General features: G+C 44.8%; 10 protein-coding genes and 2 pseudogenes across 22 annotated transcripts; 7 read left to right on the top strand and 5 right to left on the bottom strand.

Moving 5' to 3' along the window:
* The first annotated feature begins 31673 nt into the window (after positions 1-31673).
* On the top strand, positions 31674-34041 carry LOC100285567 (DUF538 family protein). The gene is made up of 3 exons (NM_001158458.2): positions 31674-31892; positions 32360-32414; positions 33454-34041. The coding sequence occupies exons 1-3, from the start codon at positions 31806-31808 to the stop codon at positions 33828-33830; spliced, it is 519 nt and encodes a 172-aa protein (NP_001151930.2). The 5' UTR covers positions 31674-31805; the 3' UTR covers positions 33831-34041.
* A 1464-nt stretch (positions 34042-35505) lies between these two features.
* LOC100191635 (uncharacterized) lies at positions 35506-36595 on the top strand. Its single transcript, NM_001137064.1, has 4 exons — positions 35506-35681; positions 35851-35940; positions 36070-36166; positions 36246-36595. Exons 1-4 carry the CDS (start codon positions 35519-35521, stop codon positions 36382-36384), a joined length of 489 nt encoding a protein of 162 aa, NP_001130536.1. The 5' UTR covers positions 35506-35518; the 3' UTR covers positions 36385-36595.
* LOC103639449 (nucleotidyltransferase) lies at positions 36545-50939 on the bottom strand. 2 transcript variants are annotated; one of them, XM_008662200.3, is made up of 9 exons: positions 50304-50939; positions 49203-49391; positions 48596-48688; positions 48223-48405; positions 48045-48147; positions 47774-47959; positions 41401-43775; positions 38229-38845; positions 36545-37446 (listed from the first exon to the last, which is right to left on the bottom strand). In XM_008662200.3, the coding sequence occupies exons 1-9, from the start codon at positions 50502-50504 to the stop codon at positions 37443-37445; spliced, it is 3951 nt and encodes a 1316-aa protein (XP_008660422.1). In that variant the 5' UTR covers positions 50505-50939; the 3' UTR covers positions 36545-37442. The 2 variants fall into 2 exon arrangements, with proteins under 2 accessions (XP_008660422.1, XP_008660423.1); XM_008662201.3 differs by having other exon boundaries at positions 36797-37446; positions 38229-38842.
* Positions 50940-54289: 3350 nt separating this feature from the next.
* On the bottom strand, positions 54290-58784 carry LOC103639447 (40S ribosomal protein S23-like; annotated as a pseudogene). Its single transcript, XR_004852854.1, has 8 exons — positions 57702-58784; positions 57523-57628; positions 57183-57433; positions 56732-56814; positions 55758-56057; positions 54943-55096; positions 54730-54856; positions 54290-54649 (listed from the first exon to the last, which is right to left on the bottom strand). The product of XR_004852854.1 is annotated as a 40S ribosomal protein S23-like (transcript).
* Positions 58785-61830: 3046 nt separating this feature from the next.
* On the top strand, positions 61831-62691 carry LOC100279105 (DNA-directed RNA polymerase subunit beta'). Its single transcript, NM_001152149.1, is given in 2 exon segments — positions 61831-62164; positions 62297-62691. Coding segments are annotated over 2 exon segments (378 nt in total). The 5' UTR covers positions 61831-61928; the 3' UTR covers positions 62439-62691.
* A 434-nt stretch (positions 62692-63125) lies between these two features.
* Positions 63126-67062, top strand: LOC100283429 (RING zinc finger protein-like). 2 transcript variants are annotated; one of them, XM_035962273.1, is made up of 2 exons: positions 63126-63469; positions 64195-67062. In XM_035962273.1, the coding sequence occupies exon 2, from the start codon at positions 66081-66083 to the stop codon at positions 66864-66866; it is 786 nt and encodes a 261-aa protein (XP_035818166.1). In that variant the 5' UTR covers positions 63126-63469; positions 64195-66080; the 3' UTR covers positions 66867-67062. The 2 variants fall into 2 exon arrangements, with proteins under 2 accessions (XP_035818166.1, NP_001149802.2); NM_001156330.2 differs by having other exon boundaries at positions 63139-63469; positions 66061-67060.
* Positions 67063-70054: 2992 nt separating this feature from the next.
* Positions 70055-75115, top strand: LOC103639446 (Plant calmodulin-binding protein-related). Of its 5 annotated transcripts, none has more exons than XM_008662194.3 (4): positions 70055-70394; positions 71084-71209; positions 71644-71720; positions 72425-75115. In XM_008662194.3, exon 4 carries the CDS (start codon positions 72484-72486, stop codon positions 74815-74817), a length of 2334 nt encoding a protein of 777 aa, XP_008660416.1. In that variant the 5' UTR covers positions 70055-70394; positions 71084-71209; positions 71644-71720; positions 72425-72483; the 3' UTR covers positions 74818-75115. The 5 variants fall into 5 exon arrangements, with proteins under 5 accessions (XP_008660416.1, XP_008660417.1, XP_035818641.1 ...); XM_008662195.4 differs by having other exon boundaries at positions 70086-70394; positions 70918-71209; XM_035962748.1 differs by having other exon boundaries at positions 70140-70394; positions 71084-71214.
* A 4705-nt stretch (positions 75116-79820) lies between these two features.
* On the top strand, positions 79821-84937 carry LOC103639445 (uncharacterized). 4 transcript variants are annotated; one of them, XM_020543898.2, is made up of 3 exons: positions 79822-79933; positions 81893-82186; positions 84128-84937. In XM_020543898.2, the coding sequence occupies exon 3, from the start codon at positions 84194-84196 to the stop codon at positions 84626-84628; it is 435 nt and encodes a 144-aa protein (XP_020399487.1). In that variant the 5' UTR covers positions 79822-79933; positions 81893-82186; positions 84128-84193; the 3' UTR covers positions 84629-84937. The 4 variants fall into 4 exon arrangements, with proteins under 4 accessions (XP_008660412.1, XP_020399487.1, XP_008660414.1 ...); XM_008662190.3 differs by lacking the exon at positions 81893-82186 and having other exon boundaries at positions 79821-79933; XM_008662192.3 differs by lacking the exon at positions 81893-82186 and having other exon boundaries at positions 79828-79933; positions 84125-84937.
* Positions 84228-88018, bottom strand: LOC100278877 (uncharacterized). 2 transcript variants are annotated; one of them, XR_004852449.1, is made up of 7 exons: positions 87480-88018; positions 87128-87216; positions 86204-86449; positions 85780-86092; positions 85659-85707; positions 84785-85431; positions 84228-84703 (listed from the first exon to the last, which is right to left on the bottom strand). XR_004852449.1 is itself a non-coding variant. In NM_001152011.2 (6 exons), the coding sequence occupies exons 1-6, from the start codon at positions 87503-87505 to the stop codon at positions 85240-85242; spliced, it is 948 nt and encodes a 315-aa protein (NP_001145483.1). In that variant the 5' UTR covers positions 87506-87783; the 3' UTR covers positions 85049-85239. The 2 variants fall into 2 exon arrangements, 1 of the variants encoding a protein (NP_001145483.1); NM_001152011.2 differs by lacking the exon at positions 84228-84703 and having other exon boundaries at positions 85049-85431; positions 85626-85707; positions 87480-87783.
* A 1442-nt stretch (positions 88019-89460) lies between these two features.
* Positions 89461-98419, bottom strand: LOC100384251 (uncharacterized). Of its 2 annotated transcripts, none has more exons than XM_008660704.4 (6): positions 97365-98419; positions 94453-94511; positions 94193-94348; positions 91966-92553; positions 90676-90978; positions 89461-90328 (listed from the first exon to the last, which is right to left on the bottom strand). In XM_008660704.4, exons 1-6 carry the CDS (start codon positions 97420-97422, stop codon positions 90029-90031), a joined length of 1464 nt encoding a protein of 487 aa, XP_008658926.1. In that variant the 5' UTR covers positions 97423-98419; the 3' UTR covers positions 89461-90028. The 2 variants fall into 2 exon arrangements, with proteins under 2 accessions (XP_008658926.1, NP_001345005.1); NM_001358076.1 differs by having other exon boundaries at positions 89477-90328; positions 97567-98195.
* A 2058-nt stretch (positions 98420-100477) lies between these two features.
* On the bottom strand, positions 100478-105692 carry LOC109942662 (probable leucine-rich repeat receptor-like protein kinase At1g35710; annotated as a pseudogene).
* A 3007-nt stretch (positions 105693-108699) lies between these two features.
* Positions 108700-109652, top strand: LOC100274426 (uncharacterized). The gene has a single exon (NM_001148785.1). It carries the CDS (start codon positions 108725-108727, stop codon positions 109298-109300), a length of 576 nt encoding a protein of 191 aa, NP_001142257.1. The 5' UTR covers positions 108700-108724; the 3' UTR covers positions 109301-109652.
* The last annotated feature ends 21244 nt before the right edge of the window (positions 109653-130896 follow it).

The following is a 130896-nucleotide window of genomic DNA, read 5'->3' as shown; positions in this document are numbered from 1 at the left end:
GAGAACTCATGCTTGATGCCCTCCTCCTCAAGGAAGCCTTCGATTTGAGAGTTCTTGAACTCCGTCCCGTTGTCGCTTCTAATTTTCTTGATCCTTAATCCGAACTCGTTTTGAGCTCGTCTCAAGAATCCCTTTAAGGTTTCTTGGGTTTGAGATTTTTCCTGTAAAAAGAATACCCAAGTGAAGCGAGAATAATCATCCACTATTACAAGACAATACTTACTCCCGCCGATGCTTATGTAAGCAATCGGGCCGAATAGATCCATGTGGAGTAGCTCAAGCGGCCTGTCGGTCGTCATGATGTTCTTGTGTGGATGATGGACACCAACTTGCTTTCCTGCTTGGCATGCGCTACAAATCCTGTCTTTCTCAAAATGAACATTTGTTAGTCCTAAAATGTGCTCTCCCTTTAGAAGCTTATGAAGATTCTTCATCCCAACATGGGCTAGTCGGCGGTGCCAGAGCCAACCCATGTTAGTCTTAGCAATTAAGCAAGTGTCGAGTTCAGCTCTATCAAAATCTACCAAGTATAGCTGACCCTCTAACACTCCCTTAAATGCTATTGAATCATCACTTCTTCTAAAGACAGTGACACCTACATCAGTGAATAGACAGTTGTAGCCCATTTTGCATAATTGAGATACAGAAAGCAAATTGTAATCTAATGAATCTACAAGAAAAACATTGGAAATAGAATGGTCAGGAGATATAGCTATTTTACCAAGACCTTTGACCAAACCTTGATTTCCATCCCCGAATGTGATAGCTCGTTGGGGATCTTGGTTTTTCTCGTAGGAGGAGAACATCTTCTTCTCCCCTGTCATATGGTTTGTGCACCCGATGTCGAGTATCCAACTTGAACCCCCGGATGCATAAACCTACAAAACAATTTTAGTTCTTGACTTTAGGTACCCAAACGGTTTTGGGTCCTTTGGCATTAGAAACAAGAACTTTGGGTACCCAAACACAAGTCTTGGAGCCCTTGTGTTTGCCCCCAACAAACTTGGCAACTACCTTGCCGGATTTGCTAGTCAAAACATAAGATGCATCAAAAGTTTTGAATGAAATGTCATGATCATTTGATGCATTAGGAGTTCTCTTCTTAGGCAACTTAGCACGGGTTGGTTGCCTAGAGCTAGATGTCTCACTCTTATACATAAAAGCATGATTAGGGCCAGAGTGAGACTTCCTAGAATGAATTCTCCTAATTTTGTCCTCGGGATAACCGGCAGGGTATAAAATGTAACCCTCGTTATCCTGAGGCATGGGAGCCTTGCCCTTAACAAAGTTAGACAGTCTTTTAGGAGGGGCATTAAGTTTGACATTGTCTCCCCTTTGGAAGCCAATGCCATCCTTGATGCCAGGGCGTCTCCCATTATAAAGCATACTACGAGCAAATTTGAATTTTTCATTTTCTAAGTTATGCTCGGCAATTTTTGCATCTAATTTTGCTATATGATCATTTTGTTGTTTAATTAAAGTCATGTGATCATGAATAGCATTGATGTCAATATCTCTACATCTAGTACAAATGGATACATGCTCAACGATAGTTGTAGAGGGTTTGCAAGATTTTAATTCTATAACCTTAGCATGTAATATGTCTTTTTCACTTCTAAGGTTAGAAATAGTAATATTGCAAACATCAAAATCTTTAGCCTTAGCAAGCAATTTCTCATTTTCAATCCTAAGGCTAGCAATAGAAACATTCAACTCATCAATCCTAGCAAGTAAATCAACATTGTCATTTCTAGGATTGGAAGTTGAAACATTACAAACATGAGAGTCAACCTTAGCTAATAAATTAGCATTTTCATTCCTAAGGTTGGCAATAGTGTCATGGCATGTGCTTAGCTCACTAGTTAATTTCTCACATTTTTCTACCTCTAGAGCATAAGCATTCTTAATCTTAACATGTTTTTTATTTTCCTTGATTAGGAAGTCCTCTTGGGAGTCCAAGAGATCATCCTTCTCATGGATGGCACTAATTAGTTCATTTAGTTTTTCTTTTTGTTCCATGTTAAGGTTGGCAAAAAGGGTACGCAAGTTATCCTCCTCATCACTAACATTATCATCACTAGAAGACTCATATTTAGTGGATGATTTGGATTTAACCTTTTTCCTCTTGTCGTCCTTTGCCATGAGGCACTTGTGGCCGACGTTGGGGAAGAGGAGTCCCTTGGTGACGGCGATGTTGGCGGCGTCCTCGTCGTCGGAGGAGTCGGTGGAGCTCTCGTCGGAGTCCCACTCGCGGCACACGTGGGCATCACCGCCCCTCTTCTTGTGGTACCTCTTCTTTTCTCTCCTCTTGCCCTTCTTGTCATTATCCCTGTCACTGTCACTTGATAATGGACATTTAGCAATAAAGTGACCGGGCTTACCACACTTGTAGCAAACCTTCTTGGAACGGGATTTGTAATCCTTCCCCTTCCGTTGCTTGAGGATTTGGCGAAAGCTTTTGATGATTAAAGCCATCTCCTCGTTGTCGAGCTTTGAAGCGTCGATTGGTTATCTACTTGGTGTAGACTCTTACTTCTTCTCCTCTGTCGCCTTGAAAGCCACCGGTTGTGCTTCGGACGTGGAGGGATCATCAAGCTCGTTGATCTTCTTTGAGCCCTTGATCATACATTCAAAGCTCACAAAATTCCCGATTACTTCCTCGGGGGTCATTAGTGTATATCTAGGATTACCACGAATTAATTGAACTTGAGTGGGGTTAAGGAAGATGAGTGATCTAAGAATAACCTTAACCACCTCGTGGTCATCCCATTTCTTGCTCCCGAGGTTGCGCACTTGGTTCACCAAGGTTTTGAGTCGGTTGTACATATCTTGTGGCTCCTCCCCTTGGCGAAGACGAAAGCGACCGAGCTCCCCCTCGATCGTTTCCCGCTTGGTGATTTTGGTGAGTTCATCACCCTCGTGCGCGGTCTTGAGTAGATCCCAAATCTCTTTCGCATTCTTCAACCCTTGCACCTTGTTATATTCCTCTCTACTTAGGGAGGCGAGGAGTATGGTTGTGGCTTGGGAGTTGAAGTGCTCGATTTGGGCTACTTCATCCTCATCATAGTTTTCATCCCCTACGGATGGTACCTGTGCACCAAACTCAACAACATCCCATATGCTTTTGTGGAGTGAGGTTAGATGAAATCGCATTAAATCACTCCACCTAGCATAATCTTCACCATCAAATGCTGGTGGTTTGCCTAATGGGATGGAAAGTAAAGGTGTATGTTTAGAAATGCGAGGGTAGCGTAGGGGGATCTTACTATACTTCTTGCGCTCTTGGCGCTTAGAAGTGACGGATGCCGCGTCGGAGCCAGAGGTGGAGGTTGATGAAGAATCGGTCTCATAGTAGACCACTTTCCTCATCCTCTTTTTCTTGTCCCCACTCCGTTGCGGCTTGTGGGAGGAAGACTTCTCCTTCTTCTCTTTGTGTGAAGAAGATTTCTTCTCCTTCCCTTTGAAGGAGTTCTTCTTCTTCTCCTTCCCTTTGGAGGAGTCTTTCTTCTCCTTCCTCTTGGTGCGGGACTCTTCCGATGAAGTGCTCCCGTGGCTTGTAGTGGGCTTTTCGCCGGTCTCCATCTCCTTCTTGGCGTGATCTCCCGACATCACTTCGAGCGGTTAGGCTCTTAATGAAGCACCGGGCTCTGATACCAATTGATAGTCGCCTAGAGGGGGGTGAATAGGGCGAAACTGAAATTTACAAATATAAACACAACTACAAGCCGGGTTAGCGTTAGAAATAAAACTGAGTCCGCGAATGAGGGAGCAAAACAAATCGCAAGCAAATGAAGAGTGTGACACGCAGATTTGTTTTACCGAGGTTCGGTTCTCGCAAACCTACTCCCTGTTGAGGAGGCCACAAAGGCCGGGTCTCTTTCAACCCTTCCCTCTCTCAAACGGTCCCTCGGACCGAGTGAGCTTCTCTTCTCAAATCACTTTGGGAATCAAACTTCCCGCAAGGACCACCACACAATTGGTGTCTCTTGCCTCAATTACAAGTGAGTGTTTGATCACAAGAAATAATGCCAAAGAAAAGAAGCGATCCAAGCGCAAGAGCTCAAATGAACACTACAAATCACTCTCTCTAGTCACTAAGGCTTTGTGTGGAGTTGGGAGAGGATTTGATATCTTTTGGTGTGCTTTGCAATGAATGCTAGCTCTTGTATAGTGGTTGGAAGTTGGAAAACTTGGATGCAATGAATCGTGGGGTGGTTGGGGTATTTATAGCCCCAACCACCAAACATGACCGTTGGTGGAGGCTGTCTGTCGTATGGTGCACCGGACAGTCCGGTGTACACCGGACATGTCCGGTGCGCCAGCCACGTCACCAAAGCCGTTGCGATTCGACCGTTGGAGTTCTGACTTTTGGGCCCGCCTGGATGTCCGGTGGCGTACCGGACATGTACTGTAGAGTGTCCGGTGCGCCAGCATGGGCGTGCCTGACGCCTGCGCGCTCTGGCGCGCATTAATTGCTGTTGCAGGCGACCGTTGGCGCGAAGTAGCCGTTGCCCCGCTGTTGCACCGGACAGTCCGGTGTACACCGGACATGTCTGGTGATTTATAGCGGAGCAGCCGTTATGATTTCCCGAGGCTGCCAAGTTCCAGAGTCGCGTCTTCTTGGAGCACCGGACAATGTCCGGTGTACACCGGACAGTCCGATGAATTATTGCGCGCCGGCTTCTAAAAATTCCCGAGGCAGAGGAGTTCTGCGCGAAGGTCCCTGGTGCACCGGGCACTGTCCGATGCGCCACCGGACAGTCCGGTGTGCCAGACCAGGGAGCCTTTCGGGATGCCTTTAGCTTTCTATTTTGAACCCAACTTTGGTCTTTTTAATTGGCTTGTTGTGAACCTTTGACACCTGTATAACTTATACACTAGAGCAAACTAGTTAGTCCAATTGTTTGTGTTGGGCAATTCAACCACCAAAATTAATTAGGGACTAGGTGTAATCCTAATTCCCTTTCAAGAACAAGACGCTTATAGACATGGCGAGGACGATGCTTGGAGAGTTCAAGACCCCCGAACGCTTTTGGTCGGAAGCCGTGAACACGGCTTGCCACGCCATCAACAGGGTCTACCTTCATCGCCTCCTCAAGAAGACGTCATACGAGCTACTAACCGGTAACAAACCCAATGTTTCGTATTTCCGAGTTTTTGGGAGTAAATGCTACATTCTAGTGAAGAAGGGTAGGAATTCTAAATTTGCTCCCAAAGCTGTAGAAGGGTTTTTGTTAGGTTATGATTCAAATACAAAGGCGTATAGGGTCTTCAACAAATCATCGGGTTTGGTTGAAGTCTCTAGCGACGTTGTATTTGATGAGACTAATGGCTCTCCAAGAGAGCAAGTTGTTGATCTTGATGATGTAGATGAAGAAAATGTTCCGACGGCCGCAATACGAACCATGGCGATTGGTGATGTACAACCTCAGAAACAAAAGGAGCAAGATCAACCTTCTTCCTCAACAATGGTGCATCCCCCAACTCAAGATGATGAACAGGAGGCGTGTGATCAAGGGGGAGCACAAGATGATCATGTAATGGAGGAAGAAGCGCAACCGACACCTCCAACCCAAGTTCGAGCGATGATTCAAAGGGATCATCCCGTCGACCAAATTTTGGGTGATATTAGCAAGGGAGTAACTACTCGATCTCGATTAGTTAATTTTTGTGAGCATTACTCTTTTGTCTCTTCTATTGAGCCTTTCAGGGTAGAGGAGGCCTTGCTAGATCCGGACTGGGTATTGGCCATGCAAGAGGAGCTCAATAACTTCAAGAGGAATGAAGTTTGGACACTGGTGCCTCGTCCCAAGTAAAATGTTGTGGGAACCAAGTGGGTGTTCCGCAACAAACAAGACGAGCACGTGGTGGTGACAAGGAACAAAGCACGACTTGTGGCAAAAGGTTATGCCCAAGTCGCAGGTTTGGACTTTGAGGATGAAAGCATCTAGGCCCCTGGTTGGTTTTAATGATTAATGACAACGTAATATTATATGTGACTAACGTGTGTTTTGCAGAGACAAATGGTAAGTTAGGTCGCATGACAGGTAGAAGTACTACAACGGTGAAAACAATCCCGGAAATAAGAACTCGAAGCAACGGCTAAAACGACGGAACAAAAGGTGAAGGTCTACGGAGTCCGAGTGTCAAGGAGATGTGGACACTCGCGATTTAGTTAGGTCTTTTATTCTCTTTTAGCCGTACTATAAAGAGGGGTTGTCGATGAGTAGTTTGACCAAGAGAGTTCTAGTGTAGTGTTGGTGCACAATCACACTCATACACAGTGCTAGGTATCACTCTAGAACTCACACACAAGTTAGAGCGAAAACCGATTTGAAAATCAGCTGAAAAACAAGACTTAGGGTTTCTGGCTTTGGGGCACCGGACTGTCCGGTGTGCACCGGACTGTCCGGTGCACCCTCTGCCAGGTGGGGCCAGGCTGGTCCACGGCAGTCCTCCCCTTCGCAGAAACCCGAGAGCGCAGCCTCCGGAGATGAATTTTAGTGGCACACCGGACACTGCACCGGACTGTCCGGTGTGCACCGGACAGTGGACTGTTCACTGTTCGGTGCGCCATGAGTCCAACGGCTCCCTGTCAGAACTAGCCGTTGGAAGTGACCGTTGGCGCACCGGTGGCACACCGTTGGCGCACCGGTGGCGCACCGGACTGTCCGGTGCGCCATCGCGCAGTGAATTGCCTGTAACGGCTAGTTGGTGGGTGAGGGCTATTTATACCCCCTCCACCCACCATATTCAATGTCTTGCACTCCACATTTATTTCAGCACATTGGTAGAGCATTGCAAGCACCAAAAGCCTAGTGAGGAGATTAGAGAATCATAATCCGCGCTTGTTCCTCATTAGCGCTAGTGAGAGCCACCTAGAGCACACACCACTTGCATTAGGCTTCTCTTGGTCAAGCGAAAGTCTACGGCTTGTTACTCTTGGTGATCGGCATCACCTAGACGGCTTGGTGGCGTTGGGAGCTCGGTGATCACCGTGGAGATCTTGTTGGTGACCCGACTCAAGTTTGTAAGCGGTCTCGAGGGATCCACCACGCCGGAGTGGCAAAGGATTATCTCGTAGTGAGCACTTGGTTCTTGCGAGGACCAAGGGGGAGCGATACCCTTGCGCGGGTGCTCCAACGAGGACTAGTGGAGAGTGCCGACTCTTCGATACCTCGGAAAAAAATTGGAGGAGTCTTCTAAACTTTGCTTTACATTCCGCACTTAATTCAAGCACTTTACATTGTGTATTTGTTTAGCAAGTATTTGAAGTATTATCTTAGCGTTGTTACATTTCTAGTATTATTTTCTTAGTGCTAGTTGTCGGGGTGAAGTTGGGCTCTTGTTTAGCTCTTGCTTAGGTTTTAATTAGTATTAATTTTTAGAAAAGCCCAATTCACCCCCCCTCTTGGGCATCGTGATCCTTTCAATTGGTATCGGAGCCTTGTTGCTCATAGATTAGCTTAACCGCTAGAGTTACGATGTCCGGTGGGGATGGACCTCCTCCCGTTTTTGATGGTGACGATTTTCCTTATTGGAAAATTCGTATGGAAGCATACTTAGAGGCTATAGACATTGGTGTCTATAAAGCCGCCACACAAGGGTTCCCCGAACCTAGAGATCCCACAAATCTTGTAGGTGATGAGTTCAATTATGAGAAATGGAATGCTAAGGCCAAAAACACCCTTTTTAGAGGCCTTTGCAAAGATGTGTTCAATAGAGTAAGGAATCATAAAAATGCTCATGATTTGTGGATGGACATTTGTGCTCTACATGAAGGAACTAGAAGTGAACGTGAGGAAAGATATCACATAGCCATGCGAAAGTTAAATTCCTTTGAAATGCTTACTAATGAAAATGCAAATGCTATGTACTCACGACTTAATATTCTTGTAGAGGAAGTCAATGGATTGGGGCTTACTCAAATCTCACAACCGGATGTTGTGAGGAAGATTCTCAGTGTCCTCCCAATAGACAAATATGGACACATTGTCACTGTGCTACATCAAATGGATCTTTCAGTTACCACACCTACACAAATTTTGGGAAAGATCAATGCCCATGAAATGTACATGCACATCAACGACAAAGAAGAATCATCTTCCAAAAGAAAGGATTTGGCTCTCAAAGCAAATCATGAAAGAAAAGGAAAAGCAAAAATACAAGTTGAGGAAGAATCCTCAAGTGATGATGACCTTGATGCAAACATTGCCTTGATGGTAAGGAAGACCACCAAGATGTTGAAGAAGCTAAATAGAGAAGGCATCAAATTTGATTCAAGAAAGAAGAAGTTCTTTTCCAACAAAAGAAAGCCCATTTCTGAGATGGACTGCTACAACTGTGGTGAGCTTGGTCATCTTGCTCATCAATGCAACAAGCCCAAGAAGAACAAGTTCAAGGGCAAGAAGGAAGATGACAGCGATGATGAAAAGAAGGAAAAGAAATTCTTCAAGAGGAAGGATGGGAAGCAAAAGAGGTTCCACAAGAAGAAGAATGGAAAGGCATATATTGTTGGCGACTGGCTCACCGACATCGAATCATCAAGTGGGTCTTCTTCAAGTGAAGAAGAGAATGATGAAAAAGTTGCGGCCATCGCCGGGGACTTCTCTTCACCACCACCATCGCCATCATCCACTTCTCACCTATGCCTCATGGCTAGGGGTGAACGAAAGGTACAAAATGATATTAATATTAATGATGATAGTGATAGTGATAGTGATGAAGAATTTGCTTCACCTTCATATGATGAGTTAGCTGACTTACTTAAAGAATATACTCAAATCATTAGAAAGTCAAAAGCTAAATGTGATAGGTTGAAAAATGAAAATGAATCTTTAAATGCCAAGTATGACATAGTTATAAAGGCTAGTGATGAAATAAAAGAAGAAAATAAAACTATGTCATCAACTGTAAATGAGCTCACAAACTCCCTAAAAGATGCTAAGGAAAAATATGACAAATTAAATGAAGCTAATAGGGAGTTGCAAACTAGACTAGTAAAGATCAAGGAAGACTATACTCAAATTAAATTTGATCATGACAATCTTCTTGTTGAAAATGAACTTTTATCTTGCAAAACACATGAGGCTATTAACCCTGTTGTTAAGCTTGATGTAGCAACCTCATGTGATGATTTGATTCAAGAAGAGCAAACTAGTCTACATGCTGAATTGACTGAAAAAGTTGAAGTCCTGACTTTAGACAACCAAAAATTGAAGAATTACTTGACTGATGCAACTACTAGAGGAAAAGTTGCTATTGAGAACAATGATTTCAACAATGAGTTGGCAGTGGATAACCAAAGGCTTAAGAATGAGGTCAAGAAACTAAAAAGTGAAAATGAACATCTTGCAACAAGTGTGCAAAAGTTCAACAAGGGTCAATACCTCCAAAATGAGCTGCTTATGAACACTGTTATGAAAAATAACAAGAGCGGTATTGGATACAATGCTTTTGTGCAAAAGAAAGCTATCACTCAATACAAGCCAAAGCAGACTCACAAGCCTATCAAATGCTTTGAGTGTGGAAATGAAGGTCATTTTGCCCACAACTGCAAAGCTAAACCACCAACTCCCTTGCCTAAGCACTCAAGACCATTTGCTTTCAATGCTCACTATGTTCTAAGAAAGGTTGCAAATGGAAAGATTAAGGTTACATTCCTAGGTCCACCAAATAAGAGTAGACCTAGACAAATCTGGGTGGCAAAGTCCTTAATTGAAAGAGTCACTGGTCCTATGCAATATAGGGCCCTCAAAACTCAAGCTTGAATTGTCTGTGAATGTAGGTGAACTACAAGACTGGTGGGAGCCATTGGGTTATTGACAGTGGATGCACACAACATATGACAGGCAACCCACGGATGTTCACCTCATTAGATGAGAATGTTGATGGTCAAGATAAAATCACATTTGGAGACAACTCAAAAGGAAAAGTGCAAGGACTTGGCAAGGTGGCAATCTCAAATGACTTATCAATATCAAATGTTCTCTTAGTTGCACCCTTGAGCTTCAATTTATTATCAGTGGGACAACTCTGTGATCTTGGACTTCAATGCTTATTCACTCCATCAGAGGTTATTGTAACAAAAATGGATGATGAATCAATGGTATTCAAGGGATTTAGATACAACAACCTCTACTTAGTGGATTTCACTTCAGAAGATGCAGACTTAAGAACTTGCCTCTTCACCAAAGCTTCTCTTGGATGGCTTTGGCATAGGAGGCTTGCACATGTTGGGATGAGCACACTCAAGAAGGTACTAAAGAAAGATATGGTTAGAGGATTAAAGGATGTGATATTTGAAAAAGACAAGCCATGCAGTGCATGTCAAGCTGGAAAGCAGGTTGCTAATACACATCCCACTAAAGCTTTCATGTCAACATCAAGGCCACTGGAACTACTTCATATGGATTTATTTGGACCTACAAATTATGTCAGTGCCGGTGGCAACCTCTACTGTCTAGTGATTGTTGATGACTTCTCAAGATACACTTGGGTGTTCTTTCTCCATGACAAATCTGAAGTTGCATCTATATTCAAGAAGTTTGCCAAGAAAGCACAAAATGAATTTGATTGCAAGATTAAGAAGATTAGAAGTGACAATGGCAAAGAATTTGACAACACCAACATTCATGAGTACTGTGATGAAATTGGGATCAAGCATGAAGTATCTGCCACATATACACCTCAACAAAATGGAGTTGTTGAAAGGAAAAATAGGACCTTGATCACCCTTGCAAGAACAATGATTGATGAGTATAACACACCGGAGAGGTTTTGGGCCGAAGCTGTCAACACTGCTTGCTATGCATCAAACAGGCTATTTCCTCACCGGCTACTTGCAAAGACTCCTTATGAACTGCTAAATGGGAAAAAGCCAGACGTCTCTTTCTTCCGGGTGTTTGGGTGCAAATGCTACATCTACAAAAAACGCCATCATCTAGGGAAGTTTCAAAGACGTTGTGATATTGGTTTTCTTTTGGGTTATTCATTAAAGTCCAAAGCATATCGAGTATTCAACCATGCCACTGGCGTGGTAGAAGAAACATATGATGTGGAATTTGATGAGACTAATGGCTCCCAAGGAGCACTTGAAAATCTTGATGATGTAGGTGATGAGCCACTTAGGGAAGCAATGAAGAACATGCCCATTGGAGCTATCAAACCAAAAGAAGATGAAGAAGAAGTGCAAATCATTGACAGGCCTTCTTCATCAAATGTACCACAAGATGATGAAAAAGATGAGAGGCATGCAAATGAAGATACATTTGTCTCTCATGAACAAGCAAGGGTACAAGCCGAAGATGTTGATGCTCCAGGATCTTCTTCCCAAGTGGTTGACAGGAGAAACTCATCACTACTTCAAGCTCATCCTCAAAACCAAATCATCGGGAGTCCTTCACAAGGGGTTATTACTCGATCACATAAACATGCTAATTTTATTGAACATCACTCTTTTGTTTCTTGTGTTGAGCCTACTTGTATAGATGAGGCGCTACAGGATCCGGACTGGGTGAATGCCATGCATGAAGAACTTAACAACTTCACCCGTAACGAAGTTTGGACCCTGGAGAAGCCCCCACAAGATGCAAGAATCATTGGAACAAAGTGGGTGTTCAGAAACAAACAAGATGATCAAGGTGTGATTGTAAGAAACAAGGCAAGACTTGTCGCAAAGGGATTCTCTCAAGTTGAAGGCTTAGATTTTGGAGAGACCTTTGCACCGGTTGCTCGACTGGAAGCCATCCGTATCCTACTTGCATATGCATCATGCTATGATATAAAACTTTATCAAATGGATGTAAAAAGTGCATTTTTAAATGGATTTATAAATGAACTTGTATATGTTGAGCAACCGCCTGGATTTGAAGACCCTAGATATCCTAATCATGCTTACAGGTTGTCCAAGGCGCTATATGGGCTAAAGCAAGCTCCAAGGGCTTGGTATGAGCGTCTTCGCGACTTCCTCATCGAAAAGGGCTTCAAGATCGGGACCGTCGACACAACTCTCTTCACAAAGAAACATAACGGTGATATTTTCATTTGTCAAGTATATGTTGATGATATAATCTTTGGCTCGACAAATGACTATCATTGCAAGGAATTTGGTGAGTTGATGTCGAAGGAGTTCGAGATGTCAATGATTGGTGAGCTAACATACTTCCTCGGCTTTCAAGTCAAGCAAATGAAAGATGGTAACTTTCTCTCACAAGAGAAGTATACCAAAGACTTGTTGAAAAGGTTCAACATGGAGAAGTGCAAACCAATCAAGACCCCCATGCCTACAAATGGACATCTCGACTTAGATGAGGGAGGTACCCCGGTTAATCAAACTCTCTACCGTTCTATGATTGGTAGTTTATTGTACCTTACCGCATCTAGGCCCGATATTATGTTCAGTGTTTGCATGTGTGCTAGATTCCAATCTAATCCTAAGAAAGCTCATCTTCGCGCTGTTAAGAGAATTCTTAGGTATCTCAGGCACACCACAAGCGTTGGTCTGTGGTATCCCAAAGGAGCTACTTTTGATTTAATTGGCTATTCCGATTCGGATTATGCCGGTTGCAAAATTGATAGGAAAAGTACTTCTGGGGGATGCCATCTGCTTGGTAGATCACTAGTTTCATGGACATCCAAAAAGCAAAATAGTGTTGCCTTGTCAACTGCCGAAGCGGAATACATTGCCGCAGGTGCTTGTTGCACACAGATTTTATATATGAAACAAACTCTTCTAGACTATGGCGTAGTTCTAGAAAAAGTACCTTTGTTGTGTGATAATGAGAGTGCTGTTAAAATTGCTAATAATCCTGTACAACACTCTCGCACCAAGCACATTGATATCCGTCATCACTTCCTTAGAGATCATGTTGCTAAAGGAGATATCACTTTAGAAGGAGTGAGGTCGGAAGATCAATTAGCGGATATTTTCACTAAGCCACTTGATAAGACCCGCTTTTGCATGTTGAGGAATGAACTAAATATTCTTGATCTCAGAAATTTTATGTGAAATGTCAAATGGTGATGTCAAGCTTGCATTGCATGTTTAAATTCTTTGTATTGCATCTAGGACTTGTCTAACCTAGTTGAGATAACCGCCAATAAAGCGAGTGAAAAAGCTTAACTCGGGTCAAACCTGACAAGTCTTAATTTTTAAGCTTTTAGCACTTAAAATTCTTACTTTTCATGCAATTATTGGTTCTTGAAATATGCATGAGGTACTGCACTTAGGGGGAGTATTCAAAACTCAAATCACTCATGAAAACCCCTAGTGCAAACCAAAATGCAAATTTCACCATTTGCCTATTTTCTCTAAAAATTATCTAGCCTATGGCAAAATATTTTGAAAAGTATATGAGGGTGCCAATACCTGTCCCAACAAGTGTTCTTTTGTGTGATTATAAGTTGGGATTTGGTTTGGTTGGGAGTTAGATAGAAAAAATTCAAAATTTTCCAAACTCACCTCTGTCTGGGCTCACCGGACAGTCCGGTGTGCACCGGACACTGCACTGTGCAATGTCCGGTGCACCGGCAGCCGCGCGCTAAAATCCATTTTTTCTGTGCGCTGTCCGGTGGTTCACCGGACAGCTACTGTGCGCTGTCCGGTGTGCACCGGACAGGCACTGTTCACTGTCCGGTGCGCCCATATCGCGTTTTTAAAAATGCCTCCAGCCCGCTGAACCGAGCCAGAGGCTCCTTTTATTTCCCAGCCGCGCCTGCTGCTCTCTGTCTGTGGCGATTTCCCCCCCGCCGGCGATCTCCTCTGGCGGCCACCCTCTCCGGCGGTGCTCCGGTGACCTAGGGCTCCCCTCCTCTCCTCTCCTCGGTGAGCAACTCTTGCTCTCTCACTCCCTCAGTTCTTCTCTGTTCTGGTGAGCAGAGCCTCCCACCTCTTCCCTTTGTGCAACAACTCTAAATCCTGTGAATTCTGGTGATTTCCCCTTGTGAAATGTGTTCCCCTGTGTGCCTTAAGCCTCCCTGCAGGTTCCTAGCTCCTTCGGGAGGGTTTTCCCACCTCAAATAACCGTTTCACCGAAACCCTAAATCCCCGCACACCACGTGCTCGGTGAAATGCCCAAACCAGCCAAACTTGCTCCAATTGAACCCAAATTTTTCAGGCACCTTCACAACACTTCCAGTAACCTCCTTGCCAAATTTCACGCCAATCCGAGATCCCAGGCTTAAATTTCACCAAATTTCCCGTTTTGAGCGATCGTTTCCGAGCCGAGTGCCCAAATTCCTTTTTCTTCGCCTAAATTCAAACCAAGCACACACTTCACTCATATTCACCTATATGAACCTATTCGTGAAGTATCGGCTCAATTCCATATCATTTCGTGCCTCAATTCGAATTCCAAACATCCTATGACACTATTTGCCCGTCAAACGTCGTTTTCACGTCATTTGACCTCTTGAACGTCCCGTCTCGTGCCATATCTCTCTGTGTATGTATTTATTCACATTTCATATGCTTATGACTATGTGACTAATACGTGCTCACCTCTTCTGTCATTTCAGTGACCTTGTGTGACCGTGTGCCGTTTCCCGTCCTGCCTGGATCGTCACCTCTCGTGTGAGCTTTCCAGGTAGACCTCTCACTCTTTGCTAAATCTTTCGGTCACTTTTGCTCTGTGCTTAGTCTCTCTATCTCATTTGCAGACATTAGTTCAGGATGCCGCGCACGAAGAATGCGTCGGCGTCAGGGGGTGGCAATGATGAGGACCCTCGTCGCCCCTTCACGCAGGTGAAGGGCAAGACTGTCTATTTGGAGCAGCAAGAAGGCCGCAAGAAGCGGCGTACGGACAGAGAGGCCCGTGCAGCGGCAGCAGCTGCAGCAGCTGCTGCGCAGGCCGCACTTGGAGATCAGCCACATATTCCATCCGATCAGATTGCATTCCGTGCTCGTCGTCTCACCTCCCGGCCTCGCTCCTCCACTCACACCTCCGCTTCCACTCCGCCACCCACTTTGCCTGCTCCCGTCACTCCTATTGCTCCATCCACCTCCACAGCCATACCCACTACCAGCACTACGCCAGCTTCCACTGCTACCCCTGCTCCCGCTCCCACTTCAGCTCCTCCTGTGCCTCCACCTCGCTTCCGGGAGCGTGATGAGACTGAGGTCCATCCTCTGGTTTCGGATCCTCGTCTGTTTGATCTTCAGCGTGCTACTGCAGCTCGGGTACGTCGGTTCAGGTACGTACCCGTGGAGTCTTGGCTGCCTGCTCAGAGAGACCCAGCAGCAGGTGTTCTTTTCAGCACACGGATTCAGGAGTCTTTCTTCAGGGCTCAGATGTCTGCTCAGATAGCGCTGCGAGTGCACCGCCTCTTGGATCTTCCAACTTTTCTGCTTGCAGCCGGTGCTGAGTCTGAGGCGCATCTCACCTATCTGCCTGGCCTCCTGTCCCTTCTGACTATCAGCGGCAGATATGTTGAGGAGTGGGTCCGCGTCTTCTACGCCTCCGTTTGGATTGACCCGAATCATCATTGGATGAGGTTCCGCTTTGAGCGCGAGGATGTCACGATCACTGCCAGTCAGATCCGTCAGCTATTTGGATTCCCTGAGTCGACGACTCGCCTTCACAGCCTCTGCTACGGCACTTCAGATCCTCCACGTTGCCCTCACGGCGGTGTGGCTCCAGGGACAGCTCACGTCGCGGCTCTGTTCCGCCCGCCTTTCACAGATGGGTCGCGACGTTCTCCAGCAGACTTTACTACAACAACGAAGTACTTATATGAGCTCATCAGACGGACACTCCTGCCTAGGATGGGATACAGGGAGGCTACCACTCATATTCAGCTTTGGCTCCTTGGTGCCCTGGTATCCCACTCTGAGTTTGATGTTGTGGACTTTCTGATCTGTGAGATCGAGGACACCGTTCTGGATGGGATTCGTGCTCGTCGGCAGCTACCTTATGCTCACTACTTGTGCCACATCTTTGCGCAGCTAATTCAGCCACCTCGATTTCAGAGCACTCTTGAGGCCTCACGCCTTGTATTTGGATCTTACCGTCCTGCTCCTGAGTTTCCAGTGCCTGCTTCTGCTTCTGTGTTTGACACTCAGGCCGATGATGCAGCTCTTCGACAGTTTGACACTCAGGGTACAGCCGCTAATGATGATGATGATGATGATGATTTTGGGGTTCCTCCTCCGCCTCCGCCTCCTATGCCTCCACGCTCACATGATCATGAGGCTGGGAGTTCTAGTGCTGCCCCTCCTCATCCTCAGGCTATAGACCCTGCCCTTGCTTCGATCCTTCAGACTCTCACCCAGCAGCAGCAGACTCTCACCCAGCAGCAGGCTCTCCTGGCAGCCGAGCAGGCCCGTTTATCCGACAGGATGCTCTCGATGTTTCAGAGCATGCAGGACAGGCAGGATGCTCTTCAGCAGCAGCTTATTCAGGATAGGGCAGAGAATAGGGCATTCATGGCTCTCATGCTCCAGCATTCTGGTATCTCAGCACCTCCGGTTCAGTCTGCTCCGCCTCCACCGCTTCACGCTCCAGTGGTGCCTACGATCTTGTCTGGACCCCCTGCTGGTACCTCTCCGCTCCGGCCGGTCACTTTGGCGTTCACCTCTCCGGCTCTCAGCTCTATCTGTCCGCAGCCGTCAGTGCCACCAGCATCTGCTGTTACCACTATCGCTGTGGCAGTATCTGTGACCGCTTCTGTTCCGGTAGCTCCTGCAGCGCGGCCTCCGTCCGAGTCAGTACCAGCTCCAGCCTCTACCGCAGATCCTGGATCCGAGACTGACTCTGACCCTCCGTCGGCGTTCGCTCTGCTACCTCGACCTCGACCGGATGTGCCCCCGCCTCCTCCTCCTGCTTCAAATGTTTAGGTTCAGGTCCCTTTTGGTGTTTGACGCTAAAGGGGGAGAGATATGAGTTGTGAGAGCTAGGGGGAGTTAGAGAGTTAGTAGAGAGTCAGAGTCATTTTGATGTAATATATGTGCTTGCTACTCTCGGTACTAGCTTGATGTTTTTGGCTCACAAACTCGTCATATACTCTCGTTGCGTATGATTGACTGTGTGTACTATGTTTTCACCTTATATTATATCACCAGTCTTCTAGCTCTTGTTTCATTAATTTAACTTCACTTTTACATGAACAAGAATCTTATGATGTGTATGCGCTCACCCTTATTATTATGGTACACATTCTTTCTGTCAAAGATTACTAAGTATAACTAACCATTCTTTCTATTGACAGAACCTTCAAAACAAACTACTCTCACAAAACTTGTAGGGTTGTCATCAATCACCAAAAAGGGGGAGATTGAAAGCATCTAGGCCCCTGGTTGGTTTTAATGATTAATGACAACGTAATATTATATGTGACTAACGTGTGTTTTGCAGAGACAAATGGTAAGTTAGGTCGCATGACAGGTAGAAGTACTACAACGGTGAAAACAATCCCGGAAATAAGAACTCGAAGCAACGGCTAAAACGACGGAACAAAAGGTGAAGGTCTACGGAGTCCGAGTGTCAAGGAGATGTGGACACTCGCGATTTAGTTAGGTCTTTTATTCTCTTTTAGCCGTACTATAAAGAGGGGTTGTCGATGAGTAGTTTGACCAAGAGAGTTCTAGTGTAGTGTTGGTGCACAATCACACTCATACACAGTGCTAGGTGTCACTCTAGAACTCACACACAAGTTAGAGCGAAAACCGATTTGAAAATCAGCTGAAAAACAAGACTTAGGGTTTCTGGCTTTGGGGCACCGGACTGTCCGGTGTGCACCGGACTGTCCGGTGCACCCTCTGCCAGGTGGGGCCAGGCTGGTCCACGGCAGAGTCCTCCCCTTCGCAGAAACCCGAGAGCGCAGCCTTCGGAGATGAATTTTAGTGGCACACCGGACACCGCACCGGATTGTCCGGTGTGCACCGGACAGTGGACTGTTCACTGTCCGGTGCGCCATGAGTCCAACGGCTCCCTGTCAGAACTAGCCGTTGGAAGTGACCGTTGGCGCACCGGTGGCGCACCGGTGGCGCACCGGTGGCGCACCGGACTGTCCGGTGCGCCATCGCGCAGTGAATTGCCTGTAACGGCTAGTTGGTGGGTGAGGGCTATTTATACCCCCTCCACCCACCATATTCAATGTCTTGCACTCCACATTTATTTCAGCACATTGGTAGAGCATTGCAAGCACCAAAAGCCTAGTGAGGAGATTAGAGAATCATAATCCGCGCTTGTTCCTCATTAGCGCTAGTGAGAGCCACCTAGAGCACACACCACTTGCATTAGGCTTCTCTTGGTCAAGCGAAAGTCTATGGCTTGTTACTCTTGGTGATCGGCATCACCTAGACGGCATGGTGGCGTTGGGAGCTCGGTGATCACCGTGGAGATCTTGTTGGTGACCCGACTCAAGTTTGTAAGCGGTCTCGAGGGATCCACCGCGCCGGAGTGGCAAAGGATTATCTCGTAGTGAGCACTTGGTTCTTGCGAGGACCAAGGGGGAGCGATACCCTTGCGCGGGTGCTCCAACGAGGACTAGTGGAGAGTGCCGACTCTTCGATACCTCGGAAAAAAATTGGAGGAGTCTTCTAAACTTTGCTTTACATTCCGCACTTAATTCAAGCACTTTACATTGTGTATTTGTTTAGCAAGTATTTGAAGTATTATCTTAGCGTTGTTACATTTCTAGTATTATTTTCTTAGTGCTAGTTGTCGGGGTGAAGTTGGGCTCTTGTTTAGCTCTTGCTTAGGTTTTAATTAGTATTAATTTTTAGAAAAGCCCAATTCACCCCCCCTCTTGGGCATCGTGATCCTTTCAGAGGAGACTTTTGCTCCTGTGGCTAGGCTAGAGTCCATTCGTATTTTGCTAGCATATGTCGCTCACCATTCTTTCAGGTTGTTCCAAATGGATGTGAAGAGCGCTTTCCTCAACGGGCCAATCAAGGAGGAGGTGTACGTGGAGCAACCCCCTGGCTTCGAGGATGAACGGTACCCCGACCACGTGTGTAAGCTCTCGAAGGCGCTCTATGGACTTAAGCAAGCCCCAAGAGCATGGTATGAATGCCTTAGAGACTTTTTAATTGCTAATGCTTTCAAGGTTGGGAAAGCCGATCCAACTCTTTTTACTAAGACTTATGATGGTGATCTTTTTTGTGTGCCAAATTTATGTCGATGACATAATATTTGGTTCTACTAATCAAAAGTCTTGTGAAGAGTTTAGCAGGGTGTTGACTCAAAAAATTGAGATGTCGATGATGGGTGAGTTAAGCTATTTCCTTGGGTTCCAAGTGAGGCAACTCAAGGATGGGACCTTCATCTCCCAAACGAAGTACACACAAGATTTGATCAAGAGGTTTGGGATGAAGGACGCCAAGCCCGCAAAGACTCCAATGGGAACCGACGGACACACGGACCTCAACAAAGGAGGTAAGTCCATTGATAAAAAAACATACCGGTCTATGATAGGGTCTTTACTTTATTTATGTGCAAGTAGACCAGATATTATGCTTAGTGTATGCATGTGTGCTAGATTTCAATCCGATCATAAGGAGTGTCACTTAGTGGCTGTGAAGCGAATTCTTAGATATTTAGTTGCTACGCCGTGCTTCGGGATCTGGTATCCAAAGGGCTCTACCTTTGACTTGATTGGATATTCAGACTCCGATTATGCTGGATGCAAGGTCGATAGGAAGAGTACATCGGGGACGTGCCAATTCTTAGGAAGGTCCCTGGTGTCATGGAGTTCTAAGAAACAAACTTCCGTTGCCCTATCCACCGCTGAGGCCGAGTACGTTGCCGCAGGACAGTGTTGCGCGCAACTACTTTAGATGAGGCAAACCCTCAGGGACTTTGGCTACAATCTGAGCAAAGTCCCACTCCTATGTGATAATGAGAGGGCTATCCGCATGGCGGATAATCCTGTTGAACACAGCCGCACAAAGCACATAGACATCCGGCATCACTTTTTGAGAGACCACCAGCAAAAGGGAGATATCAAAGTGTTTCATGTTAGCTCCGAGAACCAGCTAGCCGATATCTTTACCAAGCCATTAGATGAGCAGACCTTTTGCAAGTTGCGTAGTGAGCTAAATGTCTTAGATTCGCGGAACTTGGATTGATTTATAGCATACATGTGTTTATGCCTTTGATCATGTTCCTTATGCATTTTGTTGTTTACCTATGGTGCTCAAGTTGTACAAGCACTCCCCGGACCTTACACGTCCATTTGCCAGTAATGCACAAATTTAGGGGGAGATGTGCTACAACTTGACCTTTTGAGACTAACTGTGTGCTTGAGTTTGCTTAATTTAGTCTCAAAGGTGGTTTGAAAGGGAAAAGGTGGACTTGGACCATGCAAGACTTCCACTGCACTCCGATGAAAGAGTAACTTTTTCCAAGTTCATCTTTGTACTCTTATTGTCTTTTTCCTCTTAGTTGAAGCTTTTGGTGAGGCAATGGGATTGAAGGGCCAAGATTAATCCCGTTTTGGTGCTTGATGCCAAAGGGGGAGAAAATAAGGCCAAAGCAATAAATGGATCAGCTACCACTTGAGAATTTTGAAATAGTAGAGTTAGAGTTTTTGTTTGTCAAAATACTCTTGTTTGTCTCTTATTGTCAAAAGTTGGTCTCTTGTGGGGAGAAGGTTTAATTATGGGAAAAAGGGGAGTTTTTGAATCCTTGATCATTTTCTCGTGAAATATCTCTCTTTATGCTTCAACATGTGTGTTTGACTTAGAGATAGGAAATTGAGTTTGATTTGCAAAAACAAACCAAGTGGTGGCAAAGAATGATCCATATATGCCAAATTTGATTCAAAACAAATTTGAGTTCTCATTTGAATTGATTGTGTACTTGTTCTACTTGCTTTATGTTGTGTTGGCATAAATCACCAAAAAGGTGGAGATTGAAAGGGAAATGTGCTCTTGGGCCATTTCTAAGTGTTTTGGTGATTTAGTGTCCAACACAAGTGCCTAAGTGTCAAATGATGGACAAAGTACAAATCAAGTATAAAGGTATGTTTCTCAGACTTAGTACATTGTTTTAGAGACTAATGTATTGTGTCTAAGTGCTGGAAACAGGAGAAATCGAATTGGAAAATAGATGGCTTTGTTCAGCCAAAGCCAGCTCTGTCTGGGTGCACCGGACTGTCCGGTGGTGCACCGGACAGTGTCCGGTGCGCCAGACTGGCTCAGGCGAACTTGCTGCTCTCGGGAAGAAATTAACGGTGTACGACTATAATTCACCGGACTGTCCGGTGTGCACCGGACAGTGTCCGGTGAGCCAACGGTCGCCGGGCCAACGGTCGGTAGCTTAATCCGGGCGCGACGCGTGGCCGAGCCAACGGCTAGAAGGGGGCACCGGACTGTCCGGTGTGCACCGGACAGTGTCCGGTGCGCCAACGGTCGGCTTCGCCAAATAAGGAAAGAGATCCGCACCGGACAGTGTCCGGTGGTGCACCGGACTGTCCGGTGCGCCAGGCGACAGAAGGCAAGAAATGCCTTCCTGGAATGCACTCAATGGCTCCTAGCTACCTTGGGGCTATAAAAGGGACCCCTAGGCACATGGAGGAGGACACCAAGCATTCTCAAAGCATTCCTAAGCACTAAGACATCGATTTCGCGCTTTTGATTCCTTGTGATAGCAATTAGAGCTCTAGTTGAGTTGTGAACTCATTGAGTTGTGTTGTGAGCTCTTGTTGCGACTTGTGTGCGTGGTGTTGCTGTGATTTCTTGTCTTGAGTGTGTTGCTCATCCCTCCCTTACTCCGTGCTTCTTTGTGAATTTCAAGTGTAAGGGCGAGAGGCTCCAAAGTGTGGAGATTCCTCGCAAACGGGATATAGTAAAGCAAGCAAAACACCATGGTATTCAAGTGGGTCCTTGGACCGCTTGAGAGGGGTTGATTGCAACCCTCGTCCGTTGGGACGCCACAACGTGGAGTAGGCAAGCGTTGGCTTGGCCGAACCACGGGATAAACCACTGTGCCATCTCTATGATTGATCTCTTGTGGTTATTGTGTTTGTTAAGACTCTTCTCTAGCCACTTGGCATTATTGTGCTAACGCCTAATCAAGTTTTTGTGGATTAAGTTTCAAGTTTCAAAGGATCACCTATTCACTCCCCCTCTAGGTGCTCTCACATAGTCCTTCTGACGTTGTTCATAGGGTAGTACGCTGATGTACCCTAGTATACCGTTCCATCTTGTCCGATCGGTATACGAGTCTCTATTGCTTGCTTGTTGCAGCGTTGTGTTACCTGTCGGGTCCCACAAGGTGTGCTTATGGTAAGGTTCAGGTCGTGTCTGATTCAGCTTCATCTTTTGTCATACCTCTTGCATCACTACCAAGCACGCGTAGGTATACACCCGGTATGTGTATTGTCTCGTCCTTTACGGTGTATGGGTCATTGGAGAGACTCCGATGCTGAGGCCTCCACGATTGGAGTTGACCGGCCCTGCAAGCCAGTGAGGGTATATTCATGGGCACACGCGGGGGTGTTCCATCGTGTCTGTCTGATGCCTTATGGTACTGTATGTACGATCTGGTCATGGTTTGGCGACATTGTGTCTTGCCACAGCCGTCGTAGGCCGACAACGTCGGCTCTGGTTCCTTCCTTGCGGGTTTGGTCGGTCGTCCCACCTGACAGACTTGTTTGGCGGAGACTTGGTCGATCGTCCATCTCGCAGACTTGCTCGGCGGGGACTTGGTCGGTAAATAGGCTAGACTTATGGGCGTTGCTTTAGGTACCTTTTTAGGTACCCGACAGTATATATGATAAATTTAAGGTTTAGTTTTTATAAATCTTTACCGTCAATGTTAAAAACAAGTATATGAATTTACATAGTAAAATCTATATCTTATTTGTCCGCAATCAAAGAAAAATGACAAAAAATCTGACATTCAAATAAACAACTTTTTCTACCCCTACTACCTCACTCAAAAAAAATACACAACTATGGGTACAAAATTACTTATATCCATACCGTCACGGTAAAATCACCTCATATTGCTCATAATGAAGTACTAGTTAGGTACCCGTGCGTTGCGACGAGCATAAATCAATTGCTGTTTCGAAGTACAAAAGACATCAGATTCTTGACATGTCACTAAAATCAGCAACAGAGAAATCAGATACTATGGAACAATATTATCAATTGTCCCCAATTGAGGTGCTTCAGCATTGAAGGAAGTTGCTGGCACTCATCATGGTGGTTCAAGACCAACAACACCACATAGAACAAACTGGACAAAATGAAAATTCCGTGGAGGGCAAAATTTGTATCAATGGCAACTGTATTCATTTTACTTTTTTACACACGGTAAATTATAGAGTTTGTAATAACACACGAGTAATACTTTTTGATGATACACTGAAAATTACAATTTTTTATAATACACATGGGTAAAAGAATCTTGTTGCTCCAAGGTATCCATTACATTATGATTAGTTTCTTTCTGCACAAACTTAATACAACTAAGGTTCTTCATCTTCAGCCTTATCCATAACAACATCGTCACAGTAGACAAAACTTGTAGACATGATAATTACAGCCTTTTCATCCCATTTAACATTGGATGATCTAGCAACCATACCACCTGTCATGAAACCTTGCTTCAAATGGTCACTATGATCATCCCCATCGGTGCCATTAAGTAGTACACGTGAAGGCAGACTGCCAAGCGTGTGCAACTTAGTGTCCAATGATTTTCCATGACCATTCTCATGAGGAACTAAAGAATGTTTTGTATCGAAAGCTTGTCCTACTGAATTCAGTTGTGTCTTAGAACTAACTACTAAGAGAAGAATATCTGCTCATATTGTCATGAACAGATCTTGCGACAGGTTTAGATTTATGCTTTGAGATGCTCTAACCATCGTTGTTGGGAGATGCAAATTGCCTGCTGGAAAATACACAATAAATAATGTTGTTTTGGATGATCACTAAACATATCTCATAGTATGAAATACCATTAATGCACGTGTCGCTCTTTTAACCATTTTAGAGGTCCTGAAGCAGGTATGGGATTTGTCTGACCAAGACAATGATGGCATGCTTTCTTTGAGAGAGTTTTGTGTTGATCTTTATTTAATGGAGAGGCACCAAGCTGGAACTACTCTGCCCCCAGCACTTCCGGACTCTCTTAGGCATGATGAGACACTGTTACGAGCTACAGGCTTGCCTTCAACAGCATACAATGGGCCATCATGGCAACAGAATCAGTCTGTTGCTCACAAGCTAATTTATTTTGGGTCAGTAGGATTATCACAAAGAGGCCCTGGAGCACTTGGGGTGCTGCTGGTGGTGTGCGGCCACCCTTGCCACCACATTTGCATTCACAAACTGATGGGGCTAGCAGACCAGGGCAGCCAAGATCTTACATGTATAGGATGGATAATCATGTGGTAGTTCAAGGAAACAAAGATGACAAAAGTGGAGTGAACCAGCCTGTGCAGGAGGTGGCGGATACTAAGAAGGTATGATGACCCACAACATTCTTGTTTCCTGAATTGTTCTATGGTGATCATTTTGCAACTCCTGTTCCATTTTGGCCAGGTTGGCTCTGTGGTGGCCAAAAACTCAAAATGCACCCAGTTTATGCACCTTTAAATAAGTTTAGCTTGTATAATCAACTCAATTACCAACATAAAGTGGACTGTGTAAAAATTAGACAGCTAATGAATTCGACTGTGTAGGAATCAGGTAAGCAGAAATTAGACAGGCAATGAATTCGATGAGCAAAATAACAAAATACCTGTCAGGCCGGTTGCAAGCAACCACTCTTGCTTTGTCAGGCTCCACCTTAGTTGTGCAAGGGACTGTGAAAAAAACAATGCTAATTATAAGGACAGGGAAATAATGATATACATGAGTAGTCATCTATCTATTTAGCTACCACTAACCGGCCAGACAGTCAATGAATTCGATGAGCAAAAGATTCGAATATCTGTCAGGAATTGCAGGGCAGCAATTGTTGGAAGCCGGATGCATCTCTATACATATAAAAAATAGATGCAACTTTTGGTCTGTTTGTGCTTGTCTGTTGTTCTATACATATAAAAAAACTGATCATGAAACATTAAGAGTGCATTGGGACTTGTATGTATGAGATGAAAGTAAAACTCTAAGAGTACCTTAGTGCTTAGGAAATGTAAGAAAAGGGGAAATAGTAAAGCTTTAAGGTGACCCGACTTGATTGAGATGTCCGGTTTTCTTCAATAGGGTGTGTACTTGTTATGGATAAAGCAAAGTACAGTATAGGTAACTAAACTCTAAAACTGGTTCAAGCACCAACTGATATAAATTGATGGTCGACAACCACACCAACAAAACAATGGTAATTTCTAAAGTAGTACCATATGCACCTTCTTTCTAATGTTTTTTGATTGCTATCAATAACAGCAGGGAGAAGGAGAAATTACAGTATCCCTCTACAAACCAAGAAATGTACCAAATAATCATAGTACCACCAATAACTACTCCATAAAGACCATTTTGCGAAATCACAAATACATACTAAAGTTCCTACTACTTTGCTGCTTGTTTCATCCTCTGAGCATCATCTTTTGTTGCCATCATCTGGTAACAGTTGTTTGTTGGAGGTTTGGAGCTACATAATCTAAAGAGAGCAATGACGAAGTCTCATAGTCATGATCTGCACTGATAGATCAGCCTATTTTCTGAATCCCAAAACCAAAAACATCAAACTCTGGCAGCAACAGAAGTTCTCCCTTACAACTAAGTTTCACAATTGTACCTAAAGCTCCTAGTTTTAAAAATAACAGACTTGACCTAAACCACATACAAATGATCTCATGGTTACTTGCTATGAATATAGAAACTACAGTAAATTTCGGATCATTTAAATGAGTCCCCCCTCCAGCTTCCATGAGCTATAGTTAATCAAACTATACCCTTTTGACAATATAAGTACGTCAGTTACAACAAACAGATTGGCTGCCAGAGGAACAGTGAATTGTGAAAAGAAGAGCAAATGTAAGCTAAATGACAAGCATCAACAAAGAAGCCACAAATCTACACGATAGGAGGGTTCATCACATCCGGCAAAGATTATCGCTCCAAAAGATGCATATCATTTTCATGCAAAAGTAATGCCTAGCAGAAATTACCTGAGTCAAACGAAAAATGTTGTCAATAAACAGAAGCACATCTTGTCCTTCAGCATCACAAAAATGTTTAGCAACAGTCAAACCAGTCAATCCAACACGAGCACGCCCGGGGGCACATTCATCTGCCCATAAACAAGATCACACTTTCTTTCACTCTACCACAAAAGCCAAAACATGAGAAAGGGGTCAGCCCTGATATGCTGAGTTCACAATGAAATTACGACATCACAAGAATTACCTGCTTGTCACCTAGCTTAGTGACAACACTTTCAATAATTTCCTTGTACAGATCATTACCTTCACGGGTACGTTCTCCAACACCAGCAAATACAGAGAAAGCCACCTACATAGAAACAAAGAAGCTATCACAATTAGCATATCCAACAAGAAACTGAGCCATATTGACTGCCCTATGATTAGATTCATAAAAGGTCATGGCATTCTTTCTGGCTTCTTCTGCCCTGAGGCACAAGGCTAATTTCTTCTTCCTCTGCATGTTTCAGTGTTTGGCTTTGGTGGCAGAACAATAATTATTAACTATTACCCTTATCTTTAGTCATCCACCTCCTCTTGTAGAAGAGTTCATCATGTGAAGAAAAGCCTGCATTTTGGATCAAAGAATAATTTAAATAAACACACATAAGGAATTAAATCTGATGTGTCAAACACAAAAAAAAACCGACATGTATCATCATATGCCTAAGTGCCATGCTGCATTGATTGGGGCAAAGAAATATTGTAGACCTCACTTTGAATATACGTAGTTGGAGGATCTAAAAAAGTCCCCAACCTAAATACCTACAAAAGAAACCTCATGTAACTATAGATCTCAGCTTTACTTAATGATATGATAACCAACAGTAATATACGTAGTTAGAATTATCTACAAATAATAAAGCGTAGCAAATGCATGATACAAAAGAGATTTTTTAAAAACAGTTGCAATGAAAAATGGTTCGCTACCATCTAACAACTGAAGCATAGCTTTCCTTATGAAACAAAACACTTCTCAGTTTGTAAATTCAACTCAACTGAAAATGATACTAAAATTCACGTCTGCATAATTCACAGAAAAGGTAGAACCCTTTTTCAGCATAGATCAGACAGATAAAAACTCTAAAACCAGCGAACTTTTGCAGGGGTACACCGCACGAGCTACAATATTTTGTGTGGGTACCATAGCTTTCCAGAGTAACGTTCATCTGTAGCTAGCATTCAGAACAACTAAGTTTTTAAAGATAGCATTCAGAACTTTCTCCCAAGGATGGAGCAGATGGTGGGCTTCCCAGATCGTCATCGTCGCATATGGAAGGGGATGGTAGTGGGGTGATAAAGGAAGAGCGCCAAGGATGGAAGGGTTCGCTTGTGAGGAGTGGATTTTGGCCATCCACAATGCCCACATGGATCCCATCTAGCATGGATTTGAGCAAGGACAACACCACAGTAGATAAGCGCAGGGTAGCATGGCTTGGCTTTTGCCTGCCAAGCACAGATTAAGATTCCTACACTGGTAATCAGCTATAAATTAGAATTAAGATTCCTACACTGGTAATCAGTGTTGACATAATAGACCTAAAAATAGGTCGACCAGGTATCTAAGAAAAGATCATTATTGATCACTCAAGACTTATTTACTTTGTTGAATAGTTGAGTGAAGTGAGAATGAAAATGCTATATTATTTAAGAAAAAAATCTAGAAGAATCCCATATAAAACTAAGATTTTTTTTTCATTCCTATCGAAATAATAAACAGTGCAAATTACATTGACATAGTAATGGCAAGTGGGAGAAGATAAATTACCTAAGTACACAGTCACCGCAGGCTCGGAAAGCAAGGCCCCAACCATTCATTGACACAGACCGATCAGGCAGTTTTCCAAGGGTGATCCACCTGTAACCTGTTGTTCTTCTTGTCATACTTCTTGAGGTCATTCTCGCTTGAAACAGTCCTTCCTGGGTTTTTTCCCAAATAGAAACTGATTGAGAGAACATTCATAAAAGAAGACAATTAAAATATATATAGCATTTAATATATACTAAAATCTGCATATATAGTGGCAGCAAAATGTTGTTCTGCATTCCACAGGATGGTTAAGATTCCAAATGAACAGATGACTACATAAGCTGATGGATGGGTGGTGAACAATTGCCCATCAGTGTCAAAACCAGAAACCAGCTGGGAATTACCTGACCAATTACATGACCCCCTGCCTCACGTCCCTGAACAATGATCCCATCTACACCGGCCTCTTTAGCTTTAGCTGCCACCTCAAGGCTACCGACCTGTTCAGATATCAACCGATGGGCATCAGAAGTTTAGATGAACATCAGAAGTTTAGGTAAAATGAAAGATATTGCATAGGGGAGGGAGGGGGAAACATCCCCATGGCCAACCTGCGGTGTGGACAGGAGAGGAATGGGGAATATATCCCATGGCCAACCCACGCGGCAACGTCCATCATATTGGATTATACTTTATACTTCAGAGCAGATGGATGTACAGAAAACACCACGACCACGACACTCGAAACTGATCTACAGACTACATGTTGGCTTACAGCTAGGTAAACACGATGCTTCAGTTCAAAAGATTAACAAAAATTAGCAACAGGTAGGTCATACTTGCGAGCCTGATCTCATCTAGACTTGTGTTGTCTATGAGGTAGTGTCATGAGTGGGAAGAAGGTACTACCTGGCGGCAGCGCCTTCAATACTTCATCCCTGTACTCCACCGCGCTCGCTGTTGTGGTCACGGACGACTTCAAGTTGGGCATGATGATGTCCCTCCCAAAATGCCTCTCACTGCCACAAAACCTCGGAAACATTGTTGAACACCCGGCATGCACCGCCAAAAACCAAGCAGCACCTACGACAAACGAACATGTGTGGCACTGCAGCCTGAAGGACAACATCATCACGAAAATGAAGGTGCCAAGCGAGGCGCTCACCACCTCCCAAAATGCCTAGCACTGCCACAGAACCTTGGAAACATTAAGTTGAACACCCGGCATGCACCGCCAAAAACCAAGCAGCACCTACGCTAAACGAACCTGTGTGGCACTTCAGCCTGAAGGACAACATCATCACGAAGATGAAGGTGCCAAGCGGGGCTCGCCGGGTCTTCTCGGTCGTCGTCCAGGGAAGCATGTTTCTTGGGGCATAGCGCATAGGGCGTTTCCTGGTGGGCGTGTCCGTGGGCGTCGCTGCCGACGTGGGTGTGGGCCTCGAGGTGGGAGAAGGCAGAGAGGTCGATGAAGGGCGCGCGCGCGAAGGACCGAGAGCCAGGGCGCATCGGACGCGGACGATGATGTCGACCGAGAGTCGGGGCGCAGCGGAGGCGATCTCCTTCGGAGGCGGATTCCTCAATTTGGACGCGCGCAGACGGCGAGATTTGGAGAGGAGAGCGCGCCCGCCGACGCCGGGGCCAGGGGTCCGCCCGCCGCCGCTGTGGCCAGGGGCCGCGTCCGCCCCGCCGGGAGGCCCGCGTGCCTCGCCCGCGCCGTCGGGTGGGGGCCGCGCCGCGCCCGCTCGCGCCGGGGGGCCGGTGGGGCAGCGCGCTGCCATCAGGGCTGAGGCCGGGGGCCACGTCCGCGCAGGGGCCGCCCTCTCCGGTGCCATGCAAGGCCGCCGTCGGCGAAGCGTATGGTGAGGAAACCCATGCGGCGGCGGTGAAGCGTATGGTGAGGAAACCCTAGATGTAGAGGCGGCAGCGGCAGGCGCTGGAGATACGTGGTTAGTTGGATTTTGGTGGGACGCAAGCGCGAGGGAGTGCGAGCGAACGCTGACATGGGTCCACCTGTCGGCGAGAGAGAGGCAGAACCATGGTGCACGGATGGTCTACATTAGACTCTTATAGAGTAGTAGAGATAAATGAGGACACATTTATTTAGCAATACATACACGTACGAACCGGAACAGACACAACTATATCTTGATTGCTGCTACCACATTGATGACAAGACTCAGACCTTAATTACCGATAGAATGGAACGCTACGTAATGCGAACAAGCAAGGGCCATGTTTTGGTAGTATTTTTGCAGGTTTAAAATAATACTATGATATTTAATGATACTATAGTATTGGAACACAATATGAGTTTGGGTTTCAAAAAACCATGGTTTACATAAAACCTTGGTATTTTTGGAGTTTTCGAAATCTATCAGGACCTCAGTTTTCTTCTCTTCTCTCTACATATACTTTGTTTTCCAATATAACCAAGCATAACTCGGTTTTGAGCTGGTAAAGTAATACCGCAGTATTTTTGTCATGTATAATTGTAAACTATAGTAACTCAAAACTACATTATTTCAAAACCGCATTTCCAAACAGGCCCAAGGTGTGTAGTATGATGCCCTCGAACTAAGCCGAGCCCAGTTGTGGGCGATGAGGTCATCGCTGAAGCTGGAAGTGAGTGTTCCAGTCGCGCAGATACACCCCTAAAATATAATGAACTAGTTATAAAGAGCAATTTTTTACCTTATATACACTACCATCACATGATGTCTATGCATCTACAAGACAGTTGCACCATCTTTAAGTTTGCTTTAGCTTTGTTACTTGTAGATGGTGGCATGGTGCTGACCTGGCACGAACGTAAGTCAATAGATCATGTATATGACAGTACTAAATATTATTTTGTACAGTATATTATATTACAGATAAGAGTTTTAAATAAGACTCGAGCAGGATGACTGGATAAGCCTACGTTTGGAACAAAGTTTTTAAAAACTACAATTTTTTAAATACTATATTATACTTTAGCATGACAATATCACCTTTTAAATTACTTTAGTTTTAAAAACTGAAGTATGTACCTAAGTTTAGAATACTTTAAAACAACTACAATATCTATAATACTTTAGTTTTGAAGACAGAGATTTTAGCTAACCTGCTAAACATTATTATGTATATAATACTGCAGTATTTAAGAACATTGTATTTTTTCCAAAGCTATGAGAAAACTTCACTCCCAAACATATATGAGTCCTTGCATCGGTTTTCCAAGTAAAAGAAACAACTAAGAGATTGCATAATACAATCTTCAGTCCCTAGATTATAAATACAGTGAAGATAGTGTCTATAGAGAGTGTAGAGATGGGATTTTTTGCAAAGAGTCCATCTCTTCTTTTTTTACTTAGACCTCTAGAGAGTAGAGACCCCTCGTTTAATTTGTTTATACATGACTAAAAGCAACTCCAATTGTTATATAAATTTAGCTCTCTAAATCACAGATTTAAGAAGTTGCTAAATAACTTTGGGAGTAAAAAAAATGTGAGTTCTCCGATAGTTCTCTAAATAGGATATAGTTTTGTTTTGTATCTATCCACATCAAAAAGATAATTTACAAATGTCATTAATTATCTTTATTATCTATATAATGCAGCCAACATTTTTTATTTAGGAAGTTGCTAATTTTTACCAAATATATAGAGGGAAAATAAGGTTAAATGGGAAGTTGCTAAATTTAGAAAGTTTATTTAGAGAATTGTTGAAGAATAGTTTTTACCTAAATTATTAAATTTTTTTCAGAGAGAAGCTTTAAGCTGTTGACAGGCCTCACTGTCGTGAAGGATCCGGCGCCGCAGGCCCACGGCCCTCTTTTGAACCTGGTTCTCCTGTCGCTGTCGCCCATCTTGCGGCATCCCACCACGGCACCACCGCCACAGAAGAGCGGCCGAGCGGTGCAGAGAACCAGCCAGCTGATCTGAGCGGCCGCGCTTCCGGTGGGAGGATGGAGAAGGCTCTCACCAAACTGGGCAGCTTCACCATCTCCCGCAAGGCCAAGCAGGAGCTCTCCGCCATCGGCGACGACATCTCTGTGAGTGCTCTTCTCGCCGCCATCTCTCCTTTTCGGCATCGCCTTTCCGCGCAATCGGTTGCTCCATCCTCCCAGCCACTGCGTTGGATCCACTGCTTTCAATTATCCTGCTCTACCGTTATGGGGAAGTCGAGATTAGAAATACTACTAGTTGCATGGCTGTGCTATTGTGAAGGCCGTTATTGTTCTTCTGGTTCTTGTCAGTTCTGACGACTCAACTTCTTAGAGCATCTGTTAGCGGATTATTCTCGTTTGCACCTTTTACCTCCTTGTTGAGACTGCACTACATTCATCCCCATCGTGTTCTACTCATAGCAAGTACTACTGGTTTAGTGGTGTGGTAAGTAAAGGAAAAAATCCCTCTTCGATTGAATTGGGGAGACGAAATAGTATACCAATTTCAACTTTGGATGAAAGCCTTTGCGTTCAGCAGCATCACATGCACAAACTGACAGCCTTACCTGCAGCGTTTTTCGAGCACGGTGGAGGAGAAGGCAAAATGGGTCTTCGAAAAGCTCAAAGGTACAGTTGTTCTGTTCCATTGCATTTTGTGGCTCTGAAAATAAGAGTGTCTCTTAAGAGATGTATGTAGATGATGAATTAGAACCTTCTGGCTGCATGTTAAGTTGTTATGACATCATCATGACGGCAACTATGAACTATCCATTGCGGCTACCTTTTCTTTGCCTTATGCGTAAAACCAAAGCAATGCAGGAAAGAGATGTTTATCCAATATGATTATATGTACTGGCTTCCTGATTCCTAGCATTTCCTCTGATTGGATCTAGCTTGTCTTGGATTTCCTGTACCCCTTTGATCTGTAAAGTAGAGTGCACATGGGGGTCGAAACTGAAATGACTTTTGTGACATCCTGCTGCACGCACTGTATTGGTTGGCGTCGGGCCATCCCCCCCCCCCCCTCTCTCTCGTTGATGCCATTATTCACAAGTCCGAAGACTAGCAATGGATAGGGAACATGCTCACCTAACAGCTTGTTTTACGTGCAGTCTTGGTATTGTTGGTCCTCCTTGATCCTCATGTCTTTGGCCGTATTAGCAACACTGTGCAGTGTATGTCGACCTGGTCGTCGGAAGCACCAACTATAGCCGATTGATTTGACAGACTGCACTGTGATGTCCATTAAGCAGCGTCTAATTTGTTGTGGCTAGAAGAACAAAAGCAATTGATAATGTAGCTAGACAATTTAATTTCTCTTGTCAAAAGCTTTGCAGGACAGGATACCGTTGTTCTGAATACACTGCATGCAATTACTGTTTGATGTCTTCCTCCTGATTTGTTGGTGGATCACAGTTATCTTATATGATGAATAATTGAAATATTTTAGTCTCTGTTGCGTCATAATTTTTTCAGGTGCTATATATCGTTTCACATTCTAAGTCAAAATTGCTTGATGAAGTTAGATTTTCACTCAAGAGTGGGCACTTTCTGATTCTGAATTATGCTCCTGTATCTCTTCGTTAACCTCATCCTGTAGCAACTTTGCACAGTTGTATAATCGATATTTCAAAAAATTGCACTTACTTCAGTTTCTTCTGTCCAGGACACAAGAAGTCCCTCTCTGATCTACTGCGCGAGCACAACCTCCCTCCAGGCCTCTTCCCTCGTAACATCATCTGCTATGAGTACGACGAATCGACATCGAAGCTGATGGTGCACCTGTCGAAGCCCTGCGAGGTGAGCTTCAAGGATTCCTCCGCGATACGGTATGCTCCTCGCGTCAAGGCGACTCTGTCCCGAGGCAAGCTTTCTGGGGTTGAAGGCATGAAGACCAAGGTGGTGGTGTGGGTGAAGGTGGCTAGCGTTAGCATCGACAGCTACAAGTCCGACAAGATATGCTTCCTCGCCGGTGTGAAGAAGCTGAGGCAGAAGGATGCTTATGAGGTCCCTCGTGAAGCCGTCTCTGTTGATGAGTTCTGAGCTCGATTGATTTCCCTTATCCGTAGTATCATTCGTTCGTAGCATTTTTTTGGGTCCCATGTCATCGGCAATTGATGTGCTGCGGTTTTGTAGATTTGGAATCACATGGATCTGTTGTGCCTGGCAGAAGACAACCCGTTCATGTTATCTGACGAGACATTCACATGTGTGATGTTTCAGTAATGTGTACATTTAGCATGTGTTCTGGTTCTGCATTGGTTGCTCCTAGAATTCATTTCTTCATGTTTTACTGTAATACGTGGTATTGGGCTATTGGCCGAGTTGCACAGTTTGTTCCGACAGGTAATCCTATATAGCTATCTCCAGCAGTTGTATATGGATCTGTACCTATATTTAGTTCGCAATGTCTCCAACAACATACGCTATCACATCCGATAAGATAGCGGAGCCACCCAGCGTCCTCTATACTGGTCTGCTTCGCCTGCTAAACACTGTGCCCGTACCTTTCTCATTTAATTCACTTGATTTCATGTGCGGGGATGCGATGTATGCGTATGTGTGGTGTTTCATGTGCGGGGATGTGATGTATGCGTATGTGTGGTGTACGACACGAGACGAGGTCACAAGGATACGATGGTGATGGAGGAATGTTTAGAAATTAGTTGTAATAATGAAAAAATATGTAAATAAATAAATAATTTATTTTTATGAGTCGTCAAAATTACTGTTAATATAGTTGGCGAAATAAAAAAAACAATGTATTTAATGAAGTCTGTTAATACGGTAGATATAGAGGACCGAATTTAGAGGACGCTGCACCATTCAAGCTAGTAGCGGAGGACAAAACAAAATAAATGTAAGACTAGTTTGTAAGGGAAAAAAAGAAAATGTTGCACCACCAAGAACCGAACACACAGCCTGATGTTTTTAAACACTAAAATTTTAACCATCACACCATGTCTAAATTTTTAAAATATGTTCTTTTATTTTTTTGAGTGTAGCTAGTGTCACAATGAGTCCTACTTCACTTATTCAAGTCCAACATGACAAAAAATCGTAAGCAACACTTCTATATAGTGTCATCTTGCTAAATGAAGGAGGACAAGAGATCGAGCGAGGTATAAAAAATAGAGTCGGTCTCCTTTCTAATTCATATTATTTTTAGTATTTTATATTCTTATCAATTTAATATCTAATATATGAATACATTCAATTTAATATTAAATTATTTTTTATAGTTAATTTTATGGGGAGTACCCACCATACTTGCCGGGAGCCTCACGTGTCGCTTTGTCGATGCATTTTTGGTAGACCTAACCTACTCTAAACAATAAAATCAAATATGATTATTAAGTGACGTTGCCAAGCACGTGTATTGTACTAGTCGTACTTAACTCATACAACTTTGAGTAATTCTCAAGGTCCAACTCTAAAAGTCACCTTGTATATGTATTCCGTACACATAAAACTCGAGCAGCATAGAGAAACAACCAAGACAAGTGCACCCCAAAAAAAGATCAAGGAGCGTAATCCCCAGATCGTGTTCTAGCTTTTAGTTAGTGGCTCACAAGAGAACAAGTCGGCCCCCATCCTTTCCCAGCGGCGGCTTGCCCCCACCAGTCCGCTAGTGCTACATGCTCTCCATCCAATCCATCCATGATGCATCCTCCTTCGCATTGCTGGGCCTTAGCATACTGTCAGGCTACCAGCAAGCGAAGTAGCTAGCCATGCTCGGCCTCCCCGCCGCGCCCCCGGCCGCCGCAGCACCGCCGAACCCGAAGGGCAAGGGGCGATGCAGCGCCGCCCCGCCACCAGCGATGACAGGCCGGGTGTCTCTGGCTGTCCCTGCGGCGGCTGTCTCGCTCTCGCTCTTCCTCTGGTCCAGTCCAGGTACGGCTACTCTTGCAGTCTTGCTCACCGGCACGGCGCACTTGCTAGCGACACCGGTGCAACACAGCATCAGAGTCAGGCACACTTGATGGAACGTAAAACATTCGAAGATTCGCCGCCGGTGCTTCCAGACTAATAATGCCCGGAACATTTTGTTCGCGAACTGCAGTGAACGCCGGCATCCTGTCCGGTTTCTCGGGACTGGAGTCGACTCCCGGCCCCGACCTCCCCCGGCTCGAGTTCCTGGAGAAATGGAATGGTTAGTTGAGATCCTGAGTTACCTGCTGAGTTCTTGTGGAGGCCAAGGACTTGTTCTTGCTGCAAGCGTTTTACCATTCCGGGCCTTTTCTGACTCATGGAAACCATGTCTCCCTGTTTCGCTCTCAAGCGGAGAACCAGAAGAAGTACACCGAGTTCGATAACAGGTTCAAGAAGTCCAAGGTGCTGCAGGACCTGCTCGAGAAGAGCAGGAAGAACAAAGAGAAGTAAAAACGTAGTCTTTTATTCGGTTCTTGGGATCTCTCTGGTGATGCATTTCCAGCGCTGAACCTGTGTTTTTTGCAGGAACGAGAGGATGATCCAGGACAAGTACTGTCTGCGGGGCGCCGAGTGGGGCGTCGGGGACTGCTCCACGGAGGGCATGTCAGACCAGGAGAGGGAGGACTTCATTTCGGAGCTCAAGAAGAGAGCTGGAGCAGAGTAGCGAGCTGAGGACGTCATTCAGTTTCAACAGACGAAGTATGGGCACACTTCGCCACTGTAGCAGTCCAGGGAATGGCCATTTTACTCGTCATACCCTGATTACCAAGGGAAATACGCAAACAATGTAGACCAGCCCATAGGCCACTGGGAGTGCGAGAATGTTCACCAACATCATGCGAGCTCAGAATTTGCAATACATATGTACCCATTGTAAAATGCATTTAGCACGAGCAAATTACCAGCTACACTGATTCTTAAGATCCCTAAATTCCTCTTATTTTTTTAACACTGATGTAACCTATAAAGCTGCCGCTCTCTGCATAACTGAATGATCATAGATGAAACAGCCCTGAAAACCAACACGCGGGCAGAGAAACATGCGAACATCCCAACACACAGCACACATGGAAAGGAAACGAGGAAGATTGACATGGATAACTTTTTTACTCGTGCCTTAAGAGTAAATTCTGGAGTCATCCCTCCCTTCAGCACGAGAATCCGTTTCCTACGATTCACTTGATTCATAGTGCATCTAAGTGAAAAGTTTGCTGTGTTACATGAGCTTAATCCTACCTAAAAACGGTACGGGATTTAAAGCCCAAAGCATTCCAGATTGTTTCCAATGCAGCAATGCTTGTTCCTGCTCCATCCAAACTAATATTGTTATTACCCTTGACACAATTCATATAACGGGACGGCCGGAACACAGTTCATCCTTGCTCATAACCTTCAGTTCAGTTCTGATTTCTGTATGAAGATATTATAGGATTGAAGGTTCCATGATTTGTTCGGAAGATAGTTATTTTGATTCCAGGAAGCATCATTGTGACTGGTAAAATAACCTGCCGGTAAATTGATGCCTCTTTTGATGGTATTCACAATTCAGTGCTTCTGAGAATCACAGAGCACCAACAAGCCAGCTAGGGCATATACTTTTTTTGTGGCTGCTGAAGGCCCAACCATCTTCACCCATGCAGGATGTGATCACAAGGGGTGGACCAAAATATTGCTATCGCAAGGTTTCATACGAAGTGATCAAGCCATCATACGAAGACTCAACTACCTTCAAAGCAAAAAGAAACAGAAATTTCAGCACAACAAATGGTGCTAAATACTTGCAGGCATATACATAAATCAACTCATAGAAGCAACCTGCATAAATGATGGCAATCATAATCCTTGATGTGGTACTAGTTTGATGTGGTTTTGCGCTAATTTATACCTTTGAAACTAGATACCAGGAGCCAATTTGCTAACTACTGTAACAGCAATGAGTGTCAGCTCAACACGCTTTGTGCAATGTGCATACTTTGCACTTCATGTAGGCCACAGGCAACCAAAAATGAGCACACACAAGCCATTATCACCAATGGGACAAAGTAACCATAAGAGAATGACTATTGTCATTGAACTCTGAAAGACCCACTGAGGAATGAAAATAAAATGATTTGGAATTTTTTTCTGTGCCATGAATATAATATTTTATACTTTTTTATCAACATGAAATATGAAGCAGCCTTTTTCTTTAATCCATGCCTGCCCTGTCTAATTTGCACACAGCTGCATGTTCATGTGCCAGATTCTTCAATGCGCGAGAATTTAACAAATTTGAATTTTCAGCGATCCATCATTGTCTGTCAATTTTAGCTATAGGGCAGGTAACTTACTATTGACAACTGCAGTAATGCATTTATTCTGCTAATATAGATGAAAGCATGATGAGTTGTTTTTTTACAGATAACATCAAATTTTGCTACAGATTCATGATGTGAATTTTTCAGACTGCTCATACTAAAACATTGAAAATAAAATAGTGATAAACAAAGAATATAATAAAAATATTACCGACGAGGCTGAGGCGAGGATGGTTGATCAGGAGATGAATGAGAGGAACCACCCCTATATCGACCACGTCTTTGCCCATAAAACCCATTAGGCATTACTTGGCGTGTCGACCTTGGTATGTCATCACCATCTGCTGCAGGAAGTGGCCCAAGAGATCCAAATTCAATTGGTTCAGATGAGGAAGCAGCATGATTTGAGCCTTGTTCATAAGAGTACACCATAAAAAATGGTGGTCCTGGAGGGCCAGATAAAGCACTGGTACCATTTGAATACGTAGATGGTGGTGTATAAACCCCATGCACTGTGTTTCCTGGTTTGCGCATAGAGCTTGTGGATCCAAAAGGTTGGCCCTGCACAAGATACTGAGAGCTTGCCTCATGCCGGTACGAGTCATTTCTATAAGTTCGTCGTTGCCTATCAGACCGGCTCTCATCAGTGACCTGTCTATCAGACCTCATGCCGGACCTCTCTGACTGGCTACGTCCATAGCCGCGGTTTGGATTTCGTTGTTTTGAGTTTATCCAGCTTCCCTCCTTATCATTATAGTCACCCCTGTCACCATTATAACCTCCTCTGTAGTTTCTTGAATTTGAGTGTCGGTCCCTAAAATGAACCTTCTGAACAGAAGCCATAGAATTGACAGCTTAGTATTCCACAGTCCAGACAATCAATTTCATAAATCATTGGTTTAATAAATCTATCTCTTGCAAAACATGGAAATGAAAGTGTCATGACCCAAGACGGACAAAAGGTAGAACCACCATAAGAAAACCTATATCACACATAATCCAGTAATATATCTTAATTCGGTCACGAAATGGACTGAGTTTTCTTCATGTGGCAACTCAAAAGTCCAATAAACTAGACAGCACAATTAGGTTGTGATTCATTTATTGGTGATTAAACATTTTCAACCATTGTACTATCCTAGTATGTGCACCTTAACTATTACCAGTGTACAGGGGTAGGGGGAAGCTCCAACCTAAATGCCGGAAAGTTACAATGCTATGGTTTGCGAAAGGGCCTCTAGCGCAATGGTTAAGGCTTCAAGGTAGCACCTCAGGTCCAGGGTTCGATCTCCCTCGGGGCGAATTTTTGGTTTGGTTAAAAAAATCCCCTCGTTGTGCCCCGCCCGCTCCCAGGTTACGTCCGTGACGGCCCACTAGTGATGGGGGGCCAAGGTTCGGGGATTTTCTCGGTCGAGACCATCTTTCGGCCTCTTGTTAATATAATACCGGAAGGACGGTCTTTCCCTCCCCGGCCGAGTTACAATACTATGGTTTCATGCTGTCTGTGAGTGATACATGGCTTTCAAGTCGATTGAAGACCATTTAAAAAAGACGGCTTAGTTCTGGTCAAGTTTTGGTGGATCTCAGAGTAGTTCTGGTCAAGTTCGTCCAGGGTGCATCCTTATTTAGTACTCAGAAGCACCAGCACAATTAATTCATAGTTACAGGATGATAACTGGTCCCGGCAAAACTGTTCCTAGTACACGAACTTCAGCATGATGATTTTGGATGATGTTATTAAAACAAGTTAGCACTACCAAAGACCAATTTCACCAATAAGCAACTCCAAGCTAGCAAGTTGATAAAAAAACAGCCACTGTTTGTGTCTAGATCCTGGGCCTCAAGCTCTAAGAAACTCATGTTGTGATAAAGGGAATCCTCCCATCAATTTTGAAGGTAGACTCATAAATCTTATAAGTTATTAGCAAGTTTAAACTTTGAATTTTACCAAACTGACAGAATCCAACAGAACTATGAATAGTTACAATCTCGAGTTGAGCAGTTGAATCATCTAAAGGGGCATTTGTGGGTTTGGATTGATGAGACAAATCCTAAAATTCAGTAAAAATAACGGAAAAGAAAATAGAGAAGGGCGGAAACAAATTCGAAATGGATGGGATGATCAAGACCCATCCAATCACATTTTCAATGACTCAATTATTTTCCAGCCTCTAGATAAACATGGACCTTTTTGTCCTCTCGCTCTATGTAATAAGATATACAACAATTTTATTTCTAATTACAGCAAAAGGTCTTTTAATCTCAAGCAAGATGGGGTAGACTAGAGTTGAAACCCAATAGAAACAACAAGTCAAGGTCCAAGCACATAGGTAGCTGTTTTTCATGCACTTATAATCAAGGCTAAATCGTTGGTTATATTTCATCCTTTCAAGTCTCTTTTTATTGTCTTTTCCCATGTCAACTTTGGCCTTCCCCTACATCTTTTCCCATTGTACCGGGCCTTAGGTTGTCTCCAGCAGCTTACTCATCATATCTCTCATCCCATCTTCTAATTCAAATTTCACTCTGTAAACAATGCAGTCTACAGTATAAAACAGTGTTTTGCACGACCATATGCACAGTCTGCTGGAGACAGCCTTAGGATACCAATCCGCACTAGCATATCTGAAGGTCACCGTTGAACAAACTTTTCTTTAATTGGTGCTACCCCTAGCTTATCATGTACATCATAGTTCCAAACTCGATCCCTTCTTGTATGGCCACAAATCGAACACAGCATATGCATTTCTACAAGACTTCTCTGCTTAACATGTTCTTTAGGCCAACATTTTGCACCATACAACATAGCAGTTCTAATCCCTGTCCTACACAACTTGCCTTTTAGTTTTGGTGTACCCTTCAATCGCATTGAACGTCGGATGCTTCATCCACCCTACTTAGTCTATGGCTAGCATCTTCATCAATATCCCTGTCTCTCTATAGCATTGATCTTAAATACTCAAAGGTATCCTTCCTAGCCACTACTTGACCTTCCAAACTAACATCTTCCTCATTTATAGTAGTGTCGAAGTCACATCTCATGTATTCGGTTTAGTTCTACCAAGTCTAAAATCTTTGGACCCCAGAGTCACATCTCATAGATTTATTTCTGATTGTGTAACCTTTTTGAACTAGATTGTTAAAGAACAGGGCATGGATGGCCAATAATCTCAAGCTCATAACAGCTGTTCAACAAGCTGGAATGAGTATGAAGTTCAGAAAGCAAAGTTTGATATAAGTACATTGATAATGTTGATGTTCTCAGCTAACCACGTATTAAATTGCAATGCTGTAATACAATAAAGAATCAAGCTTGTTCAGTTTTTCCACAATATATTATTACTAACAGGCTCTCTATGCATGATGCAAGATAAGGTTCTTACAGGATTTGGCAAGTAGGTTCCTGTGCCTCCACGGTATCTGGGTGCATCTTCACCGTAGTGCTGAAAAACACCAGTTCTTTCTGTAGCCGGTTGTACAGGCATCACAGGAAATACTCGTTGACCGCCCACCATTTGTGTCCAGTTAACATTTGGTGCAGCTGGTCTTCCAGGCCCATCCCATGGAACATGGCCCTGTAAATACATCGGTGGCACTGGAACAGGGTATAGAACAGGACCCATGGGACGAGGATTCTGACAGAGTCGCCCATACTGTAAATTGTGCCAATGGCTGACAAAATCACTATGCAAGATATCAGGCTTGTGTTCACCAGATGGCTCAGTCATAGTACTGGACGATACTGTTGAGATAGCACTGGAATCTTGTTGGTGAACATCATTAAGTGAACCAAAAAATTGACCTACAGTATTGGCAGGAAGCTGATCAATTCCTTCGCTTCTCTCAAACTGGGGGCCAGAACCATCATTATTCCCTGGAACAAACGGGAGCACAACAAAAGGAACTGGTGGACCTGTTGGAACAAAAGTAAGTCCAGAGCTATCAGCTTGCCTATGCTGTGGTGATCCAATAAGAAAAGGTGTAAACACTGGATTAGGCATGCCAACTTGTGATGGATCAAGCTCATTGGGTACTTGACTAGTTCTTGATTTTGATGAAAAAGAATCAGACCCTGTTACTATCTCAGAAGCTTCAGTGATGATTGGTACCACTGTCCCATTTCTGGGGCCATCATTAACTTCAGCTGCGAGATGCTCAGTGATATTTCCCATCTGCCACCCAGTATTGCCATGTGTAGTCGTGGCAGGTGCCACAAAGGCAGGTCTTTTTCCCCAATTTTCTCTTGGTGGTATTGTTGTATTTACAGTCATTTCATCCCATGAACTCGAATCCAGAGTTTTGCCTTTGGATGAACTGGCATGTGAAGACGGAACATTCCCATAACCACTCCTCTTAGAATAATCTACAGCAGGTTCTCTACCTGTATGAATTTGGAACATGCCAGTATAAGTTTCATCACCTACAACATTATTCTCAACTGTGAATTTCATCTGCCTTTCCAAGGGAGCACCTGGTACACCATTAGGCAAAGAGGAATGCTCCTTGCCATCAATACCATAGAAGTGAGGATCTCTTGCTTCAGGATCAAAATGTCTAGAAAACCCAACACCATACTCTTGCCAAGTTTTGCCAGCATCATGATTCACATCTGATGTATTAGGTTTTTCAGTCTCAGTACCATCCTCGATGTTTGGTGCAAAATTTGGATTGTGTATGTAATGGGCCATAGGTGGAACAAATCCATGCAGGAACTGCATATTGGGCAACCATGGTGTCCCAATTAAGTTAGCTGGTGGAACCCCAGCCAAATGCTTTTGTGAATAAGTTGTTGGAGCCAGTAAAGGGGGATGCGCTACAGACAAATGAGAAGGTATTTGCATTGGCAATTGAATCTGTCCGTTGAATCCATGCAACTTCATGGATTCCATTAAATTAGCCAGAACTTGTTCATCGTGGTGCATATCCGATGATTCAGAAACAGAAGGGAGTTCTTCATTCATCACAAAACCATTATCATCACGAAAGCTGCTTGAAACGCTATTTGAGTCAGAAGCTGCCAATGCACTAGGGTGAGATGAACCATTCATGGAAGACACTGATTCATCTTGTGAAGACTTAGTGCTGTGGTTGCTAGACACTTCTGGAATCAAGATGTTTCTTCTGCTGTAATCAACACCAAAAGATTTTTCCATACCAACTGCATTAGTCCGCCTACCACGAAATCCTTCAGTAGACGAGTCTGTGAGTTCAGGACTTGATCGGGTCCTTGCAAATCTGGACCTGTTCTGCCCATTTCTGTCATTGACAAAGAGACCATTTGGCACTCTCTTATCCCTTGCACTTTGCATCAATCCGTCTGAGTTATTTCTTTCAAGCTGTTCAGAGACCTTAGCATTGCCTTGTGGTGTATAACTTTTTTGGTGCTGAACATGAGAAACTGAAGGATTAACTGTTCTTGGTAGATTACGGTAATGTATGTCACCAACTCCAGTGAGATTATCTTGATTCGGACGAAGATTATCCTGATTAACATGAAGTTTAGGATTTTCAACTTTTTTCTTGAATGCCGCTAAACTTCTCTGGCTGCTTGACACTACAGAAGAAACAACCTTCATAGGCCGCACATCAACCAGACTTGGGATAGGCACATCAGGACGACTTCCACTCCCATGTCTTATCCATGTATTTGTGAAGAACTGGTTTAATTCAGGAATTAAAGCTTCTTTTGGACATTCAAGTAACTTTCCGAGCCTTTTCGCCCCATACGCAAAAGCACTGCGTATTCTAAAGAAATTTCCTGCAAAACCGCAACTTTTCACTGAACGCATCTTCTTAAAAGACTGGACGTAGTTAGCAACAAAAGGATAAGAAGACAAAGTAATGACAAGAGTTCTTTTGCATGTAAAGAGCACAAGGAAGAATTGTCATATTTAAGTATTAAATAATCAAGTATGCTGCCCTTAATTAGCATACTCAAAAGGCCAATATACATGCAAGAGTGAATATAACACCAGTACAAAAACTGGCTATAGTCCTGATTTCCAACCAGGACTAGGGATCTGGGACTAAAGGGCATGGTCTGTTAGTCCCGGATGCCTGAACAGGGACTAAAGGGTCTGCGTCTCTGCAAGGCCTTAAAAAAAATTGGCACAAACTCCCACCCATGCGATTCATGGGACTCACCCAAGATCTTACAGCACATGTGACTTTGGATGGGAATGGGATACTTTCCTTTTGAACTAATTCGTGAATGACCCTTTTAGTCTAGGTTGATGTTATCAACCGGAACTAATGGCTCAAAGCTCTTTAATCCAGGTTGGTAACACCAACCAAGACTAATGTAGACCCTTTAGCCCACCGGACTAAAGGTCGTCCAATGCACATGAAACTTGGACCCAGAACTAATGCTCACATTAGTCATGGGCCCAACTCTAGCTATGACTAATGTGTTGAATCAAAGATCTGTTCTCTACTAGTGTAAGTGTGACAATCACAAAACTGCTCAAGGAGAATCTACTATGGGTCACATCCTTACAAGATGCTGTCAGTATTGACATAAATTGTAACAAACCCAAAATGAAGTAAGTGCACCTAGTTGTTTAAGGCTTGTTTGGACCTCATACCAATTAGACAAGAAATTTCTAGTTAATGAAATCTACCAAGGAGGGATGCACGGAGCTTAAAATTGCTGGCTGAGCAGAGATTATTTAGGCCAAAAGATTTTTGTCAAGTTGGCACTAACAAGATTGGATCACAATGTTAGAATACTAATTGCTGCAGATATGTGTATTATGATTTATACATATTGGGCCTGGCCCATCTCCTGCATGAGGCTGGGACCAGCCCATTGGTGCCTAGTGTTTCCCTAGCCACCCACCTCTACGACTATATATGTGTTCCCGAACACATAATAGATGCATCTATTTCTGTCGCAAAACTGCCTCTAACTTAGCATCCAAGTCCAATCTCATTTCTGCTCCTCCCCTGGCAACCACCCCTCTAGGGACGCTGCCACCCTTGTGCTGTGTCGCCACAGCAACGCACACGCATTTCACCCCACCTCTGCACCCATGGCAAGGACCTCGTCAACTGTCGAGGATCGTGCCCCATGCCCATGTTGATGAGGTTGTGGCCTTCCACAAGAAGATCGACGACATGCTCGTCACAGCTCAGGTTGCCAAAAAAAGGCTGCCAAAGCACACGCTCACGTCTAGGCAGCCACCCTTCTCGAATAGGAGAAAGGCCGCTGCTGCTCCCTCAAGCAAAGGCTGTCGCCACCCGATAAGGTTTGGGCCTACAACACCCCACGACCACCGGCCCCCACCCTAGGGCGTCCCCACAGGACGTCTTGCAACTTACGAGGTTGCCACCATCGCCAATCTCCACAGCCATGCAACCGATGTTCCCGGCGTCTGATTGTTGGTGACGATCATCCTCCTCCGACAATTAATCCTGCTGGTATGATCAGGTGCTACTTGCTCTCACACGGAACACCCTCGTCGGCCGCGTCTTGTCTAACCCTCCGTCAAACACTGATTCATGTTGCGATCGGATGGACATCATCATCATCTGCTAGATCTCCAGCACCATCTCCCCTGAGTTGTGTTGGATCATTAGGGAGCAGAGCACAATGGCACGACGTGCCACCTCTAGCTCGCTCTCTCAGGAATCATGAGACCCACACCCTCCATCTCAACGCCACCTTCTGCACCTCCATCCAGCAGGGACGTGCCCTGGATTTAGAGAATGGGCATTCAAATTTTACTAGAACACAAAAAAATCGGTTTAAAACCTATCTTAGTAGCCTTTTGGCATGTATAGTTGATTATAGTATCACATAGAAGTAGTTTCATACAACAACAACAACATAGCAAGTTGGGGTAGGCTAGAGATGAAACCCACAAGAAACAAGGATAGAAAAAAACCGAAAGGGTAAAAGAAAGACGGTAGAGTTAAGGGAAAAAAGGCAAAGATCATGGTTCGGGCACATTGATTGCTAGTCTCCAAGAGCACCTATCCTTAGCTAATTCCTTGGAGATATTCCACTCCTTAAGCTCTCTTAACTCCCTTGTCCCAAGTTATTTTAGGTCGACCCCTACCTCTTTTTACATTATCGACCCGCTCCAAAATCCCTCTACGCACCGGCGCCTCAAGAGGTCTCCTTTAGACATGTCCAAACCATCTCAACCGATGTTGAATCAATTTCTCCTCAATTGGTGCCACCACGACCCTATCGGCTATCCTGAATATCTACGTTTCGGACTCTATCCCTTCTTGTGTGCCGACCAAACCAATGTAACATGCGCATCTCTGCTACACTCAGTTGTTGGACATGTCGCCTTTTTGTCGACCAACATTCAGCACCATATAGCATCGTCGAGCGAATCGATGTCCTATAGAAGTAGTTTCATAGCATATAATTGAACATACACATAATACAATTAGTAAACTAGATCATAACTCAAGCTGGTCGCTTAGTCTCTGTTGCCGCACCGAGAATAGGGTAGGGAAACTGGGAAAGTCGGTCGTCGTCGCACAAACCAACATCCGGAGGAGGCAGACGCTGGCACGCAGCCTAGCATGTTGTCATGCTCGCCAATGAAGCAATGATGGGCATGCTGGATTTGTGCGTTGTGCGTTAGGAGGGTGTTGTCAACATCATCACAATTTGCCAATATTTTCACGAATGGCCTCCCCTCAACGATGTTTTCGGAGCTTCGATCTAGCTCAACATCTCTTGTGACTAGATTTTTGACTGCGGGGGTGTTAGAATACTAATTGTTGCCTATATGTGTATTAGGGTTTATATATATTGGGCCCGACCAATCTCGTGCGTGAGGTTGGGTCTAGCTCATTGGCGCATAGGGTTTCCCTAGCCGCCCACCTCTACGATCATATATATACTCCCCTACACATGAATATATGCACCTAATTCTGCAGCAATACCTCCTCTGACACAACATTCAAATGATATACTCATAATGATTAACCTGGAACAAGGACTGGTAGAACATATAGCTTCGACATTTTTTCCGCCACGGACGAACCGAATTTCTATACTTGAAAGCAATGAAATTACAATAGTTTGTAACAGCAAAATAAAACCGTACCAAACCTAAGATGAGGCCATGCTAAAATGAACACGGAGGGTTCACCCAACATACATGCGTCAACATGAGATTGCTATTTTAAGTACCCGACATCTTGTCATAGCTAGATAGAACAGAATAGACCAGAGAACAAAGTAAACTATAGCTACAGAGGACATGTTGCAGCATAAGAAAAGAATGAAATTCTTATTGCCAGTATTAGGTTGGTTTACTAGAAAATGTATATGTGTATATCTGGAGAATAGCGACATTCCACCAGGCCACAAGCTCGAAAGTTGCAATTATGTGGACTTTTGAGTTTTGACCAGATACTTCTGCTAATAGAAAATATGTCATAACAAAAGTTGATTAAATTTCAAAATATAGTTTCATAATTATGCTAACAATCAAACAGCTACTGTGACAGCAAAAGAATACTGCCACAAAAAATCCCCAAACAAAAGCAAAAAAACTGGAACAACCAAACATTGAGGTAGCAAACTAGTAATCGATTATCACATATACAGTGCATGATATAATCACCTAGCATTACAAATACCACAGAATGACAGTAGAAATCATTAAATAAAAAACAACACGCAATCAATTGTGTGGAAATAAGTGAAGCCAAACTACCAAAGAACATTTACTCTGTTCAATTCACCGGTAAGGTCAATCTTAAAGGATGTTCCTACTTTATAGTTACCTTTACTGACACTTCTTCCAAGATTGTTGTTTGTACGTAAAGGATCAATAACATTAAAATGTTTTGAAACAAATGGTTGACCCTGGTTCTCCTGGGTGTGAGGCACAACTCCATATGCAGAACTACAAGTATCGAGGAAGGACTTGTTCAGCAACAACTCACCACTGTCCATCCGTGGGGGGATCGCTGCATGATGTAACATGAATGATCAAAACGCACATGTCTCAATGAACCATTGATCTATCAAAACAAAGCTATACATATGAATTACCAGTCATATCCGGAAGTGAACTAATAGGAACTGGGCCCCACAAGCTCAAACAAAATTTCTCCCAATCAAAGTTGCTGAAAAATTCTAAGAAACGGTACAACACCTGGACATGCACGAATAGAAAATAAGCACTGGTTTCATATCAGGGTACGTTTAAAAGACGAGAAGGCAAAGTCACCTCAAGAGGTCCAGTGAAAGAGTTGTTGAATATATGAAATATGTACAGAACAAGTGTCTCCAATGCATAAGTAGATATAAGACCATGATGAGCTCCAAGAATACGGCTCTCGTAGAAACACCATGCCTTTATCAATATGATACTCCTCTTGAATAAATGGTTTTGGCTGATCAAGTTGTCAATCTATTAAAATGCAGAATCATTAGAAGCAAGCAAAAATAGGCAAAAAAAAAATCAAACATATTTGAACAGTCGAACCAGGCATCCAGACCAACATGAATTTTTTACAGGATTACAAGATACAGATGGTAAAAGTTTCAAGGACGAGCTCTGCATATACAAATTAAGCTGGATTTGGAAGGTAAGAACACACCTCTTCAAGAAAACATAGTGTGCATAGTCCACCGACTTGATTAAATGAGATGTCAACAACAATGTTTTCCACAAGACACTTTATAATCTTGACCTGTATATTATACATGAAACATGCGAGAATAACACAAATGTATGAAAAAAATATAAGTGGCAAATCCTTAAACATGGTATATTCCCCAAAAGACAAGGGAAGGGGAGCAAGAAAAAAGGATATCAGATGCATTTTTCTGTACTAGACCTAAGGCTGATGCTAGAAGTGCCTTCAAAAACATAATCCTCCTAAAATTTAATAGTATATTAGCATATTGATTTTGCCCACACAACATTCTGCAAAGAACTGTATGAAAGAAGTGACAGCCACATACTAAACTTAAGTTTAACTTAGATATTTTGTTACTTTCTGTCCTGTACAGATTTATATGGCGTAGCATGCAATAGGCAACTTCTGGTAATAACTTCGACAAAATCATAAGTCATAAAGACAGTCATGAGCCCATGATGCTGATTTAAACTCCATCATAGGTACACGTTAGCAGAGGTGTAACCTTGTATTGAGCTTCTCTGATGCTTATACATCAACTAAATGAGATATCACAGAAAAATACCTCTGCCTGAATATACTGGACTTCTTTTACATGAAATTCAGCGTTTTCATCCTTCTCTTCACGCTCCAATGCATCCCGGACAAGATTTGCCCAAATCTCCTTTAATTCTTCACTATTACTAAAAGCAGTGACATCAATGTCACCATCGGGTAAGTAAGTCTTGAGAGGGACTGACCCAAAGGTAAAAACCTGCAGAGAGAAAGAGATCAATTCTCTGTGAGGCATATATAGTGAACTGGATGCTGAAGATAAGAGCAGGAACGTCCAAAATGGTAGTGAAAAATCCCCCCCCCCTGCCCCCCCCCCTCTTGACATGCATAAGACAAACAAACAAGTCTGTTTCTATTATCAAAGACGCATGAAGGTAAAAGTGATATCCTGATGCACCTCGAAGCAAGGAAATAAACAGCCGGCTATATGTGCCCTGTATAGACAGCTATAGCTGTTTTGAGCAGTAAACCGTTATTTGTACTCACGTTCAGTTTAGCTGTTTTAGCCCACTATAACTGGGTCTTAGCCTCAAGAAAGCCCTGCCAATGTGCATGACCTGCTATTTACTACACTGCCTCCTAGGCTGCACAGCAAATGCTCATCCCAACAGACAAGCCAGGATTTTCATACGGCCGCATATGGCTATTGATTTATAACTATTAAACAGGATTTTCATACATCTCATGTCACAGGAATGTGTACAAAGAGTGAATACAGTTCAACTATACACTATCCATTATCTCAATTCATGCTTTTCCCCAATGCACGGATTACTTTTTTCCAGTTATCCTCATTGTATGAAAACTTCATGCTTCTAAACACGTATCAGATCCAAAGCATTGGTGTTAAGTGACCAGAGGCCTTCTGGAACCATAAGTCAACATTTACAATGAGCACTATCTCCAGAATAAGCTACGGTTGTTCAGACAAACATTTAAATAAGAGAAAGTAAAACATCGATTATTACACTAGCCAGTTCTAAAGTAGCAGTCCTGTTTATACATCCACACAGCAGTCCTCGCCGCCATCTAAGAGCGTTCTACTTCATACAGATGCTAATCTCCACTGCTACAGGGGGGGAGGCAATCGGACCACTTACAGGTACCCTACCTGGCAGGAGAGGCAGTTCATGATGAGCCGCTGCACGTAGTGGTACACGGCCAGCCTCCGCCCCTCGGAGTACACGTTGGGTTGGATGCACGCGATCAACTCCGCCGTGCGGTCCTCCGCGACCGCCCAGCGCTCGGGGTCGAGCCGTCGCGTCATCCCGGCAGACGCACTGGGCAGGAGCCCGTTGGGCACCATCCCCATGCGCAAGCCAACCAATGCACCCTCCTCTGCCTGGCAGTCCCAAAACCCTATTCCTCGACACCAGCGGCAGCCGACGGCAGAGCACCCCCGCAGCAGCAGGCTACAGCGGCGACAGGTGGCTAAGAGCTCGGAGCAACCGCCCTCGGCGCGAATCGAGCCAGAACGGTGGAGCACCAGGAGGTAGTCGAGCAGAAAACCTAAGGCGAGCGATGGATCGGTGCGGTTGTGGGGATTAGTAAGCGGAGGCGGCGATGAGGAATGGAGTGGTCGGCGTGAGGAGAGGAGGGGAAGACAATGGGAGGGTTGTGTCTGGGAGGGGGAGGAGACATGCGGTTCGGGTCCGTGTTTGGTTTGGACCGTGGGGATGCGCTGGCCGCTGGGCAAACGTCTCAAACACTTCGATGGGACGTGGCCGTGGCCGCGTGCGGACTTCTGGGGTTCGAGCGGGAGCACCGCCGTGCTACGCGGTAGGGACTAGGGAGTCTAGGGACTTGCTAGATACGCGTGGAATGGGAGTTTTGAATTTTCGGAAATTTGCGAGTTAGAGAGTGTTTGTTACTAGGGACTAATTTTTAGTCCTTCTATTTTATTCCACTTTAGTCTATAAATTGCAAAATATGGAAACTATAACTTTATTTTAGTTTCCATATTTGACAATTTAGTGACTAAAGTGGAATAAATGGAAGGGACTAAAAATTAGTCTCTAAAACCAAACACCCCCTTAGATTGTAATTTGTAAAGTGAGGTGCATGATGAGTCGTGAATGTATTCCGTCCCCGTGTAATCACAGTCCTAAATCTAAATTCCTAGCTGAACGTAGCAGGATAAAAGTGATAATAATAGCATCAAAGATGGTGAAGTGTTAAAAGCTGGCACGTGTCTGCACCTTAGGTGTTGTTTAGCTCGGAAACCATAACACAAATAGATCAGCTACCTACCTAGTGGCAGTAGAAAGAGAATCAATCTTGTTTGGTCCACCGGCGACAACAGACAAGTGGTTAGCGACATGAACATGATCAGCTCACTAAAGATCTATCTAGATGTCGTTCGTCAGTATATATACGTAAACATATACAGATTAATGGGATCTACTAGCGTTTCGTCAGTATATTTCCTCATTGGTACGTCGTTTCACTTTGGTAGAGTGATCTAGTTTCATTAAGGGAAACTTAATGTATTAGGGTTCCAATATCTAGATGTAATATAGACATGGTGTCTAGATTATATCTTACCTTTGCATACTATTTGCCGCATAGATTTTTTGTGATAGTTAGCAGGTGGTAACAACACTATATATCTTTTATATTCCCGTATGTATTCTAAAGAAAAATATTAAAATAATAGGCCCCATAAAAAGACAAAGTTTTAGGCAAAAGTTTTGTGCTCTTGATGCTTTGCTCTATGCCCCATGAGCAAGGGCTTGGTAAACATTGTTGTATTTATCCTATGTCACAACATATCACAACTATAAAATCCTCTTTATCCAACTATATGACACTATTGTATCATTACATAACGTTCTTTATACTTTGATAGTACACTTAATGTTTTATGTGTAAATCAGTACCTGAAATACATTTGATGATGAAGGCTACTTTGATAACCGTAAACTTGTGGTCTACCTGTTTACCACTTTTCGTGTCAACATGCTCTTTAATAACCCTCTATCATAACTCAATCTTTCCGCATTTGAGGGAATCAACATTGTCATGCAAAAACATACACACATGTCTTAATTTTTTGGGATGAAAGGGTGTGAGGAAGAATAATAAGTATGATATAGTTTGCAATGCAAATTTACAAGAGAGAGAGGGTATAAAAGTGTTTACGATGATTTGAAAATAGTATTCGGTTTTTTGTTTTATATTTCTTAGGAGTGAGATTTTAGAAACTGTTGAACAAACACAATAAAAATACTTCCAATTTTTTAGACATTTTACAACTTATTAATTTACAACTTGAAATTTTGAGAACTACTGACTATGCTCTTAGATTGTTTTTCTCTCTCTCAGATTTATGTAGCGATGACAACAATATGGGGTACTTGTCATGGTTTTTAAAACCAGGGGACAATGAGATTTGTGTTCGACGGGGGATGCTAATGCGGACTCACTCCGAATTGTGAATCACTGGGACTCAACGATAGATGAAACAAGGGGTTATACTGGTTCAGGCTTGCGCCCTAGTGCAATGTAGTGTTGATCATAGTATCATTCTGGAGCGTGTTACAGCAGGTGTGCTTGTGTGTCGAAGAAAGAGGAGAGCCTTCCATTTTATATCTCAAGGGTAGGACCTTACAATGGGACTTCCATTCTACTAGAGAGAAAGAGAGATATGCTCCCTGGGTTGGTGTGGTGGGTCCTCCGTAGGATCGTGCGTAGCTGTACTCCCGGCATAGCGTCATCTTCGCCCGCTACTTTGGTTATTGTAGCGAGTCCATCACCAACGTCTTCGTAATGGTATGCGATGGGTTCCACGGATCAATCTCAAAGTGCGGTCGTACTTGGTGTGCCTTCTCTTGTAGTCATGACGCCTTCATCACCTACCGACGTGCGCAGACGCACGCTCGGTATGGGGCGTTGTCCCGTCTTTCGATATACGGGTCACTGTAGAGATCCATGTGCCCATTCAGCGTGTCGTGTGCATGTCCGAACGTGGTTTGATGATGACACGTCCCGCTGTAGCTGACGTGAATCAGTGGCGCTAGACATAAATCTGTGCCTCGTCGGGTTGCTCGACAGTGAGTTGGTCGGCCGAAGCTGATTGGCCGAGAGTTGGTGTTATTGTATGCATGGGCGGACCGACATTAAGAGCAGTGGGGCACATGCCCCCACTCAATTTTGTTGATTTAGTGGAAGTTTTACCTTATTTACTATAATCACAGAGGCTTATTTGTAATTAACCCTTCATTTAGCCCCCCACTCAAAATTAGGCCCCACTCAAATTTTTGTCTAGGTCCATCCCTGATTGTATGCCTATTTACCACTTTGGTGTTAACTTGCTCTTTAACAACTCTATATCTTGACTTAATATTTCTACACTTAGATCGATCTTGTCGTGCGTAAATATATATGCACGTCTTGATCGATCAATCTAAAGATAAAAGGGTATGTGAAATGATAAGAAGCATGATAAGGTTCATAATATAAATGTATGAGAGATAAAGTATAAAACCAGTTAGGTCAATTTATAATTAGTATGTAAATTATACTAGGTACGTGCCCGTGCGATGCCACGGAACACAAATTGACGAGCCTCCAATAGCGTGACGGGCGACGTGAGTACAATGGTGGGATTGTTTAGTGGTGCTATTAAGAATCAACTCAATAATCATAATAAATATCGAATTATGTCATTTTTATTGAAAGAGATCCAATAAATTCCAACACACGTTCAAGCATCGTCTCAGATGTTTATCTTTCAAACGTCTAACAAGAAAAATGATACTCTGTTAACAATTAATCAAGGCATGAGAATTTGTGAAGCACCAAAAAGATTAAGTTTGGCAACAATACACAAACATAATTACGCCATCGTATCAAGAAAAAACAAACCAGATGCATCAGTAATTCCTATTAACAAAAACTACATCTGGATGACGATATGGAAATTTCACAAGATAATCTAACCTCATCAGAAAGTCAGAATATTTTGAAGGCCTTACCTTCTCCGTGCTGCCACCTGTACTATATTTTCTATGGATCTGTATGGAAGGACACTTGGTCAGAAAATCAACATAGTTTGTGAATAAAGGAGAATGTTTCTTCCAAACTGACCTTCATAAGGAAATAATAATGTCGTGTAACAGAGCTATCAATGTTAACAAAAAGGTACAGCTCAGAATTAACAGCTCTGTTGCTAGCAGAACTTTAACTTTGACAACAGAGCCTTGGGCAGTTTACACTGTAACATAACTGTCAATGTTAACAAAAAGGTACAGCTCAGAATTAACAGCTCTGTTGCTAGCAAAACTTTAACTTTGACAACAGAGCCTTGGGCAGTTTACACCATTCTTGACTACCAAAAGTGATCTAAGACCTTGGCTTCTTCTCCTTGAAGAGTGCAAGCAGCGACACACCAGAAACCTTAACAACCTTGAACCTGACACCAGGAATGTCTCCTCGTCCTACAATCAACACCTCATCCTACAACAAGAGAGATGGTTAGATTTTTCATTACATAGATCTTGACAATCATTACAAGGTGAATTGGTCAACAGACATACATTCTCCTCGATGTAGTTTAGGCAACCATCATTCGGCACAAAGGCAGCAATCTTCTTTCCATCCTTCACCAGCTGAACACGGGCACACTTATGGATGGCCGAATTTGGCTGCTTGGCCTCAATACCACTACACAATGGAAACAAACACACCTTAGCCCAAGAACAAGAAGTACAACATAACAAAAGCACAGATCATTCCCATATTTGGCATACATTTTCTCCAGAATGATGCCCTTAGCGTGAGATGATCCAGCAAAAGGTTTTTTCCACTCATTGCCCAAGTGGCTTTTTGTATGCTTTGTCAGCCCACCTCTGGTTCCTGCGGTGGCTCTTGAGCTTGCGCCCAACTCCCATACCACGTGTCTTCCTGTGATGTGAATTCAAGATCGATATGTTAACTCACATAAATCGCAGGCTCTGCAAAACCCTAAACAACATGGTAGCAGAAGGCCATATGTCTCACTACAGATAAAGGCAAACAAAAAAGAAAAATATAGATTGCGGCAAAGTATACAATATAATCCTCTTTCAAATATAAAATATAGCAGTATACATAACCGAAATGCTGCTAATGATATAACCGAAGTGCATGCAAAAATAATATAATGCTGCTAATGATCATTTCAGTACTGATTTCTATAAATGTTTACTAACCGAAACTGGTAGTAAGTGGTATGGTATACTGCTATAATATACATTGTTTGATAATTATTTTCTGCAAGTTATGTATACTCTAGCGGGAGACTACACTGCACAGATCATTCCAACAGGACAAGTCATTCGACCCACATACTGGTCAACGCCAGCACACAGTACACCTGTTTAAACCAACAAACATTAACCCTTGCAATTTATTTTGAGAACATGAATCAATTAGACCTCAATTTTTTTTCACATATCCTGCATTGAGTTACAGATTATTTCAAACGGGAACAAAGGAAACCGAGCGAAACTTACTATACAAACAGTAGCAACACAAAGGAGCAGAATCGTAGAAACCAATGAATACTGAAAGATAGGGGGCGGACCCAATCCTGGGTGGCATCAAGGGCTCATTTGTATGATCTATGGCTCATTTGTAGAGTAGACATCACCAGTTTCCTTCCATACCATCCAGCCATTTGCTTGATCTATGGTGGCATTTATTGCACCATCTCTTATGCCCTTGGCTACAATGCTCTCCACATCAGCAACAGGGTTCTCAGAGTCTAGTTCCCTGCAGACTTGTATTGTTGTTCAGCTTTGTAGATATCTAGAGCTAGTTCCCTGCAGACTTCATACCAGTTTGCATAAAACTCAACAACAGTGGGCTTGCCATTTGAAAGAGCCTGTAGATGAATTTATCAGGTTAAGTTTAAGCATTTATAGTGAAGAAAAAACATCTACAAAACAATGTGATTCCAGCTTACCAGGGTTTTTGGTCAAAACTAATTCAATATAGTGAATAGAATGATGACAGGGGCTAGATTAATCATGTATTAAGAAAATAGCGAGATTAAGATTGTTCATTTTAGAAGGAAATATGACGTAGTTCAGACGACGAGAAGCAAACAAATGAAGCCTTGCTGTGTACAATGCACTTAATTTAATATCAACACATTTTTTATCAGTTGCATTTGTTTGTTTTGCAGTAGGACTGTAACATTTAGAGATGCACAGACCCTAGGTTTTTGTTCAAGGAGAAGAACCCTCTAAGGTGAGGTCACTAAGAAATCTATACTTTAGGCCGTAACTGCTTGCAGCCCCTCTTTTCGCTGTATTAAGAAGCGGGACGCCATCAGCAAAATTTGCATGTATTAAAACCAGAGTTCTAAGAAACTCATAAGCTAGTTTAAGTGTTGTTTTAGAGCTTCATGTAGTACATGACTATGTACATAGGAAAAGATGGTTTAAACGGGCATTGGTTTATATAAGTTCGCATGAATACAAACTTGCACATAGCACAAAGATTAATAAGACACTACATAAGAACCAAGTAGTGATTCAGACACACATTGCTGACCTTGTTAATCAGCCCATCATCAATGAAGGTGTTGCCAATCTTCTTGAACAACCTGTACAATGCCTCGACCTTGTTCATGCTGACTGCAAGAATGACAAGCAGATGCAACCCAACCAGGCAGGAAAATGATGACCAAAATCACAAACAAAGTTATTAGTGTGAGCCAAAAAAACTGCTTCTTAATCTAGTGCTGTTTTGACTGTCATCTGCTCAATATTATGGCTTCTTCTAAACATTGTGCAAGGCTACCAGACTTCTACAACCAACTGAGCTGTAACTCCTATAATTTTCTGCTAACCGAACGAACAACTATCACACGATTTCACTTTAGGAAAATTAACCGAAGAAAGGCAAGTAGAGTAGTAGACTGCTAGAGAATTGTAGTGAGGTTAATCCTAGCTACAAAATACGAATAATCATGTAAACTACTATGACATGGTAAGTAACTCACATTTTCTTTCACATCTATCGACAAACCTTGAGAATATCGAATCTGACGATCAATCACATCCAATAACCTTGTAACTGTATCCATAGGAACCTCATGCAATATCCTTTTGGATCGAACAGATGTAATTTCATTCACGAGAACCTTAACATCACCAAGTGGGATTGACAACCAGTCACCGCAATTTCCATCTTCAGGAATTTCGGTTTTTCCACAGAAATCCTCCACCACCTCACAGAAGGTAGTGATAAAATCTAAAAAGCATAATTATAACCAGAGTCAGTAGAACTCGAAACAAAAAGGAAGCTACATGGGTAGGATATACAAACCAATAGAAACAAACCTTGAGTATTAGGAATGTTGGGAGCAGAACTTGAAACAGAATTGTTATTTTCTCTCTTCCTTATTTTTGGCTTCTTTGAAGCAATTGAATCTGAGGTCAGTTCATTCTACAACAGAAAGCCCCTTAGGCCTTAGCACAAAGAACTGGCATCTATAAGAAACTGGTGGTATCTAACTTACATAAATATGCTCTCTATGTGAGTCAATTTCATCCTGAGGAAATGCAGATTCATTTCGTGTTTTGCTCATATTAGGTGTAAAATGCTCAAAGTGCTTCTCATGTTCTTGATTTTGACATCCTGGACCTCCAAATGGACCTGACAAGGTCCGGTGCGGCAGTGCTCGAGCATGATGTCAAGTTGAACTGAATCGGCTCTACCATCCTGACTTTCAGGTCCATGGCGTCTGTGATCAGGCCAGGCCTCATGATCCTGTCACTCACAGCACACTCACCTTGCAGTATCTTAGCAACCATTGACATGGAGGGCTTGATCTTAGGGCTATCCGGGATGCACACAAGACCTATCTTAAGCAACCAGAGTGCTTCCTCGGTGTCAAAATCGCGCTTTAGTGTCCTATCAATGATGCTCTCGAGATCATCGAACTCATAGAGTGTCTAGACCTGACAGAACAATAGAAAAAATTTAGATGATTTAAACCAAAGTCTAAGAACTGATAGCAGTAGCACTTCAGGTATTTCGAAGCTAGCAACCTTGGTATTAATAATAACCTTTTCCTATTCTGGTAGATGCCTTCACAAAATTAGAATATCCCATGGTATTAATAATAACTATTTCATTATTTAGAATGACAAAAAACTGACTAATTTAAATTGTTTATTTGGCTGTTGTGTTATGTGAACCATCAAACTAAGTAAATTTATTTCATTATTTAGATTGAGTAAATACTCTCTGCTTGCGTTATTTGAGTGCATCTCAAGTTTTTCAAGGCAACAACTTACACTTTCATATATATATGATAGGTTAACTATAATACACATGCAGATTTTCTTTTCTCTGTTTTTCTTTAACCAGTGTAGTAGAAAAAATAGCCACTAAGTATTGAAGCAAATCATCTGCAGAGTGCTATAGAACTGGGAGCAAACACTTGGATAAGAAGTGAGAGATATGTACTGAAGCAAAGATCTATATACTGAAGCAAATGATGGACAATACTATCAAGCCTAGTATTACTTTATCATCTGCAGAGATCTATGTACTGAAGCAAATAGCTTTCACATGTGTAAAAAACTAACACCAAATACATGTTACTTATAAACCCTTAAATCTGTAATTTTTACTATTAATTATATTTAGCTACTTGTTTTAGATAATTTAACTGATCAGTTGTGATGAAGCATCCACTATTGTAGGATGACATGTAATTTGAAAATATGCAAAGATAGAAATGACACTAAAAAAGGTAGCATATGAAGTTCCAATAGTCAAAACGCTCATCATATTCTCTATTATAGAAAGAAACATGGTCTCTATTATAGAAAGAAACGCTCATCAGATAGAATAGATAACTACAACAAAAAAAACACTCCATCCATCCTGAAATACAAGGCATCTAAGCAATTTTAGAACCAAATAAGGAGTCTGGCAATTAGACTAACTTACCCCTCACTAATTAGTTAGTTTGATTGCCAATTTGCTTAGTTTTCTGGTAATACATAGTTTGACTTAAGGAAAAAACATCTTAAACTCTGTAACAGAGGGAGCAGATCATAGTGGTTGTGATAATTAAAAAAATAAAAACGAACAAATATTGTTTCCAGGAAATGAGCAACTTCAGAATCTGAATTTTGACACCCAAATTCACGTTACCCAGTTCCAAAACTATTACAAAGGTTAATGTCTTGCTAGTAAATCAAGGTAGATAGTAGCGCCAAATTAATGCCGGTCAAGAGTAGTAGAAATCGGGGAGCTATTGGCAACAGAAGGGGCAATGTGGTTGAAGAAGGCGACGGCCTCGGGGATTGAGACGCCGCTGCAGAGCGCGAGGAGGAAACAGAGGAGATGGAGCGGGAGGTGAGCCGAAGGCGAAGGCTGCTGCGGATTAGGGTAGAACCTGGGGGATCAGGACCAGACGAGCTAGGGTTTAGTAGGTACGACCTGGGGATCCGCTGATGGTGAGCACGTACTCCATGGACGGGCGAGCTCTAGGGTTCATGGAAGCCCATGGAGAGGAAGGGATCACGACGAAAAATGGAGTGAGCGCGGTGGAGAATGGAAGCCGACGAGAAGGGAAGGGACGCCGCCTCAGAGCTTGCCCACGCGGAGGCAAGCCGTGCCTGCTGAGATCTACAAAGGCTTCGTCGTCGTCACGTCTGCCTCCGGGCACCTCGCGCCAGCCGCCGCTGTCCTGAGCTCCTCTTTCCTTCTCTCAGACAGCGCGGCGAGGCGAATCGATGATCACTGGCAGAGCCGCGCGGTGAGGCGGGGGAGCCGGGGCGCGGGTGTGAACTGCGGTGGGCGCGTCGACGGGATGAGCGGCCATCGCGTGGGGAGCGGGCGTGGTTTGGGGGCTGGGGGCGTCGCGGGGCGGAGTTAGGGAGCAGAGGCGGCGGTCACGACACCAAGGCTGCGTGGCGAGCGGGCAGGGGATTGTGCGGAGGCCTGATGGCGGCTACGACGCGGTAGGTTTTCGGGGAGCTGAGCGCTGCGGGATGCGCGGGGTCGGGCGGGGGCATGGTGATGCTGTGGACGCCCTCGCACCACCCTTAAGTATTAGTAGAGATATGACCTGAACATAGGTGGTGCAAGCCCCAAAGTGGAACATATGGAGCGGGAAAACAGCACTGAAGTACCTTCTCAAGGCTGTAATGCTGCCTCCTCTTCATCTTCTGGCCTCCGACATTTCCTGCCACAGTCCAGCCCGTCCGTCAACCTAAGCTCAGACATACAAAGGCGCTTCGGAGCACAAACAAGCAATTAAGAGATACCTTGGCCGCGAGGCGCTTCTCCTTGGGGGTAACCGGGGTCTTCTTCCTCGCCACAACTTCGCCGGCGCCGCCATGGGCCGTGTAGCCGCCGGCGGCCGAGTGGCTCTTCCGCTTCGCTCCGTCCCCGCCTCCCTTGACTTGCTTCCGAGGCTTTGCCTTCCCTTCCGCGTGCTCGCGCTTGCGCTTCTTCGCTCCCTGGAGACCGCCGACTGCCATCGCGCGCGCCCCTCGTTGCTCCTGCGCCGAGCGCAGTGGATCCATGGAGGAGGGCGACACGCGTGAAGAGCTCCTGCGCCGAGCGCAGTGGATCCATGGAAGAGGGCGACGACGGGCGGGCGGAGGGGACGAGAAGAGTGGATCCTGCACCGTGCACCGTGGATCCGCGGGAGGAGGACGGCGGGGGGCGGACGAGCGGGCGGTTGGGGGTGCCTCCTCCACGTCGCGCGCAGTCGCTACCGCCCGCCGCAAGCAGAGCTAGGGTTTCCGCTGGGAGTCCGTGGAGGGGCGGTGCAGATGAGGGCGGGCGGTTTGGTGCGGGGTGGGGAGGGGGAGGGAGGGGGCACGGCTGGATCTGGCGCTTGCGGCTGGATGGCATACGAACGGTCCAGATACATGGGAGGCAGAACGGCAGAACGACAGAACGAGGGGAGGCAGACTACTATTGCTTACTTAATAAGTAGTACAGATTTTAGGAGGTACGTTTCAAAAAGTGTCGAAAGACTCAATAAAAATACTTTTGACTTTCTAGGTACTTTAACAATAGAGGCTATTATCTGTTTTCAATGGTTTGTTTAGTTAGGAGATCGACGCTGACCCTTTCTAACTCCCCTATAACCAAGCAAGTCCTACCGGATCTGCTCAGTTACACACTTTTTGCAGGGTTGTTGACTGTAGAAAGCCGAACATATAAATATTATTTAGTGCTATATACCATACCATATTCACCTATGTATCTTGTAAGCACTAGTATGTTCTGGTGACCATCTAAAAGTAAACATTTCTCCGATACATTTGGACGTGGGTCTTTGGGTAAAATTTCGAATCCATCGATTTTAGGAATATGACTTTGATAAACATCTACCTTTTTAGTCATTTTTTCTATAAGAATCATTTTAAATAAAGTTGTCAACATAAAACCGATCAAGTCGTTATAATAGTTGGAAACCGTTATTTTTTATATCATAAAACCTATAGACTCTTTTATTTTTCTCTGCACGTAATCTTCACGATATTTTTCCTGCAATCATATTCTCAGAAAAGACTTTTCTCACAAAAAAGATGAAACAGATGGAAGTATAATTTGCCCGCACGGCGCTTTTGGCAGAACGCCAGAACTACAGAAGTGTGTGCAACAGTGCAAGTTTTTTTTGCTGGCTTTGCTGCTAAGTGCTAACACACGTGTGGTCGAGAACCAACGAGCGACGGCAAACCAGGCACAGCAGAGCCGCTCAAAGAGCCAGATGAACGGCATGCTGCTGCATCTGCCCGCCGGCGCCAGCACCGTTGCTCGCGCTCCCGTCCCGCCGCTGCCGCGCCAGCTCGCGCCCCGGCGGACAGCGCGGTGCAGCGCGAAGAAGAAGGCAGCGAACGAGGCCAAGGACGACCGGCGGGCGGGAGACGGCGCCGGCGTGCTCTCCCGGACCGTGATGCTTCGGGCCGGCGTCGCGCTATTCGCCCTCGGCTTCGTCGACGCCGGGTGAGCTTCCACGCTCGAGCACGCACGCACGCACGCCGTCAGTGGGCCGGTGCGCCATGCATCCCGGCATTGGCGGCATTGCCTGCTGCTCGGACTCGGACCTTACAGTGGGTAGCTGCTGGTGCTCCGCAGGTACAGCGGCGACTGGTCCCGCATCGGCGCCATCTCCAAGGACACCGAGGAGCTGCTCAAGCTGGGCGCCTACGCCGTCGTGCCGCTCTCTCTGGCCCTCATAATCTGGTTACCCGAAGGCGACAGCGACCGTGAATCGTAGGATTTGAGAAAGCAGATCGCATTTCTTCTTATCTCAGTAGAAAAGCGAAGAGCATCGGGTTCTAGACTCGGCGCTGGATCGTTTTCCGTGTTATGGGTTGGGATGAAATCACGATGTAGCTAGTACGTCGGCGAATTGAACGTGTGGCTTCAAGTAAAAAAACGGCAATGCCAAGCTACATCGATGTAATACAAGACAGGTCTACCAGTTTCTTTTCTGACGATAAAAATCAAAGAAAAAAAGATTAAAAAAACGAATCAGGAGTTCAGTATCATTGTGGATTACTCGATTGCTCTCCGGTTTGCTGGGATCGGGGCAAGGTGTGTTCAGAGTTCAGACATCAGAGTAGAGAGGTGGAGACTGGAGAAGGGATCAGTCATTCGTGTTGCGAATGGCGCAAGTAACCGCCGCTGGATCCGCGAGTGGTTTCATAGGAATCTCTCCTGATCCTAGCGTGGAACCCGTGTCGGGAAGCACCACGGGGTTGTTGTTGTTGCAGCGTTTGCCGTTGCTCTCGCCTCGGTTCCCCGTTCGCAAATCGGTGGCCACAACGCCCCTCTTGCAGTGGCGGCCTGGCGGGCCGCTTGTCAGTGTCAGGGCAGAGATCTCGTTTCAGGTCGCCACCACGCACTGACGTCAACGGTCCGTCCATTAACATTAGCGGGGTCCTTTACATGACCCCGGGGACGGCATTTTCTTTCTAATGGCAGATTAGCAATGAGACAAACCGTCCAAAGGAGGGAGCGAGCGACCCAGATCTTGCACACGGCACGCACCGGCCACACGGCAACAGTGTGCGTCTTGTGCCGCAGGGGCGTGGGCCTTCTTCCTCCTCTTCCGGCACTCCACTGCTCCGTCTCCCGGCCTCTCGCCTCTCGGCCTCTCCATCGTTCGACCTCGCGACGCGTCAAGTAGGGGGGCGGCGGCCTTCGCGGAGATGACCACCTTCCTGATCACCGGAGGCGATTTCCCGCGACACTCCTCCCCCCTCCCCGTGCTCTGCTAGACAGATAGATCCGGGCTCTTCCTTGGTAAGCCGCCGCCTCCTTCCCCTGATACTCTCGTGGCCTGCCTGATTCGCGTCCAATTCCTGCCCGCGCCTACCTATTTGCTGCCAATTTCTGCTTACTGGGACGCATCGCTCCATTCGCTCGTGCTCGAGCTGAATTGTCAATAATGGATTAGTGGGATTCGAATCTCCGATGGCTGTATTTGTATCCGAAACGTTTGTCTCAAGGGAGTGGGTGCCTTGTGCATACGAAAGGGAGGGGAATGGTTGTGAAAAATATCAAAATATTGGTTAGGTTACGGTTGGTTCATGTTTTGGTGGGAGCGGTAACACTGATGAACTGCTGATAATTGTCCTCTGGGTGGGGGGCAACCGGTATACACAGCAATTTTGTGTGATACATATGTTGGGATCTCATGTTCACGGGGACGGGGTGCACTGTGCACCAAAATTGGCTAGGGATTGTTTACAAATACATTTGGAGTCCTGTCGATCATGGTAACTGAAAGTTGCAAGAGGATAGATGCATAGAGCATACATTATAGAACAGTCCCACTCGTCTAGCTGGTCTGCAGGGTTGATTATGAGGTTTTATCTGGGAATTGCCGAATTGGTGCATCCTCATTACCTGTTAGCTAGCCCATCTCTTTGTTGAAGCTGTCTTAATTAAACCTGTTGAAGGGATATATGCTATGGATGCTATATGATGATGAACATCTCATCTGTTGCAATGTTGTGCTTTTGCAGGTCTACTGAATGAGAAATCACATCCTATTTTTAGGATTGCTCTTTTTGTTCTTACTTGGATGAATTTAAGAAAAAGCCCGTTTTGGTTTCTGTGCATTTACATGTAAATTCACAATTCTGAATTTTGTTGTTCTACATTTCAAAGATGGCTGCAGTACACTCTTCCAGCTGTAGCCTTCTAGGATCTGTTACTTCTTCACAATCCTGAATTTTGTTGTTCTACATTTCAAAGATTTGCTCTCACATAACCCAATCCTGACTGTCCCCTGTTCTATAATGTGAATTTGAAGTTGCTAATCACTTTCTTTTAGTTTATGTGTTGTAGAATATAAGCAACTGCTGTTAATTTTGAACATAAATTGTCATGTAGGACTAGAATCTGATGTTCCATCTATGTATCCCTTCTAAATTCTAAAAGTAACAAGAGCAGCAGAAGATGTTTTTCTTATTGGCCATTGGGGTTGCAAACCGAACTATAGTTCAGTGGTGTGGTTGGTCATGGTCATGCCTACCGACTGGGGTTCAAACCCGGTATTACACACACACACGCAAAAAAAAAACCTCACTGGCTTGTGTCTGTGGTGCATCACTGCCCCGCTTGTTGATACACCCAGCCCAGGTGGGGTTGGCCGAGGCCCAACAAATTAGGGTTGCCCGGAGCCCAACAGTTCATTATGCACACCCAACTCAGGGAAAGGCCCAATCGCCTCAAAAGACTAGTCCAATGGAGGAAGGGTGGCTCTCCCTTTTAAAGTGGCTTCCTCCTCCCAAGTTAAGCGAGGTGGGATAATTCTGAGGCTCACACGGTCGCCGTCCGACTACAATTGGGCCAATTGGGCCAATTGCGTCTTTGCCAACGGGTAATAGTGGAGGATGTCCTCATCATTCCCACCTTCTTAAAATGGGCCCTAGCTCTGATACCAGATGATACACCCAGCCCAGGTGGGGTTGGCCGAGGCCCAACAAATTAGGGTTGCCCGGAGCCCAACAGTTCATTATGCACACCCAACTCAGGGAAAGGCCCAATCGCCTCAAAAGACTAGTCCAATGGAGGAAGGGTGGCTCTCCCTTTTAAAGTGGCTTCCTCCTCCCAAGTTAAGCGAGGTGGGATAATTCTGAGGCTCACACGGTCGCCATCCGACTACAATTGGGCCAATTGGGCCAATTGCGTCTTTGCCAACGGGTAATAGTGGAGGATGTCCTCATCACTTGTAATGGTGCACTGTGCCAACCCGGGTAACGGCGTAAACTGGCCCAAGTTCGGTTTCAGTTTGGCTCTATAAATGGCCATGGACCAGGGTGGGGGCGGGGGTAACTTGGGTCATGTGGATGTGGTCCCTTCTTAATTATAATGACATGGGGGTGGTTCTTCGCCCACTGGTCGTTTTTTAATTGGCCATTGGGGCATGGGCTATCATTGCCTTCATTTGAAGAAGAAAAGGCTACAGGCCACAGACGATTTTTTCCCCAATTCATGTGCAATTTGAATAATTGTCAATGCATCAGGATGGTCTACTGCTGTTTCTCTGCATGACATAGGCCAGTTTTGTATTTTCATCAGATTTTCCCCTAATCCTTCAAGACCCAGATGTAACTATCTGACTTGTGGCGATTCATTGTGTAGGCATCTGGTTGATGTACAGTTTATCATATCCAACCTGTTGAGTTTCAGCGCCCCCCCCCCCCCCCCCCCCCCCCGCATATAAGCTTTCTTTGTCTTGACAACATGGACTTTGTGCCTAATATTTGTCTTATGCATAACATATAGTGGATTTTATGGTCAGTCATACAGGAGCCAGTCATATCTTTAATCGTTACCCCAATTATTGATTGCATTCTATCAAATACTAAAGATTGTTTTCTCAGATTTGTTCGGTGAGGACATCATGTGGAGTTTTGCATCAAATGCCATAGCTGGAAGCTTAAAGAAAAAAGCACAACCCTCAAAATGCAGCATATCCAATGCAGATTATTCTGATGATGAAGTTTCTTCATGTACAAGCAGAGAGGAAGGCCTTGATTGTCCAATATGCTGGGAATCCTTCAACCTCGTGGAGAATGTTCCCTATGTCTTGTGGTGTGGCCACACAATGTGCAAAAACTGCATCCTTGGTCTTCACTGGGCAGTTGTCAAGTTCCCGTCCCTTCCTATCCAGCTGCCTTTGTTCATCTCATGCCCCTGGTGCAACCTGCTGTCTTTCCGCCTGGTTTACAAGGGCAACCTCAGGTTCCCACGCAAGAACTACTTTCTGCTCTGGATGGTCGAGAGCATGAACGGTGGGAGAGCAAAATTCCATTCCACTAACCATGACGAGCATCATTCCACGTGGCATTCAAGTGCCGGCACAAGCTCCAGCCATCAACAGCGAAGAAATGCTGCTGTAGGATCAGAGAGCTCTTCTGGCAGAGAGACAGGCGTAGGCCGCAACATTTTCCACACCGACAACATTAGTGCTTCTCTGCAAAAGCTTATGGTGTGCTTCATGCAGCTGACGGCCAAGTTCCCACTCGTGATAATCTTTCTGCTGATAGTCCTTTATGCTGTCCCTGCAAGTGCTGCTGTTCTGGTTCTCTACGCCCTTGTCACGTTTTTGTTTGCACTGCCCTCATTTTTGATCCTCTACTTTGCCTACCCCAGCTTGGATTGGCTTGTCAGAGAGATCTTCGCTTAATTCGTGCTGTCTGAAATGTCCGCGCAGTTTGTATCCCTGCGACAAATGATATATATTGGTATATGTATTCCATGGGCCACCTGCCCTCGTAGGCCCTGTATAGTTTCTTCTTATTCTCTGTCCTTGTAGCACTCTATTTCTGTTGTAACTAACAGCTTATTAAAAATGCTCTGCAATGCTTTTATTTGTGGTTCTATGTTTGCTTGTTTTCTGGTTCTGGTTGAAAAACCTGTGTTCCATGAAATGTTAATCATTCAATATGCTCTTTTTTTGCCGTCATTGCTGCTCTGTATGCTTCAAGAAGAATCCATGTCGCCATGGAACATTCTTATTTCGCGGCAGCACTATTTGATGCATATTCAAAATTCACTGGTTGGCGGCATGGTTGTGGGCCAAGATCTCATCTGTTTGTGGGTTTCGAGAACCTGCCTTATGTCCTCCCCGTGAGCCCATGACCCGAGCTATATGCCTATCTCAGTATCGTCACGGTGTATTTGGTGAGCCCACTCCACGCCCAGGGCATATACAACCTAATTAACCTAATTAAATAAAGGATCTCTTTGAGAGGTCTCTAGAGGACCACGTGAAAAAAAATCAAGAGACGACTTTTTTTACTAAGAACCAGTCTCTTCACGAATCTCTCTTTATATTGTCCCTTGAATGTATTAATTATTTAGAGGTTCATAGTTGTATCATGTAATCTCTTAGCTATCTCTAATACCTAGAAAACCGTTCGAAGGATTCTAGGTTATACATGTCCTTAGAATTAAGTTTTTCTTTCCGTCTAGATGCTGAATAAATGACTCGGTTGACACCAGATCAAAAGTGTAATTGAATAGCAAGGAGTTTTCTCCCTATGGATTCCCTCTAATTCCCTGGTTACTAGACTAATCCTTAGTTGGTAGCACATGTCATGCGGTGACATTTAGAGCTAGTCTAGGAACTAAATTTCCCTCCCGTCCAAATTCTAAAGGTTGATTTGGTGACGAGGAGATTCCAGGAGGATTGGTGGGATTAAGGGGGAAATAAAGTAATTTCTCTCTCAATCCCTCCTACCTCCAGTGATCATGTTCACTAAATTAGTCCTAAAGGCTGATTTGGTGCTCAAGGATCACATATATCTATGATATAGAATCCTCTCATGATCCGTGGGCACCAAACTAGCCATAAAGGAGATTTGAGTTCCCAATCCTTATATGATCAGCGAGGGAATGGATCTATTCTAGTGGTATATGGATCCCATTTGTTTGTGTGATGAGGACAGGCTTCAAACATATTTCATTGTCCGAGACAGCGGTGGCGCGAAGGGTAGCTCAAGCTCATGCTAGCTACGAATTGGAGGGCATAGAGAGACTGTAATGTTTAGACTTGTGACCTTGTGACGTGTTTTCTGACATATCAGGTTATGTTGTAAGGCTACATTTGAATCTAGAGCTAATAGTTAGTTATTAAAATTACTTGAAGTTATCCAAACAGCATATCTAATAGTTTAACTATTAGCTACTTTTAGCAATTAACTAATAATTAGCTAGCTAATTTTAATAGTAATATTTAGCTAACTAACTATTTGCTCTAGTGCATTCAAATTTTCCCTAAACACTCTGTATAACATAACTAATAGGGGCTTAATCCACTTGCTCATGTTGGATCTTTTATGAGCTTGGTCTATTTATTCAATAAACTTTATGGTGTATAATAGTGGAGAATACCAATAGTACCATATTGAAAGTCCAATGATTGTTGGCTTGACTTATATGGTGAGAATTATTCCACTTAATTTGAGAAGTAAAGAAACGTACAAGGACGTGCCACACACGCGCGCTCCGCCGTCGGCCGAACGTGGCGTGGCAGGCGGAGTGCGGGCGTGGTGTGTTAATTTTTAGCACCCATTAACAGCGGGAGTTTCAACTCTTACCCATCTCTTGGCGTGCCGCATGCGAGACCCTTATCCTTCAGCATTTGGTACACGAGAGCAGAACCTTCAGAATTACAGTCTAGCCGCAAGTGTGGGTGCTTCCATCTCGTAAGAGAAGCGAGAGGGCAGGTGCCTCCGAAGCCCTTGTCGTTCGAGACCTTGCACGTGGATCGGCAATTAGGTTTTTAGGGAGCGTCTACGCGACTGTCCAAAGCATCTTCTTCTTCCTGGCGACATGACAAGAGAAGCTGGACAAGGATCTGGATCCTCAGAGCGCATGGGAGGGTATGATCAATTTATCTCCTTACTGTTTTGCGTATTGCAGATTATATATGTTTTGTATAATCATCTCTGCTGTTTCATATGTAGCCATGAATTTATCTCATCTGTTCTGTCATTTTATAATATGTTATATCTGTTTGTTTTAATTTTACAGTAATGCTGTTTATGTTGCTATCTGTTTATTTTCAGTTGTTTCATCATAATACATGTACCATGTTTATATGCTTATTATATTTATATGATTCATATGCTCATGATACATATTGTTATGAATATATTTGATATCATGATTTCTATGTTTAATCATTATTTATATGTCATCCTCATAATGTTAATTTATAGAATTAAAATGATATGAAAAATATCTATATTTCTAACAGCTCATCCAGTCCCTTTTAAAGAAAATGGATACCGTTGCACATTACCTACCTAGTTCGATCCATTGCGTGCAATACATGCTTGCTCATCCAGTTCCTTTTAAAGAAAATGGATAACTAATAATAGTCATCGTTGCATTTTAATTGGATGCATTAGATTGCTTAATTACACGGATTTAATTGGATGCATCAAATTGCTTGATTATATGGTTGCACCAACATGACTGAATTGTACAAGATATGTTCCTCTTTTTATTGCATCCCGTTTTATCAAGTCATCTTACTATTAAGAATCTTATTTATATAGCATGTAATATTATTATTTGATTCTAAAAATTATCGGTACATGTAACCCTATACACTGAGATAGTGGTCCTAGCCGTAAATATTGTCACTGGTGACGGTGAAATGAATTGCTTTTCTCGTTTTATTAAGTCGTTTGACTATTAAGAAAGTTATTTATATAAGGTGCAATATTATTATTTGGTTCTAAAAATTGTCGGTACAACTTATTTGATATAGGTTAGATATGCACTCAGATAGTAGCAAAAATCGTCAGCTCGGCTACTGTGACGACGAAATGAATTGCTTTTGCCGGAAAATTGCCATAGGCAAATGATGCATCCAGGTCACCAAAGCTAAGCAAGCTGCTGCAAGTCAGCACGGCAACATCCAGATCCAGGCGTTACGAGACGGGAGTAATTAACGCTCCCAAGACGCGGAAAGCCGAAACAAAAGAAACGCCCGCCGCCGCTCTCTTCGGTTTTACGCCTTCTTTGTTGCGCGCACGACTGCTCCTCCCCCTCCAAAGAAGAGAAGGTTGGCTGCCGGCCAGCTGACTACCTGCCCAGCGAACCACGTTGCCTCCGCCACCGCTGTCCGCTACCTCTCGTCCTCAACCCCGTCGCTGCTTCGTTTTCCTCTGCGGCCTCGGGCCTCTGCCTTCTCTAAAAGGTATGATCTCTGGTCTTGCTCCTTCCGGTCCGATGAGCTTTGCGTGATCGCTTTTGATTCGCCTGGTTTCCTTGCGTTCCGCGATGTGGTTTGGTTGCTGGGGTTCACTAGAACGCCGCTTCGGGTTGTTCTGTGTCTGTTCTTCGTTTGAAAAGAGTAGATTTGACTAAGAAAGATGAAGTTTTGATGTCAAATAATCTCGTCTCCATATATATTTAATATTTTTCATTTCAGTTTGTTTTCGTAGCAACTGCGCTGTCTGCTGGCATGATGTATGTGTAGTTTAACAAATGATTCTGCATGGAGTAATACGCGTTAAAAATTGGATTTGGTCTTTCTGAATTCGGTTGCTCCGGTTAGTGATGTCTTTTCGAGGACGACAAATTGCTATGGAAAATGTGCACATTCTAAGATTAATGCCGCTGGTCCCCTTGTTCCGTTTTTTTTCTTCTTTTGCGTAATTTTTGTGGGGACTTTGGCTGGTACTATCTCGCGCTTTTACTCATCATTCAAGTCCTTGCAGTTTTGAGCTGGAAAGGCTGATGCTGGAGCAGTGTGGTCTAGACTCTAGACAGCTTGGCTAGGAAAAAATGGCTTCTGTTTAATGATCGGTTAATTGGATGACGTATTTATGGAGGAGTGGGATCTTGGATATGATGTCTGCCCAATTCTGTTGGTTGTTTGTACAGGTGGATTGCCCTACATTTAGTTCAAACTTCAAACAGCCTCCTAGACCGATCTCTTCCTCTATTTTCATCCTGACTAGTAGTGGAGTGGCCAATTCTGCTCTTCCTATCCTAGGAGAACGATCCAAGGTACGGTAAGACACATAGTTCTTGAACTGGGCATCTTTTGTCACTTGTGGCTCTTGTATTGTTTAATACGTATTTGGATTTGTTGTAGTAATCAAGTATGATAGGGATAGCTTGATTTATAAATCCTATTTTAGACACAGATAGTTGAATTCTTATCTGGTATTCTGTCACATTCTGGCTGCTCCATTGCTTCTATCGAGAGGAACCTGTCAGATCTTTACGTTCATCCCCTCCTCTATCTCCTCTTTCTGTAGAATTTTTGTGATATGGTTGGTGGTGGGCACTTTATTGGTTAAGCAATCTTGTTGATGTGCACTTTATTTTTAATATTGAATTTATATGTGATGTGACTGATGACTATTAAATATTGCTTTTCGTAAAAAAAAACTATGAAATATTGTTGTCTTGATGACTTCGTTTCCTTTCAAATTCAGGCCAATTTCCCAACATGGAATTTGAAAGCACTCTTTAACAATTGTTGATTGAACAGCACAGTGCCTGGTTTTAAAAGGTATGTTTCTGACGATGTGCATTTTTTCTCTCTAAATTATTGAATTAGGTTAATTTTTGTCTTTATAATTTTCATTCAAGTACTTAGGGGGTGTTTGAATGCACTAGAGTTAAAGAGTTAGTGACTAAAATTAGTTGAGACATTCAAACACCCTAGCTAATAGTTCAGCTATTAGCTATTTTTGGTAAATTAGTTAATAGTTGAGTAGTTATTCGTTAGCTAACTAATTCCATTAACAATTTTTAGCCAACTAACTATTAGTTCTAATGCATTCAAACACCCCCTTAAGCTCTGCAGAATTATGTATTTTTTTCTATGGTTGCCATTTTTTTGGCGTCATGTATAGGGTCTATTTTAGACCTTTTCTTCTTAATATAATGAGGTATAGTTCTCCTGCGCATTCCACAAAAAAGCTCTGCAGAAGTAAAGTATCATTTCAACTTGGTAGGAGTAGATTATTAAGGCAGCTGTAATTTATTTTTGTTTGGTTGAATAATTATTCTTGTCGTATGAATTCTCCACTTACTATTCAGTAATCTATTGAAGCATTAGTGACCTATTGATCTCGCACAAGTTTGAATGATTGTCAAAGATGGGTGGAGCCAGTACAAATTCACCTTTCTTTGTAGATTCTTAGTTTGTGGCTGTGCAAAGGTCTCGAAATAACAAAATGCCCTTTGTTGCAACTGCCTAAAACCTTTCAGGTTCAAAAGGAAGAAAATTCATCTGACACCAGCACTATCACAGCCACTGAAAGACCTCAATGTCCAAAGATTTGGAAAAATGTTCACCTAGTGGCACCACACCTACGACTTCAGTTTCACCTGTAGAGTCAAAAAAGCATGAGAAGACTGTACCAAATTATCTCAGAGCTACTAGAGGTTCGTGCCATGATTTTTGCAAGTATGGACATAAAAACCCTTCTGAAGAGGAGGCGGGTATTTCAGGAGGAAGAAGAAAGAAAATTCCTGCTCATCTGATTAATTTGACACTACACAGATCAGCTATTTTGGATAGATCCAAGGATATAAAAAATAGGAGTGTTTCACTAACCAAGTCGAGCATATCTCTGGGTGAAGCTGAACGGTTTGCACCCAAGAAAGCATCAGCAAGTCGAAAAGGAGTTCTATCCAGTGAGCATATGGTTCCCAGGACAGCTACACCATCTCAACATAAATCTCTGAACTCTGATAGAAGAAAGATGCATTCAATTGTTGCACAGAAGGCTCCAACAAATCTAAGGTGTTCAAATGGAGTTCCAAAAATTGATAAAAAAGAAACAACGCCAGCCAAGGGGGCTATATTTCCTGCGAAATTGAAGTTTCCAGAGAAGACCTTGCTGGAGAAATCTAGAAATGTGGATAGAGTCACAATGGCCAATCAATCATTGCACAAGAGGCCAGCTTCTTCTCTCACTAAGCTCAACATGGTTAAACAGGGGCCTGTTGCATCTCAGGCTTCTAGTAAGCATCTACTTTCAAAACATAAAAATACTCTGGAGGAACCTGTTGCAGCAAATATTACAAGAATGCGTGCTAAAGCTGGACAAAGTCCTAGAAGGACGAGCAATCCTTCTAATATAAATGGGAAGGAAGGCTCAGATATGCCCAGATCACCCCTCTCTTTGCAACCCAAGTTGACTGCTTCTATGGAATTACAGATGGATGATTCACAAATTACAGGGAATTACAACGATTCAGCATTGGCTGAACTATCTCCAGCTATTACAGAATACAGAGACTTTTCTCAACCAGCACTAGAAGAAACAAGTAAAACTATTTCAGAGGACGATGGGGTGGGAAGAACTGAAAAGAGCAAAATATTAGGAGGTGAAGCCTTCCTGGAAAGCACCATTGCCCTTCAGCTGCAGCAATCATTAGATGGAAAGGAATTCAGCGTTATCCTAGCTGAATCTGATCTAGAACAGAAACTATCAGAGCATAATATTGTTCATAGTCAAGCTTCAAAGGATTATAATAGCCAAACAGATTATGCAGCTCTTTGTCAATTACCAGAACAAGTAACAACTGTGGAAACTGCAGATGTGTTTGACTTTATGTCAACTCAAAGTAATTCAAAAACTGAGGATGATCAAGTTAAAGTCAATGCGTCTGTGGAGTCTCTAATCCCTGAAGGTAAGGAAGAAATGAGAGTTCATGAAGATTTTGAAATATCTCCAGAACTACTGGTACTTGACAAAAAACATGATAAGGAGCCTGAGTCTTGTCTTGATCTTGCTTCTGGAAATATAGCAGAGAATGATAAGGATGGTAAAGTTTTTGACAGTAGGATGAACAACAGTGCTTCTCACTGCCAATCAATTTCAGAAACTTCATCAGATGGTGGACTCCTTGAGGAACCTAAGTCCATGCTAATTGAACCTAGTGTTTTTGCTGGTGATGAGTTAGCAAGTATCAGTAATGAAAATACCTCTGAACATGGCGGACTGAAATCAAGGATGTTTATTCCCCATCAATCACCAGAAGAACTATCAGATAATGAATTTTATGAAGAGTATGGTTTTGAATTAAGTGAATCAGATGAATCTGGTACAGAAGATGAGGAGACAACAATCAAGAAAAATAGGAATGAATCATTGAAGTCTGGTGGCCAAAGATCAAGAAGAACCTCAGCACTTGAATTGGATGATGCTAGTCTCACACCTTATAAGTTAAAGTTTAAGAGGGGTAAAATTGTAGAACTCCCACTAGACAGCATGGGCCCAAGGAGGCTGAAATTTAGAAGAAAGTCTGCAAATGAAGCTTCAAATCGTGAAAGCCAACCAGCTAGAAGGATTTATAGAAGGAACAACACCAGTACTGCTGTTCCTACTGATGTGGAATCTCCTGGTGTGAAACTGAGACATCAAGATGCACAAGAGAAGAAAGATGCACAAGGATTGTTCAATAATGTAATTGAAGAAACTGCAAGCAAGTTAGTTGAGTCCAGGAAAAGCAAGGTAAAAGCTTTAGTTGGCGCTTTTGAAACAGTGATTTCTCTCCAGGATGGCAAACCCACATCATCGACAGCGCAAGCTGGTAATTCACAAGATTTAATTCCTGATGACGGGGGAAATGCACCTGAGGAAACTGGATAGAATTTGCATGCCTCTGAAATGTTGCAATCTTTGCACTCATGTTTGGGTCTCCTCCTTTATTTGGTTCCAGAATCGGATCTGATTGGAAGCATTTTGTTCAGTGTATACAACAGATTTCTCCTGTAGAACGACAGTTGCGGAAGTGGTTTTTTCAGACAGTATATAGTAATGTGTTCAATGGAACAAGTGCTTTGAAGTCTACTTCACTGTAAATCAAATGAGACATTGTAAGACCAATTGTGTTTTTGTTCGGCTTGGTTTTCCTAAATGCAATATTAAAAGAGTTGGTTTTGCTGCACCTACCTCTAGTTTGGTTTTCACTGTGGTGGTGGTGGTATTGTTTGTATTTCTATCTATTATATGAAAGCCGGTAAGAAACGAGGCCAGATACGTTGTCCACGTCGGCGCAAATTTTTCAGCACGTCTGATTCCTAATCAAAGGGCATACCGTCTCTTAGCTTCTTGTAATCCCAGCTTTGTAATCCCAGCTCACTATGCCTCTGGATACTTCGGCGGCACTCTCCCTCACGTCAGCTCGCTTCGCGCCGAGCGCTACAGGTTTGTTCCGACCTCACTCCCTCCGCCATTGCGACCGCGCTGGATTTTATCCGATTCGGCACCATTATGCCTTTCAACTTTTGAACTTTTGGTTGCGTTCTTGGTTCTAGGGTTCGTATCCTCCGTCTGTTAGATCTTTGCTCGACTTCATGTTTGTACTGGCGGCTGTGTGACGGCGAATCGTATTCTAGGAAATCCTCTCGAAATCTACCCTAACCTCGCCCCTAAAACCATAGCTAGGGTGGTGCGGCTTGGAAGCCACATGTTCGTCAGTCAGTACCAGGCTGTCCGGTATAAGGATTTCATTACCTAGTGAACTATTGGAATGGCCCTCAAGAAACGACAGCGTGATTTTTTTAGATGATCCAAAGCAGCTATTGTTGCTATCGGGAACAATCGTTGAGCTTCTTCTAGTCAATGTAGAGGGTGCAATAGTAATCCGTTTGCCAGTTGGTGTCATATGAAAACCTAGATAAAAAATGACTTCAATGTTAGTTTCTATACAAGCGTTGGGTTCCCATCCACTGATGCATAAAGAGCACTCCAGCTTGAGCTTCTTAACCCTTATTTATTCTAATTCAATGTGTAGGTCTCTAACCCTGTCTGTTAATCATTAACCTTTTGGAGAATTTTGCAAGATAGAAATATATATGTTATATTTATCACCACCTCTTTTTATCAAGGATAGGATAATTGTTTGGTCGCTGCTCTGTACAACTTCTTTTCTGCTGATTCCTGAAGGGCTCTCACAGGGAATTTTCAGGGGAACCCGAGATCATGTTAATTTGTTGGCATACCACATGTTTGTTGTATTGCTCAAGAGTCACAGCCAAAGCATCCTTCCTTATTCTTTAAAAAATGGTAGCTTTGCGAAAAAGCGAGACTCCGTTGGGATATCTTATTAGGGGAACCCAAGATCATGCTAATTTGTCGTCATGCCACATGTTTGTTGTATTGCCCATGAGTCACAGACAAAGCATCCTTCCTTATTCTTTAAAAAAAGGTGGCTTTGCGAAAAAGCGAGATTCCATTGGGATATCTTATTACCCTTTGGAGATTTCGGCTCTGTGATTTCAGGTCAGCAAAGCGACTGTCAGCCTCAAGTCCCACCCAACCGTGCAAGTGACAGATGAGGATGTCTTGCACTACATCCATGTAGTGTTCATTATGTGTTGTAGCATATAAAAGCTTTTAGCTGAACCTAAAATAGGAGAAAATCAAATTATTGGTTGACTGCACATATTGACCTCATAGAGATGCTCATTATGGCTGTTGCATGCATGTAAACCTGGATTTCTATAGAAAAGACCTTGTGTGATGAAAATCTGGGTTGCCTACCTCATACATTTTTTATTTTTTTATCAGGCAACATTGAGCGCAGTTGCTTTCACTTCTGTTTCTTCTAGCCGATTCTTAATCCAATTCCCCGAGGAAAGCAAAAAGACAGTTAACTAAAAACAAAGAGTTGCCTACCTACTAAGTTCTCGATTTTGGTTATCCAAATTCTAATCCTCCTCTGCTGCAGAGAAAGCTCGTGGACAGGCAACGAACCAGCAGTGTTTCCATACGCGGAAGTAAATCTTCTCATATCTTCTGCTTCAAAATGTCTTGCGTTGTATTGCGTTGCTTGATGATGTGCAACAGAGGAACAAGAGGATTAACATTGTGTTTTCAAATGTTTATTACACTAGTCATCCTCTTCGTTTTCGGATTGCAGTACATGCTACAATATCACATATCTCGGGTTTATCCGAAGAGGTAATTGGCTCTTGCCTTGTCTTGTACTCAATTTCTGCGCCATTGTGTCCTTACATGAGATTGTTCGGTGCCATACCACTTCATATAACCACAATTCATTCGTGTGGTGCACCTGCTACATGCTGCCTTCCCCTATGCACCAACGCTTTTATCGATTTGGTTCATAAACGTCTTTTATGCGGCGACAAACAAAGGGTTGCTTCTAAATGCTGCACTTATATTATCTTTGATACTAAATGTGGTACTACCATGAGCTAATTTCACTCGTACTCACGAAATAGTTTTATCTCCTTGTGCTTGTGTGTTTCCTCTGCTTCGCCACCACCTAAATTAGTTGTTTATTTATGTCAGTACAAGGGAATCAACATTGGGTTCTAGGTTTATACCAACGCTCTAAACTGTTTCTTGGATTCCAATAATTGTAACAATATCACATAAACAAGCCAACAAGGTTTACCTCAAGAGATAATTGGATCTCGCCATTGCTTCTACTTCGCTACGGCATTGTGTTGTTGAATCGACTGTTCCATTTTTTGTAGCATTTATTTCTAACACGGTTGATTGATGTACTGCTTCTGCTATGTACTGTGCTACCTGTACATCAACAAATTTGTTATTTTGGTTAGTTATAATTTTCGTCTGCTCCATCCTGTACTTATTTGGCTAACTATATGTTTACACCAAACATAGAGTATATAATTCATTTATAAGAACATGTTTATACATACGTGTATGTAAAAACTGCACGGATGTATACAAATGTATGTTTGTGTTGAAATTCCCATATGGACACACGAGGTTAATCCCACTTTGCTTGTATTTTTTCCCATATGCCTCGTGATCCATTAACACAACTATATGCTTATACATTTCAGCAGATCACTTTTCATCAGGATAAATGTGTTTATACATAGAAATATGTTTTCGTAAAAACCGGCATTTGTTTCTATTTTTCCCTGTGTTTCATAATTTATCAACACAACTATATAGTTATTCATGTCAGCGGATCACTATATAACTGATATATGTAAACATTTCAATACCACATGTTCCAAGAAAATCTCAAATGAAACATGTTTTAACATCTAGATTACATATGTTCTCACACTTAAACAGTTGTCTACTCTATTTGCAATAAAAAACACATATTACAATCCACTCTTGCTTCATACATGTTTTATAGGAGTAACAAATAATTTTAACTCATTGTCTTCTACTCTTTCCTTAATTTTTCAATATCTTTGTTTCTTATTTATTTGATCCCCAACCTAATCCAACTTGCTTTCAAACAAAAGCTATGATGTTGGTGTGTACTTCATACCAAACAGAATTGTTTATAGTAGTTTACTCTACAAGAAGGATTTTACTCGCATCTAAAAACATAAATCATCAAGCTATTGCTACACATACTCAAAACCAAATAAAAAATATCTAGGCCAAATGACAGTACAATAACTTCCCATAATGCATAAAGACTACCATCCAACTGCAAGAAATAAACTAATAATAAAACTAATAATCCTCTACGTTGTTCCTTGGTAATTCATCTAAACCCTAACCCTAAACCCTAAATACAAACACTAGCAAACACATTAGTCCACAAGTTATGTTGATCATCAAACACCAGAACCTATTGAGCTAAATGTCTGGGGGTCCATTTTCCATACAATATAGTCACAACACATCATACGATGCTGCTACATGGTTCGCCACGCGTGCATTGCGCGCGCTATACACTACTCTCTGTAAATTTACATAGTAAAAGCCGTGCACCTATAGTGTCGGATTAAAAAGATGAGTGTTTTTTGGAAACAAAAAATTCAGACAAGTGGGACGATACGTATGGGTTCATTTAGAATACGGCCCAAACATTGACCCGTTAAACTGTAACCCATAACCTGTAGGCGAGCGACGCATCGACGCTTTAGGCCTTTAGCCCAGCCAGACGACCGCTGCCTAGGGATGGCAATTGGACCCGTGGGTATGGATACCCACGGGTTTCGTACCCGGTGGACATGGATTCGGGTTTGAAATTTTACCCGTGGATACTATCGGGTCGGGTACCCGAAATACGTTGGGTAGGGTACGGATATTATGTTTTACCCATGGATATCCACTGGATACTCGAATTGTGTTTTTTGTGGCCCATGAAAAAGAAGCCCAAAGGTTAAATCACTGAACCGCTAACCCTAACTCCCTAAATTCCCTACTCCCTTCCCTTTCCAGCCGTCCCGGTCGCCCACCCCACTACCCCAGCCGCCACTCCCAGTCGTCCCAGCCTCCCAGCCTTCCCTGGAGGCCAGGACCCCAGCGCCCCACGCGGCCACGCCGGCACGCGGCACTGCGGCAGTCCCAGGCCCCCAGCCGCGCGCCCCCGCCCAGGCTCCCAGGCGGCGGCCAGGCCCCCGCCCCGCGCCCCCGCCCAGCAGGCAGCAGCCAGTCCGCCTCCGCCCGCTAGGACGGCTCCTAGTCGGCCAGTCTTCAGGCTTCAGCCCGCTGCCCCGCTGCGACGCTGCCCCGAGCGGTCGAGCTACGCCTGCGCGGCTGCGACCGGCGACCGTCCCCAAGCTGCGACTGCGACTGCGACCGGCGACCGTCCCCAACCTGCGGCGTCCCCGAGCCCTAGGCCCGACCCGCTGCCATCCCTACCGCTGCCACCTGCGTCGTCCGCAAGGGATCCATCGCCGGCGAAGGAAGCCCTCCGAAAGCCGCACGAAGCTCATTTGATGACGCCCGCACACGCGACGAGCTCGTTCACCTACCAGCGGTTTACCGGCGGTGTGGTGGCTACGGATCAACGGTTAGCTGAATTTCTTCCTTATTTCCTCCTAGTCCCTCCCTGTCCCCTCTCTCATGTCCCTGGCCAAGAATAGACTAGAACAACAAGTCGATGAATGGTAGCACAGCATCTGCAAGCACTTCAGGTAGTATGTGTTGGGCTGTCCGTTGGATCAGTGATTAACTGATCTCGTGTCTCGTCCAAGCCTGAAGGCACAAGTCAAAGGCGATTACTTGAATATACTAGTGGATTAAGCACTTATGCATTACTAGTGGGGGTTTGCAACTTCGATTTCGAAAATTCAATGGAAATGCTCGGCAGGCTTGTCTATTGGAGTGCTGTCAAAATGGAAATATGCAAAATTGGAGTGGGAAGTACAAATAATAGAATTCAAGGGAATTTCAATATTCCTGGCAGGTTGATACTGTTTTAGAATTTTAATATACTGTTTGTTTACCCAAAAAAGTACTAAAACGTGTAATATTCCTATTAGTATTGTTTTTTTCTAGAAAAAAATGGCTTACGCATGTATCTGTATTCGCTCAATACTAGATATAGTACCCTGTATCCGTTACCAAGTTGGTGTACCCCAAAACCAAGGTACCATTCTCTTTGAAATTGATTGGTCTTCAATCGACTATTGCAATTCGAGGGCAAAAGTAACCCTGCATCGCAGCACAAGAACCTGCAAATTAACCCACATGAACACTGATAACTGAAGCAGAAAAATAAATGTGCTCCATGGTTCCAGGCCTTGGATGCACACAATTACCATCTCCTGGTCTGTTTCTTTCAAAGAATATTTTTCTTGGTTATGTGCTCTCAAAAGATTTTTGTCTCCCCTTTCTCTCTCTTTCTTCTTTTGGTGACATATTGTTGGGTTTTAACTCTAACCTACCCCAACTTGCTTGGGACTAAAAGACTATGTTGCTATATATGGTGTCATTATACACAGGGAAGAAAAAGATCTTCATGTTACAGGGAACTTTGATCTATGAGATTTGTTGGATGTGGTTCGGTTCTTGTAAGTAAATTCTTCAGATTAGTTTGAAGGACCTATGTTGTAGTATTTCGATATGGTATTAAATATGCAAGCATATGTATCAATTATGCCAGCCCTGATTGTGACCACACATTCTGATATTAGAGTATTCTGTGCAAGGTTGTTACTATGTACTAGGAAGAAAGTGGCTTTTCCATTTGTAGGGATGGCAATTTTACCCGCGAGTTTAGATATCCGTCGGATATCTGACCCGTCGAGTTCAGGTACGGGCACAAATGTTGACCCGTGATAAAATCGGATCGAGCACGGATTCCAGTTTTTGCCCACGGGTTCCCCGCGGGTATTCGTAATCTACTACTTATTAAGGCGGTAAGGGGTAGGCTGCCATTCCGTGTTCTGTCATTCTCATTCCCGTCTTTCTCATTCTCCCCTCCCGCAAAGCTCTCATTCCCGGCTCTCATTTTGTGTTCTGCCATTCCCGTACTGTCTTTCTCATTTTCCCTCCCCGCAAAGCCCATTGCCATTCCCACGTGCATCCCACGCCTAGCGAAAATTAAATTAAAAAACACAAATGGTCTCAAGGGGATTCGAACCCGCGACCCCTCAAGCAAATATACTCGTAGCTACCATTACACCACATATGTGTTTATGTCTACATCTATTACAATAAAAACATCTACTACATCTCTCCCGAAGCCCACCTGCTATCCTTGCACGATGTGTAGTAGTAGATAATTATCACCGAGATTTTTGAATTATATTTTTGGATGGAGGGAGTAGTATTTAAAGAAGAGTCTTGCATGCAATTCCTTTTGTTTGAATAATGTTTTCAACTTAAATTCATTTTTTGCATGTGTGACATTTATTCTCCGTAATATTTTTTCCATAGATTTGACTTATGAGTCATTTTCATAAACCAACGCCAAAGATGAATCCATGTTTCTTACTTGGAAACCCCGAACAAACACCACTGGCAGGAGGCGCTCGCGTTGGCGTCGCTCATTGACGACGAGAAGAAGCTTGGCGACTGCCAGTTCGACCTCTGGAAGCAGTACTACGCGGCCGCATGCGTCGCTTTGTTCGGCAAGCTCCGGCATAGCCGCCGCTTGGACGCGGTCCAGAGCGGCTGCACCGCGCTGTCCATCTTCAAACAGGGGGACCTCATGGTCGTCGCCAACGCCAGCGACTCTCGGGTTGTTCTGGGCATCGCATCCGACAACGACGCCGTCACGCCGTCCAGCTCATCATCCACCTGAAGCTCAACCTGCCACGTAAGTCTCTACTGACCGGCCATGAATTCTTGTGCGCTGGGACGATAGCCGTTGCTGACGTTGTGTGAGTGTCCTCGAACAAGATGTATGTAGAGGAGTAGCACATCCGGTGGTGCAACGGCTAGGTGTACTACCTCGCTGATGAACCCGGGGTGCACTTAGTTTGACAGCCTAGCCAAGAGTTATTGGTACTCGCCATGTCGTGCGCGTTCGACGACTACTATATCAAGGATTATGGCGTCATCTTGGCGCCAGAGGTGACGCAGAGGAGGACCGACAACAATGACCACTCGCCATCGTCGGGGTAGCTTTTGTGCCGGCCTGCCTTTAATTCTCTTCGCAAACACACACTTGTCTTTTTGTTTAAGCAAGCATGTATGGTGGTGCGTACCTGATGACTGATAATATACGAGGGAACTTCTACCGGCAGGTGTGGCACATGCTCTTCAATGATGTGAGACCATATAAATCGTGACATATATCGAAGTCTGCATGATACTGTTGGTTGCAATGTAGTAGTGAAACAGCTAAATTAAAATAACAAAAATTATGTATGGCTAGGATTACAAATAGATTATGAAACATTTTCTTATAACAATATAAGATATATTTTGTATATAAGTTATTATGTTATTATATATTTATGTTGCAACGTACGGGCACTCACCTAGTAATAAAAAAAAGACAAAGGGCAAAGGCCCATCAAACGTCTCTTAAGTCACCGAATCTTTGCGAGAGGCGACCTCGCCCATATGTCTAACCCTAAATAACTCCACTCGACCACTCCAGTAATTCAGCTCCACTCTGCGGCTGTGCCTCCGGCCGGCGACTTTTTAGTCTCAGTTCCCACTCGATGGTTGATTCCTATCATCCTCACAATCGCTCCTCCATCCAGTCCCGCATCGGGACCTGCACGCGCACGAGCACACGACGGCGGACGGTCGCACCTCCTCCGCTCGGCCGCTCCACAGCTTGGCGCTCCGGCGGGCGCTGGCACCTCCGGCTACGTCCTGCTGCCTGCGCGCGGTAGCCACCTGTTGTACCCGTGCTGGCCTGCTCTCTCTGACCTGATACTCTGACTCTGCAATCGGCTTGCTCTCTCCAGGTAATCTGTGTGGCTGTGAGCCTGTAACTGTGAGTCTGTGACGCTGTGGCCTGTGCGAGTGTGCAATGTGTGGCTGTGCCACTGTGCTCGGCAGCATGTATGCTACAAGCAAGCAAGCAAGCTGCAAGCAGCATGTGCTGTGTGCGTATGCAGTCAACAGTGCAGTGTGCAAAGCCGGATGTTTTCTTGTCTTATTACATTTCTTTTTGGACTAAGTTATATTTTTTGGAATTAAGTTACTTTGTGAACTAAATTGATTGTGTTATTGTTACTATTACATGTATAATGTATATGATATGTTTGTCTACAGTTTAAATGCTCTCAGTGGCTGTACATGTAAAACTATACCCGCAGGTACCCGATACCCGCCCGATACCTGATCGGTACGGACACGTATACAAAATTATACCCGCGGGTATAGTCGCGGGCGGGTATGATCAATCCCCGTGGGTATGGTTGCGGGCGGGTATTTGTCATACCCGATCCAAACCCGATCCGTTGCCATCCCTATCCACTTGTTTATGATGATACATGTATAATCACTAACATACCTTTTGCATTTCTGCATCAGAAGTGTATATTAATACACTTGACGTGGTCTGGTTCCTGAATATCAACTTGTCTCACTTCAACTTTTAATAGATCAGTTTTACCTTTTTATTGGCATTCAGAAAAATATAGGTGATATTTTAGAGAGAACATTCATACATATGCAGTTTCCCTCTCTTGATTTACAACATTATTCCAGTGCAGTTTTGTTAACTCCTTTTTTCCTTTAGCATGTATTCATTTAGTTTCTTATTATGCCCATCCTTTTATTTTTGACTATGAAGCAGGCTTTCTGGAATCACATTTCTTGAGAACTATCTGTTGGAGAGCTAAACTAGGCTCTTGTTCATATTATGGATCAGCAAGCTAAGATTGATGCTGATTTTCTTGAACCAACTGTACTCTTAGATGAGACACATTACCAGGAGGGGTACAGAAATGGCTATAATGATGGTTTGGCATCTGGAAAGGAAGAGGGGAGGCAGGTTGGTTTAAAGATGGGTTTCCAGGTCGGTGAAGAACTGGGTTTCTTTCAGGGCTGTCTGGATGTGTGGACGTCTGCAATTCTCATTGATCAGAATGCCTTCACAGCTCGGGTCAGGAAGAATATCGAGCAACTGGCTGCACTGGTGGGCAGTTATCCGCTGTCCGATCCGGAGAATGAACAAATTCAAGACGTGATGGAGAAGATAAGGCTGAAATTCAGGGTCATCACTGCAAGCTTAGGGGTGAAGTTAGAGTATGAAGGGCACCCCAAATCATCTAAACAGGATGCTGAGGATCTGTAGCGGTGATTGAAATTACATTTTAGTTTCTCCGCCCTTGCTGTTTAAAGCTCTTCAACTCATTGGCATCATGAGGAACTGCAGTGAGACATCAATGGTCAGAGTCCGACCATAACCACATATATAGTTTTAACAATGTCTCAAGTTTTGTGTTATTACCTGCTGTCTGCTGTCTGCCATATGTAATAGTTTCCTTTCAAAAGGCAAATGCACTTCCTTCCCATTTTCTTTGAAGTACTTGTATCAAACACTCTGCGATGAGAATCCTGAATTTCGTTCTTTTCTGAAGAATATATGTACTCCTTTCTCATAGTTGTTGGGGGCAGTTCCTACTCCAGGCTTCATCTTGAATATTGATGCATGTATCTTCCTCTCTCTCTATCTGAATTCCACGTCCTTCAAACATGCTGATGTTGCTTTCAGTGGAAAGCGTCAATATGTTGCGTGTTGGATACAACTCTCTTTTTGAAGGGGGATACAACTCTACACTAATATCTTGTCAAAGCCAAATACATATTACAATACAGTACGTCACTATTGTGTGACTTTTACAATAGTGACTTCAAATCACACTTCTTTCATACGGTTCCAAATTTCAGTGTATAGAACTATTCTCAAAAGCAAGCACATGTGCGGGGAGGCTTTCTTGTGGATCGTATCTTGTGCGCCTTCTCTTTGATCTTATTCTCGTCGTTGTATTTTCGTTCCTCTGCCATCGACCTTGCTCCTCCAGCAATCTTGCTGATCCTTGTCATCTCCTGGTTGTATTCTTCTAGTGCTTTTGCTCTCTTTCTGTCCAGCACAGTCTGCAAGTTAAGAAGCTCAGCTCTGAGTCTCCTCAAACAATGTGGTTTGATCAATAATTTATCATGATGAATTCCTAGCGTTATCATTTTTTTGGGTTTGTGGGGCTTGTACCACAGATGCTTTCGACGAAGGAAATATTGGATTAATAGTGCAACGTTCTTTAAACTATGAATGAATTAACCAAATTTAAAACCTCTCTCTGTTCTTTATGGCGTCTCGCCTTCACCTTCTTCTCAGTTTCCCATTCAGCTATGGTCTCCATCATCTTTTCGTACCTAATTTTGAAGTCCATATCAGCATAACTTCAATCAAATGACCCTCAGAATCTAAAATAAAATCATACTCACTCCTCTCTAACTTTTGCAAGCTTTGCCTTCTCCCACTCATCAGCCTTAGATCTCGTGCCGCCAATAGCAGCTACTCCTGCTGCGTCTTCTCCATTCCGTCTAGAATGGTATGATGTAGATGGCCTGATGATCGATGGCGCTTTCTGAACATGTTCTTGCTCAAACTTCTTGCTCCCTTTCCTGTCTGTTGTCTTGCCGGAGGACCCTGAACCCTTCCTCACACTCAGAGAAGTCTCAAGAATCTTGGGTGCCACCTTGTGATCTGCAGGCATACCCTCGGGCTTTCCAGGTGCTGGTTTCAGTGGCCTGCTCACTGAAAGGACATTCCATTTCAGCATTGTCACGAGAGGTTTGCCGGTTTTGCTACAATACAGGTGGCAAAAGAATGGGAGTAACCGAGTAAGGTAGAACATGTTTACACTACCTGGACCGTCGTCGTCGTGTTCTAGAGGCTCCTTGCCGCTAAACCATCTTGAGATTTTGTTGCCTCCCGCAGGTTTTTTGGTGCTTCCAGCTCTCTTGACTAGCGACAGGGCTCGTGGCACCTCCTCGATGGGGACAGACTTCTTCTGAGCTGCAAGCTTCTCTTCACGGGCAGCAATTGCAAATGCTGCTGCTGCAATTGTGGCTGCGAATGCAGCATCAAATTCCCCGCTGCTGTTCATTTCCGCTGGACGTCACAATGCCATTTTGTCAGATTGTTTTTCCGAAATTGCCGGTAGGATTCTGCCTAGCTTGTATTGACAAAATTTGCTAGTTTTTTTTTTCCGTTTCAGTTCTGGTTTTGTTTCTTTCAAGAAAATGAATTGGTTCACCACTAGAATTTTTCTTGAATAATTCACAGCCAGAAAACCAGGGAGACTTAGCTGCGTTCTACACATCCATGTGAAGTTCCCTTCTAATTCAGAATATCTGAATTTTTTTAATGCTCCACGGTTTACCTTTCTAATTTTCCATAGCGCTATTCTTAATGACATAGCACTATAATCTAATTAGTCTAAAAAACAACTGAAGTACAAATTGTTGAAGAGAATTTGACATGATTACAGTTTACAATCGCAATCTTCTGTAAACTAAAATTATATTTATTTATTTGTTTTGGTTCATCAAGGTAGCTTCAAAACCAAAACAATATCTATGCTTTTTTTAGAGTTGCAGGTAGAACACGAACACTCCCTTGTCCGTCAAACTGATTCAGGACCAAGAGTTCAGTGTTTTCGTATAACAACACCCACAGAGCTCAGTAACGCTAGAGTTTCTGGAACCAGACTCCTACCAGCCCTTGTCCAAATTACAACTCAGACACAGATTGAACAGAAAACCAAATCATCGCATATTGTTCAGTTACCTCTTCCAATAGGCGCGCTTTCTTGCGGTGGTGCCGCTGAAGACTGGCGTCCACCTCCACCTCCCTTTCCTACTCCAGAAAACCACACCCTGCAAAACAACTGCGAAATCTGAATCTGCTCGTTTCGTACCTGATGATCGCAAGAATACAATGCCCTTCCGATTCTAGATCCCCAAAGCTAAAATCTTGCCCTTTTATTGCCCCAAAAAAAATCTAGGAACCACCAAACCCCCGTTACAGTACGACATGAAAAAGGAAAACACTTAGAAGCCAGCCACATAGATGAAATTAAGACCAAACCCTTGAGCAGATGGAGGTCTGGGCTGGGCCCTGCTTCATGCACCTGTTTTACCTCAGCTTCTTCGAGTCGCCGTCCATGGCGCGCGACGTATTTGTAGACTGTAGAGAAACACTTCCAATGGCAGTTGGCAGGTTCCGAGGCACAAGACGCCGCGCAGCTTCAGTAACAAGCGAGAGCCTCGTATTTAAAAGGCGGCTTGCTTGCATTCATGGAGAGGCGGTGAACCGAAGGCAGGAGAGCGCAAGCAAACTAAAAAACTGTTGCCTTGGAGGCAGACAACAGGCAGGAGTGGAAATGGGATCGCTTTACCCCCATGGAATGGAAGCCTCTTCAAGAATCCAGTCCAGCCTCCGTTGTGCCGCCTCCGGTCCTGGCTCAGCTATCTGATGGATGGAGTGTGCCTAATTGCTTTGTGACATAAAGAGAATAACTTTCGTCGGCACGAATCGGCATCTTCGCGGGGCTACGTTTGGTAACTGCACGAGGTTCCTGTGTGCTACGAACATAGCTTAGCGAGGAACCATCAACCATGTCAGCTTTGCTCATCAGTTACAGATGACAGTGCAATGTTCGAGGTTCAAAGTACTCGCTCGTCGCAGTCTCAGATTCACTTCTCTCTTTATGCTCTATCAGGCACCACTAAGTGCTGAATCTGTCCTTTGATGCTGGTAGAGTGGTAGTTGGACGCTAGATTTGTCCGTTTGAAATTAAAGAAGCCACTTTATGCCATCTTAGTGCCCTGGAAACACCGAAAGGGGGTTGCATTTTTATCTTTGTTCTGTCCTAACAAGAGATATGGATCTACTCCCATGACTTTATGCTAGCTCGCAACGCATAGGTTCTGTCCTCTTTGTCGTTTCGATGTTCACATGTCGCCACTCACTCAGAATCAGGAGTATTCGTAGTTCATATTGCCAAGCCACAAGCCTGAAATGGTTGTATCACATTCACGGATCAGTCTTGGGCTACGTCGAAATGCTACACTAACCTTTTCTCTTCCAAAAAAATAAGGGCTAGTTTGAGAACTCTATTTTTCCAATGTTTTTTTCAAAAAAAAATTACTTCATTTTTTCTTTAAAAAAAATAGAAATCTGGTTGCCAAACTAGCCCAAAATTGATCAAAACTGCCTCGAAACTACTGGGCCGAACTGGAGTCTGGAGGGACTAGGATTTCAGTTGCGCCAAATCAAATATTCAGGCTCAACAAGATGCGGAGCATTGGGCTCGTACCGGAGGGAAGACGAGGGCGTTCATGCTTCAGCACAGTGCTACGGACAAGGTAGGACTAGCCTCGCGAAGAACAAAAGACCGGTGATCTCGTAGCTGTACACAGCCCAAAATAAAAATGAAATGAGCGAACGCGCATGTATACAGAATCAAAAGTGGCAGAGCAGAATTGTTGGGCTGAACACCGTACATGGCATGCCGCATGCCAATGGGGACCCATCCCCAATTTCCCGCCGAGAATTTTTCTATCAAGACTTTTCATTTTCATCCTAATTCATATAGATTAAAGACAATTGAGTGGGTTTAAATCAAATTTCTAATATATTTTTTTCTAATCCTATCAAATCCATGTAGAATAGAAATAACCGAACAATACCTCAGAGGATAGAATATAACTAATTTAGTCCCTATAGAGATCGAAATGGGGAAATTTAATTTTGTCCTTGTCGGGTTGTTGGATATAGGGATGGGGAAAATTTTGGCTTGCCGAAAGTTTGGTCGCGAAGCAAACGGCTGTGTGAGCAAAAGGAGCACTTGCACTTCGAACTTGCGGAAAGGCAACCCGCGGAAGCCATCCAAACACACCTACCAGTGACCACAATACTTCAGCAATGGTTAAATTTAGTCAAGAGGCCAAACGCTTTTGTCTAAAACAGACGAGAATAAATTACTCCGGCAGTTTACAATCCTGCCGACAAGCAACACAGTGGCGTTCCTCCTAGTTCCAGCCCTGGCTCTCCATAGGCCCAACCATAGGAGTGACGTAAACTTTTGTTCAGTGAATTTGGATCTCTATTTCTCACAGTTTAGCGCAAATACTCTTGAAAGAATTATCTGCACATCTTTAGTATGTCAACAATCGTAACAATATCCTGTAGGTTACTCCAGAAACAATGGCATCTCTACTACAATCATCTCGAACCTACCGAAGCAATCACAAAACTACCAGAACAAAATTTCAATGCTCGAGTGTAAAAAGAATTAAATGGATGGATGTAAAGCATATAAACTTGCCACCTCATAATATCCGCCTCCTTTCTTCGTCTTGATCAACCAAGCATTCAATCTTCTAGCCTTCTGATGTTGTTCTGCGACCAAGGATCAGCCCAGTCCCAGAGCCCCTTTTTGCGCAGCTACAGTATAGGAAAGAATGATGCACCAATATGATACAGATGGTAAGAATTGTGTTCCCCTATGGTACAGATGAAAACTCCTGGCAGTTTTCACAGGGGATGGTCAGTTCCATTGAATGCTGGTTGCTTTCTTGATTAACCAGTATACTTATCATCCAGCAACAGTCAGTCTCTCCAGCCAACAAACGAATCATAAACTATACTCCCTCCGTGTGTCCGGTATTTGCTACAGCCTACAGGTCATTCCTTGACATGCTGAGGCTCCAAAATATGGCAGTTTTTAACAAAGTCGTTGGAGTAGTTTACATGCTTTGTCCAAAATGGTTGTAGGTTCTTAAAAGCAATGTCTAGCCATGGCTTGCACTGTCCATTGTAATGTATCACTGCAGCCCTCCTGACACTCTCAATATCTGTCTTGTCTTGGTATCCTAAGCCAAGCAGGTGCCATGATGGGTCTATGCCATGCACATGACCCCTAAATGCTATAAGGGATGGTGGTAAAGTACCAAATTTCCAGAGTGTAAGACCAGATTTTAGATTCTGCAAAAGAGATTGAAATTAATGTGAAGACAAATAATGGCCACAAACAATTCTTATCATGTTTTAGGCAGTAGTTAACTACTTTTATTATATATAATTTTCTATGGTTGGAACAATATATAAGCACATTGTGACAAAAGCCGGATGGCAGAAAAAAGATATTCACTTTTTACATTTACACAAAAATGTTGAATCAAGGTTTCTTTTTTAGATTTTGGAACACTGTACACAGTACAAAATCTGCATGCCAAAATACCAGAAAGATTTCAGTTCAAAACATAGTCAACGAACTATGGAACATAGAGTAAGACTGGGAAATGTATATCCTTGTTGGTGAAATGCATTACCTCCTTCAACCAGAAATGATATGTATCCCTGATATTTGTCTTCCTCCAAGCTGCCAGATCAAATATATTCATACCATATGCCCAAGCACATTCATCTGGGTCAAGACTCCGAGCTATCACGGGATGCGAGAAGTTGAAATATGTCCTGAAACGCTTAGACATCACCCAGCTGTCTTCCCCTCTGCATGTTTCCACAGCTCCATTCACCTTCCCTTCAAGATTGATCGCCCAAAGGGGAGACAAGTCACGCTGAACAACAATGTCATCATCGAGGAAGACCACCTTGTTGAGGTTGGGAAAGAGCTGATTGAAGAGAAGTGAACGAATTAGGTTAAAAAGATGTACAAAATCTACAATTGTACATGATAAATTTCACAATCTTTGCTACAGAGTACAAGTATAAGCTAGTTTTAAAGCTGTACTGTATAATTACTAGAACTGGGAAAGCGATAATGGAAACTAAAAGGAGGTGGTGGAATATAACAGCTCATCACATTAGCAGCACAAAAAAGTACACAATTAACGTGTGATAATGATCCAAACAAAATAGAAACACATTTGAATATCTTCATTTGAATCAGATATAGAAAGAGAACTAAACATGAACCTTAATACTGCAATGGTTAGTCGGGTATCTGTTAATTATCAAGTTTCAGCATGCATCACATGGTAATGGCTAATGATCTAGTAGGTAACTGCAAAGGTCATACTAACTAATTCAGTAAGCTTTAGCCCATACAAATGTTCTTCTCATAGAAGCATTCAGTCAAATTAAATGCATAAATGCATGCGATATCACATAGTCACTACATTGAAGTTGGTTATGTCCTACTACATCTAATAGTAGACTATCCCATCCACCTTTGTTCTATCAATGAAGCATGCAGCATATATTTTACAAGCTCATTTAATCAGGAGCCTTGGAGACAATCACCTAAAAAACGGAAAAAAAAATTATGTACATCCCGGATGCAAACACGCTCCTTTACAGCCCCTCACATCCATCACTTGAAGGCCCACAAAAACATATTAAAATTTGCAACTTAACCTTCTAGTAATTTGTTTTTCTTCTATTTATATGGACCACCAGGTGGTGGATGTGAGGGGATGTAAAAGAGATTCTTTGCATCCTGGATGCAAAGAATTTTTTCCCTAAAAAACCTAATGCCCTACTGTAAAGATATACTAGAAAGCATGACCATGGAATCTGGTTGACACATCAATATGAAATGTTTAAATAAACCGGTAAAAAAATGAAACGTGACAGATAGAAAGCTGATGGCCAGGCACCTCAGGCAAATAAATACGGAGATGGTTCAGCAGGGATATGTATTTAGGGCTCCGAGCCTGCAACTTTGAAGCAAGCACCCTAGGATTGTCACTTGCACTGGAAACTGTTCCATGATCTCCATGATAGTGATTTCTGACTCCACGATGGTTTTCTATAGCCTCTAGTACCGGAACATTTTCTCTTGTCAGCCAAGCAAACTGGTGAACACCTTTTACTTCAACTATTGCAGGAGCTATGGAATTAAGAGCAAACCACGAATGCATCCCAGGATATGTTTTCTTATCGGTAATAACATGAAAGACTACTTTCTCAGGCAGTGAGGAAGATCGTACAATTGAGCTGACAACAACTGAAGCAGCAAGAATATTATCACTGGCTAGAATATAATGTTGGAGGGAATTATCAGAAAGCAAAGGTAACAGTTCTGGTGGCGGTAACTGTTTCCGTGCATGAGCATTTGAGGAGTATTCATCCGTAAGGCGCAGAGACAAACAATGGATTCCTTTGGGAATAGCTGTTGCAGCATAATGTTTATACAGCTGTTCTGCCAACCTTGACCTCTTTACCTCCTTATCCATGGTTTCCATCTGCAATATAAGTATACTTAATAAGAATATAAATGTTATAAACCACAACAGTGCTCTAAAGCACTTAATAAAAAACTAATATCAATATTTTATTAAGCGGTGTACAACAAAGCAGCAATACACAATTACACAGAGGTGGGAACTGCATGATGAAAAGGATGACCAATTACATATCCAGGGGCAATACACAATAGTACGGTAGCTCCCAGAAAATGTGTAGTGTCGTGGTTTCGGAAACCGGGGAACAATAGAATTTTTGTTCGGTGGGGGATGCTAGCGCGAACTCACTCTGAATGGTGAATCGCAGGGAGTTATACTGGTTCAGGCTTGCGCCCTAGTCTAGTGTAGTGCTGATCGTAGTATTGCTTGAGGACTGAGTTACAGCTTGTGTGTAGGAGGAGGGGGACCTTTCCTTTTATAGCTCATGGGAAGAACCTTACAGAGGAAACTTGTTTTCCTACTAGAGAGAGAGAGAGAGATCTTCTCCACCGGGTTGACGTGGTATCCCTGAGGTTGTCCATAGGGTCATGTGTAGCCGTACTTACTCACAGTATGGCGTACCACCTTGCTCGTGCGTCATACAGGTCCCTGTAAAGAGTCCGCCACTGATGTCTTCGTAGTAGTACATGGCGGGTCCAGTGGGTCAGTCTCATGGCGCGGTTGTGCGTGGCACGGCTTCACCTAACGTCATGAGCCTTGTGTCGCCTGCCAGCGTGCGTAGCCATACACTCGGTATGGTGTATTGTCCCGTCTTTCCCGGTACATGGGTCACTGTAGAGATTCTAGTGCTAAGGTCTTCTCATGATTGAGGTTGACTGACCCCACAAGATAGTGGGGATACGCCTGAGACCTTTCGTGAGGGCGTACAGTCGTGTACTCGTGTTGATGGTGTCCTCCTAGCGCCCCTTCGGTATGTTGCACGTATGTCCGGACGTGGCTTGGTGATGATGCGTCTTGTCGTAGCTGATGTGGGTCAGTAGCACTAGGCTAGGACCTACGCTTCGACAAGTTGCTCGGCGGGGACTTGGTCAGCCACCCCGCTTCGTAGGCTTGCTCGGCGGGGACTTGGTCGGCCGCTCCGCCTCGCAGACTTGCTTGGCGGGGACTTGGTCGGTCGGACCGCCTCGCAGGGTTGCTCGGCAAATGGGCCGGAAGGAGGTCATGGGCCTACTTTGGGTACCCTGTTCATAGGTACCCGACATGTAGATTCATTTATACAGTTGCCAAACATTTCTGCAACTCTACTCTCTAGTGATCATCTCCTGTACTAATATCCTTTATTAAAAAAAGAGCTCACAACCTTCTTCAGAGAACATATGAAAATAAACCAAATGCATATCTAAAGTTCTATAAAGCACAATATATAATGTGATACTATGCAATAATCACATATTATTACAGAATATGTTGCTGTTCTCACATGCCATTCTAGTTCATAATAAATGGGTTTTGTTGTGTTTAATTAGTAGCAAATATGATATGGATCATCTGAGTGCCAAAAGCAATATGCATAGTCCATATCATACTTGGGGCTTCCAAATACACATCACAAAAACCAATTCAGTTTTCTTTAAAACCTTGTTAATGCAGCAATACAACTTTTAAAATTCAAATGCAAAAAAGGAAGTTAGTTCCATACCGTAGCTTTCAACCTAACGGCAAATGTTCTAGCATCATAATGGTTATCCTTCATCTCCAAAAGGAAATCCCTGAATGATTCTGGTAACTTCTCATCGGATGGGAATTCCTCCTTGTTAACTTGGTCAAAAAATCTATACAGATCTTGCACCAGCCTCTGTTAATATTAAGAAGTGTAAACAAATTGTTGTCCTTAAGAAAAAAGGTAAACAAAGAGTTATGAGTTACTAAAAGAAAAGTGCAAGGAATTTAGTAACTCACTGTAGAATCACCTCCCTGCCTACCAAGGAAACTAGGCCCTATTCGCCTCCCCAAGCAATCTGCAAAATAGGATTACAAAGGTTACAAACACAAAAACTATGAGCTATAATACAAAATTTCAGTTCCATGGAAAAGAATAAAAGATAACTGTGATAAAGCACCCACGCAACCGGAGGAAGGGGTTTCTACAGGTAAGCAGTAAAAGTACTACCCCCTCTCTCCTAAATGTAGGTCGTTCTAGAATTCTAGGATTCTATCGGTCAGACTTTTTTTACTTGCCCATCAAGACATGATGAGAAGTTACATAGATTCACAATGCATGGTTGATGCTACTAGATTCACCATGGAAAATACTTCTATAATACAAATTTATTTTTTTACATTTGAGATTTGTATGTTGGTAGAACTGAAAACCCTAACCCTAAACCAGGGTTGGGTGATGTATTATATAAGAGGTAAGTGGGCCTAGGCCCAATACAAGGACAATACACCTACGCGATACATCTAACACCCCCCGCAGTCGAAACTCTAGCCACGACAGATGTTGAGACTAGACCAAAACTCCTCAAATACCACCGTAGGGAGGCTCTTGGTGAAGATGTCGGCGAACTGAGAAGTAGTCGGGACATGAAGTACTCGCACATCCCCGACGGCGACACGCTCGCGGACGAAGTGGAGGTCGAGCTCGACATGCTTCGTGCGCTGGTTCTGGACAGGGTTGGTGGAGATGTACACGGTGCTAACATTGTCACAGTAGACGAGTGTGCTCCGCGTTAGTGGACTATGCAACTCCTGAAGCAGTTGACGTAGCCACGCCGCCTCTGCGACGCTGTTAGCCACGACGAGGTACTCGGCCTCGGTGCTGGAGTGGGAGACGACGGGCTGCCGCTTCGAGGACCAGGAGATGAGGTTGTCGCCAAGGAACACGGTGAAATCGGAAGTGGAGCGACACGTGTCAGGACAACCACCCCAGTCGGCGTCGGTGTAGACGACAAGGTCGGTGGTTGCGGACCGTCAAAGAAGAAGGCCGAAGTCGATAGTGCCTCGGAGGTACCACAAGATCCGCTTCATGGCGGTGAAATGTGGCTCCCGTGGGATGTGCATATGGAGGCACACCTGTTGGACGGCGTAGACGATGTCGGGGCAGGTGAAGACGAGGTACTGCAAGGCCCCGACGAGACTCCGATAGCTGGTCGGATCGGCCACCGGAGGGCCATCGTCAGAGAAACCTTGCCCTGAGTGTCCATCGGAGTCGTGCAAGGCTTACAATCAGCCACGCCAGCGCGCTCAAGGACGTCAACGGTGTAATGGCGCTGGTGGAGGAACAAGCCCTGGGGCCGGCGCTCGACGATGATCCCCAGGAAGTGGTGCAGCTCACCCAAGTCCTTCATGGCGAACTCCTTCTGAAGAGAGATGATGAGCCGCAAGAGGTCGGGGGAGGAGGTCGTGAGGACGATGTCATCGACGTAGAGGAGGTACGCCATGTCCAGGCCGCGGCAGAAGTAGGGTTGGCCATTCGGCTTTTTTTAAACTTCGGTTCGGTTTTTTGGTTTTAAAAAACTTTGGTTTTCTAGACATTAGAAACCGATCGGTTTTCTAGAAAATGAAAAACCGAGAAGTTCGATTTCGGTTTTTTACTTCGGTTTTTTCGGTAAAAACCTAATACCAAACTTATACTCAAGACAACACATACAACAAGTTTACATGATAGATTACACATAATTTTAAAAAGTAAAAATTATATAGGTACAAATATTTAGAGATACATCGTACGTCACATACAAATATTTACAAGGACAATACACACACGATACATCTAACACTGTTTTTTTTGGAAAAAGCAAGTGAAAAAACATTAAGAGTGTGTCATTGTCCTAAACTTACATTTAGAATAAGAGGGAGTAAATAATACTAATTCCATACCATAAGACCTTGAAGCATGACCAAAATCAATTATCTCATTGTATCAGCAACTTACAAAAGACCATATGCTTATAAGGCTATAACCCAAGCAAAGAGCTTATGACAACCAAACTTTACACAGATATCAAGAATGATCTACCAAACATTCCACAAAGCCATGAAAAATATTTCCCTTTGCAGGTGCTCAAGTCACATTTCATACCATCAATCAAGGCTGATTGCCTGAACTCAAGTGCCCAGTCCCAAATATTTTTTTTCTCGAACAACACAGGAGATCTGCGTGTCATTTCATTAAGAAGAAAACCCAGTCCCAAATATTTTGCTTAGACTATTAGGACAAGTGTCCCTATTCCCTAAGGTGTGGCAATTATGGTGCTCAAAGTACCAGAACTGAAGTTCCAGAGTTTTGCACAAATCTAGGAGTGGCTTCAGCATAACTTCTTACGACTGGTACATAGGGAAGTGGAGCACGTTTATCCCAGACCAATCAGCTGGCCAGGTGTAGAAGTGGAGCACTTTAACCTACAAGGCTACAATTGATCAGTTAACCAGGCACGTCAAGACAATTCCTATAGCTTAAATATCCACCATTCATGCCCAAACAGTAGAGACCTAAGATTTTAGAGTCCAGATGAACAGGTACCCAGTTCAGAGGTGAAACATATGATCGCTGATCGTTATATTGGGAAGGACTGATAGTATTTTTCAGGTATTTTAGTATGGTTTCTGCTACAGTCTTGCAAGACTCAGCTGGAAACTACAATAAGAAAACTGTTCCAAAGCTAACACTGAAGCTAATAGGAGTAAATCGAGCCCCTCAATCCTAACCACACTGATGAATTTAAAAACTACATTTCGACCAATGCAAGGACATTATATGCCTAAGATCCACAAATCTACTCACCTGCAAACTGAATCATAAACCCAAATAGTCAACTCTATCTATTTCAGTTCAAATCAGCACATCAAACAAATAAGATCGCTCACACCTTCTTGAATCTGAAGCTCATGGGCGAGCAAGCAAATCACACGTTCTCGGAGAAGCATCTGTACATTCCCACCGACACCGCGAAATCCTACGCCAAGGGCGCTGAGATCCAAGGTTTACCTCCCCAAACGCACCAAATCAACAACTCAACCCGACGCAACCAAACCCAGAAAACGCCACGAGATCGCAGGCGTCGATCTTACCGACGGAGGAGCACTTGCTTCCGCCTGCCTCGAGCGCGGGGACGGCGGCGAGGATGAAGGCGAAGGGCAGGAGGCAGCCGAGCGCAACGACAAGCGGGAACGCGACCGCGCGCCAATACCATCCCCCTCCGCCACCCCCGCCGCGCCGGGCGGCCCCGTGCGGCGGCGGCGGGGGCGGGGGCGGCTGCGGCGCGACGCGCACCTTCATGGAGTCGACGACGCCATTGCTGCTGGAGATGGTGATGCTGCGCATGCTCGGCGAGATCCGCAGCTGCATCCTCCCCCGCCGACGGGAGCCCCGAGTCCGGCGGCCTAGGGTTCCGGCGACGGCGGCGGCGGCGAGGCGGTGGCATTGGGCAGAGACATGCTAATAGGTAAAAAAGAAGGAAATAGCAATGCTCGTCGCCGCGTGCGAGCAGTGCAAAATACGGGGCGGCACGGGGGGGGCCCTATCGGCGAATCCCCAGGGGATTTTGGGGGGGCGAGGGATTGGGGATGGGGGCTGATTTCTCTTCCCGGGAGCCGGGCGGCGGCTAGGCGATGGCCGGCAAGCGGCAATGGAGCTATCAGGCTATGCTCTGCTCCCGTGACGTCTCGCTTGCTTCTCCCCTTCCCCTCCCCCGCTCGCGCTCTCTCTCTCTCTCTCTCTCTCTCTCTCTCTCGTCCCGGAGTAGAAACGAGAGACCGGAGCGGACCATTTTGTTTGGTCCCTCCTGCAGTCCTGCATGCTACTATGTTTTTTCCTTTCTATTTCTTTCTTGTTTCTTTTGGTTTGTTTCAGAATTCAAAAGAATACATGTTCTAGGTTTGTATCGAGTTAAACTAATTTAAATATAGAAGAAAAAAAAGTTTTTAGTACGCATGCCTTCGAATGGATACATACACTATGAAAACATATCTTATAATTAATGCTTAATTCTCATTCGACATCATAATGTTAGCCCCTTTCAAATGTTAGTGACCTTTTTATGATATATGAAAAGGTACTGTATATGTTCACAGAATCACAGGCACAATCCTATCAGGCTACTTACAAGCATATAGTAGGTGATTTCGTAGATGACATCCTTGCACGTATTTTATACGTTTACTGTTTATACGAGCATTGACGGGTCCCGTGGCCGTGGGAGGAAGAGAAGGCGTCGGCGTCGCCAACGGAGGCAGAGCGAGTGTGAGCAGGTGGAACTAAGCGATCAATCAAAGCTTAGGAAGCTGTCAAATTGACTCACCCGACAGCGATCCCCCATCCACCATACTACAAGGAAAATGAAACGCCCATATACGTAGTATATATTGCGCGGCCGTTGGTTTTCCGAGGGAAAAAAAACGCGCGATGGTTGTTTGTTGTTGGGAGAATTGAAGGAGAAAGAAACGGCCGGAAACGGAAACAAAGCGAGCAATTATCTTTTTCGCACCGACAGATTTCGTCGCTCCGGGCCTCCGGCTGAACGGCCCGGAAGAGCTAGCTGCGGTCGAGGCTGCCAGCCCAATTGTCGCCTCACCACTCGTGCCGGCCGGTGAGTCCGTATTTTTTTTCTTACCGCTGCTACTGCGCTGCAGCACAAAACTAGTAACAGAAGCGTTGCTGTGCATGCCCGATGCTTCGCCCTCTGCTCACAGAGTCACAGGTGCCTGGCTAGTGGCTACTGCCTGGCGCCCAAACATCCATCCATGCAATGCAAGATGGTCCACGCCTGACGCGCTCCTGCGATTCTGTGAAGAAGTGGCACCTAGTACATGACTACACGAGTCTGTGTCTATTCTAATTTTCTGCTTGTGGCTGTGGTTGTGGGGGTGACACGCAGGTACGGGGAAAAGGAACCAAATGAAAAAAAATAATATATGCACAAACGGAGCACATATTTCCATCGTCTCGTTTTAGATCAATATATAAAATATAGATAGTCCTTGCGACTTGCGAGATAATACTAGCTACTACTGTACTACGTACTTGCAGGTAAGAAGTACTAGTATATCTAGCGTACGTAGCATGCAAGCTAGGTTTGATGGGTGCAGACTACGGAGTGCATGTTCCTCCGTTTGCTAGCACTACTCGCACCGGTGCGGGCTAACCACGTGCTCACGGTCACGGCTTAAAAAGTTAAAATACAGCGCCGTTTGGCTTTTTTTTATCGCAGCGAATACCACCCCAAGGCACGCACGCAGTTGCTTGCTGCTGCACTCTGCGGCTCTGGCTCGTTTCTGGCCTTGTGCTGGCTCTAGGACTCTAGGTTCTCATCGTGGATGACACATCCAAATGGCTACTCTATCCGGTCGCCTAATATAGATGTGGTCTCTACTCTCTACCGCCTACTTGCAAGTGGATGACTGAGCTCCTTCCCGCGTCCCACCCGGCAACGTTGAGCACTGCAGAGCAGATCTGCGCTAGGGGCTTGGGTCCCTCGCTTTCAGCGAGCTTTTTACTAGTAGTAGTTCTTTTTGGGAAGTGCCGAGAGGGAAGGAGGAGGAGGAGGAAACAAAGCCGTGGATCAAAACAAATGGTGACATGGACTGAATTCAATATTGCCTCCTTGTCTGAGAGGACAGGAGGCCGGCCGTCTGGTTCGGTGGAGGTGGTGGTGGTTTGGGTGGTTCTCGGATCTTGTGCGTCGCCTTGCCACCACCCACCACCCGCCGCTGGTGATGACTGACGATGGGCGGCGAGAAGGAAAAGCAGAGGCGAAGAACGATGGCACTTGTTAATTTCCTCTTGACATTTCTATTTCTATATATTAAGCGTGAGCGTAAAGGCGCACAGCCGGAGTATCCACGTCACTCTTTCTTTTTCAGCCGTTGGATCGACAACAAATGGTGGACGCTCCGTAGACACAGTGCTTCTAGATGATGTGAGGCGCAATGCTTCTGGATATATACACTTTTCCTCCGCTCCCAAGCGACGCCGTCCACGGGGAAAGGTTAGTGACCACGATGGCAGCGACGCTAGAAGCTGGATATCGCCCGTCTGCGTAGGCTTTTTTTTGTTGCGCGCTTCGAACAGGTAACAGTCCTTCTCCACAGCACCTCCTTTGATCCTCCTCCGTTCTGCGATTTACACAGCATGCCACCAGCACCAGGAGCCCCATCCCTCAATCGTATCTTCACGTCGAGCTGTGTACCCTCAGGAGCCCATCCCCCTCTTCCCACACAAACGTCGCCACGAGGTCCACACGAACGTCCGCGTGGGCCACCGCTAGGAGCGCCCCCTCCACCCTTCCTACCCTAAAATGGTGGCGTAGTAGCTCGGTGACCATCCATAGCTCACGGTAGAGCAGGGTGCCATGGAAGGCTAGGCAAGGCGAGGGGGAGGCAGACCTGCTCCTAGAACTGGGCGAGCTTGCGGCGATGTGTCTTGCGAGTGAGGATGACCATATCGACGTCAGTAATCTTGGGCTTCTTCACTAAGATGTTCCCCATACTTGCGGTTGAGGTTCCACCGCCAGCGAGGTGGTGTGACTGCGGTGGAATCGGAGAGGAGGATGAAAAGGTGGACCGTGCGGAGAGGAGACGGTCATGGCACTACAGTTACAATTGAGTTGTTCTAAATGTCTACTGTCTACGGGTAATTTCAATTATCTTGCCTTACAACATGTCAACAAGGTTTTAGTTCATGAAAAAAAGAAAAATATTGCCTCATGGAGATTGAATTGTTAATCTCGAAGTGCACACATCTTTTATATAATTAAATATCAGTGAGAATGTGTTCTAGAGTAATGTTTGAGTATGTGTCGAACAGGTGCCTTTCTGCTGGACAGTTACTGTGTCTCCCAAGACTTCGTTTATCCATTGCGATGATACAATACAAGCCTGTGCAATGGTAACGATGGGCCAGGACCACAGTCCTGATGAAAAGCACGAGAAGGCTGCAGCGCATCACAAGCCTGCTGTGCATCTGTTTTCTGGCATTGGCTCATGGTTTCGTTCATATTTTTTAGGTCCTTGCACACACCACCAAAGCGACTGCCCCCCTAGCTGTGTGCTTGTCAATATGCCATTTCGCACGAACAAAAGATGCCTGTCCTACACGGCTACACGTGCCTTGAACAGCTCCAAGCGGGCCTGCCTGACTCACAACTCTTCAGCCGGCAAAGAGAGAGAGAGAGAGAGAGAGAGAGAGAGAGAGAGAGAGAGAGAGAGCACTGGATTTGCGAGGGAGTCGGAGAACTGGACCATGGTGGACAGCGACTCTTCAGTTCTCCATGTCGCTCAAAGACTCAAGGAAGAGTTTAGAGCGTTTATCTTCGTACAATTGGAGTTGGCGAAGAGCAATAACAGAAACCGGTGCAACGGTACTGCGACGGTGGGCTTTCATATCAAAGGTTAAAACTGGAGTTGGCGAAGCAGTAGCGACACCATCAATTCGGACATAGATTCCGACACGCATCCAGTTTCTTGAAATGCGATAATCATGATACAACAGGCGGCGGGAGAGCTCAGAAGGGAACAGAATACCCAAAAGGCAGCGTGGACCCACTAACAACAAAGATAACATTGCTAATGACTATCTCCACCAGTTTATCCATCCTCATACATATATTTAAACTCCACTCTGCGAACAGTATAGTCTACAAGTCTACAGAATAGTGTATATAAGTAAATTTTGGATAATCTGCTGGAGTCGGCATTAGCAATGTTGTCTGGCAGTGTATAGAAACGCCATGTGGGCTGGACAGTATTCTTTGCTGTGACTGTCTTCCAAACAAACTGGCGCAGCATATATATGTAGATACAGCCTAGTATTAGCAGATTCTCCTCCCCCACATGCCCACGCTCTCAAGTGTTGGTGGCACCAAATTCGCTTCCAGAAAAGGCCAGATCATACCCAGTGTGCAACAGAAATAGGAGTATCATTGGCCACAGGTTGTACCAGGACTGTCGGTGCTATTGCGATGCGCTGGCGTTACAGCTGACGAGCGTCTCCACCATACTATATAGTTGGTCGTCCTCGTGCAGAGCTTTTACTGTAGGAATAGGAATGGCGGCAGTGTGACAGACGGCCAGGACAGTGGCCTTTACTATTCGCCGTTTTTCCCTCCGTTTTTTTCAAGAGACTTTTCAAATATAAGGGCTAGTTTGGCAACCCTATTTTTCTATTGGATTTCCAATTTTTTTAAGAAAAAACGAATTAATTTCTCTTAGAAAAATAGGGTTTCCAAACTAGCCCTAAGTGTGTCAACTGCAGTGAGAAACATAGCTACATATAAGCGCAAAAAAAAACGTGGTCTTTGCAGTAGTCTACTACTGAAGGACGCCAAGACCTCGGGTCCCCCATCCTCAAACGAGCTTCCTAAACTAAGATGTCAGCATCAGGCAGTTCCAGCACCTTGTGTGTTCGTTCCTTTTGGTCTGGTTCCTGGCCTGAAGTGGTTTCCTTCGATGTACCTGCAGCACGGGCATAGATGTGCTTCAACAAATGTACGGCAGAGGTAAAATGGAAACCTTTCTGAAAAAACAATATGAAATTGAGATTCTGGAGCCAACTTACAGCTCCTTCAGAAATGGATGCCTGTACAACCCTTCGGGTATCCTCCCGATGAAGTTATTGTTGTCCAAGTACTCCCTCCGTTTCTTTTTATTTGTCGCTGGATAGTGCAATTTTAAAGCATTGATCCCCATATAGAATTACCAGACAAGGTACCTGCCACAAACCATTGGGGTATGGTAACACTGCGAGGTTTGAGCAGCATATAGAATTACCAGGCATTCCTCCCCATATAGAATTACCGTTAGGGTATGGTAACACTGAGAGCATGGTTTTTAAAACGGTAAGCCAAGACAAGGTGTTGGACCACCGTCTGGACGTCTAGACGACGTCTAAAGAATAGTGACTGCGAGAACACTACATTACCCGGCATTCCTCCCCATATAGAATTAAGACATGGTTTGATCAGTGAGACTCACAAATAGATCAGCCTTGGAACGTGAGCTAGCTTAGGCGATATTGATCCGATCATCTTATTATTGGACAGGTGCCTGAAGAAGGTATAAGGATGGCCAGATGATCCAGTATCTCTTGTTTTTCAACGGAAAATGTGATGGCAGGTCACACTGCAATAGAATCTTCAGCTTCGGAAAAGACTTACAAAATCTCAAGGTTTGCCAGATTTGCAATCTGATCTGGCAGCACACCGGTCAATTCGTTGTTGCTAACGTGTATCTGGGAGACAAAACCTCGCAGTCAGCAAAGGCGGCACTCAAACCATTCACAAGACAAGGATGAATTCAGTAGCATGTTATATTTTTCACACAGAGATTTCTAAGGAAGGGAAGCCATTCCCATCGCCGATAAAATCCCTGAGAGTGACTGTAAAAGGAGATTTTTTTTTTATTTACCACAAGCCAACGACATGACTTGGTTTTTCTTCTAAAGGCTAGTTTAGGAACCCTATTTTTCTTAGGAATTTTTATTTTCTAAAGAGAAAATGAACTAATTTCTCTTGCAAAAATAAAAATCCCTTAAAAAATAGTGTTCCCAAACTAGCCCTAAAGGTGGACAAGAAATAGAAGGAATCAAGAAGATTGTTTACAGGTCACGTAGTTTCTTTAGAGGAGTTCCAAGTTCAGGAGGGATTCGCCCAGTGAATCGGTTCTCATGAAGATAAAGATAACGAAGTAGCTCCACTGGAATCTCGCCTTTGAAGTTATTGAAGCTCAAATATCTAAAAAAATTCCAATAACAGATAAGAAGTGAACCATTTATATATCCAGATAAACTCAGTGCATTATAAAAATCAACTTACAAGTGTGTCAGTTTCTTAAGTTCACCGATTTCAGGTGGAAGCACATCTTGAAGCTTATTCCACCTCAGGTTCCTAAGTTTAAGAACACTTTGCTTAGACGAAAAGCAACTATAATCAAATTAGCCACTGATTCAAAGGGCAAGCAAGTACTACTAGTGCAGCATTGATTCAAGGGCTATCATTATCCGAGGACATTGGAGGATTGCGGAGAATAAAGATACTTGCAAGAACTGAAATGCTCTAAAGTGCAAACATCTTGACCTGAAAGCATACACTTCAGTATGCACAAAGATAATCTATACTTACAGTATCCTGAGATGTTTCAACCGTCCAATCTGCGGGGGAATTGGCCCTGTCAACTTGTTATTGTGGAGGTCCCTATTAACTGAACAATTTAGTTACATACTGGACAGAGTCATAATGTTGTTCTACTGCAGCCCTTCACAAGGTCATTCAATAATAAGAGAGCTTCCCAATTAGTGATTTTTTTGACAGAAAATAAAATGTGCAACTCAGAGAAATAATCAAAACAGAGGCTGATATGTTAAGTTAAAAAGTGATGATATATGAGGGGTAAATTTAGCTTTCCCTTACAGCAAATGATCACTCCAAAACTCAGGGACATAGCACAGCAGACATGGAATTTCAATGCTTCTTTTTTACAAGAGTGTATATCTATCAGATACATTGATGTGTGCTCTTAGTATCTTACCACTGAATGGTTTTAAAACTAACAGACAGTTAACAACAGGTATATGAAGAACATGAACCCAAACAGTTTATATCAAACAAGCATGAAACATAAAACAGGACTGACAAGGAAAAGATTCTTACAATCTTCTTAGATCCAAGAGGTTAGTTACTGCTGTTGGGAAAGGACCAATTATTGATACAGCTTAGACTACCCTGCAATAAGATATACAATATGGCATTCAGGCGTGTATGTGTAAAAATGGTTAACGATGCATGAATACAAGCAGTAAATGTACTACCCGTTTAGTGTTTGGTTGAAGAGCCAAGTAGAACGGAGCCGTTCTGTCCCAGTCTTGTTGTTGTTTGGTTACAAAGTAACTAGAACGGAATGACTCCAATCAGAGAATATTCTCCTCAGATCCGGAACCATTCCGCTCCAAAAAAATCAACTGGATGGAGCCGCTCCGTTTCCAGCCCGCTCGCACAGTCACGCTCTGTTCCGTTCACTCTGCAACCAAACAAAAAACAGAGCCGTTCCGTTCAAGATTACCAAACACAAAACAGAGCGGCTCCGTTCCTAAAATCATGAATAAAACGGTTCCGTTCTACTTGGCTCCTCAACCAAACAGTATCTAAGGTCAGTTGATTTACATTTCAACTTGTACTAGAGCCAGAGCCATCAGTTCTCTCTTCCATCCCTTCCACCCCTACAACCGCCGCCTCTCAGCCCACGCTGGCGTCTTCTCTCAAGCCGGCCACTCCTCCCTCTCGTCGCCATCTCCTGTAGCCGACGCCGTCCTAGATGCCTGCTCCCGGTGTCCTCAAATTCGTCACGCCGTCGCCAGGGCTCGGCACGCACCCGTCTCCACCAGCACGCCGCGCCGCTCCCCTTGCTGGGCCGCGACGCCTGGTTGCACCCTCGACGCCGGGCGCGCTCCGTCAGGTGACCTGGAGGAGCTACATTAGCTGCATCATCACCGGCTCCAATTGCATGCACGTCCAGGTGCATTGTCCTTCACCGGTGTAATCATTTAGCATTCAAGGATTAGCTCCTTTCATTTGTAGCTGCATGTAATATATGATTGCTTGTTGTGATTGTTGCTATCACTGACTATTTGTATATGCCGATGTAAGGGAACATAGTATCGTGTGAATCATTCTCCTTCGCCGTTAACAAAGACACTACGATTCGACAGACAATAGATATGGATCATTTTCAGGACATGTTTTACACATCAATGTCAGGGATAGCATACGAGCAATTACAGATCCTAACCTAGTCCTTGCAGATGCAACAAATAACTGAACAACATGATAAATGGGTGTATGATTGGGGAGCATAACAATATTCATCGCAAAAAGCCTACAAACACATGGTCAGAGCTGTGGCGGTCCATTCAACCTACACTTGGCTGTGGAAGACGAAATGTCAACCAAAACACAAAGTATTTTTCTGGTTATTCCTGAAAAACATACTCAACACCAAATCCGTGCTCAGGCGAAGAAATATGGAGTTGGATTCTTATACATGTGAAAATTGTATACTCTAGAAAGAAGAGACCCCTCACATCTTTTCATGAAGTGCAACAGTGCAAGAAGATGTTGGCAACTGATAGGGGTGGTGCCACCACACACACGAACAATCAATATATAGTTGTACAACAAATTTGTGCGCAATTGACAAAGCCATGGAGGATAAAGACCACCATTATCATGATCTGATTTGGTGCATATGGAATAATAGAAACAGATGGATCTTTGAAAACATACCGCTAACAACATCAACCTGCAAAGACATATTTATCAAAGAAATGTTGTTAATATGTCATAGAGTGAAGCCCCAAATAGCAAATGAAATTAGAACATGGCTTTGACAGATATTTTTGTAACCCTTGGGAGACTTTGTACATACCCTCTTTAATAAAAAAATATTGTAGTTTAGGATACAATAAATTTATAGTTTTTTGTGACACTTGCAAGAAAGAGGTTGTTGGCTGTTGCTATGCATAGTCAATGCTTTGGCTAGTGGAATACAGTGTACTTACGTTGATGATGAAGCCATAATGTGGATCATACGACTCATTATGACTTCTATAGTCCTCGAGTCTTTTATATTAATTAGATGTGTCGCTTTCTATTTTTTTTGAATGTTGAAAATTAGAAGAGATCCTCTAAAAATGGATAACCACGTGTCCATTCGATTAATTATTATATAAAGAATCTTACAGGATCCCACAGACGTGACAAAAATTTCTTATCATAAAATGCAGCAAATTAGCTGTGGAACCCTCAGTGCTATTAAACCAATGGAAGCTAAACTGTCTTCTCAGTAAGCTATTCGTTGATTTAGTTTCGCAGGGAATTACAATTACTGAAGAATCCAATTGTTGTATGTTTTGAATATTGGCCTCTCAAACAAACCAGCAACGATTGACTAGGATCTATTATCACTCATTCACTCACAGCAACGATTTGTTGTATCTGGATATATCACCTGTGTTAATGTGTATCTGAGGAGCCCTAAGGTTTGCAGAGGCAAGAAATGCAATGTGCATGTTCTTTCAGTTAACATCAATCGCACACCATCTTTTCTTTGCCCTTGCAGAGGACATCACATCATCTTTGTGTTTCAAGGCCATCCACCGTGCACGGGTGCACACTGCTCTATCGACCACTCTATATATGACCGTTATGCGTTTGCATAGGCCATCCACCGTGCACGGTCGGACTCTGCTCGATCGACCGCCACTGCGATCGCAGCTCTCCTCATGCCGATCAGCGCCATGCGACCGTCGCCATCTTCCGTAGCGTCGTCGGGGGACACGGCGGCGCCGCGCATGTACTTCATCCCGTTCCCGACGCCAGGGCACGCGCTGCCGATGTCGGACCTCGCCCGCCTTTTCGCGTCCCGCGGCGCCGACACCACGCTTGTCCTCACGCGCGGCAACGCCGCCAGGCTCGGTGGCCCCGTCGCCCGCGCGGCCGCCACTGGCCTCCGCATCCGTATCGTCGCGCTCACTCTGCCCGCAGAGGCCGCCGGGCTCGCGGGTGGCCACGAGAGCGCCGACGACCTTCCCAACCGCGAGCTCGCTGGGCCTTTCGCGGTCGCCGTTGACCTTCTCGCGCCGCTCTTTGCTGATCTGCTGCGCCGCCAGCCTGCCGACGCCATCGTGTTCGACGGTGTCCTCCCGTGGGCTGCCACTGCGGCCCCGGAGCTCGGCATCCCGCGGTACGCGTTCACCGGCACGGGGTGCTTCGCGCTCTCGGTGCAGCGTGCTCTGCTGCTCCACAGCCCGCAAAATGGCGTGGCGTCGGACACCGAGCCGTTCCTCGTGCCGGGCCTCCCCGACGCGGTGCGGCTCACCAGGTCGAGGCTCGCCGAGGCGACGCTCCCGGGCGCGCACTCGCGCGAGTTCTTGAGCCGCATGTTCGACGCCGAGCGCGTCACGGCCGGGTGGGTCGTCAACTCGTTCGCGGACCTCGAGCAGAGGTACATCGAACACTACGAGAAGGACACGGGGAAGCCGGTGTTCGCCGTCGGGCCGGTCTGCCTTGTCAACGGCGACGGCGACGACGCCCTGGAGCGCGGCCGCGGCGGGGACTCCAGTACGGCCGCCGAGGCCGCGCGCGTGCTGAGGTGGCTGAACACGAAACCCGCACGGTCGGTGGTCTACGTCTGCTTCGGCAGCCTCACCAGGTTCCCGCGTGAGCAGGTGGCGGAGCTCGGCATGGGCCTCGCCGACTCCGGCGCGAACTTCGTGTGGGTCGTCGGGGACAAGGACGCGCCGCAGCTCCCGGACATCGACGGCGCGGCGCCCGGCCGCGGGCTGGTGGTCAGGGGGTGGGCCCCGCAGGTGGCGGTGCTGCGGCACGCGGCGGTGGGCGCGTTCGTGACGCACTGCGGGTGGGGCGGGGTGACCGAAGCGGCGGCGGCGGGCGTCCCGGTGCTGGCGTGGCCGGTGTTCGCAGAGCAGTTCTACAACGAGGCGCTGGTGGTGGGGCTCGCGGGCACGGGCGTCTCCATGGGCGCGGAGAGGGGGTACGTGTGGGGAGGCGAGGCGCTGGGCGGGGTGGTGGTGGGCAGGGCGGCAGTGGCGGAGCGGGTGCGCAGCGCCATGGCGGACGAGGAGCTGCGGGGGAGGGCTGGACGGGTTGGCGAGCGCGCGCGGCGCGCGGTGGAGGCGGGAGGGTCATCGTACGAGGCCGTGGGCGCGCTGCTGGAGGATGTGCTGCGGCCTCAACGCCAGGTCCAGGATCTGGATGCCGTCCGGGAGACGAGGCGGGATGCTGAGATTTTTAATTAAACTAGTAATTGGCTTGTGCGTTTGCAACGGGAGATAACAAAATTTCAAAGCAATATATGTACATTACGATATAACAATACCCAAAATAGCAATTCTCTTTAGGCATGTGAGAATAAATAATGTAGTATTTGTTTTCATATGCCAGGGTCTTTAGGCATCAGAAGGAAAACAGTGCTCCCTAGTCGCGCCGTGCGAACAACCAGCTCATACTGTAAATGCAAGAAACAAGATAATTGGGAAGTGAAGTATTTCATCCAGTGATCAGTGAAATAACATTTAGTTAGCTAGACCTATCTAGTACATGTGTAACAGTCACATCTTATAAAATCTATTCTATATGCCTGCAGCGGCGAAGATGTAGAGATCAAAGCAAATGGGTCAAGTATGACTTCAACAATTAACCAGAAAGTGCCTTTTATATATGAAAAATGGCCCATCTGGACATCCCATTGTATGATCTACTTCATGAAACAAAATCTGAAACTTTATTGGGATTTTTTTTGCAGTATTATCTTTCCTTAGCATAGCCCACGTTTACACAAATTAGAATAAGATATTGTACACTTACCAGGCAGTGAGCAGGCCCATGTTGTTGCCTTGTTGGGTTATGATTTAGCTTGAAATAAACAAAGCCTCACATATGAGAATAAAGTAAGGAAAATAAAACCTGAAAATGTTCAAATAATCTCATTGTGATCTAGGACTTATGGTCATGCTGAATTCATAACATGTCCAACTAAAGCTCTAAAGCATGAATGATATGCTACAGTTGGAATATACAAACTTGCAGAACTTGGAACTCTCATATGGATTACTAACATATAAGTTTATATGTTCTTATTTCCCCTATTTTCTAAAACAGAAACGACTTTATTACTAGAAATAGTAATTTACAAATCTATGCTAAAGCCCATTCAAGGTACCAACACACTATTAACATTATGTGACTATTTGTTGCCTCTAATAAAAACATGAAATGACCAAGATTGTGGCTCAGTAACGAGCGAGGAAAAGGCAAAGGAGACCTCTAAGAAGGGTGTTCAGGGCGGATGGCCTCCCTCCCCACCCGCTCTCTCTCCCACGGCGATCGAGCCCCCGCCGCCGCCGCATCCGCCCGATCTGCCTCTGTCCCGTCGTCCTCGGCAGATCCCACCCCCAAGAAGCCAGATCCGACCCAGCGTACTCCCCTAGCACCGCTAGCTCGGCCTCCCATGCCCCTTCCCCCGTCGCCGCCGCCTCCACCGTGCTCTCCCGTGTCTGCCAGCCTGCCCCAAATCCTTCCCCTCCTCCAAGCGTGTACGCTTTGCATTGACTGCGAGCGGCGCGCCAGGCGTCACTTACCTCTCCTCCCCCGAATCCACCGGCAAATCCAGTCGCCTCGATGTCTCCCCCGATCGACAACCCATGGTTGCGACCGCATTGAAGACGAAGCTCCTGGCGGGTGGACGACGATTCGGCGCAAGCGCCGACGTGCTGCCTGTGCGGAACCAGACCGCGTGACATGGGTGCCTCGCTCGACCCCGACTCCTAGCCGTCTGCTGGTAAGTCTACAAGGTAAATGTGCTCGCTGCCTGGGCAGAGGCCACTTTGTCATTGATTGCAGAGACCCGGTGAGATGCATAAATTGCCTGCGCAACGGACACTGTTCCTGGCAGTGCTCCGGAAGGGGTAGTAAGACACCTCCAACCCCCAAGTGCCAAGCTCCCCGCCTCGACAACGTCAACTTTCAACCGCTCGTGCTCGCTGCCCCGCCCATGGCTCAACCCGGCGACCCTGCTGACCGCCCGGAGCATTCCTGTGTCGTCGCCTCCTCCACCAACAACATGGAGAGGGAGCTTGAGCGGTTGAGTTCTCATGTCGTGGTAGTGTGGCTCGGGCGTGACCGCCCCGACATCAGCCCGGAGCGGGTGATGCGGGCCTTCTGCTCCCGCTTCGGGGTGAGGACAGAGGACATCAAGGTGGCTCGAAGCCCTCCGGGCGACTTCCTCGTCACCTTCACACACCGCCACCACCGGGAGGCGGCCGTCGCTGCAAGAGACTTCCTACACAGCAACCTTGACTTCCGCATCAGGCCATGGCAGCTAGTCGCCCTCGGGGAGCGCTGTGACCTCTGCTTCCATGTCAGACTGTGTTTGGAGGGCATCCCTCCCCACGCCTGGAACGAAAGCATTGCCAAGCGCTCGGTGGCTCGGGCCTGCGTCCTTGACTACGTCGAAGAAGTCTGTCTCTCCTCCAACAAGGTGGACGCGCGTGGCCTCAACCTGTGGGCGTGGACGGGAAATCCGTCTAACATCCCCAAGATCGTATGGCTCACCATCACTAGCCGTACAATGGTGATCCATGACAACGCCCCCTCCACCGGGGCAGTGTGGCCTCACCTTCCGGGTGCTGGTGCACATTGATCTGGTGGAGAGCCCTCTGGGGCAGGGTGGACGGCTGGTCACTCGCTCACTTCCCTGGCGCCATGGTGTGGTCGACGGCGAGCGGGGTCCCCGCGGCCGCCATGACCCGCCCCCGACGGCTCACTGTAATGGGAGTCACCGTTGGTACATAGAAGACGAAGATGATGAGGATGGTAGGCGTGGGCGCCGGCAACACAAGGCAGGGAGCTGGAGTTCCCGCCTCTTCCGCGTCGTCTCCCGTGCGCCACGTGACCGTGATCGCTCTGAGCCTAGATGTGACGCCCACGACCGGGGATCCAACACTGGTCGTTGACGCCACCACCATGTCGGGGGCTCTTGCACCGATGACCTGGCCCATCCCCCCGGGCTTGTGTCTGCCCCCCACTCTAGGCCTGCGTGGCAGGACCGTGGACGAAGTCGGGAGAGGCATTCGCCCCATCGCCATGGACACCGCATCCGGTCCTCCCCCCGCGGGCTCCACCAGCACCACGAACCCTCTCTGGTCGTGCTATTGGGCTGCAACTCCGGGTCCCCGACGGGCGCTGGGGAAGACCGCTGGCCCTCCTCACGGCCGCCGCTGCATCACGTCGGAGGCGACCGGTGCGGAGAGAGTGTGCCACAGGAAGATCAGAACCACTCAACACCGCCGCCACAGACAGTGACATCGAGCCCAGGTTTGATGTTTGTGCATGCAGAGCAACGCTTTCTGCCTGGCCGGGTCTACCGTAGGCGCGCCCGCTCTGCCCCACCAGAACCGGGGCAACATTCGCCTGCCACCATCACGAGGGATGCAGCACTGGAGGTAGCTGTGGGTTCGGAGACAACACTTGTCACCGTCATGGAGAACGCTCAACAAGCTATATCTGCTTTCCCAGAGCTAGGGGAGCCGGCCCCTACCACTGTGGCGTCCTTCATCAGCAACCACACCTGCCCTATTGCACCACCGCTGCTCCAGGAGCTCCATCAAGCGCCACCAAACCTGAAGACAAAGAAGAAGCAAGAAGCCAGGCCAACCCGCAAGAGCATGCGGCTAGCGGCGATCGCATGGCCGCGTGGGAACATCCAGGAACGTGCATGCCAGGTCCTGCTAAAGCGCCTGGGCTTGCTGCCTAAGGAAGGTCAGCCGTCTGATTAGGCTACTACAAGTGCCGCGCTGGAGACCTGCATCAACCTCTTTAAGGGTCCACTGTCGCCCATGGTGCTGCAAGCGCTAATGGACCTCTGCGAAATCCTTCCACCACAGGGACCTGCGGCATAGGTTTAAGACATGCGGTCTGGCACGCTCTACGGGGGCCTTAGTCTTTTGCAATGTCTAGCACTTCTTCGTTCTTTTGTCCTGAATGTGTCATGGTGTATCTGCACAACCAATTTGTTCGGTGGCCCAGAATCACGGCAGCAGCCAGGGGCCTTCAATTGTTGCGATTCTGCTGAACCACTCAGCTTAGCAGTCGTCGTTCGTCGTCACAAGTGTTTGTTTGTCTACTATCTGCAGTGTTCTGGGAACTTCAAGGTTCATCCCAGTACCCCTTGTTCTGGATCTAGTTTGAGTGTAATGGAATTAATTTGCCACTTCCTTGGCTTGGTCTGTTTTATCTTGGGTCTCAGTTGTCTACCAATGTCTCAACATAACTGCAAAATTTTGAGCTGGAATGTGCGGGGGCTCAATGAAGTGGCCAGGCGTGATTCTATGCAAGAACTAGTTTGGGATACCGGTAGTACCATTGTTTGCTTGCAGGAGACTAAACTCACCACAATCGACGATGCAACCATCCTTCGTACATTGGGTCAGAATTTTCTAAACAACACTGTTGTGCTGCCTGCAAATGGATCTAGGGGTGGGATTCTCCTTGCAGCTTCGAATGACTTTTTCTCACTTTCGCAAGTGTACACCACCTCACACACTGTCTCGGCCATGATCACTATGAAGGCGGACAATTCAGCTTGGTGGATCACAGGGGTTTATTAGCCACAGTCGAGCGCTGAGAAACTTGTTTTCCTTCAAGAACTAAGTGGCCTCGCAGCACAACGTTGGGCAAAGTGGTTGGCGTTAGGAGATTTCAATCTCATATATCAAGCCTGAAATAAAAATAATTGTAACTTGAATCGGCGCCTCATGGGCGCGTTCAGATCAGCACTGGACAACCTACAGATGAAGGAAATCCACCTCAATGGCCGCCGCTACACTTGGAGCAACGGGCAAGTGAATCCAACGCTAACAAGAATTGACAGATTTTTCTGTACAACGGAATGGGAGCTTCTTTTTCCTAGCCGCTATATGCACTCCTTTCCCTCCCTCATGTCTGACCACACTTCGTTTCTCCTCCAGAGAGAATTGACGACGACACATAGCCCCTCTTTCCGTTTCGAAATTTTTTGGGTAAAGATGGAGGGATTCAAGGAGGCTGTTCAGGCTGCCTGGCTGAACCACTTCGTTCCTCCTTTACACCCATGAAGCGCCTTCATATCAAATTAGCGCGTGCAACAAAGGCCATCAAACTATGGCGTAAGACCAAAGTGGGAGACACGAGATTACAGCTTGCAATTTCCAAAGAATTAATCCTCCGATTTGAAAGTGCTCAAGAGGAGCGTGTGCTCACCCAAGAGGAACTGGATCTCCTGAAGGCACTCAAATCCAGAGCACTAGGACTTGCTGTAATTGAAAAATCAAGGATCCGTCAATGGGTTCGCCTCACTCGCATTAGGTAGGGCGACGCGAACACTAAGTTCTTCCACCTATCTGCTAGCTCCAGAGCGCGTAAGAACTTTATCCATTGCCTGCAGCCCCCAATTGGAAACTTAGCAGTAGCCCATGAGAAAAAAAGAAAAGATCATTCAGGAACACTTCAAATCTCACCTAGGGACAACCCCGTAGAGAGGGATCACCCTCAACTGGCCGGCTCTAGCTTTAGCGCAACATGACCTCTCATCGCTAGAAGCGTCGTTCTCCCTCGAAGAAATAAAGGAAACAATCTTCTCAATGCCGAGCGACAAAGCACCAGGCCCAGATGGCTTTACAAGTTTATTCTTCAAAGTATTCTGGGATATCATCAAGGAGGACGTTCTTGAGGCTTTTCACCAACTTCATAGCATGTATGGGGCAGATTTTCGTTTACTCAACTCTGCCAACATCATGCTTATCCCCAAGAAGCTGGATGCTTTGACAGTGGGTGACTACCGCCCCATCAGTTTGATACACAACATCGCAAAAATCTTCTCCAAACTGCTTGCTAACCGGCTGGCCCCCCTCCTCAACACTCTAATCTCCAAGTCCCAAAGTGCCTTCATCCAGAAAAGATGTATACAAGACAACTTCCTCTATGTGCATAACGTAGTTAGAAGACTTCACAAGCAAAAAAAGGCGCTCTTCCTCAAGCTTGACATCCAGAAGGCTTTCGACACAGTTAATTGGGGTTATCTCCTGGAAGTCCTCCAGACCATGGGTTTTGGCCCTCGTTGGCGTGAGTGGATTTCCATCCTTTTTGGGTCCGCCTCGTCTCGAGCCCTCCTCAATGGCCAACAAGGAGCAAACATCCAGCACAGGAGAGGGGTTAGGCAAGGAGACCCCCTTTCCCCTATGTAGTTCATCCTTGCCATTGATCCGCTGCAGCGTATTGAGAGCACCTAGAGGGGGGGGGTGAATAGGTGATCCTGTGAAACTTGAAAAACTTAAGCCACAAAAACTTGGTTAATCGTTAGCACAGTAATTGCCAAGTGGCTAGAGAGGAGTCAAAACACAAGAAATCAATCACAGAGATGGCACGGTGGTTATCCCGTGGTTCGGCCAAGTACAAAACTTGCCTACTCCACGTTGTGGCGTCCCAACGGACGAGGGTTGCACTCAACTCCTCTCAAGTGATCCAATGATCAACTTGAATACCACGGTGTTTTGCTTTTTCTTTTTCTCAATCCCGTTTGCGAGGAATCTCCACAATTTGGAGTCTCTCGCCCTTACACTTGAAGTTCACAAAGAAGTACGGAGTAAGGGAGGGAAGCAACACACACAAATCCACAGCAAAATACGCACACACACGGCCAAGAATCGAGCTCAAATGACTATCTCAAAGTTCTCACTAGAACGGAGCTCGAATCACTGAGAATGACAAACGAATGCGCAAAGACTGAGTGTGGATGATCAAGAATGCTCTTAGGTTGCTTGGTGTACTCCTCCATGCGCCTAGGGGTCCCTTTTATAGCCCCAAGGCAGCTAGGAGCCGTTGAGAGTAATCTGGGAAGGCAATTCTTGCCTTCTGTCGCGTGGCGCACCGGACAGTCCGGTGCACACCGGACACTGTCCGGTGCCCGATTTCCTTCCTTAAATGGCGAAGCCGACCGTTGGCTGACTTGGAGCCGTTGGCGCACCGGACAGTCCGGTGCCCCCTTCTAGCCGTTGGCTCGGCCACGTGTCCCGCGCAGATCGCGCGGCCGACCGTTGGCTCACCGGACAGTCCGGTGCACACCGGACAGTCCGGTGAATTATAGCCGTACGTCGCCGTTGAATTCCCGAGAGCGGCCAGTTCGGTCGAGCCAGCCTAGCGCACCGGACACTGTCCGGTGCACCACCGGACAGTCCGGTGCTCCCAGACTGAGCAGACTTGGCTGAACAAAGCCATCTCATTTCCAATTCGATTTTTCCTGTTTCCAGCACTTAGACACAATACATTAGTCCATAAAACAATGTACTAAGTCTGAGAAACGTACCTTTATACTTGATTTGTACTTTGTCCTCTTTTTCACACTTAGGCACTTGTGTTAGACACTAAATCACCAAAATACTTAGAAATGGCCCAAGGGCACATTTCCCTTTCAATCTCCCCCTTTTTGGTGATTTATGCCAACACAACATAAAGCAAGTAGAACAACTACAAAATCAATTCAAATAAGAACTCAATTTGTTTTGATTCGAATTTGACATATATGGATCACTCTTTTGCCACCACTTGGTTTGTTTTTGCAAATCAAACTCAAATTTCTATCTCTAAGTCAAATACACATGTTAAGACATAAAGAGAGTCATTATAAGAGAAATTGATTCAAGATTTCAAAAACTCCCCTTTTTCCCATAATCAACACTTCTCCCCACAAGAAGCCAACTTTTGACAAGAGAGACGATAAAAGAGTTTTGACAAACCAAAAGCTAACCAAAAGCTCTATTCTACTATTTTCAAAATCTCTCAAGTGGTAGCTGATCCATTTATTGCTTTGGCCTTTATTTTCTCCCCCTTTGGCATCAAGCACCAAAACAGGATCAATCTTGGCCCTCGAACCCCATTGCCTCACCAAAATCTTTTGACAGATATATTAGTACACAAAACCAATGTACTAAGGCTTAGAAACATACCTTTACTTGTGATTTGCAACTTGTCCATCCATGGGCATAGATTTACGTTTAAGCACTTGTGTTGACACTCAATCACCAAAATACTTAGAAATGGCCCAAGGGCACATTTCCCTTTCAATCTCCCCCTTTTTGGTGATTTATGCCAACACAACATAAAGCAACTAGAACAAGTGCAAAATCACTTCAAATAGAACTCAAATCTATTTTGATTCATTTTTGGCATATATGGATCATCCTTTGCCACCACTTGGTTTGTTTTTTGCAAATTTAAACTCAAATCTCTATCTCTAAGTCAAACACACATGTTGAAGCATAAAGAGAGTCATTCCAAAAGAGATTGATCAAATATTTCAAAAACTCCCCCTTTTCCCATAATCACTACTTCTCCCCACAAGAAGCCAACTTTTGACAGAAGAGATAATAAAAAGAGTTTTGACAAACCAAAAGCTTTACTCTACTATTTTCAAATCTCTCAAGTGGTAGCTGATCCATTTATTGCTTTGGCCTTTATTTTCTCCCCCTTTGGCATCAAGCACCAAAACGGGTTCAATCTTGGCCCTTTAACCCCATTGCCTCACCAAAATCTTCAATTAAGATCAAATGGCAATAAGAGTACGTGAGATGAACTTGGAATAAGTTACCCTCTCATCGGAGTGCAGTGGAAGTCTTTCATTGGTCCAAGTCCACCTTTCCCTTTCAATTCTCCTTCGAGACTAAATCAAGCAAACTCGACTACATAGTTAGTCTCAAAGAGTCAAGTTGTAACACATCTCCCCCTAAACATGTGCATCACTTTGCAACGGACTTGTGAGGTCCAGGGAGTGTTTGTACAACTTGAGCACCACAATAAGCAACAAAATGCAGAATGAACATGATCAAAGGCATAAACACATGTATGCTACAATTCAATCCAAGTTCCGCGAATCTAAGACATTTAGCTCACTACGCAGCCTGCAAAAGGTCTTCTCATCTAGAGGCTTGGTAAAGATATCGGCTAGCTGGTTCTCGGTGCTAACATGAAACACTTCGATATCTCCCTTTTGTTGGTGGTCTCTCAAAAAGTGATGCCGGATGTCTATGTGCTTTGTGCGGCTGTGCTCAACAGGATTTTCTGCCATGCGGATAGCACTCTCATTGTCACATAGGAGTGGGACTTTGCTCAGATTGTAGCCAAGGTCCCGGAGGGTTTGCCTCATCCAAAGTAGTTGCGCGCAACACTGTCCTGCGGCAACGTACTCGGCCTCAGCGGTGGATAGGGCAACGGAAGTTTGTTTCTTAGAGTTCCACGACACCAGGGACCTTCCTAAGAATTGGCACGTCCCCGATGTGCTCTTCCTATCGACCTTACATCCAGCATAGTCGGAGTCTGAGTATCCAACCAAGTCAAAGGTAGACCCCTTTGGATACCAGAGCCCGAAGCAAGGCGTAGCAACTAAATATCTAAGGATTCGCTTCACGGCCACTAAGTGACATTCCTTAGGATCGGATTGAAATCTAGCACACATGCATACGCTAAGCATAATATCCGGTCTACTAGCACATAAATAAAGTAATGACCCTATCATTGACCAGTATGCTTTTTGATCAACGGATTTACCTCCTTTGTTGAGGTCGGTGTGCCCGTCGGTTCCCATCGGAGTCTTTGCGGGCTTGGCGTCCTTCATCCCAAACCGCTTTAGCAGATCTTGCGTGTACTTCGTTTGGGAGATGAAGGTGTCATCCTTGAGTTGCTTCACTTGGAACCCAAGGAAGTAGTTCAACTCGCCCATCATCGACATCTCGAATTTTTGCGTCATCAACATAAATTTGGCACACAAACAAATCACCATCACATGTCTTTGTAAAAAGAGTTGGATCGACTTTCCCAACCTTGAAAGCATTAACAATTAGAAAGTCTCTAAGGCATTCATACCATGCTCTTGGGGCTTGCTTAAGTCCATAGAGCGCCTTAGAGAGCTTACACACATGGTCGGGGTACCGTTCATCCTCGAAGCCAGGGGGTTGCTCCACGTACACCTCCTCCTTGATTGGCCCGTTGAGGAAAGTGCTCTTCACATCCATTTGGTACAACCTGAAAGAATGATGAGCGGCATATGCTAGCAAGATTCGAATTGATTCTAGCCTAGCCACAGGAGCAAAAGTCTCCTCGAAATCCAAACCTGCGACTTGGGCATAACCTTTTGCCACAAGTCGAGCCTTGTTTCTCGTCACCACCCCGTGCTCGTCTTGTTTGTTGCGGAACACCCACTTGGTTCCCACAACATTTTGCTTAGGACGAGGCACCAGTGTCCAAACTTCATTCCTCTTGAAGTTGTTGAGCTCCTCCTGCATGGCCAACACCCAGTCCGGATCTAGCAAGGCCTCCTCTACCCTGAAAGGCTCAATAGAAGAGACAAAAGAGTAATGCTCACAAAAATTAACTAATCGAGACCGAGTAGTTACTCCCTTGCTAATGTCACCCAGAATTTGGTCGACGGGATGATCCCTTTGAATCATCGCTCGAACTTGGGTTGGAGGTGCCGGTTGCGCTTCTTCCTCCATCACATGATCAACTTGTGCTCCCCCTTGATCACACGCCTCCTGTAGATGAACCTGTTCATCGTCTTGAGTTGGGGGATGCACCATAGTTGAGGAAGAAGGTTGATCTTGCTCCAAGTGTCCCTGTGGTCGCACATCACCAATCGCCATGGTGCGCATAGCGACCGTTGGAACATCTTCTTCATCTACATCATCAAGATCAACAACTTGCTCTCTTGGAGAGCCATTAGTCTCATCAAATACAACGTCGCTAGAGACTTCAACCAAACCCGATGATTTGTTGAAGACTCTATACGCCTTTGTATTTGAGTCATAACCTAACAAAAACCCTTCTACTGCTTTGGGAGCAAACTTAGAATTTCTACCTTTCTTTACTAGAATGTAGCACTTGCTCCCAAATACACGAAAGTAAGATACATTGGGTTTGTTACCGGTTAGCAGCTCATACGACGTTTTCTTGAGGAGGCGATGAAGGTAGACCCTGTTGATGGCGTGGCAAGCCGTGTTCACGGCTTCCGTCCAAAAGCACTCGGGGGTCTTGAACTCTCCTAGCATCGTCCTCGCCATGTCGATGAGCGTCCTGTTCTTCCTCTCTACCACACCATTTTGCTGTGGTGTGTAGGGAGCGGAGAATTCGTGCTTGATCCCTTCCTCTTCAAGGAACTCCTCCACTTGAAGGTTCTTGAACTCAGACCCGTTATCGCTCCTTATCTTCTTCACCTTGAGCTCAAACTCATTTTGAGCTCTCCTGAGGAAGCGCTTGAGGGTCCCTTGGGTTTCAGACTTATCCTGCAAAAAGAACACCCAAGTGAAGCGGGAAAAATCATCTACAATAACTAGACCATACTTACTCCTTCCTATGCTCAGATAGGCGACGGGTCCGAAGAGGTCCATATGCAGCAGCTCCAGAGGTCTTGAAGTGGTCATTACATTCTTGCTGTGATGCGCTCCTCCCACTTGTTTTCCTGCTTGACAAGCTGCACAAGGTCTATCTTTTTCGAATTGCACGTTAGTCAAACCTATCACGTGTTCTCCCTTTAGAAGCTTGTGAAGATTCTTCATCCCCACATGTGCTAAGCGGCGATGCCACAGCCAGCCCATGCTAGTCTTAGCTATTAAGCATGCATCTAGACCGACTTCTTTTGCAAAATCAACTAAATAAAGTTTGCCGTCTAATACACCCTTAAAAGCTAGTGAACCATCACTTCTTCTAAAGACAGACACATCTACATTTGTAAATAGACAGTTATACCCCATGTTGCATAATTGACTAACCGATAGCAAATTATATCCTAGAGACTCTACTAAAAACACATTAGAGATAGAGTGCTCATTAGAAATTGCAATTTTACCTAACCCTTTTACCTTGCCTTGATTCCCATCACCGAATATGATTGAATCTTGGGAATCCTTATTCTTTACGTAGGAGGTGAACATCTTCTTCTCCCCCGTCATATGGTTTGTGCATCCGCTGTCAATAATCCAGCTTGAACCCCCGGATGCATAAACCTGCAAGGCAAATTTAGGCTTGGGTTTTAGGTACCCAACTCATGTTGGGTCCTACAAGGTTAGTGCAAATTTCCTTAGGGACCCAAATGCAAGTTTTGTCTCCCTTGCATTTTGCCCCTAATTTCCTAGCAACAATTTTCTTATCCTTTCTACAAATAGCAAAGGAAGCATTTAAAGCACAATAAATTGTAGAAGGTTCATTCATTACTTTCCTAGGAGCATTATGAACTACATTCCTCCTAGGCATTTGGTGAACAACATTTCTTCTAAACACATTTCTACCATGCATAACATGAGAACTAGAAGCAGTCATAGCATAAGAGTCATAAGCATGTGAATCAAAAACATCATTACCTCTAAAAGCATTTCTAGAGTATCTCCTATCATAGTACATGAAAGCATGATTCTTCTTAACACTATTAGCCATAGGAGCCTTCCCTTTCTCCTTGGTGGAGATAGGAGTCTTATGGCTTGTTAAGTTCTTGGCTTCCCTCTTGAAGCCAAGCCCATCCTTAATTGAGGGGTGTCTACCAATAGTGTAGGCATCCCTTGCAAATTTTAGTTTTTCAAATTCACTCTTGCTAGTCTTAAGTTGGGTATTAAGACTAGCTAATTCATCACTCAATTTTGAAATTGAAACTAAGTGTTCACTACAAGCATTAATATCAACATCCTTACACCTAGTGCAAATTTCAACATGTTCAACACAAGAGTTGGATTTATGTGCTTCTACTAGTTTAGCATTTAAGTCATCATTAATGCTCTTTAACTTAGAAATTGAATCATGGCATGTTGACACTTCACAAGCAAGCATTTCATTCCTCTTAATTTCTAATGCAAGGGATTTTTGAGCCTCTATAAACTTATCATGTTCTTCATACAACAAATCCTCTTGCTTTTCTAGAAGTATATTCTTTTCATTCAAGGCATCAATTAATTCATTAATTTTGTCTATCTTAGATCTATCTAAGCCCTTGAACAAACATGAATAATCTACTTCATCCTCATCACTAGATTCGTCCTCACTTGAAGAAGCATAGGTAGAGTTGCGAGTACATACCTTCTTCTCCCTTGCCATAAGGCATGTGTGACGCTCGTTGGGGAAGAGGGTTGATTTGTTGAAGGCGGTGGCGGCGAGTCCTTCATTGTCGGAGTCGGAAGAGGAGCAATCCGAGTCCCACTCCTTGCCTAGATGCGCCTCGCCTTTTGCCTTCTTGTAATGCTTTTTCTTTTCCCTCTTGTTTTCCTGGTCACTATCATTATCAGGGCAGTTAGCGATAAAATGACCAATCTTACCGCACTTGAAGCATGAGCGCTTCCCCTTCGTCTTGGTCTTGCTTGGCTGCCCCTTGTGACCCTTTAGCACTGTCTTGAAGCGTTTGATGATGAGAGCCATCTCTTCATCATTAAGCCCGACCGCCTCAATTTGTGCCACCTTGCTAGGTAGCGCCTCCTTGCTTCTTGTTGCTTTGAGAGCAAAAGGTTGTGGTTCGTTGATCGGTCCATTCAAGGCATCGTCCACGTACCTTGCCTCCTTGATCATCATTCGCCCGCTGACGAATTTTCCTAAGACTTCTTCGGGCGACATTTTGGTGTACCTGGGATTCTCACGAATATTATTCACCAAATGAGGATCAAGAACGGTAAAGGACCTTAGCATTAGTCGGACGACGTCGTGGTTCGTCCATCACGTGCTTCCATAGCTCCTTATTTTGTTGATAAGGGTCTTGAGTCGGTTGTATGTTTGAGTTGGCTCCTCGCCCCTTATCATCGCGAACCGTCCAAGCTCGCCCTCCACCAACTCCATTTTGGTGAGCAAGGTAGCGTCATTTCCCTCATGAGAGATCTTGAGGGCATCCCAGATTTGCTTGGCGTTATCCAAGCCACTTACTTTGTTATATTCATCCCTGCACAATGAAGCTAGAAGAACAGTAGTAGCTTGTGCATTCTTATGGATTTGCTCATTAATGAATATAGGACTATCCGAACTATTAAAGTGCATTCCACTATCTACAATCTCCCATATACTAGGATGGAGAGAGAATAGGTGACTACGCATTTTGTGGCTCCAAAATCCGTAGTCCTCCCCATCAAAGTGTGGGGGCTTGCCGAGTGGAATGGAAAGCAAATGTGAATTTGAACTTTGCGGAATACGAGAGTAGTCAAAAGAAAAGTTAGAATTAACCGGTTTCCTTTGCTCGTAGTCGTTGTGGTCGTCGTCCTTTTGGGAAGAGGAAGATTCGTCGCTGTCGTAGTAGACAATCTCCTTGATGCGCCTTGTCTTCTTCTTCTTCCCATCTTTTCGTCTATGGCCCGAGCCCGAGTCGTTGGACTTGTCATCCTTTGGCTCGTTGACGAAGGACTCCTTCTCCTTGTCGTTGATCACGATTCCCTTCCCCTTAGGATCCATCTCTTCGGGCGGTTAGTCCCTTTCTTGAAGAGAACAGCTCTGATACCAATTGAGAGCACCTAGAGGGGGGGGTGAATAGGTGATCCTGTAAAACTTAAAAAATTAAGCCACAAAAACTTGTTAAGTGTTAGCACAAGTATGGCCAAGTGGCTAGAGAGGAGTCAAAACACAATAACCACAAGAAATCAATCACAGAGATGACACGGTGGTTATCCCGTGGTTCGGCCAAGTACAAAAACTTGCCTACTCCACGTTGTGGCGTCCCAACGGACGAGAGTTGCACTCAACTCCTCTCAAGTGATCCAATGATCAACTTGAATACCACGGTGTTTTTGCTTTTCTTTTCTCAATCCCGTTTGCGAGGAATCTCCACAACTTGGAGTCTCTCGCCCTTACAAAAGATGTTCACAGAGAATCACGGAGCAAGGAAGGGATTAGCAACTCACACACAACACAAAGATCACAGCGAATACGCACACTCAAGACCCAGACTTAAGCTCAAGAGACTAGCACACTAGAACGGAGCTCAAATCACTAGAATGCCGAACAAGTGTGCAAGATTGATGTATGAGTGATCAAGAGTGCTCAAGGAATGCTTGGTTTTCTCCTCCATGCGCCTAGGGGTCCCTTTTATAGCCCCAAGGCAGCTAGGAGCCGTTGAGAACAAATCTGGAAGGCCATCCTTGCCTTCTGTCGTCGGGTGCACCGGACAGTCCGGTGCACACCGGACACTGTCCGGTGCCCGATTTCCTTCCTTAATCAACGCAGCTGACCGTTGTAGATCGTTGCAGATCTGGCGCACCGGACAGTCCGGTGCACACCGGACAGTCCGGTGCCCCCTCCCGACCGTTGGCCAGGCCACGTGTCGCGCGTAGATCCCGCGGTCGACCGTTGGCTCAGCCGACCGTTGGCTCACCGGACAGTCCGGTGCACACCGGACAGTCCGGTGAATTATAGCCGTACGCCGTCGGCAAATTCCCGAGAGCGGCGTCTTCAGGTCGAGGCAGCCTGGCGCACCGGACACTGTCCGGTGCACCACCGGACAGTCCGGTGCCCCAGACCGAAACAGCCTGTTGGCTGTACACAGCCAACATTCTCCTTTTCTTTTTCTCTCTGTTTCTAACACTTAGACAAATATATTAGTACACAAAACCAATGTACTAAGGCTTAGAAACATACCTTTACTTGTGATTTGCAACTTGTCCATCCATGGGCATAGATTTACGTTTAAGCACTTGTGTTGACACTCAATCACCAAAATACTTAGAAATGGCCCAAGGGCACATTTCCCTTTCAAGAGGAAAGGCTGAATCAAATGGAGGTCATTGTCTCATGGCTTGGCCACTAGTCAGCAAGCCCAAAACCCTAGGCGGTCTGGGCATCCTCAACCTCAACAAATTCAGCTGTGCCCTCCGGCTAAGATGGATTTGGAAGAGCTGGACGACAGAGGATCACCCTTGGAAAGGGTTTGATGTGCCTTGTAACCTTGCGGACAGGCTCCTCTTTAGCGCCTCCACCATCGTCACTGTTGGAGATGGCAAGACACCCAAATTCTGGCACGACAGTTGGCTTGATGGCATGGCGCCAAGAAACATAGCACCACACCTCTTTGAGCTAGTCTCAAGAAAGAACAAGTCAGTTGCCATTGAGATCAATGACGAGAATTGGATTAGGTCGTTGCGAGGCAAGATTACCTCCATGGTGCAGATCGAGGAATTCGTCTCCCTCTAGTTTAGACTCCATGATTTTCACCTCCAACCACAGGTGTCGGACTCCATTATCTGGAAATGGAACCCCGATGGTGTCTTCACGGTAAAATCAGCCTACAATGCACAATTCATCGGATCGTACAACCACATTAATTCTAATTTTGTTTGGCGGGCACGGGTAGAGCAAAAGTGCAAGATTTTTGCTTGGATTCTTCTACAGGACAAGCTCCTTACTGCTAACAATCTTGCCACTTGGGGTTGGACGCACCAACCAATTTGCTCCCTCTGCAATGGCCCCTTGGAGACTGGCCCCCACCTTTGTTTGCATTGCCCTTTTGCCCGTGCGGTGTGGCATCAGATTCTAGTTTGGGAGGGCTTGAGCCTCGCGGCCCAGGCTGACCCTACTCACTTCTCCAGCATAAAAGACTGGTGGGAAGCTACATCCTCCCTGCTCCCAAAGAACCAAAAGCGTGACTTCAACGACCTCATGATATACACCATGTGGAACATCTGGAAGGAGAGAAACATGAGGATATTCGAAAACAACGCCCTCACCCCTATCCAATTAGCCTTGAAGATTAAAGAGGACGTGTTCACTTTCAAGAGAGCCATGTTCCTCCACTATTAGGGTTGCTGCAGTGGTTTAGCTGATTTGTGCGGGTCTGCTGGGAGCGTTCCTCACATTGTGTTTGCTAGTCTGTCTTATCTCGGTCCTCGGACCTGTACAGTGTATTTTCTAAACTCTCTTCTATTAATGATTAGGCAGAGCTCCTGCCATTCCTTCAAAAAAAACATGAAGCATCCTGGAGTAGGCTACAAAAATAGAGTTTGTTCAATGGATTTACTGGAGACATCTGATACACTCTCAATCTACTTCTGTCTATGCAGCACCAAATCATTTGGTGAAACAGATATGACCATTAACCCCTGCACCGATAGAAATCTATTAGACTCCACCAGTAGTGGTGACCATTAGAAATCTATTGTTGCATTGTATTCCTGAAAATGATTATATGTTCGAACAGGCTAACCAAATAAAATCGTTATTTTTGTGTCATGTAGATTTGTGAAGGGAAGCATACCAATGCCCTAAAGGGAATGAGTGAGCCATTGAACATGCGTATCTTGAGCCTGTCATTAGGTATTGAGGCCTCCACCGTGCAGACGAGAGAGACCCATGTTGGGTGTGTTCTCTATAGCCTGTCAATAGAGTCTGGATTGGGTTTAACCCAACTAATCGTCTCTTTAATCGGGCCCTTGATTGAGACGGCCCATGCTAACCTCGTTTGTCGCTCCTGGTCACACGATGCTATATATAAAGGATTAAGGGGTCACAGGAAAAGCTAACATTAGTACCTCACCCGAAACCCTAATCCACATAAAGGCCCCATCGCCTAGGCGTCGGAGTGACTGCAAGCGCGAGAACCAACGGCGGCCTGGATCCTGGTGCCTGTTGTTCCTCTACAGGTCTATGGAGGTGACGACAGCAACAACTACCATGCTCCATCAACACAACAACTAAGGTATGTCATCCTATTCCTCTTTGTTGAACAGATCTACTTGCCATCAGGGATTTGCATTTACAGATTGGTATTATAGGGGCTTAGGGATCGATCCTAGGCACCATAGAAACCTAACAATGGTATCAAAGGCACCCTAAGACCCCTAGATCTCCTAATCCACTCTGCTTTTTAGATCACAGAAAAGTCTCGGATCAAAGTGATTAAGCTCAGTTTTTCCTCACTACTTAATCACCCGAGAACACAGAACAGAGAAGATAGAAAGATTAGATTAGGAATAGGACATAAAATAATATGCTTAGTCTAGGGTTTTACAAACCCTAAGTTTGCAGATCAAAGCCATTAGAGACACAATGAGTCTCGGCTTCGACCTCATGGAACCGAGAGTATCGATAACTCACAGTCTAAGGTTAGGGTTTGCAAACCCAAATCCAAATCGAGTCAACAAAGATCGAAAGGACTCAGGATTTTGAATCCACGACCAATGCAATAGTAAGAGAAGAGTATAGAACGCGTGGTTTGCATCAGGTTTTAGAAACCCTATGTTTTCCCCAAAATAAAATCGGATCAGAGTGCACAGGTGCACGGTCCAAGCATTCATCGGGTCCTAGTTTGATTTACCTTATACCTTGCTCACCACTGAACCTCTAGGTAGTATCTGCTATTGCTCTATGTGGTTTTGTGTGTTAAGGTACATATTAATCATAATCATGCCATTTACTGTTATTGAATTATTTATTGTTCATGATAAGTGAAAGGGAAATGTGCCTTTGGGCCATTTCTAAGTATTTTGGTGATTAAGTGCCAACGCAAGTGCTTAAATGTGAATCTATGCACATGGATGAACAAAGTGCAAATCACAAGTAAAGGTATGTTTCTAAGCCTTAGTACATTGGTTTTGTGTACTAATATATTTGTCTAAGTGTTAGAAACAGAGAGAAGAAGAAAAGAAGAATGTTGGCTGTGTACAGCCAACAGGCTGTTTCGGTCTGGGGCACCGGACTGTCCGGTGGTGCACCGGACAGTGTCCGGTGCGCCAGGCTGCCTCGACCTGAAGCCGCCGCTCTCGGGAATTTGCCGACGGCGTACGGCTAAAATTCACCGGACTGTCCGGTGTGCACCGGACTGTCCGGTGAGCCAACGGTCGGCTAAGCCAACGGTCGGCCGCGGAATCTGCGCGCGACACGTGGCCTGGCCAACGGTCGGAAGGATGCACCGGACTGTCCGGTGTGCACCGGACTGTCCGGTGCGCCAGATCTGCAACGGTCGGCAACGGTCGGCTGCGCCGTTTAAGGAAATAAATCGGGCACCGGACAGTGTCCGGTGTGCACCGGACTGTCCGGTGCGCCCGACGACAGAAGGCAAGGATGGCCTTCCAGATTTGTTCTCAACGGCTCCTAGCTGCCTTGGGGCTATAAAAGGGACCCCTAGGCGCATGGAGGAGGACACCAAGCATTCCTTGAGCACTCTTGATTACTCACACATCAATCTTGCGCACTTGTTCGCCATTCTAGTGATTTGAGCTCCGTTCTAGTGTGCTAGTCTTTCGAGCTCAAGTCTGGGTCTTGTGTGTGCGTATTCGCTGTGATCTTTGTGTCGTGTGTGAGTTGCTAATCCCTCCCTTGCTCCGTGATTCTTTGTGAACATCTTTTGTAAGGGCGAGAGGCTCCAAGTTGTGGAGATTCCTCGCAAACGGGATTGAGAAAAGAAAAGCAAGAACACCGTGGTATTCAAGTTGATCATTGGATCACTTGAGAGGAGTTGAGTGCAACTCTCGTCCGTTGGGACGCCACAACGTGGAGTAGGCAAGTTTTGTACTTGGCCGAACCACGGGATAACCACCGTGTCATCTCTGTGATTGAATTCTTGTGGTTATTGTGTTTTGACTCCCCTTTAGCCACTTGGCATAAACTGTGCTAACACTTAACCAAAGTTTTGCGGCTATAAGTTTAAGTTTTACAGGATCACCTATTCACCCCCCCTCTAGGTGCTCTCAATTGGTATCGGAGCCGTTCTCTTCAAGAAAGGGACTAACCGCCCGAAGAGATGGATCCTAAGGGGAAGGGAATCGTGATCAACGACAAGGAGAAGGAGTCATTCGTCAACGAGCCTAAGGATGACAAGTCAAACGACTCGGGCTCAGGCCATAGACGAAAAGATGGGAAGAAGAAGAAGACAAGGCGCATCAAGGAGATCGTCTACTACGACAGCGACGAATCTTCCTCTTCCCAAAAGGACGAAGACAACGACTACAGGAAGACGGTCAATTCAAACTTTTCATTTGATTATTCTCGCATTCCACATAGTTCGAATTCGCATTTGCTTTCCATTCCTCTTGGCAAACCTCCACACTTCGATGGGGAAGACTACGGATTTTGGAGTCACAAAATGCGTAGTCACTTATTCTCTCTCCATCCAAGCATATGGGAGATTGTAGAGAATGGAATGAAATTTGATAGCTTGGATAGCCCTATGTTTATTAATGAACAGATTCATAAAAATGCACAAGCTACTACTGTGTTGCTAGCCTCTTTGTGCAGGGACGAGTACAATAAGGTGAGCGGCTTGGACAATGCCAAGCAGATATGGGACACCCTCAAGATTTCTCACGAGGGGAACGACATCACCATGCTCACTAAAATGGAGTTGGTGGAAGGCGAGCTTGGAAGATTTGCGATGATAAGGGGCGAGGAGCCAACCCAAACATACAACCGGCTCAAGACCCTTATCAACAAAATAAGGAGCTATGGAAGCACACGATGGACGGACCATGACGTCGTCCGACTATTACTAAGGTCCTTTACCATTCTTGATCCTCATTTGGTGAATAATATTCGTGAGAATCCCAGGTACACCAAAATGTCTCCCGAAGAAGTTCTTGGGAAGTTCGTAAGCGGGCGAATGATGATCAAGGAGGCAAGATACGTGGACGACGCGTTGAACGATCCTATTCATGAGCCTCAACCCATTGCTCTCAAGGCAACAAGGAGCAAGGAGGCGCTACCAAGCAAGGTGGCGCAAGTTGAGGCGGCCGGGCTAAATAATGAGGAGATGGCCCTCATCATTAAGCGCTTCAAGACGGCGCTTAAAGGTCGCAAGGGACAGTCAAGCAAGACCAAGACAAAGGAGAAGCGCTCGTGCTTCAAATGTGGTAAGATTGGTCATTTCATTGCTAACTGTCCCGATAATGAAAGTGACCAGGAAAAAGGGGACAAAAGGGAGAAGAAGAAGCATTACAAGAAGGCCAAGGGCGAAGCACATATCGGAAAGGAGTGGGATTCGGATTGCTCCTCCTCTGACTCCGACAATGAAGGACTCGCCGCCACCGCCTTCAACAAGTCTCTCTTCCCCAACGAGCGTCACACATGTCTGATGGCAAGAGAGAAGAAGGTGAGTACTCGAGACTCCACTTATGCTTCCTCTAGTGATAATGAGTCTAGTGATGATGATGACATAGACTATTCATGCTTGTTCAAAGGCTTAGATAGATCTAAGATAGATAAGATAAATGAACTCATTGATGCATTGAATGAGAAAGATAAACTCTTAGAGAAACAAGAGGATTTATTGTATGAAGAGCATGATAAATTTGTAGAAGCTCAAAAATCCTATGCTTTAGAAGTTAAAAGAAATGAAATGCTTTCTTTTGAACTATCTACTTGTCATGAAACCATTTCTGCTTTAAAAGGTGTTAACAATGATTTAAATGCTAAACTAGTAGAAGCAAATAAATCCAACTCTTGTGTTCAACATGTTGAAATTTGCACTAGGTGTAAAGATGTTGATATTAATGCTTGTAGTGAACACTTAGTTTCTATTTCAAAATTGAATGATGAATTAGCTAGTCTTAATGCCCAACTTAAGACTAGCAAAAGTGAATTTGAGAAACTAAAATTTGCTAGGGATGCCTACACGGTTGGTAGACACCCCTCAATTAAGGATGGGCTTGGCTTCAAGAGGGAAGCCAAGAACTTAACAATCCATAAGGCTCCCATCTCCGCCAAGGAGAAAGGGAAGGCCCCTATGGCAAGTAGCACTAAAAGGAATCATGCTTTTATATATCATGATAGGAGACAAACTAGAAATGCTTATAGGAGTTATAATGCATATGATGATTTTAACTCTCATGCCATGTATGCTTCTAGTTCTTCCTTTATGCATGATAGAAAT

The sequence above is a fragment of the Zea mays genome, chromosome 9 (genome assembly GCF_902167145.1).
Source record: "Zea mays cultivar B73 chromosome 9, Zm-B73-REFERENCE-NAM-5.0, whole genome shotgun sequence".
Lineage (NCBI taxonomy): Eukaryota > Viridiplantae > Streptophyta > Magnoliopsida > Poales > Poaceae > Zea > Zea mays.
This window is presented reverse-complemented; position numbering and strand designations above follow the sequence as displayed.

Bases quoted from the DNA above. Each gene is read 5' to 3' on its own strand.
- LOC100278877 (NM_001152011.2), bottom strand. From the start codon at position 87,505: ATGGACGGCGACTCGAAGAAGCTGAG. The intron at 86,093-86,203 runs GTAGTGTAAACA...ATGTCCTTTCAG, and splicing joins ACACGACGACGACGGTCCAG to TGAGCAGGCCACTGAAACCA. The intron at 85,708-85,779 runs GTGAGTATGATT...CTTCAAAATTAG, and splicing joins CTTGCAAAAGTTAGAGAGGA to GTACGAAAAGATGATGGAGA.
- LOC103639445 (XM_008662190.3), top strand. From the start codon at position 84,194: ATGGATCAGCAAGCTAAGATTGATGCTGATTTTCTTGAACCAACTGTA.
- LOC100191635 (NM_001137064.1), top strand. From the start codon at position 35,519: ATGCTCGGCCTCCCCGCCGCGCCCCCGGCCGCCGCAGCACCGCCGAAC. The intron at 35,682-35,850 runs GTACGGCTACTC...CGCGAACTGCAG, and splicing joins CTTCCTCTGGTCCAGTCCAG to TGAACGCCGGCATCCTGTCC. The intron at 35,941-36,069 runs GTTAGTTGAGAT...TTCGCTCTCAAG, and splicing joins GTTCCTGGAGAAATGGAATG to CGGAGAACCAGAAGAAGTAC.
- LOC100283429 (XM_035962273.1), top strand. From the start codon at position 66,081: ATGTGGAGTTTTGCATCAAATGCCATAGCTGGAAGCTTAAAGAAAAAA.
- LOC100285567 (NM_001158458.2), top strand. From the start codon at position 31,806: ATGGAGAAGGCTCTCACCAAACTGGGCAGCTTCACCATCTCCCGCAAG. The intron at 31,893-32,359 runs GTGAGTGCTCTT...CCTTACCTGCAG, and splicing joins CCATCGGCGACGACATCTCT to CGTTTTTCGAGCACGGTGGA. The intron at 32,415-33,453 runs GTACAGTTGTTC...TCTTCTGTCCAG, and splicing joins GGTCTTCGAAAAGCTCAAAG to GACACAAGAAGTCCCTCTCT.
- LOC103639449 (XM_008662200.3), bottom strand. From the start codon at position 50,504: ATGGGGATGGTGCCCAACGGGCTCCTGCCCAGTGCGTCTGCCGGGATG. The intron at 48,148-48,222 runs GTGACTTTGCCT...GTGCATGTCCAG, and splicing joins CTTTCACTGGACCTCTTGAG to GTGTTGTACCGTTTCTTAGA. The intron at 43,776-47,773 runs GTAACTATAAAG...GCGGTTTTGCAG, and splicing joins TGGAAGAAGTGTCAGTAAAG to GAAATTTCTTTAGAATACGC.
- LOC100274426 (NM_001148785.1), top strand. From the start codon at position 108,725: ATGGGCCTCGCCGACTCCGGCGCGAACTTCGTGTGGGTCGTCGGGGAC.
- LOC103639446 (XM_008662194.3), top strand. From the start codon at position 72,484: ATGTCCAAAGATTTGGAAAAATGTTCACCTAGTGGCACCACACCTACG.
- LOC100384251 (NM_001358076.1), bottom strand. From the start codon at position 97,843: ATGCAGCTGCGGATCTCGCCGAGCATGCGCAGCATCACCATCTCCAGC. The intron at 94,512-97,566 runs GTAAGATCGACG...CCTATTTTGCAG, and splicing joins AAGCAAGTGCTCCTCCGTCG to ATTGCTTGGGGAGGCGAATA. The intron at 90,329-90,675 runs GTAATGCATTTC...TCTCTTTTGCAG, and splicing joins ATCATTTCTGGTTGAAGGAG to AATCTAAAATCTGGTCTTAC.